The sequence below is a fragment of the Magallana gigas genome, chromosome 6 (genome assembly GCF_963853765.1).
Source record: "Magallana gigas chromosome 6, xbMagGiga1.1, whole genome shotgun sequence".
NCBI classification, from domain to species: Eukaryota; Metazoa; Mollusca; class Bivalvia; order Ostreida; family Ostreidae; genus Magallana; species Magallana gigas.
The window spans coordinates 41740613-41884791 of record NC_088858.1 but is presented as its reverse complement, the minus strand read 5'-3'; the positions used below and the strand labels follow the sequence as shown (position 1 = coordinate 41884791).

Here is a 144179-nt window from a genome sequence, read left to right as displayed (position 1 = left end):
TATACTGGATGGGGTATTATCCGGATGGCAGTTTTTAAGACAGCAGGGTTTGACGCGTGTGCTTCTCTAGGTAAACCATTTGCATCCAACAATGCTGAAGGTATGTTGTACAACTCAAAAATGAGAACCTCAGACAAATCCATGTCCATGCCATTAGCCGTTAAAACAGCAATTGAGGGTCAATCAAATCAGGTACGTCATCAATTTTCATAAGGTTTCTGGATTTCAATGTGACAACTTGCTGAGGTCTTCTAAAAGAGTATGTTCAAATAGATTGCCATCTCATTGACTCAATGATACCTTCCCAAATTTCTTTTGCAATATCTGTCTCCTGTTACCCCAGTTTAAATGTTTCTTAGTAATGGCAACTTCCCAAAAGGATATCTGTCCTTTAGAAATCTCAGCATGCCCACAATATCCGTTTTTGTCCCTTTCCATTCCTGGGTTTTTTTTTAGCTGTTTACTACTACTAAATGCTTCACCTGTAAATTTATTTATTGCATTTTTAACCTCTGCATAGAAAGTAACCATGTGACCTTTGACAAACCACGTCCTCTTGTAAGCCCTCCTGATGACTTATCACTTCTCGTCAACAAGGTGGAGGTCTGTAGCCCCCCGGTCTCTATAAAGTGTGTTAAATTTCTCATAGTTTTTACTTAGGATAATTAAATCAAGCGAAAGGACTAAGTGCGGTTTTATGCAATTTTTGCCCCCCCAAAATCAAAGTTTCAGAGAGAGCTTTAAAATAAGGTGAAAGATATTTAAAATCATATTGGAAATAAAGGTGTAAAAGGTTATCACCACAGTGACGTCATAATGTAGAAATGACGTCATGAATATTGCATTATTTTGATAAATTGATGTTTTGTAGCAAAATGTGGGTGTTTTCCGATGGTTTTTCGACTGGGAAACATCAAGCGCAGGCTTGCTCAAGTACTATTTTTTAGTATGATATGTATAACTATCGGAAGAAAAACATATGTTAAAATCACACTTGAGCAGACCTGCGCTCTATACTTCCGAATGCAAAATATAGAGCAAAATTGAGAATATCTTCATTTGTTTGCAAATTTGCGGGAATTAGGTCATTTAAGTGACGTCATAGATAAACAGCGAGTGAGCAATGATGACTAAAATCAAGATTAAAGTTATAGGCATCCTCTTTACAATGATTTGTGAAGATTTCATTTTAATACGATACTATTTAAAAATTGGTTGAAATCGGGGGCAGATATTTGACCAAACCGCACATAGTCCTTTAAACATTTTTATCAATAGTTATTGTTATTATCTATCTTGTTTAAATAATACAACCTAACTTAGTTTAGCTTGCATACCAACTTGAACAGACCAAATATATATTGTAGATGTCTGTTCGGAAATTTAGGAGACATATACTCTTATTTCCATCGGGGAGGATGAACCATTGAAATATCACCGACAGGTACACCAAAATAGAGTTTATAAATGGGCAAAGTTTCTTGCCAATGGCATTATTACATCATTCCTGCTAAACTCTCTACCTTACCTTTGACTTGTGACCCGGAGCGGCCGCAAACTTATCGCTGCGACTTTGAAAGCTTCCCATTACTCCCATATTTCAATCGCCTTACCTACAAATTATTTAGAATTAATTCTTTAATTCTCACCTTTTGTTTAGATTTTAAAATGTTAACATTTGTATAACCTCTCCATTTTTGATTTTTGAGATAATCATCGCTAACCAAAATTCAAACAAGGTCACAGCAAAGCGGAGCATCCCTTCGCGAAATGAAAATATTGCGTGGGGAAATGCATTATTTAAAAATAAACATGTTATTGTAGTGATCAAATATTTAACTTGTTAAAAACCACTGAATCAAAATACTTTGTTTTTTCCTATCCCCATGCACGCCCTGGGGGGTTTCCATGGAGAGATTACAATGGTTCGAAATTTTGTTTTTCAACCATTCGCGCAGCAATTCATAAGTTATAGAGTTTATCAGCATACAAGAATGTTCTTTTTATAGGCCCTAAAGAATTCGAATGCATGCAACCCAAAACTATATAGAATATATATTTTAATTATTTTTGAATTATCCCTAGTAAAAGAAATAAATTAGTGAGGAATTCATCTGGTTCTGAATATTGACACTTTGTGACAAGGCTTTTAAAATCGTTTTAGAAAGTCAATAATTTAAACAATCAGGTTTTCTCTTTTAACTTGTTTTTATATTAATACTAGAAAACTGACCAGTCAGGAAGGGCACCGCTATGGCAATTAATATCGAGAAGTGAAAAAAACTTTGAATTCCATCCTCTTTATATTAACAATGATGAAAAATAAATGCCCGGCAGAAGATGTAAAGAACTGGAATATATAGGATCTCGTGATTTGTAGTTGGATATTATTTTCATTCAACAACTAAAGTGTTTTTTTCTTGAGCCTTAGTGAGGGGATAAAACACACAAGTTGGATAAAAATCATATTATACATGTACTACAAATAATATGAGATTATATTTATCCAATGTTTTATACACCACAATCAATGTTTACACTGTTTATAAAACGCCACATTATTTTACTTCATTATGCCTACGCAAATCCAATTGTAAAGCCACAACTGTGGGATATCAATAAAATATCCAATGAGTCATATCCACAGGATAAAGTGGGTTAACATGGGATGAAATAAAATTTGTTAAAAAAACAAAGAATTGAAACCAATGCAATGATACCTAGGCTTTGCCTCAACTTCAAACAAACATCACTTGCAGACACATGTGTACGGTAATACATATAACCGATAAAGACCTTAGATTTTCTGAAACAGGCAAGATATTAATCTCAGGGGATTAATTATCCTGCTCTCATCCATTTATTGAATTTAATCAGGGCTTACAGAAGGAACATTTTCAGGTACTATTCTTAAGTTTCCTTTAATATAAACATAGCAACCAAAAACAACAACAACACCAAAACACCCATTAAAAAAGAAAAAAAAAGAATCAAAAAACTGATATCTAATAAAAAAAAATTTCATTTTATTGTAATTCATATATTTTTTTTATTTTACAGAATATAAGTATTTGGACTAGAATGAAATATATTCTTTATCAAATACCATCCTTTAAACTGAGGGGTAAAAATATTAGGGTGCAGCTCATGGAATGAGAGTTTAATTTGCTTCAAAACAAACATCAGTGCAGACAAAGGTGTTCATTAATCTTCATATGAGAGATAGAGATAAGCCTCTAAATTTTCTGCAGCAGGCAAGATAATTAATCCCAGGGGATTAATTGTTCTGCTCTCTCATCCTTTTCTTCTAAACTTACAATAAGATATTTTTTCTCAAAAATGACAGAATGGGGTTATTATCTGATTACCTGTTAAAATTAATAGCATTAAGGCAGAACAAAATAAAATGAATAATTTAAAAATTACATCGTGAAAAAGGATATCTTAATATATATCTTGATTTTAGAATTCAATAAAATTATCATAAATCATTGTGTACGGTATTTTAACCAAAATAAAATATGAATATTATTAAACAGTGCGACATTTAAGTCCGGACATGACAAAGTCCGGGCTTTTAGCTACCATTTCCGTTGGACATAGCTTACTTTTGTTTATATATCTTGGTGGGACATTTTACTTTGATCCTATCATGTCAGCATGAATGTACACATTGCCCTAGTTTTCTTGTAATTGTCTCTCAAATATCAAAATCCCATGGGATTTTGGTGGGATTTTTCATCCCATCTCAAACCCCACCAAAATCCCATGGGAGAAAAAGTATTGTGGGATAAATTGTCCCATGTGGGAGAAAAAATCCCATCATTCATAAAAGATGGGATTAATTCTCCCATATAGGACAAAAAATCCCACATAATAAAGAAAATAGGATATATCCCATGCTTTTTCACATAGGATAAATTTTCCCATATATCAAAGATATCTTTCTCATGATTTCTCATAATAAATTATTTTCTTTTGTTATTTCACCTTAATTTGCACATAACATTAAACTCTGTCTCATGGCAATTGATTGGATCAACAACTGTACAGACATTTCATATTTTCATCTGATATTAATCTTTTAAAGACATGTGAGATTGTATTGTGTTGATTTTTCAAAACACTGTAGGTGCATGTTTGCTATAAAATGCAGATTCTAATCCTAAATAAATAGTTATTTGGTTCTTCATTTTTAATCCATCTAATTAGACTTTCTTGTTATCTATTTCTTAGGAACTGTCTTCCCACAAATGTTTATTTAAAAATAAAATTTGGTGTTATGACTAGTCATAACACCAAATTTTATTTTTAAATAAACATTTGTGGGAAGACAGAACTAATAATTTCATTACATATTATATAGCTCTTTCTGGTAATTACCATAGGCGCTTCCCACCTAAAATCAGTGTATTAAAAATCCATCCGAAAAGAGATGAAGATTTCGCACAATGATGTAGGCCTATAGATAGTGAGCGTCTAACAGGTGCAGTTCTTTACCTCAGCAGATAAGAATGACCGTTGTAAATGTTGCTGTGCAGTACTAATGCAACGCTAAAAAAATACCTTATGCAGATTGTAAACAACGAAATGTTTACCCAATGATGACGTTTTTTTCATATCTAATGCTCATAAACTTCTCATATTTCTCATGTACTCATTTCTCAATGTTCCCAGTTTCCATCTTGGAGTGTAATAATTATGTTGAATTGCGAACCCGATTGTTAAATACACCCCCACCCCCCCCCCCCCTTTTAAAAGAATTCGGAATACTAGGACAATCTCATATCATGTTTCATGGAGTCAGGTGCACAGAACAAGAACCACATCGTCAATAACGGCGATTGTCTACGCCGCATTGTTACCCATTGTACGGATTTTTTTTAATAAAAGAGAGTAAAATATAACCTTTGAAAAAAAAATGTTTTATATTGAGTTCAAAATCATGCTTAAATAACTGTATCAAGTTTTGTAGTTTGATTAAGTCATTATAGTGAGACTGTTTGGGGTTTTTTTTTCAATGTGATTGTTGTTGTTTTGATACATGTAAGAAGGTAACAAGACTTCAAATTGTCGCTAAGTTTAATAAATTTCACAAACGCTATTTCTATTGGTTGGTTGCACCGAGCTCAGCTTGAGCGAGTTTCTGTACTTGTGTACATTACCTGCATACGTGTAAGTAACAGTATATCAAATAAGTGTATTTTAAAAATACATGCACATACATAGTACAGAAGATCAAAGGTGGCAATGTTGCATACATCAACCCGTTAATTGCCAGACTGTCACCTTGATTAAAATTCTTATCCCTCGGTGGTTCGTTTTATATATACATGTAATTATATCCCCGACTGTTTAAGACTTGTAACCTGTAATTAAATCCGAGATGTACGGTTCTAGGATAACACAAAAGTGAAATTTTTGTTTCAAATTCAATTAACGGGTTACAATATTATTTCCCTATAAAAGAAATTATATATGAATTAACCATTAACCATTTACCAAATGTTTCATTTTATTTTTTGAAATCTCTCTCTCTCTCTCTCTCTCTCTCCTCTCTCTCTCTCTCTCTCTCTCTCTCTCTTTTGAACATTTGATGAGTACTCATGCGACCGCAGTTAAATTTTCAGGATGTTTTCACATATAGATCTCCATCATATCAAAAATTGACCGCACTTTACATGTAGGAAGTCTAGATACCGTTTGTCCCTGGTGTACTTTTCGAGATATTTGGGGGAAACCCGATTTCACACCTTCAGAACGATTTTTAATCAAGCCGATTTGGCGCGGGATGAACTGTGGCGTCACTGGGTCAACTACTATAATATGAGAAACAAGAATATCGTATGAAAACTGTTTGTTTTCTTGCATTGCATTTTCTACATATGAACATTTTTTTTATCGACCCTGAATGACTAAATATACTGTTGTTTGAGTTTAAACCCATATTTTATTGAACAAAAATGCCGAATTTGGAAACTTGTTAACGTTTGCTTCATGAATTTAGTCAAATGTGTGACACATTTTGCATCACATGTGTATCCTATGTAGCAAATTGACAATCAATCAAGGCACTGTTGTTATAAGAAATATTTTTTGAAAATTTTTTTTGTAAAAGGTAACGTGGGGGGGGGGGGGGTGTCTATTCCTCGTATGAGACATAAAATTCAGGCACATAGCATCGGGGGGGGGGGGGGAGGGTGGGAGCTTGCATTTACCATGTTTACATATAAAAAATTGAATTATCATGGAGCCTCCCCCCCCCCACTTTTTGGGGGAGTATGTAAGTATTAATTAAGGAAATTAAGAGTGAAATCGAAGTTACAGATATAAACCACGCCAGCTCCCGCCCCCCCCCCCCCCCCCACGAATAAGGATATTTAAGATTTCAATTTCCCCTTTATTTTTTATTTTTTTGCCTGCTTGTCAAGATTTTTTGGATGAGTCTGAGATGTAATTTCAGGCAGGTAGCATCATTTTTGAATTGTGGGGGGGGGGGGGGGGAATCAAAAACGATGCTACCTGCCCGATATTACATCAATATTGCCCGATTATTCATTTTAATATTGATTTCGGACTATTAACAATCAAAATAGCATGCACATTTTAACAAACCATCGAGGGATTATTAATGGATCAAGGCGAAATTTAAGTCCAAGTTGGCCGCATGATGAAGTTTGTCTCGTAACTTCTTTGAAAATACGATAATGGAATTTTATTTTACACTTATTTACATCCTTTGTCAAGATATGTTAAAGTTTCTTTCAGTTTTAATAATGATTCGGTGTTAGTATAACAATTTAATTTAAGCTATTTGGAGTTAAATTGCTGACTATAGCGCTCGAAAGAAAGGTGTTCTTTATTGGACAAGAAATTAAGACCAGGGACGTAATTACTTCCGAAATTATTACTTCATTATTACTTGATTGCATTTTTTAAACAAGTTTTAAATTGCTGAATTGTGAGTTTTGTCATTTTTTAAATGATAAGATAAGTAACAATTAAGGCATATTTTGAACATTAGTTTCTTTTTGATAGACTCATGCATGATTCTTTAACCACTGATTGACGGACTATACCCGTGTATTAGCTAATGAATGCTTATTTTACACAGTCTAATTTAATTTATGTTTTAGCTGATAATAATTGAGTAGCTAATTATACACAAATCAATTTACCAGTCTAGAGGTGTGAAACCTCCTCTTTGTTCTCCAGACTCGTGTACCATGTGTATACATACCCCAGACACACACGTGTCTGGAGCAGTAGCTTCGTTAGTTTACCGGTGACATCGTCTCGGGTCATTCGTGTGTGAAGGGAGATTATGTAATCAGCAACTGAATAATGAACATCAATCTGTCCATGCAAGCATTTAAGATATCGTAATCATCGGTAAAAAAAGGCGACGAGAATAGCCAACATCCCTAAAAAGAAACTTGATTGTGCCAAAATAATTACGGATACAAATTTCTAAATCTACAATACTTAAAATAACTAGATACGTCAAAACATCAGAGCTCTATCAATTTTTTGTAATTTTTTACTGCAAAATGGTATTTATTTTGTAAAGCTTTTTAAGGTAATTCCCTTCCTGTTGATCTCGTAACCTCTTTTCCGCATGTTGAATAAGCAAATTAATCAAATAATGTTAAATATGTCGCCTTAACTATAATTATATTATGTAAGTAGAACAAATAATTTTCAATAATATCAAACTGATAGCATTCATGCCGTAAATACTCCATTTCATAGATCTTTATTTGTGATGCTGAATTAGTAAATATATTATTCACCAATTCCTATATATTTGCTTTGTATATCTGTTTGTATTTTTTGTATTCATGTCGTTTTGTATGTACATGTATATCGAGAAGGTCATTGTGTATACATCACAAGTCAATCACAAGTCAGTGGATTTTGTCTAGATTTTTGTTTTCTCTCAACTTGATTAGCTAGTGATTAATTTTGCTCTAAATTATAAAGTATTAATTATGAAGAAATTTTGGGGAAAAATCAGCGCCGCGAACGTGATTTGATCCCACGCTAGTATAATAGTGCTACTTACACCGCCCTCCGCGCAGCCACTGCGCCATCCCGCTTTAGTTGCAAAGGCTTTTATTTGAAATATAAAAGTAAGGCTATCTTATTAAAAAGGAAATAAACTGAAATTCGATTAAAGTGAAGCTAATTTTTTCTTCGGAATAATATATTCTTAAAAATATAGAGTATTTCACCCCTTGTTATGATTCTTTATTCAAAACTTGAATAATTACATTTCGATGTTTTATAGTACATGTACTACCAGGGACATTTTTGTATATATATGTATCACCGGTGCTATGGACACGGAATGCACCGATCCAGCTTTTTTTCCTTGGGGAGGGGGGGGGGGTGGGTTCGGAGTGACAATTTAGTTTGCCAGGGGGTCAGAGGCATATTTTCGATATTTCTTTTTGTATATTTAAATTTTCAAGGGGGTCCGTCCGGTCAATGATACGCGTTTTGTCACTGCCGGTTTAGATTTACTTTTGATACTCAGCTTAGCATTAGCTTTGAAATTCATGATCATTTATACGTTCTAATTAGAAACCAATGATATTTTTTCATTATAGCCGAAGCACTTGTTCATGTCTTGAAAATGATGCTCAAAATCACGCATGTATTGCATTTAACTTGGATTTACACGAAATAATTTAATTGAATGATCAGCCCTAATTTGTGGGATCCCGTTTAATACAGGTTAAGAAGCCCGATAATTAACAGTGTTTTAAAACTTACGCACACTTGTATTGATTGGCAAAATGTGAATATAATAATCTTCGTTTCGGGATAGCATTGTAACGGGATTAGCAAAACCAGGCACGTTGGTGTCTCAATGGCAAAACAACTACCATTTACTTAAAATGATATATGTCGCATTGATCCACGTAAATATCTTAAGCCAAAAGCTATCTGATTAATTAATTAAATAATTCATTAATATTGCTAGTAACGATTAAAGTTAACAAAATTGGTTAATAATGTTTACATTCACGTAATAAAAACCATGTTTGTTTCGTGGAGACGGAAGACCTTAATGATAAGACAGTGTTCGGTGAAAACTTTCTCGCTTCTGAACTTCCAGTAAAAAAAAAATAAGAACCTTAAAAATGGATGAAAAACACTCCAAAATTAATCTAAAGATTCACAATTCACTCCTTGTATGTGCCAAATTTCCATTTTATCATGCAACTTGATAAACTGGTTCACAGTTTCCAAAACTCGGAAGTGGAGTGAAGAAAAACGAGGGGAATAATTTTGTTATCATGAGCAGTAAGTACATGTTTGTTCTTATTTATTTTCTTCACCCAATTTTAGCCCCAAGCGAGTTCACCTGTGTCACGTGTTTCTGTTCAATCTGGTTTCTGCTCGCACGTGTCTTACACGTGTATATCTCCATTCTTTGTAGAACAATAGGGTGCTAATTAATATACACAGACTGACACCTGTAGATACTGCCATGTAAATTGGTAGATGCTTTAGGACAATAGGATAGTTATTAGGTATACACAGAATGTGTCTCCTTGGTCAGTTGCATGACTTATCTATAAGGAATTCATAATGAACACAACAAAGACTTTTGATGCTACATGTAAAGCTTATTTGTAATTGACATCAACACAATATTTAAAAGTTATTAAAAAGATATTATAAATGAAATGAATGTGCAAGTAATAAAATGTTGAAAAAGTATATTATCATATATAGTCAATGTAATACAAATCATTGCATTCCTAAAACTATATGCATTGATCTAAATTGATAACGTTTAAATACAGTTTTGTTACTATACTTGTATTGTTTTCATTTTAAGGAAATATTTATAAGTAATATGAACAGAACCATATTTTAATTTTGTCATTAGTACAATTGGCAACATTTTAAAAAACATTATATAGTCTGGCATCATGTCTATATTATAGACTGTGCACTGTTGTATTCTCTCATGGGGGGGGGGGGGGGGGGGGAGTGAAGACTTTTGTTAGGAACCGTTTCTATTGTTATAGTCAAATTATTTTACTACTCCTATTACAAAGTAAACTCATATATCAACTTAGGAGTGAAGACTTTTGTCAGGAACCGTTTCTATTGTTATAGTCAAATTATTTTACTACTCCTATTACAAAGTAAACTCATATATCAACTTATATTCTTCGAATAATATTAATTATACATGTGTATAAAATTTTTCTTTTTCTTTTTAAAATAAAAGTTTTCTTCTGAGACTGTAATCTAAGTTCATTTCAGAAGAAATTGGAATGTGTCCTCTACATGTATTTCATCTACAGAGTTTTCATGTGCACTCAGTCTAGACAAGTTCACCCTGAAATGGTGCAGTCTCTATTTTCAGGGGTAGTACCCCACATCGAAACTGTGCTATTGTTGATCTAGCTAACAATATGTTTAGGAATGTTCATTGAGATGTATAATTTTCTAGGCAAGAATTTTCCTTTGATAGTTTTTATGTTCTTAATTTAGGAGTATTTAATGTGGATATCCATTTGCCATCTTAGTTCATGTTCTAACTGCTGTTTACTGATATGAGTTAATATATACATGAAGTACATGGGGGCATATTTCCATAGGCTGCCAGTATATCTACATCATCTAGAATAGACATTGTGGTTTTATGAATAGTCCTTGTTACACTACTACATGTACATTTTAATAAGTGTATTGTCAAACAACAATATTCATGTACATGATATATACCATATGACTGCCCAGAAAGACAACAACTTCAGTAAATAATGAGTAACATAAATACAAGGCTTTTAGTTACTAAAACATCTTGTCAATGAATAGAAGAAGTCGATCAGAAATAATTAAGTACTACATGTAGGTAACTGCAAGTTAAAAATCAGAATTAATCCTTTAAAACCTATGGCCAAAAATTTTCAGAGAATCGAGAGAAAGAAAACAAACCCGGTATATATAATCATGTTCATATTAATTAACTTTGAAACAAACCGAAATCATTCATTAGGGGAGAGAGAGAGAGTTGTTGAACATTAGGGTTCACTGGTTAAAAATACATGTATGTATTCAGAGCTTTATTTAAGCTCATTGAGCAGAGTATTAGGACCAATATTCTATGTCTGTCTGTCGGTATGAATGAATGAGGTGATGGGTTTATAAATGTAGGAATGAATGTGTTCATGTATATGCTAAACAACAAGTTAATTTATCATCATATGACAAAAGTCAAGCTTATTATTTATTATCCAATTATCCTTTGTTTTGTATACAAATATATCAATAACATATCACTCTGTAAACTGGTAAATTATACTACATACTATATTATACTATATTCTATGATTATTTTATAACACCACTTCTTGACTTTTTATTTTGGAGAGGGTTTATATAGGCTTTGCCTGTTGCCTAATCCATTTGATTACTCAATAAAATATGCTTAAATTAGAGTATTAGGAAAAATTTAATATGAAACATAACTATTGAATAAACATTTAAGTGTTTATAGTATAACCTCACAATATCCATAAAAGTACCACTGAGACCAACATAATACAACTGCATAATAAATAAATGTTATTTAAGAAATTAATGGGTTCCAGCTTCTGATCCGCCATTCAGTAGATATTTTAAAACAATCTTAACTAATAAATGTCAGTCATATAATAATGATTCCAATATAAGTCGATCAGATGAGCAAATCTAATGCTTTGAGGCTGTATGATCGAGCCATAATTTTTGAGAACCTTAAATTTATCACTATTATGGGACCCAGTTCATTTAACAGGCATGGGACAATTACTTTTTCATAAAGGAAAAGCATGGGACAAAAACTTCCTTAGGTACCCGTGGGATGAACACTTCTTTAAAAATGAGTTACAATTCTCAACTCAAGAGGAACAATTAATATCTTTAAACATATTTCATTTTAAAAAAAATAATCATTTAGGAGGGAGTTACTCTCATTATTATCCAAAACTGTGTGACTTGCTCTCTTTAACTTACACTAAAATTCTATGAAAAGATGAAATTAGAAAGCTTATGCAATTCTGAGAAAAAATATGCATCATATTGCCAATTCCATTGAGGTCTAAGAAAAATATAGCCATTTAAGTGAACCTACCATTTCCCCACTCCTCTATTTAACACAGATTCATGGGGCTCTCCTTTAGTAAAACATATTAACTTAATCTTTTAGACATCAATTGTTGTTCAACCTCCTTGAATAAGAAACCTTATTCAGTACTACATACATCTACATAATATTACCATGATAAAAGCATCAAATCACTTAGAAATACTCTTACATGTATTACACTCCCCCTATTTTGATTGTCATAAAAAGCATTTATAGTTTGAAATATTTTACCTAATATTATGAAATTTGTGGCAATTTTCTAGGGTCATTTCTTACACATATTTGAAATAATCATCACTGATGCTCAGAAATTGCTCTTTTTTTGGTAAATTGGATGATTTGTAGCATTTTTATTCACAACTAGACATGCCATCCTGCATGTGTTTTTTTTTCATGAAAATGGAAGTTTAACAATCATATTTAGTGAATATCTTATCTATTCTGGTTTCTAGTCTCCTTTTGATAAACCATATGCATGCTAAAACAGTAGGACCTGCAAGTATGATATGCCTACCTTTAATTTAAATAAAATTCAAACACACCAGGGTAGCTGGAGATGGATAAGAATTTCATGAAAAATGTTCATTTTTACATGTATTTCTACATTTTTGACGCATATATACAATAAAAGGGTAAAAATATGTTGATTCTTGTTCGATTCAATAGAAGTACCATAAATATAGTAGCTAGATGTTATTTGAATGTCAAGTGTACCTTTACATATCATACATGTATATATGCGTAATAAAAGAAGAGAGATGATTTTTTAACTAATGTAAAAACATCTTAAATATCACTTTTGCACAGGATACATACACTTGGGTTTTTAAGGTTGATACTATGATAACTACATTTGTTTACATGTAATTACTACATTTGAAAGAGACATATTCTTATAAAAAAAAAATGGGTATTTATAATTAGTCAGGTTTCTTAATGTTATTTCATAAAACCAGAGAGCAACTTCACTGCAGATTTATAAATTTAATGATTAAATTGATAAAAACTGTTTTTATCGCTTATCTCAGTAATTAACTTAAGCCTATAAATTGTCATCAGGATAGGAAATTCCAACTTTCTGGGTAGGCCAAATTTTACTCAAGTGGTGGCCATTCTACACATGTAACCGAAGAGGGAGTATTTATAAACTCTCCTTCTGTATGCATATAAAAATAATTGTTTACATTGTACCTTTTGTAATTAAGTCTCCCAAAAGAAGTTTGGAGACATTGTTTTTGAAAGCGGTTTCTTCTTTTTCTTCTTTCTTGCCTTTGAACTTGTCCATCGCGTTTCTCAGAGATGGTTGAACAGAGTTGTACACAACTCAAGGATATGATAGGCCTGCATACCCTGTTTTAAATTTTGAATTTATTGTTTTTAAATTGGGGTTGGGCAACCATAGTTTTGGGGGGTCAAATAGGGGTGGGGTCTAACATTGAATCCTTAGGGAAAAATTATACACTGTATTGTAAATGGTTATAACTTGAAAACCGTTAAAGATATTGACATGGATTTTTCAAATGCTAAATATATTGAGTGTTAATTATGGTCAATACATGGTACATTATAGATATGATCTCTGGGGACTATATATATTCTCCAACCCCCAGGTTAATGGGAAATTACTTAATATTTGAAAAACCGTGACTCGATCCTCACCCTTAAACCATAAATATTCTTGTTCCTTGTGTAATGGGGCATCATATGGTATATAGGTTATGGCCATATGGGGGTGGTTCCGTCTACCCCTGACACAGGAAGTGCCCTAATTTAAATATCTCATTAAATTCCTATGAGATCCCCAACCCCAGACTACTTATATTCTTGTCATTTGTGTTAAGGGGCATCAAATGGTATGTAGGTTATGGGCCCTGGGGGTTTTCCTGACCCCCATTGAACAGGAAGTGCCCAAATATCTCAAAAATGGTTGAGATCCCCACCCCTAAACTAAATATATTCTTGTTCCTTGTGTCAAGGAGCATCAAATAGTATATAGGTCATGGGCCCCAAGGGTGGTCATGACCCCCCTCCCCCCCCCCCCCCCACCTTGAACAGGAAGTGCCCAAATATCTTGAAAATAGTCGAGATCCCCGCCCATTAATCATATATTTTCTTGTTCCTTGGGTCATGCCGGTTCACCTGATGTACAGTATCAAATCAAATCATATCAATCAATCAAAATTTTAAACAAAAATGAGTCTCCTTGCAGCAGTGAAAAGTAAGAGTTTATGGGTTTACATAAACAGAAATATTTTCATTAATATTCAATAGAATTGGTAATTTTTGGTATTTATTTTCTCAGAATTTGTTAAATCTTATTGTTATAAGCTCTATTAAGTCATTTCAAGAAGAATATGTTATCGATAGTACATATAATTTAGCACATGTAATTCATTAGATGGATATAATGACATTATCTAATAAATTAATACATTGGTTTTTTGAATACTAGTATTGCTTTTACTAGACTATATGATCAGACAATTGAATCATAAGAGTTTGTGGGTTTACATAAACAGAAATACTTTTATTAATATTCAATAGAATTGGTAATTCTTGGTATTTATTTTCTCAGAATTTGTTAGATCTTATTGTTATAAGCTCTATTAAGTCATTTCAAGAAGAATATGTTATTGATGGTACATATAATTTAGCACGTGTAATTCATTAGATGGATATAATGACATTATCTAATAAATTGATACATTGGTTGTTTGAATATTGCTTTCACTATACTATATGATCAGACAATTGAATCATAAGTGTTTAGTTAACCCCAACATACAATCAATCAAGATGATATATTTAGAGGACTTTTTATCCTCTGGGATAAAATATCCCAACATGGTGATTCATAGGATTTTAAATCCTATAAAAGCCTTTTAGAGGATTATTTATCCTATAAACACCAATGATGGGAGAAAAAATCCCACGGGAGTTTATATCCCACAAAGATTTTTTTCTCCCATGGGATTTTAGTGGGGTTTGAGATGGGATGAAAAATCCCACCAAAATCCCATGGGATTTTGATATTTGAGAGACAATTACAAGAAAACTAGAGCAATGTGTACATTCATGCTGACATGATAGGATCAAAGGAAAATGTCCCACCAAGATATATAAACAAAAGTAAGCTATGTCCAATGGAAATGGTAGCTAAAAGCCCGGACTTTGTCATGTCCGGACTTAAATGTCGCACTGTAAACCTCCATGGAGAGAGCTTATGGCCTCTGAATCAGACTGCAATATACTTTCAGTACATCCAGATGTGTCTCAAAAGGATTTTAATGTCTTTTATAGTTTGTACCTATACTGTTTATGCAGCTGCTTTGCCAATTCCCAAAAGATTTGATGTTGTTTCACCGTTAGTAAGGGAGTGTATTGCAGGAAGCAGTTGACAGTTCCTCACCAAAAATAATCTTTGGCTTTGTTAATGTCCAAAAGCTTTGCTTTTTGACCCCTATTTAGGTCTGTTCCAATTAAAATGTGATGAAACAACATATCCATCCGAAACCACAAAAGGACAAGAATAATGGTATCTTCTGCAACGACCAGTACCTTTTGTTCTTTTTCAAATGTTATCCCCGTTACAGATAACAATTAGTACATCTGCATTATCTTCAAAGTATTTGTTTTTTCGAATTTACCTTCTAGGAGACTAGACTAAAAATGCGCTGCTTGTGTTGGGACTACATGAGGAAAACATCTTTGTTTGATCGACAAGGCATATCCTCAGATTGCTTCTGTGGCAGTGATGCCTTTGCGGCGTCGCATGAGTGAGAAGTCTTTTGTGCTTGGATTATCAGAATACCCATCAAAGACAATCACAGCGCCAGGATACCTGTTTGACACATGTTCAATATATCTTCTACAAATGTCAGTAAAGTTTTCACCTTTCACCCAAGAAACCCAACGCAAAAGTGGCCCACCATCAAGTACATACTTAATATACTGGATGGGGTATTATCCGGATGGCAGTTTTTAAGACAGCAGGGTTTGACGCGTGTGCTTCTCTAGGTAAACCATTTGCATCCAACAATGCTGAAGGTATGTTGTACAACTCAAAAATGAGAACCTCAGACAAATCCATGTCCATGCCATTAGCCGTTAAAACAGCAATTGAGGGTCAATCAAATCAGGTACGTCATCAATTTTCATAAGGTTTCTGGATTTCAATGTGACAACTTGCTGAGGTCTTCTAAAAGAGTATGTTCAAATAGATTGCCATCTCATTGACTCAATGATACCTTCCCAAATTTCTTTTGCAATATCTGTCTCCTGTTACCCCAGTTTAAATGTTTCTTAGTAATGGCAACTTCCCAAAAGGATATCTGTCCTTTAGAAATCTCAGCATGCCCACAATATCCGTTTTTGTCCCTTTCCATTCCTGGGTTTTTTTTTAGCTGTTTACTACTACTAAATGCTTCACCTGTAAATTTATTTATTGCATTTTTAACCTCTGCATAGAAAGTAACCATGTGACCTTTGACAAACCACGTCCTCTTGTAAGCCCTCCTGATGACTTATCACTTCTCGTCAACAAGGTGGAGGTCTGTAGCCCCCCGGTCTCTATAAAGTGTGTTAAATTTCTCATAGTTTTTACTTAGGATAATTAAATCAAGCGAAAGGACTAAGTGCGGTTTTATGCAATTTTTGCCCCCCCAAAATCAAAGTTTCAGAGAGAGCTTTAAAATAAGGTGAAAGATATTTAAAATCATATTGGAAATAAAGGTGTAAAAGGTTATCACCACAGTGACGTCATAATGTAGAAATGACGTCATGAATATTGCATTATTTTGATAAATTGATGTTTTGTAGCAAAATGTGGGTGTTTTCCGATGGTTTTTCGACTGGGAAACATCAAGCGCAGGCTTGCTCAAGTACTATTTTTTAGTATGATATGTATAACTATCGGAAGAAAAACATATGTTAAAATCACACTTGAGCAGACCTGCGCTCTATACTTCCGAATGCAAAATATAGAGCAAAATTGAGAATATCTTCATTTGTTTGCAAATTTGCGGGAATTAGGTCATTTAAGTGACGTCATAGATAAACAGCGAGTGAGCAATGATGACTAAAATCAAGATTAAAGTTATAGGCATCCTCTTTACAATGATTTGTGAAGATTTCATTTTAATACGATACTATTTAAAAATTGGTTGAAATCGGGGGCAGATATTTGACCAAACCGCACATAGTCCTTTAAACATTTTTATCAATAGTTATTGTTATTATCTATCTTGTTTAAATAATACAACCTAACTTAGTTTAGCTTGCATACCAACTTGAACAGACCAAATATATATTGTAGATGTCTGTTCGGAAATTTAGGAGACATATACTCTTATTTCCATCGGGGAGGATGAACCATTGAAATATCACCGACAGGTACACCAAAATAGAGTTTATAAATGGGCAAAGTTTCTTGCCAATGGCATTATTACATCATTCCTGCTAAACTCTCTACCTTACCTTTGACTTGTGACCCGGAGCGGCCGCAAACTTATCGCTGCGACTTTGAAAGCTTCCCATTACTCCCATATTTCAATCGCCTTACCTACAAATTATTTAGAATTAATTCTTTAATTCTCACCTTTTGTTTAGATTTTAAAATGTTAACATTTGTATAACCTCTCCATTTTTGATTTTTGAGATAATCATCGCTAACCAAAATTCAAACAAGGTCACAGCAAAGCGGAGCATCCCTTCGCGAAATGAAAATATTGCGTGGGGAAATGCATTATTTAAAAATAAACATGTTATTGTAGTGATCAAATATTTAACTTGTTAAAAACCACTGAATCAAAATACTTTGTTTTTTCCTATCCCCATGCACGCCCTGGGGGGTTTCCATGGAGAGATTACAATGGTTCGAAATTTTGTTTTTCAACCATTCGCGCAGCAATTCATAAGTTATAGAGTTTATCAGCATACAAGAATGTTCTTTTTATAGGCCCTAAAGAATTCGAATGCATGCAACCCAAAACTATATAGAATATATATTTTAATTATTTTTGAATTATCCCTAGTAAAAGAAATAAATTAGTGAGGAATTCATCTGGTTCTGAATATTGACACTTTGTGACAAGGCTTTTAAAATCGTTTTAGAAAGTCAATAATTTAAACAATCAGGTTTTCTCTTTTAACTTGTTTTTATATTAATACTAGAAAACTGACCAGTCAGGAAGGGCACCGCTATGGCAATTAATATCGAGAAGTGAAAAAAACTTTGAATTCCATCCTCTTTATATTAACAATGATGAAAAATAAATGCCCGGCAGAAGATGTAAAGAACTGGAATATATAGGATCTCGTGATTTGTAGTTGGATATTATTTTCATTCAACAACTAAAGTGTTTTTTTCTTGAGCCTTAGTGAGGGGATAAAACACACAAGTTGGATAAAAATCATATTATACATGTACTACAAATAATATGAGATTATATTTATCCAATGTTTTATACACCACAATCAATGTTTACACTGTTTATAAAACGCCACATTATTTTACTTCATTATGCCTACGCAAATCCAATTGTAAAGCCACAACTGTGGGATATCAATAAAATATCCAATGAGTCATATCCACAGGATAAAGTGGGTTAACATGGGATGAAATAAAATTTGTTAAAAAAACAAAGAATTGAAACCAATGCAATGATACCTAGGCTTTGCCTCAACTTCAAACAAACATCACTTGCAGACACATGTGTACGGTAATACATATAACCGATAAAGACCTTAGATTTTCTGAAACAGGCAAGATATTAATCTCAGGGGATTAATTATCCTGCTCTCATCCATTTATTGAATTTAATCAGGGCTTACAGAAGGAACATTTTCAGGTACTATTCTTAAGTTTCCTTTAATATAAACATAGCAACCAAAAACAACAACAACACCAAAACACCCATTAAAAAAGAAAAAAAAAGAATCAAAAAACTGATATCTAATAAAAAAAAATTTCATTTTATTGTAATTCATATATTTTTTTTATTTTACAGAATATAAGTATTTGGACTAGAATGAAATATATTCTTTATCAAATACCATCCTTTAAACTGAGGGGTAAAAATATTAGGGTGCAGCTCATGGAATGAGAGTTTAATTTGCTTCAAAACAAACATCAGTGCAGACAAAGGTGTTCATTAATCTTCATATGAGAGATAGAGATAAGCCTCTAAATTTTCTGCAGCAGGCAAGATAATTAATCCCAGGGGATTAATTGTTCTGCTCTCTCATCCTTTTCTTCTAAACTTACAATAAGATATTTTTTCTCAAAAATGACAGAATGGGGTTATTATCTGATTACCTGTTAAAATTAATAGCATTAAGGCAGAACAAAATAAAATGAATAATTTAAAAATTACATCGTGAAAAAGGATATCTTAATATATATCTTGATTTTAGAATTCAATAAAATTATCATAAATCATTGTGTACGGTATTTTAACCAAAATAAAATATGAATATTATATTCTAAATCCTTATTTCAAAGAATGTACACAATACTACACATCATTCAAAATTGACCTTAACTTCAAAACAAAGTTCATTTGCAGACACAGGCAGTGCAGTAATTAATCTCAATGTGACAGATAAAGATAAAGGTTAGGATTTTCTTCCTGTGGAAGGTTAATTAATCCCAAGGACAAATATTGCACAGCCTTCCATGTATACAATTGTAACATTCTCAGCAGTTATCTCTCTTTGCCCATTCATTCTCAGCAGTTATCTCTCCTTTTGCATAGTTAGGAATCTACCCCACCACCCCAGCTCCAAACCAGAAGACATAGAGAACCAAACTTGGCATCAAAATATGTATTTCTGCCTACTGAACTTCCTTTTGCATAGTTAGGAATCTACCCCACCACCCCAGCTCCAAACCAGAAGACATAGAGAACCAAACTTGGCATCAAAATATGTATTTCTGCCTACTGAACTACCATACCAAATTTGAACTTGATTGGGCAATCATAAAAAAAGTTATTAGAAAAAAACAGGAAATTTGTGGACGGAAGAGTGACAGACGGACGGACAGAAGGACGGACGGACAGAGTGATTACTATACTAGGGCACCCGCAAATCCTTGCGGGGCCCTAACAAAACAAATAGAGTAAAATTAAAGAAATGGTCAAATTTGTAGTATAGTTTGCTACCCAAAAATTGTTAATGCATCTACTTGGCATCAGTTGTAAATTGACATCATATCTGAGTTGAAACAATATGTTTGTGTTAATTTCGGGAACAGAGGATATTCTGGCTGGTTGTAGGTAAACAGTATAAACATGATTCATTCTGGCTGGTTGTAGGTAAACAGTATAAACATGATTAATTAATAAATGTGAAAATATTTATTCCAAATGGATAATTCTTTCGGTGCATGGGGAATGGGTGCATTTACATGGTTGTACAATTCCTCCCATTACTAGCGAAACACACAACAAACGTGTTAACTTTATTGACATAATTTCTAAAATTCTCTTTATCCAGTGATCGACACATACATTACACATTTAACCGTTAGACAATAAATACATGCACATTTCAGTTTCATAAACGTAGCTAAGGTCTGAAGATTAATAGTGTGCTCTGTAGGAAATTCTAGTTTACATTACGTAATTTTAACTCCAATATTTTAAAAAGAGTAACGTACCTACAGCGATTAACATGAAATGAATCCCCGGTTAATCATGCTAACGATAATCGTTAAAGTCTCTTTCAAATTCTTATTTTCCTCCATTTTCTATAATTATTCGATATTTATAAATACCTCTTGATTCTGACGATATCCATTAAATAGTGTGAAAAAATCCCAAGAGTTCCCTTTTACAACGCCCCATCTAGCTTGTCAGGTTTCAATACACAGCGAAAAATAGAAAGTCTTCCGGGATTTTGCATGCATCAGCGACAATTAAGCCGAATGATAACGTTGAAAAATTGTGCGAGGTATTACGAGTGACTTCCGAATGGTGAAAAGATGTCAAAAAGATGTCAACATTCCCCATTATAAATCTTTGCAGGAAATCTGTTTTCGTTCTTATGAATTTTCACGAGGGAGAAATATTACTGAAAATACTTTTTTTTCTGTAACCACATTGATTTCTGTCAGGGCCAGCCATTTTGACGTCTTCAAAAAAGACTGATTCTGATTGGACCATCAGGAATATAAACCAATGAAATTGAGTTTAAGTTGATGTGGCTGCAGAATAAAAGTTCAGTTTTAAGGAATTTAATCGGAATTTGAGGATGTAAGTAGCGTGCATTCGATGTGAGATTATTAAAGATTAGTGTGAATGTTTCTCCATTTGTCGAGATACTGTTCTTGTCGTAGGCAAAATCCTATCGTGAGCCCTGGACCGTAAATGTCCGAGTAAAAATAAACTGGCGACTTCGAGAGAATAGTGATGTATATCTCCGCTGTTGTGAAATTGTAAAAAATGTAGAAAATAAAGCAAATAAATAAAGTGTTGAACTATTTCACCATGGATCGGACAATATTTACCAAGCATCGGACATTCAGTAGAGATTAAAAATTACAACATTTTTCTGATTTTAATGCAAAAATACAAAGGTTCGAAGAAATAAATTCATTTAATTGCTTTTCAGATTTCTTTTAATGTAAATCCTCAAATCTACATATAGGAATTTTTTGTTAGTGTCTCTGTATAAAGAAATATTTATCATGAGGGATTCTTTATTGTGCCAGCTCATACGGGAACTTTGGACTAAAAAGGATATGTCCGCAAAACACGATTTTTAAGGCGTCTTTTCTTTTTGATGTATTATTAAGCCTAATGAATCATTAAAATTTAGTTAAATCATTAGATAATAAACACATTTAAGTGTTGTAAAAAACCGTTATTAAAGGGATATTAGTTAATGCAGCATTAAAAATATTAAAGCTGAACACCGCTCGTAAATAGGCACTGTCCGCCATATGTGTGGACGTACATTTTGCCTCGCCGTGTTACTCGGTCGCGATCAAATTATCAAATTTTACGGACCTTTTTGAAGCCAGGAGAATACTAACATCAAATAAATTGGTCAATGCATTATTTACGAACAGAAAATGAACATAAGATAAGAAAAAAATGCATAAAATCTAAAGACCACGAAAGGAATACTATATGTCGGCCACGAGGTTCAGGTGTGCAATCGGGTGTAACGAAATCGAGGGGTTTATATACCAGGTATCTGTGTGACGGTGCCTATTTACGAGCGGTGTTCAGCTTTAATATGTCATTAAAGCGTTCTTATTCTGTAAATATTACCCATAATGCTTCATTTTATACAAAGGTGGATAAATGTTATGATAATTCAGTATCGTGTGTTTTGTAAACAAAATCGAAGTGTAAACAAAATCAAAGTGTAAATTGATAAAGACAAAAAGAATATTTGAAAAAAAAAACCCGCTAGTTACAGTATCAGCAGTAAAATTGCTAGGATCTGCCACCAAAATGGGGACATATGTGACGTTATCAAGTAAAACAAATGGAAGCTATGGCCTTTGTTGCTGCTTGTCAGAGGCCATTGACATATAGGCAGAGGCTTATGGCAAAGTAAGTTTAATATGTCAGTGATATACCTGCAACTCTGTAGAGAGAGAATGTGATCTTTTGTTTTGGAACCGATGATTGGATCAATCAGATCCACAATTTACTTTATCCAATCTTTACCAAACCGATATTTCCCCCGAATTTCCTCTTTAGACATATTGTCGATGGATAAACGTTCTCGAATCACCCTGTCTGCCTTTTTTTCTCTAAATTATGAAACATTACGTTGAATTACGCCATTGTTATTTAGCGTTAATTAAACCCTATTGGCATCATTAAATGTGCGAAGTTAATGAAGTTTCAATGAACTGTTTTTTTATTTAAACTTTGATATAACGAAAATTAATGACTCATTAATTATTTGCAGTTTAATAATGCTTTAATAAACCATTGAATATTGATATAACAGGATCTAGATGTAACCGAGCAGTCAAGGAAAATGAAGATGGTGTACTGTGTATCTGATTACTTTATTTTTATTTTGAATATAGAGGCATTGACCTACAAAATTTAACATAATATGAGAAAACTGACAAAATGAAAGAAAAAACATTAGCTATAAGTTACCACAAATACATTAAACGTTTCATAAAAAATCAATTACAGTGCGTACTGTAAAGAAAGCTAACCTTTGAACTTTACAGACACATTCCAAGTATTGTAACTTTAATTACAAAAATACACTTTAGTATTGACAATGCAATTAAAACAAAACCAGAGACTAAACATTTACACTGATAAGTAAAACAATGTAAGTTAATATTACATACCATAAGACGCCACAGATATCAACCGGATGGTATTTTCTTGAAACGGTATACTGCTTTAACTTAATTAGAAGTATAGGTAACCTATTTATACACCTAGCTTCAAAATGAAATTAAAGATAGGAAGAACTCAATTTACTTGCGCAGTTAAACTTTGACTGATATAATTTTAAGAGTCTATTGAACAAAACGAAAAATAGAAAAAACAAAACGAATGAATACACATAGACATATTACTCTACTATCACATAGATATCTAAATTCTTGCATCAGCTGTTTAAAAACAAAAGTTGTAGATGACGTATCTCGGGCACTTGATACAAATATCAATATTGACGTGTGTATCCAAACAATGGATAAACTTATGTTGGTCCAGCATAGGAACCATGCCATTGCGCCAAACAGTAATAATTAAGCCGTTGATCCGATATTGGTCTAATGTAATCATGCAAACTGCGATATATATCCGACTTAACAACCATATAGTTTTTTAAATTAACAAAAATGACATTACAGTACATTTGTGTTTCGATGCACGTTTCTTATCTCCGGCTTACCAAAACATTCAAGGTTTTTGTTGGGTTTATCATATTGTAGTGCATTTTTAGATATGTTGTTTTGAGGTAATCCCCGAATGCCTTCTTTGAAACTCGGGAAAAAAATCTCTCCTAATAATTGGACAAAATCTTTATCGTTATAATTTTTAGTTCTAACATGTAGAATAAACAACAAACATTTTTAGTGGTTTTAATCTTTTTCAGTTAGTTAAGACAAACATCGTTTCAGATGTGTGTTTATTCTTATTTCGAAATTTCCGCAATTGAAATCCTCCGTTCTCAGCATACCATAGTTTAACTTCTCCTAATGTCTGGGGTAGTTCTATTCCACGTGTTTCTGGTAGATACAATATTATGATAGTAACACCAAAGCACATAATAGAAAATATCATCCCTGGAGCCCACGGTATATGTGTAGCCTGTAATTGATTTGAAATGCCATAAACAAGTATACGTGTCATTTCAAGTCATAAAATTAAATATTAATTTATTTAGAAACAAAATTTACCAAAGTTCCAGCAAAGGGAGATATAATTCCACCTATTCTGGATACTGCCGAACACATTCCGAATGAGAGATTTCTTTTTAAAAGAAGTAAAGTTGAGAAAATTAATACATTTACTGTACATATACATGTTGTTTATTGATAGGATTTTATGTCAAAAGTAGGAGCTATCGTAATTCTAGTTACCTTAAATTTGTCGGAAATAGTTCAGGTGTAAACAAAAATAAAACGCTGAATGCACCACCCACTGACATTTTCCCAGCAAATGTAGCTATTACAGATAGCATGATAAAGGATTGATTTCCATCTGCATTAGACAAAAATACTCATATTTCTTAAGATTTGCTATACCGGATAAAACAACCTTAATTCGTGTAACGAATGCAGCTTTAAATATTGTATTTAGATATCGTATAAACTGTCATACTGTTATTGAAGCTGAACATCGTTTTAGTATATATATCATAATCCTTTTTATAAACAACTGCATGTACGATGTAAATATTGTTTACTTTTTGATAACGCATTTTAGACGTAGAAGATTTTTAATAAAAATTAAATATTTGTAACTTCATACGTGATGCTTTAAAAAGGCTGTCCAAGCAAACATCAGGCTAATATATCAGAAAACGTCGCTCATCGATTTTTTACGAATTTTTTGTTTTCCCTCTGAAATAGTTTCTTTGTATTCTCTTTTAACCCACAATAATGATGAATTGCTTGAAAAAAATTTTTTAGTGGTTATTTGGACGGGAAGATATATATTTCATTCTCTTATATAAATCATTGAAACCATGTACCAAAATGTGAGCTTTAAAATCCAATACATTGTTATTGGTGAGGGTTTGTATTTTTTATAAATGAGAAAAATATTTTGGCTTTTTATTGATAAAATAAAATGAGTGGGAAAGCTTGCGTTGAAAAATTGTAGACAAGTATATTTTGGTAATGTTCGATAATATCAGTTACCTCCCTTGCCAAATGAATATTTGGAAGCTTAAAAACTCAAGAAAAAAATAAAAGCAGTAAAATTTCAAATTACTGTTACCAGACGAATTTCAACAAGTCAGACAAAAATTATGCAGCTATGGGTACATTGGTACACATCCACTCCTCAAAGAAAAAAGCAAGAGGTGTTCACTTGATGACGACAAAGGAATGTTATTTCTTGACAAATGGGTAGTTCAAGAGGGGTCAGGTAAATAATATGCATTGAGAGAGAGAGAGAGAGAGACATCATTCTTACATTTATATTATTTAATATCAGATGTTTACTTGCACATTTATTTTTGTATTAATTGCATTCACATACAATGAACAAATCTTTGTTAAAAGGAAAGTACAACAATAACCATAGAGTGTTTCATGTGGTTAATATTGGGAAAATATCCTACAAATGTTTTAGATAGGATTGTGTTGTGATTTGGAGTACTACTTTTTTCCTTTGATAGGTCAATTTAGTTTTCAATCTTCGTCTCTTTAATTTTCGTAATTGAAAAATATTGCTTTGTTAAAAATTGAAGAAAAAAAATGTTATGAAATGACGAGTTTTTATAACTCACACAGCAAAACATATGAGGTGTTTTTTTTTTTTTTTGTTAGCACAGCAATATTATCTAACACAGCAGCTTTTGACTTGGCAATCGGTCAGAGTACATATCTGACATGTGACAAAAATGTAAATAAACAATTTCACACAACAGTATGCTATTAGTTTTGCTAATGATAATCAGAATATGAAATGGAATCTCTGTATGTGTTCCACAATATTTATTATCAATTTTAAGATCTTAACACTTGAAGGTACATGAATTTGTTTTATAATGTGTTTCTCTATTTTTTTTTAGAGAAGTGCAAATGAAATATTCTTCTGGAAAATACTGTCCTTCTACATTTAAACTTGGATAAAACATAGAAAAAAAACCTACAAGATTGCTGAAAGAAAAAAAACTATCAAGTTGCTTGGCATGATGGATCTGGATGACTTTTACAGCATCTTATATCATGGGTAAAAATAATATCCCTGCATATGAAACAGTGAAAGTGTGCCGAATAAGAAAGAAGATCAAGAAGGGGGTTCAGGGATTATATGACGCAGTAATTTGAAAGGATATATTTAGATGGCAGAGAAACTAACTAGATTTGCAAGTCATTATATAAATTGCCACATTCATTTAAATTAACCAATGTTTTCCTAAGGAGTGGTTGAATTTCTAGAAGATATCACTTGGAATTTGTTTTTCTCAATTTAATCATCTGCACATTTTTCTTCAATGAATAAAGGATGCAAACAAGACTAAAATAAGATGCTTTGAAGTTTGTCGGATTGACCACATGAGAGAGAGAGAGAAGTTGAATGAATTTGTCTTCATGCATCATGCACTGTATGTACATGTTATAATTAGCATTTTAATACTCAATAAATTGTTATCTTGCATGAGTTTATTCTCTGTTTATTTATTCCAAATTGCTACTGCACATTTTCTTAGATAACTAATTTAAATTTAATGTTATTATTAGTTTGATATCTTCATCTATTATGGTTGTTCGTCATACTATGAAAGTAACTTATACTAGCCTAGTTTTGAGATTTCAATATCTTGAGTACATAACTAAATATAATTAAATATATTAATTAGTACAACAATATCCACTGTTAACATGCAAATACATGTACTGACATCACTTAGCATTAGCAATATTATAAAATAACACTTTCCAAGTAAATTGTCCAAACATAGCATTTATACATGTTCATGAAATGTATTCTTTCACTCTTATGCATTGCTTATTTATTCAAATATGTACAACATGCTTGAAAGTTAGTCAGCTGAGCAATTTAGAAATACATTTTTCAAAAGAGGAAAATACAGTTTAAAAGAGGCACACTGATTCTTATATGACCATGGATTTGATTTGGGAATATGGTTTAAAGGTGGGGGGTTGTTGTTTCAAAGCATACTGTCCCATGTATATTTTAGCTGCTCATCATACATGGTTTATAAAATTATAAAATATGGGGGATGGGGGATCCAAAAATGGGGGGGGGGGTGATGTCTGACGTTTCTGCTAGATTCATTGTGGACTTAGTCTGACTAAATAATTGTTGTATACCAGTCTGTTTATGTTAGTTTTTACCCAAAAGTTTAACACCTGCCTAGAATTTCCAAAAGCTACCCGACTGAAAGTAGAGGTCACATTTCTTAGTTCTCATTCCAAAACAGTTGTATGCATTCATTTTGAAACTTTGGATTGAAAATGTTGCTAATGGCACTAATATAGAGATAATGACGAATTCAAATGTTACTACTAAGAAGAAACAATATTTTTACAACTTTTTTTTACAACTTCTGTGACCTTTTTGCACTAAACATGTTCCGAATTCAAAAATAGACATTTTTCTGCCTAGTTAGACATACAATGAACTTTTCCTTTCACATGTATTACAATCATGTTAAAATGAAGTGATACACAAAAATTTATTGAAATCCAAGACATAGCATGTGCAAAGCCCTGCCTGAATTTTGCTTGGACAGCCTCTTAACATAAGAAAATATATGTATAACTGGTGAAATAGATACACTAAAAATTGTTTTAAACGTCCTTCATATAACATATCTCATTATCTCATCTAGAGCCATAAAACTTGGTATATCTTAACAGTGTAAATATCCTGCCAGCGCATGATAGCATCTCTGTGAATTGTGTTGACCCTTTGTTTTATTTATTGAATATTGGTAATAAAAGAGGATCGGTTAAAATCTAAAAAGTCTCACCATGTGTTGATTTCATAATTAAAACAGAGCCCACCTGAAAAATAGTTAAAAAGAGTAGCTAGTGCCAAGAATGTTCCTGCCATGCCGAGAAACAATATTGCAACAGTCCGTCGTCCGAACCTGAAATAAGAAATCAGGAGTGCTACATGTAGTTGATTGTTATCAAGTATTAACCGTTTTTATTTTGAAATATTATAATCAAAATTTATTTAAAAACATGAAAATTCATAAACTATAGAAATGAATTCTTTACTTTCACAATAAAATAAAGTGTTGTGGCGTACATTTAAGTCTTACCGGAAAAGCATAGGATATTCTATGAACAATGCAATGTATTCCACACAAACCGAGAAGAAAAAATTAAGGAAGCGATTTCCCACCAATGATGTCGATGTCAATGTGAGACTATAGTATGTCAATGTTACTGTAAACCTAAAATAAATGAAATGCTACATGTATTTAATTTCGTCATGTCTAACGGTTGAAAGTGAAAAAAAAGTTCAAAAATAAATTTTCTTTATTCCAAAACATGAACTGACCAAATAAATGTTATTTATTCTAAAAATGAATTGACCAATCGAAAAATTTGTTAGACAATTAGGATTCAGACCCATCTTATCGTGCATTTATACATGTAGTATAACTTATACTATTATTATTATTTTATGTTTTAAAGCTTTAACCCAGATAAAGAGATTAATGAGAACATGCTGAAACTAGTGATATACTTAAGGACGTCGTTTACTCAGGGTTTGAGTTCTCACAATCCGGATTGTTAAAAAGTTCAATGTCATGAGTAAAATTTGTTCTAAACACTAAAGGTATTTATGAAATGAATTATTATTGACAAACCATTCGATATTTTTACTATATCATGGAATTAGGCTCAAACAAAGTTGGACTTTTAGCAAAGCAGAGGAAATTCGGACTAAAATTTTCAGATTTTGTTTTTCACTTAAATATTTTGGTAGTACTGTAATATTCAAAGTTAAGATTTTATTTATTAGTGAACATACTTTTGCATATTTTCTGTTGGTTTTATCTCACTTTTTCATTTAGATATTTGAATGGCACACACTACAAAAATATTGAAAAATGCTTAAAAACGATAAAAGACACCATATCTCAAAATTTTGATCATTGACCTCATATAACTTTTATACCAGCAGAGTAAGGTCAATATGCCTAGTTTAAAGCTATAAATGTTTTAGTATTATCATCATTCAATTTTTTGTAAAATTGAATCAAAAAAGGGTAGGAATTTGAAAACTGATAGAGGAAATTCGGACTGGAATATTCAAAAAAATTGTGGATGAAAACTTGATGCTTTGTGTCTGTTCAGTGTCACTGCCATTCATAAACTGTATTTCATTTTTAAAAGAGTTAAGCAATTTGTATTATTTTCACAATTAAGAAAATTTCAATCATGGTATAAAATTTCTAGGGACTTTTCTTATATTTTCAAAAAATATTCAGTGGCCATTATCTCAAAAAGTAGGTCATTGACCTACTTTTTTGAAAGTGGAAAATATCACTACAATGATAGGTCTTTAACACACAATAGATGGTTTTTCATTATCATCAGTGGAATTTTTTTTCATTCTGAGTAAACGTATACCTTAACAAGTTTTGGAAGAGTTTTACACTGTTTCATACGTACCAGGCAAAATACACCAGAAGTGATATCAGTAGGACGGATTTATTTTGTAGGATGGTCAAAAATGAATACTTTTCTACAATTGTTAGTTTGTTACTGCTATCCAGTAAAGATTCCTCATAGTCTGGTTTTTCTTTGCTCGAAACATTCATTTTCTTCTTTAAATTAGCTTTTAATTCCCTATAATCTATTTTGTTCCACCTAGATACTTTTAGTAATATTCTGTCGACTTCTTTTGTTTTTCCGTTGACAATCAGCCATCGTAATGATTCGTCTTGAACCCTACAAATACCATATTAGTTCTGTTTTTACAAATTTGTCATTATTTACCAAAATATAATGAAACAAATTGATCAAAGTCTTTAAATATTTTATAGTTCATACTTGCTAGTATTGAATCAAGCTCAAAAGCGAAAAACAACTCAATACAATTTGTAGATATCTCCAGGAGTAGTCTTGGAGCAAATAGGCTATACCGGACATACAGTACAGCTCACGAGTATCCCGACAAAAACACCGACCACCGTGTTTGAAAGTCCACGCTGAGCGTGGAAGTGTCGGTACCTTTGATCTATTGTTCTCTGTTACGGCCACGAAACGAGAAAAAACACAGCGCGACACGGTGCAACGCGATGCAACACGGACAGTAACACGGTGTAACACGCGGTATTTACCTGTGAAAAAAGAAGGATTTAGGAATAAAACTTATAAAGAATAAAATATTTATTGATGTACGTAAGAGAATTAAAGAAAAAGACAATGAAATAGAAATAAACAAATAAAATTTTTAGGCACGCAATTTTCAGACGTATGCGATTGTTATGGCAGTTTCAATAGTGCATAGAATCATAACTGTGATCTTCTCACTTAGGCTATACTCTATTCAACGATAACAAATCTAACGGGTTGTTGAAAACAACTGTACTTTTTCTAAATAATATAAGTATACAGCTTTATATTCATATTTTCAAATTTTCTTTCTTTTATACATATGTGTGATGTACTTGTCCATGTAGTACCGCACGGTACATATTCATAGCGCTAAGAAGCCGTGGATCGGTACTTGATAATTTTTTATTTCATCTTTATAAGCAACTTGAGTTTAGAAATTATTTGTGTTCCAACAAACTACTCAGTATTGCAATAATTACTGTTTGATTGTTTAATGATCGTCATATGAGAGAGAGAGAGAGAGAGAGAGAGAGAGAGAATACTGGTATGAGTTTAATTTTAAGTACATTTCACTTGTAATTCAGTGTAATAAGTTAGATTTATAGTTTCCCTTATATTGAACCCTTTTCCCTAAAATTGCGATAGAATCTATGTAGTCAGAGTCCACGTGCTATCCCTGTCAATCAAATCAGCCCGCGAGATAGACCACGTGCTCCTTCCATGACTTCCATGATAAGGAATAAATGTCGTTCTATTGTTTTTTTAAGTCCGCAAAATAGAAAAATGTTTAACAATGAAGTATTTAGTGTTTGAAATGTTAAGTTTTTTCATTCTTATATTGCATGTATGAGGGTTGGAATATTGCGCTGTAAAATCTCTCTCTCTCTCTCTCTCTCTCTCTCTCTCTCTCTGTACTTTTGTCTTTTGTGCAATCATTTTAGAATTATAAGAGTTCTATTTGTATGAATTTAATTCTTTTTTTTAGATCCATGGTTTTAATAACGATTTCAACACAATGACTAGAAGTTTGTAAAGTATAGGATGTAATAAGATTTTTCGTTAAAATTTCGACGCTATATCACACCACACATATATTAGATTGGTTATAAAGTAAATAAAGTTGTGTTTGTTATTAATGCTTGGAAAAAGTTACCGGTATTATCTCATTCATCTTTTTAATCAATCAGGTTTTTTCGTACATACATGTATGTGTACCCGGTAAATAATTTCTTATCGCAAGTTAATACTTTGTGAAATTCCCGCATTTTTAGAGTTGCTGAATTCGGAATTGTTCTCCGGATCCACGCGCCGATAGTCTTACGTGTAGTAGTTTGTGTACACATCTACAGACAATTTTTTGTTTGTTAGAAATTAGGAAAAATCATGGAACTAACAAAGTAGAAGTAAAATATATTCAGACCATACACACGACGGGTTGTGATGAGTTACCAAACAGGTGTCCGTGGAAAGGTGTGAATAACGGCATCTCGAATACACCTGTTCAGACGTCCAAATATACACACAGTTAGTTGTAAATTACAATGACACCTAACAAGACAGACAATAACACCTGTTGTGTATAGAACCCAAGATGAAAGACAATGTTGTGTATCTGATCAGCTTCCGTACAGGTGTATCGCACGAGTGATTTTTTCATGTGAAATTACGGCGCCATTACCAGCTGTACGGAAATAAAGTTGAAAGTTATTTTATGAACTATTTTATGCGGATATATTTTACGTACATGTACAATGCTTGAATATGTTTTAACAAGAGTATGTGCATGTATTTATCTATAATCTAAAATATAAAAGAGATTTTCTGTTTATTTATTACTACATAAATAGCTGAAGTCCAAATTATTCGAGTCACCGGTAATATGGGGTTGTTATTTACTACAGCCCGCCCATCAACATGTTTTTAAAAAAACATGATCTGAAATGCTTTCATTTCTCATTTTTAATTGGTTTAAAGTAAGGCTGTAAATTAATTAATAAATCAGAAAGTTTTTCAGATATAACAGAAAATAAGACGTTTAAGCTCCCGATATTTTAATCGGATCGTCAGTTTCAACATCAAGCGTGTTTAGAAAAAAAAACACGATGAATTAAATTGATTTGAATTTTGATTATATATCAATTGATTATTAAATATATTTGGTGAATTTATTTCAATTTATTTAAGAACAAATGAATTAAAAGGTACCCATTTACGTCGAGTTTTCAGATCACAAAAAAATAACTTCACGTTGACAGCCCCGACAATTTTCTGGGTCCGTGCAACTTAAGTCGACATTCATTTTTTTTTCAAATATGAAAAGGATATATATGTTTCAACCCTTGTTAAGCCATAATTTATTTATTTCTAAACATACGCTATTTCTATCAACGTCTCAGGTAACGATATCCACGGAGTGACACAGTGGCCACGGAGTAACACGGGCGGCCACCGTGCGACACGGTGCTTTTTCTTGAATTTTCCAATACACATACACGGTGTCACACCGTGTACACGGTGCGACACAGACCGTTTTCCACCGTGTTTTTTACACGGTGGGTGTCGGGATACTCGTGAGCTGTACTGTAATGACAAGACCAGTGGTCCAGAACATTGAACCCATGATTTCACACACAAATCGTGTTTTTTCGGGAAAAAGTTCCAACGTAAAGACCCCAGCAGGCAAAATCATACCCTGTTTATTATAAAAATCGAATTAATACTACGGAACGGATTTAACAAGTATATTTTCAAAAAGTGAACGCATAAAAATGTTTCTCACTGTATTATGTCACATTACCGGTATCAATACGCCCAATATAAACTTTAATATAGCAAGTGTCGTATAGTTTGGGGCGAAACCAACACTTATTCCAAAGACCAATGTCAAAAAGTTGGAACATAGATGAACGGTCTTTCTTCCTACTCTATCACTGAGGGAAGAAGCGAAGGCAGCTCCTATTAGCTGACCAACCATAACAAGGGTCTGAAGTAGTTCAGCCAAACTCGATCGATCACATATCAGGTCGAACTGCAAAGGAACGTCATGGTTTTGGTTTTTAAAATATATCAAACGAATATGAAAAATTAGTTACTTAGAAAAAAATGTTTCTTGGCTTACTAGATTATGTCTGTTATTTTTCTTTTTAGGGGGAGGGGGTGATAGATATATGGTATATTGTGTTTGAAAATTTGTGATTTTTTGGGAAACAAATTAATACTTATGCAAATAATTTTATTCCCGTATTATGAATCTAAAAAAGTAAATCACTGACTTACATGTAAGGGTGTATTCTGCTCATTCACGAAAAAAAAACCTACATTAAACTTTTTAGATGCTTAGATGATTTTTTAAAAGTACTATTCCTAAGGAATAAATTGAAAACAAGAAAAATGTATGTTCGTTTTCATTTAAGAGAGGTCCGATCCCCAGAACATGGGCCAAAAATAGTGTATGAAAATTCTCATAGAAAGTGCAATTTGACCAGAAATTCCTTCTAATTCAGAAAATAAAAGCAGATTTCAGACATTTTCAGTTTTGCTTACTCAAAAACATCTCGGAGTTCAATTTTAGACAAATCAAAAACTATGAAATAACTTTTTTGGTTAGTTATGCCCAAAAATGTGTGTTCCGCAAGTAAAATTGGAGCATAATTTTCGTTGCAAATATGGTAAATAAACCAATGTTAGACATGTTTCTAGAATCAAACTTTTTATGAAGGCATTTGTATACTTTCTTTACATATTATGGTTCCAAATGAAGGTATAAAAAGTGGGGGTTAGTGTGCATATAAGAAAAATATATTGTTGGTTACATCCCCACCCCCTTTTCCAATTGAAGCATTTTATAGTAACAAAATAAGCTATATTTGCAGCAAATCATAAACTTTTATTCACCAAACATTTAAAATTGGTGTATTTATCTTCAATAGCAATTGTAATTATGTAAAGAAAAATATTTAAAGAATATATAGTAGACAAGACATACAACCAAATAAACCTCAAAACAATTATTAAAATAGTGCTGATAAACCACCCTCTGGGTGTGACCTTGACCTTGGTGTGATTAACATGGAATGAAATAAGGTATTTGTTGCTAATTATATGTTCTAATTCATCAAAGTTTTTAAAATAAATAATGTAATTATAATGAAATTAAAAATTCATTTGATATTTTTCTTTCAAAAAAAAAGAGCAGCTAGATGCATATATTTTGATTGACAGTATTTCTCAATGAATGCAAGCAATGATCGGAAGAAAAAACTGCAACTTCAAAATGGATTGATGTCTGATCAATAAATTTTAACCAGTATATACATGTATGCGTTCTAGGTCAGAGCATACATTAATATTTCATATACATGCACATGCATGTATGATATATTCTAATAAACTGTTTGGTTTTATAGTAAATGAACACACATCAATGCATGGTTGCATTACAATATTGTCTTGTCTACTGATATAAGAAGTTGCACATTACTTATTCTGATCAGTTGGAAAACATCTGTTTAAATAAAAATTCCTTGAATGACAAAATCATTCCATTCAGGTAGCTAAAATATATGCATAAATTGAACACTTCATAGCAATGAGTGATTCAAAATATACTGTCAGTAGAATTTATCAATTTATCTTTATCAGGATTTTTTTTTTTTTTTTGGGGGGGGGTGTTGTGTTGTGTCACATCATACAGTACATACATCTACTAGAACTAATAACTAGTTCAGGAATAATGAAAATTAAAGGCAGGCAGTATATACAATTCTGATATAATAAGCTTTAACTATCACTTATAAAAGTATTTCCAAAATGTTCAGCAATGGAATGTAAAATTGTCATTGACTTTGTTACTCTTGGTCCACTTCCACACTTTTTTGACAAAACTTGTTGTGTGCCCTCTTCCTCCACTCAATGCTAGCTTTAGAACTGCATAGTTCAAGTCACTGGCAGCTATTTTTTCTATCCATACACTTTGTGATTCTCTTCATTGACAAATGTTCTTGTGAAAATGTTGCACTTAGCAGAGAGAATGATGCCTTCTAACTATTCTGTGAATCAAAATTTACTGACCATACAAATCTTTGAAGGAATGTGACATCTTGTAAAGCATCATGAGCAGCATAGTCACAATGTATGAATATGAAACTAAAGTCTGTTGGGTATTAGATGGCAACCCTGGGACAAAGCTTTGTATCAACAAATCCTGCACATGATTTTTAAAACCATCCATCTTTCCAACTGCTTACATGGTGTTGACTAAAACATGGCCGTCTTAAAACTTGATGCTATGCCAAGTGAGGATGGCTTAATTTCCTTTTCAATGAAGTACTCTAAAGCAGAGGAAAACAGGTTTGCCTCTGTGGAACATCTGACCACCTTTCACAGTTACGACTGTCAATTCAGATGCAGAGGAAGAATTGGAAATTTTGTTTGGACAAAACAGTTCCAGGGATCTTCTCCTCATACTGCAGCTATGAGGGAATTAATACCTATTAAACAAAAATTAATACATAATAAGCAAAATTATTGCTTAACTTGCTAGTTTTTCAATTTAGACTAGATATGCAGAAAAGAAATAACGACATTTTGAAGGTTAATTGTCCATGCCATTGTGTAACAAATTAATCATTAATTTGTCACATTTAATATTCATTGTGACCTATACATGTATTGTTTAGTGCTGAAAAAGAATAGTGCATACACACAATGCTTTAATTTCTTACACACTGTAGTATATCTTTACTATACATATACAAATGTAGCTCTACATGAAAATAGACAGTCAATTATAATTTAAATGCAAGATTCTCAGAAAAATATTGATCAAAATATTGACCAGTGATTTATTTTAAACTATTGACTGGCTTGAATATATTAAGAGGATCGTCTAAAAAAAAACACCAATAAATTAAATCGATACTGATTTGTAAATAAGCTGTCCCCTTTCATATTTCTTTGACTGCATTTGACAAGACACTATGAAAAATGATAAAATTAAAGAATAACTTTTCAGCCATTATCTCCTTTTAGTAGCAAGGTTTATTTCTATTGTAGAATTGCCGACAATTAAAATAAAATGAAAATAGTTACTATATAAACATTCAAATTTTGTTTCTCATAAATTTGCCATTTCGGTAACCGCATGGGCCGCCATATACACATGTATCGCCTGCTTGATTTGATTATAAGATCATACATATGCGATACATGTACTCGAAATTGAAAAAAAAAAATATGTTATGAGCATAGTGTAGCATAAACATTGCCATTTTAACTATACTGAGTCTAAAAGCACTGAAGACTTACATTTTTGCTGTTAACAAACTATCTCGATTTCCTCTTCTGGAATTTCCTCTGACACATTTCGTTCGTTAGTTGCAGTTCTAAAATAATTTTGTTGGCGATTATTTTGTTTGACTGTTTCCCCATCTTTCCTCATCTCGCAGTTGTCATTTTCCGAGGACTCGTACTGCTGTTTACGTTGCTTTGAAACGAAGCGACCCTTTCTCCTTTCCCTCTTCATTAGGTCTTTCCACCTTTCAGGTGAAAGACCTTTTGTATTTCTTATGTTTTTAGGTCTTTACACCACAGTGTAAAGGCCTATTGATATTGTTCTGTTTCTTATCATTTTTATTTTTCTTCCGTAAGCAAAAATGATTTTTTGTTTCGCGACTTATCGAAACGCTTTCATTCACGTCTTACTGCTTTCGGAAAATGATGAGGGCATTTGACCCTGCGTCTTAAAAACACCTCGCGTTTAGATACTATTGACGCGTGCACGTAAAAGTTTGTTATCGCTACTCCTCTGAAGCCGCGACACTTGCAAGTTGCAAACCTTCGCGGATGATGTCGGTCTGAAGTGTAGTTGAATCTCTCTGAAAGACAGAAGGTTTTGCAGTCTCCTCTTAGAACGACTGCCTCTCAAATTTTTTTAATTTTCATGAAAAAAAAAATGTAACGACTAAAGGTAGAGCCGCGAAACCACTGGCGATGGCTTCGAGGAACTTTTTGGCTGCACCAAAGGTCAAGGTCAAAGGTCAAGGTCAACTTGGATCGGTAAAGCTGTCTAATGCAAAAGTGTGTGATCTTTCGGCGCATGCGAATCCCCTGAAAGTTGACATTGACCTTTGACCTTGACCTTTGACCTTGACCCCTGGAGATATAGAGCCCTTTGACACAAATTCCAAGATTCTATCTTGCGCGACTAGTCTGTAAACCCCCTTTTTCACTTTTTGGGGTAACGGATGACCTTGACCTTCGACGTAAAAAAAAATTGTGCCAAAATGTTTGGTTTAGCATGCATACTCAGATTTTGGCTTTGTCGAATGATCTCGCGTCTTCTTTATTAGGTCTTTACACCACAGTGTAAAGGCCTATTGATATTGTTCTGTTTCTTTTTATTTTTATTTTTCTACCGTAAGCAAAAATGATTTTTTGTTTCGCGACTTATCGAAACGCTTTCATTCACGTCTTACTGCTTTCGGAAAATGATGAGGGCATTTGACCCTGCGTCTTAAAAACACCTCGCGTTTAGATACTATTGACGCGTGCACGTAAAAGTTTGTTATCGCTACTCCTCTGAAGCCGCGACACTTGCAAGTTGCAAACCTTCGCGGATGATGTCGGTCTGAAGTGTAGTTGAATCTCTCTGAAAGACATAAGGTTTTGCAGTCTCCTCTTAGAACGACTGCCTCTCAAATTTTTTAATTTATTTTGCATATTTTTTTTTATTTGTAGAGCATCAAAATTTACGCATTGGGTGGAATGGAAACAAGAATTATCAATTCTCGGTTTAGCCCTTCTGGGAAATCGACAAAATATTTTGTTCAGGCTATTGTCCAGGGGGAAAAGACAATAGCCAATGTTTCATCTTTCAAAAAACAATCCATTGAAAAACTCTTTCCCAAAAAGTGTTTTAAAATATTTAACGCAACGTACCATCAAACCTATGGATTTGAGCTCAAGGCGGATGCCACGGTGTGTAACGTTATTTTAACATATTTCTTACCTCTGTAAAATTAGTATCTTCAATCAATACAATAATTGCAGGTAAATAGCAGATCAATGACAAATATTTTTATATACCCTGAAAGTATTTAAATGGAAAAATTTTATTTCAACATTTTTAAAACTATATTATAGCACACACACACACACACACACACACACACACACACACACACACAGATATATATATATATATATATATATTGTAGATTATGGACACAAACTTTTCTCTCTCTGAGGCAGAGGAGGCCCTCCGCAATGGCTTTACAAACCCACCCATGCTGAGCATGGAGGACGCCGCCTCGATATCAAATGGGATACGAATAGCACTTTCTCCAGTTGCCATAACGACTGTAATTGCATTACATTTTTTTTGCTGTTTATAAGACTTATAATATTGCATTTCATTATTAAACGTAAACCTTTGTGCATCCTCAGGTGGGAGAGGCGTCAACAACATCCTACGGGGCTCAGCGGAGAGAGCTCCGTCTCTCCTATGAGAGACGGACGTGTGTCTTAACGTTATGGGGAGACAATGCCATCAATTTTAGCCTCAGAAACGATGTACTCTACACAATAAAATGCATCGTCCCCACACACGACTTTAACCATCAACGCTGTTACAATTCCACACCGGACACCACCTTTGAAGTAATTCAAATTTTGAATGTTACTACTGTTATAAACAGTTAATATTTAATCAGGAAAGTTAATTCTAAATATACATGACCTTTTTGATTCACAATTCATTATCTAAGAATTCTGTGTCTAAAAAAAATCAGTCGAAAATAAAATCGAAGACAACTTAAATAGTATTTATTAAAAACTAGCTGGCACGCTAATGAATAAACCCATAGTATTTGTTTCAACTGTTTACATGCAGTATTTATAGCATTCTTTGAGATTATAAGATTTCTCTTTGATTTGTCATTATTTTTGGTAGGTTTATAATACATTAATCTGTATATTTAAACAAATGTATATATCTAACATCTTATTCATCATTTCTCCCTTGAAAACTCATTAATATTTTTTAATCATTTTATTTCAACATGATATTTTTAATAATATTCAACATGATTTACTTCCTTTAGATCATTGAAGAAGCCCTCGAAGTTCAGGACTTCGAAGGAGTGGTAGAGAGCGTATCTTTTGAAAGGTAATGAACTATAAATAAGAAAAAAATGATCATATCCTAAGACATTAACCGATCCTAAAAAATATTACCGTCAATTAGATTGTAAATCATTTTATGTTTGAAACTTTTAAACAACCATTTGAAGAACCTTAAACCTTATAATCCGAATGATTCTTGATACGACTTAACAAAGCCTTAAGTTTAATATTTTTCCGAAAATGAAATTTCAGTCAAATCACTTTTTTGCAACTAAAATAAATCAGTATATAAAAATTTCAGTTAATAAACACACATCAAATTAAAGTCAATCTTATTGGAATGCTTATTTTTATTCAAAACAAATTAGTTTGACACTCTTCCTATAATTCATTTCTTTGATAAGCTATATTTTATAATATTTATTCTCAATGATTATCACTTTCATTTTTAGCAATTTGATCGAAGTAAATGGGGTTCTGCTCACAACTACTAACGAGCAGTTGAAGTACCTCTTTCCCAAAAACTGCTATGAAAGTATTAATGTGAAGGGAAAGAGATGCATGTCGGAAGTGAGCGAGATGTAAGTTTTGTTGTTTTTTTTTTAATAATTCTTCTAATTAGTATCAGCACATATTGTATTTCCAACATTAATTATATTTACCATAACTGGAAATTAACACGTTCCATAACATGAGAAGTCAACTAAAACTATAACTTCTGTAGTTCCCTGATGAATTTTTTATATTAATGATTCTTCAGTATTTTTTGTATTCACTACACAAATCAGTTTCATAAAAACAATATCTTTTTAATTACAGAGACTTTGCGAAGAAATCGAAGAAAGATTAGAAAAAGATGGACAGAAAGGAAGAGAGGGGTAGAGAAATGTAGAGAGAGATTAGAGAGAGCTGTAGAGAGATAGAGATGTACAGAGAGAGAGAGAGAGAGAGAAATGTAGAGAGAAATGTAGACAAATGTAGAGAGAAATGTAGAGAGAGAGAGATGGAGATTATATTATAGAGGAGAACAGACGAAAAAATTATGAAATATAAATATTTTAAAAATCTTTTACAGTTTTCTTATAATATTTTGTTAGCAAAAATATTTATTGCTGAATTCTGCTCGTAAAAAGCATTGTCCACCATATTTCTGTTGAATCGCCTCTATCCCGACAAGCCATTTCGCTATGGAGGTCTCACATGTGAAAATATGCATATTGTCTCGCAATGTTAATTGATCGCGATGAAATTTTCATATTCACGCACTTTTTGTAAGACAGGAGAAAATCATCAAATATCAAATAAAAAGGCATATACATTATTTACCTATGCAGACAAAATACTTCTAAAATACAAAGAAATAAATGCACAATCTAAGAAGATAAAGAAATGTAATACGTTGGCCACAAGTTGTAGGTGTAATCTGATGTAACGAAATCGAAGAGTTTATTTTTTAAGAAATAATCAGCAATTTAAAAAGTTCACCGGGATATGAAGTTGGTTGGTCAGGTGATCAAATCCTGTGAAGCCCAAAGGGCTTCTCAGTAAATTTGGTCGCGTACCAACCAACTTCATATCCCGGTGAACTTTTTAACATTGCTGTTTATTTCTTATATTTACGTTTGAAAAAGACAAATCGTTTAGATTTGTTAAAATTACCAAACTTTTATGTTTAAAATATTCCAAGCGACAATTATAAGCGCGTGCTATGACCATTGTGACTTCACGAAAACGTTCATACAGAATTTTCTATAGGTTCATATGAGGAAACATATTTGCAAATATAAATATATACCTTTGACAGTCCCGATTTATAAGCGGTATTCAGCTTTAACATTAAAAAAAAAAACAAATACAAGTTTATCGCTCTCATACAGCGGTAATACTTTTATAACGTACGACATAAAGTACGAGTAATTACTTAGTACTATGATTACGGTAGACAATATTTATATACTTTTGATAAAAAAAAAATAAATTTTTTTTTAAAATAATTAACAAAATTTCAACGCTTCGATATTTGTTTCTAATAAATTCATGCTAAAATTTCACTGAAAATCTTTGTTGCATTTTTATCAGCAACCTGTGACGGTATTTGTTGAAGTTCAACGAAAGATAACTCTTCCCTTCCAGACCCCGATTTCATATGAATTTTGTTTACATTTTCTCTCAGTTTGTTGATTTCCCGACTTGGCTCAAATACATGACTGGCCTTGATTCATTTCAGATTTTCCGTACTTGTAATCCAAAAATGCATGTCAGTTAGTAGATTTCTAAGCACGTGCATTCAAATCAACAGAAAAATGCTCAACACTTAATCCAACGTGACATTCCGACACCTTCAAATAGCCGCTCGCGACCAGAGTTTGACCTGGCATGTTCATTTCTTAGCCAACGCTATTCAGCCACATTGTTTACAAGCAGCACTGATTAATTAATTAATTAATAAACTGATCAACAAATACTGTCACCTCAACCAATCGCTAGTCGCCTATCTATTTTAAAGGTTCCACAACATTGGGTATCAATTTGAGATGGATAGAAGAGCGCTGGATCTCTTCTCTCCATCCTCATCCAAATTCACTACACAACTTTACATTTTTTATCCCCTTTCAAGTAACAAGCGACATAGCCTAGGGGGTAACGCTCTCTCCTACCAATCGAAGGGTTCTCGGATCGATACCCCATTGTGTAGATTTTTTGATTTTTTTTTAATTTACCGATTTCCTGCGATTGATTTGAACAAAACAACACGACCAATGAATGGTGTAAAGACCTCCTAATTGTTCCATGAACAATTAGTCTACTAGTTTATTATTATTTTTTTTTCTTCTCTTTTTTTCCAGGGACAGCTTTTTTATTTCAAGAGATATTGAATTATTTTTTTCTTTATGTTATTATAAGGCCATTAAAAGTTATGGCACCAAATGACCCTTTGCTCGATAACTCCCAGAACTTACAAAGTTATTGCCCTTTGGTACGGAAAGCTTGTTATCGCTACTCCTCTGAAACCATAAGAGATAGCAACTTGGAACTTTTACCAATGTCTTCACTACACTTAGAGGATTTCTGAGCCCCCCTTCTAGTAGTTATTGCCCCTGAAAATATTTGCATTTCCATAAAATCACTTCTAACTTTTTTATTCCTTATCATAGAGACTTCGGACTACTTGGGATGGAAGCGTCTACCTTGGCCGATCAAAATGACATAAAGGTTAAAGGTCAAGGTCATTTGGAAATCTTTTAATTAATGAGTTTTTAGATCTCTTTTGTTTAGGGTGGTAGAGAAAAACTTTTTCATGGATGTAGTAGGACATCTCAAGACATTTCAAAATATAACCCTTTGACCCTTACCATGTAACAATTATAGAGTTATTGCCCCTATTGTACAAAATGCTTGTTATCGCTACTCTTCTGAAACCATAAGAGATAGCAACTTGAAACTTCTAACAATGTCTTCAGTACACTTAGAGGGTTCTTCAATCTATTCATACCGAAAGGATCTGAGCCCCCCTTCTAGTAGTTATTGCCCCTGAAAGTGTTTACATTTCTATAAAATTACTTCCAATTTTTTTATTACTTATCATAGAGACTTTGGACCACTTGGGATGAAAGTGTCTACCTTGGCCGAACAAAATGACATCAAGGTCAAAGGTCAAGGTCATCTAGAAATCTCTTAATTAATGAGTTTTTGTATCTCTTTTGTTTAGGATGGTAGAGAAAAACTTTTTCATGGATGTAGTAAGACATCGTAAGACATTTCAAAATATCACCCTTTGACCCTTACCATGTAACAATTATAGAGTTATTGCCCCTATTGTACAAAATGCTTGTTATCGCTACTCCTCATTAACCGTTAGAGATAGAGACTTGAAACTTTTACTAATGTATTCAGTATACTTAGACGCTTCTTCAATCTATTCATACCGACAGGGCCCAAAGTCCTATTCTAGCAGTTATTGCCCCTGAAAGTTTCGAACATTCAATAAAATAACTTTTGAATCAATAATCATAGATACATCGGACCAATTGGTATTGAAGCGTCTACCTTGTCATATGAAAATGACATAAAGGTCAAAGGTCAAGGTCAAGCAATAAAAAATTGCAAACTTAATCGTTTGATACTTTTTTTTATGAAAATGACATAAAGGTCAAAGGTCAAGGAATAAAAAATTGCAAACTTAATCGTTTGATACTTTTTTTATGAAGTAAAGCAGAAAAAATACGTTATTCTAAGCAATCTTATTTCAAACATAAAAAAACAATGAGGTGGAAAGACCTCTAATTGTTCGAGAACAATTAGTCTACTAGTTTTCATATTGTTGTTTGCGCCGACTACGGTATGTCATAAATGACATAATTTTACCAATTCCTTTGTCACTTATGCATTTAATGAGGGTTTATTGTGTGAAATATGATTCATTTAATTTATTTTAGATGTTTTATTGAAAATTGTAACATAATGAATTTTACGACATGTTCATGTATAGAGACCCACTTGGGGTAAAAATTGATGACAAGAATACATCCTTAAAAGAGGTCAAAGATACTTTCCAGTGAACATTTTATGTGATGCATTTTTTAAACAATAAAATGCTTTCTTTGGTGATTCATTCGGGAAATGAAGGTAGTGACATTGCAGAAAAAATACATAACCCGCGTTTGTGGGTTATGTAAAAAATATTCTGCAATGATCACTACCTTCATAACCCGAATGAATCATCAAAGAAAGCATTTTATTGTTTATATTAACATCTTTATTTAAGCTAATCGATAAATTAATTAGGAAAAGTAAGTAAAATTCACTAAATTACTGTTGATGTACGGAAATAGAGGTAAAAATACTTGGGAGTTGTAAATATAAAAGCATTAACAAATACCTCCGTTGCAATTGTACTCAGTTTATCCAGCGTATACTTGTATCCGTTTGTACATTCCCAAACTGATGTATGCTCAGCACCATTTGTATCGTTGTGGAATATTTTAATCTGACATTTTTCATAGATGATGAGACTGGAATGATTGAACACCGATTGGTTAACGGAGGTTGCTGGTGTTGCACACTGAAAGTCCGGCCTATAAGCTGAAACCAAATCAAACAAATCTAAAGAAAACTACATATTTGTTTTACATGGTTTATGTCATCACTAGTTTCCTCAATATTCATGTTTCTCAAACAATTTCTGGTAAATAAACTTCTAGCCACAATAACAATTAAATTTAAACCAATTAAATACCAAGAATAAATGAACCTAACTCCAAAAATAATCAATTGATAATTTGTCATCATCTGATTAGAAATAACGATAATGATGTTTAAATTTATGAAGAACGAAATTATTCATTACTATTTCTATGTAATCATGTTCTTTGTCATTTCATTAATTGCATCATGGTTATAAAGTTTTGTGTAATCCTTTTTTGATCATTTATCGCCCTTCGTTATTGCTATCGGGTTCCATTTACAATCACCAAGTGAACAAATCTTAAACGCATGGTTTCATTAGAAGAACGAAGATGCTCCAAATTCCATACACTGAAATAGTAAAAAATTTTAGTTTATAATCAAACTATGAGTAATCATAAGTATTGCATACTTACATTTAACCAAGTAAACGAAACTGAAATTCATGTTTTCATAAGAAGGACAACGACGCTTCAAATTCCAAACATTGAAGTAGTAAAAATGTAAGAGTTTGTAACCAAACTTTGAGTAATTAACAGTAAATGAAAACTTTAACATTTAACGAAACTGATATGCATGATTTCATGAGAAGAACAAAGACGCTTAAAATCCTTACATTAATCTAGTGAAAAGTCTAAGTTTATGATTTAACTTTGAAGAATTATCAGTTGACAAAAACTTCACATGGTGAGAGTAAAATGTCACATAAACGCAACAGGTACGGTTTATAAATATGATTTTGGAACGCTAGAAAAAAATCCTTTATTAATTTTGTTAATGCAATAATTAATTGATAAAGAATAGTTTTTGTCAACTCCTTTTTGTGCCATAAACCTTCCTCATATGTAATATTTGTAATACGCTGCTTATCTTTCTTACCGATGAATACACCGATCAAAAGTTGAAAACCCGTCGTCCATATATGAAAGTATATAAATCCAATCTGAATCGTTTGGTATGGACCCCATCGACCATATCTGCAGGTGAAATTAATTTTGATTATAAGATTTTAATGCATCATTACATATTACGTCCATAACCACAATTTGTCTCGTTGGAAACGTTTAGATCTAGATCTGTAGAAGACGAAACAAGGATATTTTCCCCTCAGTTGTAATCGGGTTTTCCAACGAAAAAAATGATACCAAGTACATGTAAATAGTTTGTGTCAAATCTATACAATATTAAAGCGATAAAATCTTAGTATCTTAGTGCCATTTCCGACAAAATGGCAAAACATTAACTGGCAATATTTGAAATATACACCATATTTCACCTGTTACAGTGCAAATGAATTGGCTGTGACAAATTGACGCGGACGTTTGAGAAAACATTGGATTGGAACTGTATTATTTCATCAATTAGTGAATAAATTATGAATCAGCAGATATGAGAATATCACAGTTCGGGAGAGATTATACTCAAAGGCAAAGCATTGTTCGATGTCTTCAGAGAATCATAGGCGCTCGCCAGCTAATTTTGCAAAGGACGAACGATATCTATGTCTACTCCCTATACTATGAAACCAACTGATTTTGATTATAAAATAGATTTTATTGTATATAGGGTAGACATATATAAATAGATATCGTTCGTCAAAATTAGCTGGGGAGCGCCAATGCAGAGAGTCACTAGTCTGAAAAAAGTCGGGCCATTGTTAAATCAGGGTCTATTCCATGAGAAAAAAAATTCAAATTCCAATTTAATTTTAATCAAAATTATACCCAGATAAAAAAAACCCTTTTTTTCGCTAAGTGAATGTATAAGAATAGATATTCGCGTCCATTGTTTATCTAGCATATACACAAACATTTAGTGATTCAGCAATAGTCGCCGACGATCGAAAAATCGTCGTTAGACTACTGCCGATGCCGACAATCGATAGCTGAAAACTAACATCGATAGTCGATGAATGTTTGACAAAAAAATTAACTCGCACTAAACAAATCCGTTTGAGAATAATGATCCCCGTAGAATAACGACCGGGGGTCATTTTTCGACGTAGAACAATGCCCCCCCCCCCTTGCTGAGAAAAAATTGGATTTTTCTGAAGAATAAAGACCCAGGGGTTTTTTTCTTCATGTTAAACATGAAGACAAATGACCCCCGCTGTAAACAAAAATAGAACTTGGTTACCCCGTATCCAATATACGACTTTGAAATTACTTGAATTTTTATTCTATTCAACTGATTTTGAAGTTCTAAATAAATCGCTGCATATAGTTTTTCATATCCGTAGCAAGCACACACAAAGCACTCTTACATTGCCACAAATTGATTGTTAACATTAACGTCACTTCTCTCGTCGACATATGGCGAGATATGACGCAAAAAAAGTAAAACAAATTAATACACAATGAGGATATTATGTAATAATTACCGAACAATTATCATGAAAGAACAAGATATCTGTGAGCCAATGCTCACTAGTGATACCCCCGCTCTGATGTGAATATGCAAAATAAGCAAAGTCGACATTTAAAAGAAAGCTGGCATCCGATTAGTACAGAAATATATCCCACAATATGGCATGCCTAAACAAATAGTGTATTAAAATTTCAAGCATCTGCGATATATAGCTGCTGAGAAATCTTTGAAGAAAATTTGTTTGAAAATTTTGGCTAAAAATAAACAAAGTACTCATTTAACAGGAAGTTGACGTCCGATTAGTACAAAAATATATCCCACAATATGGCATGCCTTAACAAACACTGTGTAAAAATTTCAGGCATCTGCGATAAATAGCTGCTGAGAAATCTTTGACGGAAATTTGTTTGAATATTTTGGCTAAAAATAAACAAAGTCATTATTTAACAGGAAGTTGACGTCCGATTGATACAAAAATATATCCAACAATATGGCATGCAAAAACAAATAGTGTGTAAAAATTTCAAGCATCTGCGATAAACAGTTGCTGAGAATTCTTTGACAAAAATTTGTTTGAAAATTTTTGCTAAAAATAAACAAAGTCGTCATTTAACATGAAGTTGACGTCCGATTGATACAAAAATATATCCCACAATATGGCATGCCTATACAAATACTGTGTATAAATTTCAAGCATCTGCGATAAACAGTTGCTGAGAATTCTTTGACAAAAATTTGTTTGAGAATTTTTGCTAAAAATAAACAAAGTCGTCATTTAACAGGAAGTTGACGTCCAATTGGTACAAAAATACATCTCACGATATAGCATGCCTATACAAATACTGTGTAAAAATTTCAAGCATCTGCGATAAACAGTTGCTGAGAATTCTTTGACAAAAATTTGTTTGAGAATTTTTGCTAAAAATAAACAAAGTCGTCATTTAACAGTAAGTTGACGTCCAATTGGTACAAAAATATATCCCACAATATGGCATGCCTTAACAAACACTGTGTAAAAATTTCAGGCATCTGCGATAAATAGCTGCTGAGAAATCTTTGACGGAAATTTGTTTGAATATTTTGGCTAAAAATAAACAAAGTCATTATTTAACAGGAAGTTGACGTCCGATTGATACAAAAATATATCCCACAATATGGCATGCACAAACAAATAGTGTGTAAAAATTTCAAGCATCTGCGATAAACAGTTGCTGAGAATTCTTTCACAAAAATTTGTTTGAGAATTTTTGCTAAAAATAAACAAAGTCGTCATTTAACATGAAGTTGACGTCCGATTGATACAAAAATATATCCCACAATATGGCATGCCTATACAAATACTGTGTATAAATTTCAAGCATCTGCGATAACCAGTTGCTGAGAATTCTTTGACAAAAATTTGTTTGAGAATTTTTGCTAAAAATAAACAAAGTCGTCATTTAACAGGAAGTTGACGTCCAATTGGTACAAAAATACATCTCACGATATAGCATGCCTATACAAATACTGTGTAAAAATTTCAAGCATCTGCGATAAACAGTTGCTGAGAATTCTTTGACAAAAATTTGTTTGAGAATTTTTGCTAAAAATAAACAAAGTCGTAATTTAACAGTAAGTTGACGTCCAATTGGTACAAAAATATATCCCACGATATGGGAAGCCTATAAAATACTGTGTAAAAATTTCAAGCATCTGCGATAAATAGTTGCTAAGATAAATGCGACAGAAATTTTTGTTACGGACGGACAGACAGACAGACTGACAGACAGACACACAAGGGTAAAACAGTATACCCCCTCTCCTTTGGAGCGGGGGTATAATTATTGGTTTTAAAATATACGCAATATTCATTGGTGAATGAATTGTCAAAGGAAGAATGATACATGTATAAATTTTTTATGGGAAAAGACTAAGGACGCAGGTAACGTAGGAGCATGAATACTTCTTATTTACATTTTTGGGGGGAAAGTGATTTTTAAAAAGTCGTTTTACGTTTACTTAGTTTTGTTTTCTTCTAGGTTTTACATGAACATCAATATTCTAAACTTTTGTTGTAATTTTGTATTTGAGATCATCAATAGACTTTATTCTTTTAGAGCAAATGTGTGAAGAGTACCTGACTATAGTAAATCTTAATAGATAATAAACACTGATCGATTATAATAAGAATAGACTGTTTCTAAAAGCGTTGACAAGGGGTTCGGGCTCATATTAGGAGTTTATACCCCCCTTTGATTTTGATCACACGATCTTTCCAAAGTTCTCAATGCTCATACAAACTATTGATACATCAATCATCTTGATATTAATTAAAGTATGCCGATGATAAAGTAAAATATATTTTCTGTTCGAGTACTCCAAGTACTTTGACGATTTTCCTTATTGGCCTTTAACTTCCCCTGACGTAATGGCTGCTGTCAGTGCCTGCTAACTTCAGCTTGATTATATTGCCTAACAGTAAACGTTTTATAATTTTGGTTTCATCATTAACTCTGGGTGATACACTTGCATACCCAGCAGTTTGTAGTAGGGGGAGTCGTCAATGCAAGTATAATTCATGAACAATATCGATGTGTTGACACTCGTAAAAATAAGATACATATGGTGTTCCGATGGGACCACTTCGACCTTCGCACTTCCGCCTATAGTGAGAAGCTGCGAGAGTCCGAAGATATGATGGCGAAAGTGCAAAGATGCTAGGGCGAAGCACGAAGATGAAAGTGTTAAGTTACGAAGGCAAAGAAGCGATACTACTATCGCTCCTTCGCCTTCACAACTTTTATTTTATAAAATTAAATTATTCAGGCCGACCAGGGGGGTGGGGTCCGGACCCCCTCTCCCATTCTACTGCGTGAAATTTTTAATATTGAATTTTCAGGGAGGCGGACCTCCTCTCCCCCTCTAGATCCATGCATGAGCAAGGAATGAAATTAGAATGTTACTGTGTTTGATCCGCGGTAACAGATGGCTGGTATGTGACAGGAGTCTGGAAGTGCATATGTACACATTATGGCAGACAATACATTTTATGTGGAGTATAAAATGATTAGGCATAGCCAACACTGGTAAACATATATGCCACATGTACACATTAAATATTTACAAACATTCAAAGTAAGCACGATGGCCTAGCGCATGCGTACCAATAATAGCATGGATTAATCGGAAAACTATGGCAAGTAGGGTGCCTGCATCAAATTCTATGTATTCGACCGATACTTGCTGAATGCGAAAAAAAAGGCGAATGTGAAAGTGCGAAGATGTTTAGGCCAGAGTGCGAAGTTGCGCAGGCGAAGGAGTGATAGTAGTATCGTTCCTTCGCCTTCGCCATCGCATCTTCGCGCTTTGCCATCGGAACACCATAGATATATGTAAATGTAATCGTTAAGATGACAACCATACCCTGAAGCAATACGTCAGTATCTCGTTTTAACGGAATGATTTTTATTTTTCAAGATGTACCTCTTCTTTCACTTTAAGTTAATTTGAATATGAATTATAATATATGTTACTTTCTGTTAACTGCAGCAGTAAAAATTATAATATTGTAAATACTATTTCACAAATAATAAAAAAAATATACTGTAAAACTTTAATCTATAAGGGGTCTTTATTTTACAGGGGTCAATTTCTTTTATGTAGAGGGTGCTCATTTTAAACCGGGTTTTCCAACGGAAAAATCCGGTTATTAGTCCCCCACCGGCTTTCACCGGAGGGGACTAAAGCTTTCCTCTGCGTCCGTCAGTCCGTCCGTCTGTCTGTCCCACTTCAGTTTTCCACACATCTTTCTGCGTTTGAGGAATAATATGAAAGAACTATATATGATAAGAGTTAAATTTTGCCCCCAAAATTCACCATTTTTTAAGTGTTTCGGGTACAATAAAATGTTAACTAATTTTTTAGAAGAGTTGATATAAAATATATTTTTCATCTATTTATTTTATTTATTTGCACTCACTGGCTGTATATGACGTCAGAAGTGACGCCATTTCTATAATTCAATCAAAATCGGCAAAAAATTGACATTTTTCTTATATATTTACGAATGGGAAATATAGAGCGCATGCTTGAACAAGGACAATTTTTTGGTCTCTTATTAGTCTTGGCTAGATACATCTCTGATTAAAATATTTTATTTGTTCAAGATTGCGCTCTATGTTTTTGGAAGGAAAAACTGCTTGAAAACAAGCTGTTTTACGCTAAAAATGCAAAAATGGCGGGAAAAGGTTGTCTTTACGATGTCATATTTCTAAATTGTGGACACTTGAACCAAAATGAATATTATGTAAACACATCACATACATATCTGTATTAAGAAAACAAAGAATGATAGTAAAATGTTGATGTTCATTATAGGGGGCCATTGTTGGCCCTTATCATATATAGTCCTTTGTTGAACAGCTTCAAAATGTCAAACTACAGATCAAGTTTACACTTTTGTAGTGTCTGGTTGACATATTTTTTAGAAAATTAATTTTTTATATTCCAATTTGGTAATGTTCGGGTTCGATATTCTGCATAACAGTGCATTGTTTTCACAATTTGATCAAAAATTTTATTTTTGTTTTTTATGTATAAAATGGTTAACTGGTGCATTTTAAATGATTGACCAAAATATGGAATGTTAAATTCAAGTTACAAGCAAGATACAGAGGTAAAAATTGGTTGTTAGGTAAACAAAGCTCGAGTCTTATAGTTGTTTACAAAAAATGTAATGTAGAAAATTACCATTTCTTAGACAAAATGACATGCATAAACAATTTAATCTAATTCATTAACTTCATAAATACTATTATCAACAAAAGAAAGATACATTTGATTGAAACTTACACCAATACAACACATATGTAAAAAATGACAATATTGAGCTTTGTTTACAAACAAAGAATTATGAACTCTCTATCTTGCTTATAATTTGATATTTGACTTTCAAATTTTGACATAGCATTATAAACTTCTATATTTATCAGCATAAACATTGAAAATGGAAAAATAAAATTTGAAAATTTTAAATCAAATCGTGTCCAAGTCCCTTTAAAATGGTTAAAATGGCGGGCGGGCGGCTGCCAAAAGGGTACCCTCATTGTACGGATAACTCCTCCTACAGTTCTCAAGATAGGAAGATGGTTTTTTTGCAGATCAATTGTACATATATTAGACGTGTGCATAATGCTAGGATTTTTGATTTCCGATAACTTATGAAAAAAATACCAGCTTTTGAACTTAATCATTTTTGGCAAAATATTGGATATAGGGTAGCTGCAGAACTGTCGCTCTCCGGGAAAAAAATATTGACAGACCGGAGAGCTACAGGGCCACCCATTGAAAAAATTGTATATTTATTGCGCAGAAAAACGTGTGCTAGTTTTGGACTGATAAACCTTATTTATACGCAAATTCTGTGAAAACAATTAGTACCATTAAATTCTTCATGAATTTAATGGTACAGCGGCAGTTCTTCTTTTTTAAATAAATCTTTTGTTTATGATCAGCGTTTACAACGATTTAAAAAAAATACCATTAAGATGATTATTTATTATATATGTCTACCTTCGCACAGGAAATATGAACAACGTTCAGTTTCATCTTGACAACAGGGATGGGGTAATGGTAATTTGTAATGGTAAATGAGTGTAATTCATTACAAATTTTGATGTAATTGGAAGTAATGTGTAATTGGCCATATTTTCAATTACATGTACTGGTAATGTAATTAATTACCATAAAAAAGGCATGTAATTCCAATTACTTTTCAATTACTTTCAATTACACACTGATGGACATATAAATATTAAGCTATCCACTACCCATTCCCCCCCCCACCCCCTACAATGGTACATTAGGTCAAGTTCGAAGAGTAGTTAATAAGCATTAAACTATTATTATAAGTATCATTATAATACTAAATATTTTTCAAAATGGATTTTTTCAGTGATTCAATATTTAATGATAAGTTTTCCAAATTTAATTAAGTACATGTATTTGATGATTTGTTTGATCTCTTTTTTCTTAAAAAATACTTATTTCCCTTCTTATTAGAATAATTAGTGTGTCAAGTATCATTTAATTAGTTTAAAACATCACTGATTAATTTACAAACAACATCAGTGTTATCGAAATTATATAAACTATCAAGTCATGCTTTGTAATTGATAGCCTAAAATACACAGAGCTAAAACGCATGGCTTCAAATGCGTTTAAGTTTTTGATGCCTAACATGTCCACAGGGTGTGTTCCTTTATTGCTAACATTTTGATAATTAGGTAGAGAACAACAGGTGTGAATTGTGTTTTGATAACAATTAAAGTCTGCCCTCTACCCTTGATTAACCTGTACTTTGGCATTGTATTTACAAAGAAAAAAAATAGTGTATAAAAATGCAAAGGAGAAAGCTTTCATATTATAGTTTTGCATGCAAGAAATGCTATAGGTGTAGGTTAAGGGATATGACTTTTAAATGTTTATTGAATATCAGGGTATATGGAACACCTCCATATTGTGACTACCAGTACCTGCATTTTAAAATAAACAATAAAAACCAAATTTATATTTTTTCTTTCCAAAAATTGTAATTAATTATTAGAATAGTTAGCAAATTCTCAAACAGTGCAATTTTTTTGATTATGAGGAAATGTTATTCATATTATAGATATACCTCCTTAAATGTTTATGTGTTGTATATAAATCATGGTACCGTTTTAGGAAATTTTGATGAAAATGTAATTTGTAATTTAATTGCATCTGCAAAGTAATTGTAATCTAATTAATTACATTTGAAAACTCTTGTATTGGTAATTTAAATGAAGAATTTAAGTAAGTAATTGTAATTTAATTAATTACTTTCCATTGTAATTGACCCCATTCCTGCCTGACAAGCACCATATGATCACGAATTAACTTCAGCAGACAAAAAAATAAGTCAAACAGCTGAGAAAAAAAAATTAATTCAGCCCCAGATTACTGTAGTTCAGAATGCTGTCTCTAAAATTGGTTTGAGTGCTGAAAGAAAAAAAGAAGTTGACCGATTGGACCCCCCCCCCCCCCCCCCCCCCGGACAGATTAGGATTTTTGAGGATTTTAGGAAATTGACTTCTACCCTTTTTTTTTCCTTTTTTTTTTTTTGCTTGTCAAGAATTTTTGGATGAGTCTGCCCCCCCCCCTACTTTCAAAATCGATGCTACGTGCCTGAAATTAAGGAATGGTGTTGCTGTTTTAAAAGGAGAACATACATGTAACTATTGTCAATTTTCTTCTAGAAACCCCAAACTAACATGGAATTTTAAAGTTAATGAATGAAAATAAAATCAATATGACAGAAATAGTTGATAGGCATCTTCTATTAAAAAATGGATCCATTGCAATAACGCACGACGGCTGGAGTAGTTGTGCAACAGAAAGTTATAGCACAATGACTGCACATTTCATCACAAGTGCCTTGGAGTTGCGACTAGTTGTCCTGCATAGACATCAGGTTCTGGGGGTCCCATACCAGTGAAAAGATTGCAGATGGACTTAAAAGTATTTTCTGTTATCTTAAAATGTTAATTGTGTAAGATTAAAAAATATGGGGAGGAAAAAATGATAATATATCGAGGCTTAATTCAAATTTCTTTCTTTTTCATAAACCGTGTCTGCATGGAACATACCAAACCCAACATGTGACACAGATAATGCACCGAATTCTTGGATGGGAGCGCTTAGACTATTATGGACATCGCATTAATTTGATTTAAGCAAGCACTGAAGTTTATGAAGTACAAAAATATTGTCTAAATGTAGAAAATCAGTTGGACATTTTTACGAATAAACTAGTTTTAATGATTGATTGAAAAACAGGCAAGCTTTTTTTAGCCAATGAGAAACTGATTGGGCACAAATTGATTGTTGACTGTCCCACTCGGTGGAACTGTTCTTTAGACATGTTGAAGCGTGTATTAGAACAAACCCCTACCATCAGTGCTGTAGCAAATGATAAACATGTTAGACAATGTAAAAGATTGTTGTTTGCGTTTTGAAGAATTTCAAAGAGCCTCATGTATTTTATGTGTTGAACTTAACCCGACAATGTGCAAGGTTCTAGTGACCTTTGAGAAAATCAAGAAAATTCTTAATAATCCAAATTTTAGTAGCGTTATTCAGATGGTGGTTTCTATAATGAAGGTGGAAATATGTAAAAGAATAAGAGATGAGGAAATCCCACTTATGGCTGCAATGCTCAGTCCCGATACTAAGAACCTCATTTTTGTGTCAGAGGCATCAACATCTTCTTCAAAAAGCTTTGGCTGTTTCAAATTGAAATCTTAATATCAAAAAGGAAAATATAGAAACGGTTGCAGATGGCCGTAGTGGGACTTCATCTGATGTTCTTCCCAAGCTTCCGTTTTGATAGTGAATGTGAAGTTCAGCAAGGTAATGTTCCCTGTGCAGATGATGAAATGTTAGACGATTGGGATGTATTCAGCTAAAAAAATAAAATGTTCCGACTTTGAAGATTAGTTTGATGATGTTTTTTTTGTTCATGAAGATAAAGTTTCATTGGCAGTGGCTGTGGAGAAAGAATTTCCTACATTTTTGGGGAGTACTAAATGTGCTAAAGATAGGGACACCATATTATTACAGTGGTGGCATAATGAATTTATTTTTCCTAGATTAGCTACTCTTGCAAGAAAATACTTGACAAATCCTGCCTCCTCTGTGCCAAGTGAAAGGGTATTTAGCATCTGTGGAAATATAATTACAAAAAAGAGGTCTAGAATGAGACTATTTCAGGTGGACACTATAGTGTTTTTGAAAATGAATGGATTTGTACTGTTGAAGAGTGGAAAACTAAAAAGTAGTTTTAAATATCTGGAAATTTTTTGGTATTTTTTATCTACCGTATATCAGGTTATTTCTGCGTCATGTTTTTTTCCGCGAATCAGAGCTTAGAACGGTATATAAAATTTACGCGAAACAAATCTTCACCATTTTAAACTAAAATTGTAAATATACATGTAATTCACGATTGTTTAAACCTGTGAGGTAAGAGGAGAAAAGTATCTAAATTGTCGCTCCTTCTAATGAAAATGTGGACAATGAAACCATTTATACGATTTCTTTCATGTGAAATAATTACCGATAGTTATTTCAGAGACGCAAACAGTCCGTACTGTTACTTACCTGTTTACTTTATCAGGAAAGAGAGAACTCTATTATAAGAACAAACTTTGTATCAAATTTACGCTAGTTTATTTTCCGCGATTCGGAAATCGTCGCGAACAAAGCGAAAATTGGATACCCGCGGAAAAAAAACTGATATACGGTAATACATATTTGATAAATAATTGAACATAATGTTCATACTTACTACATGTACTGCTTGTTATAATAGAAATAACACTGATATGTAACAGTTACTGTGTAAAAGCTGAATGTCTATATTCGTTTTTCTATTTAAATGAAATATTTTTTAATGTTATTGATAACTATAATGGGACCATCCTTCTGTGTACGGCGGTCCAAATCATGGTGTGCCATCTCTCGCCAACCATAAACTCATATACTACTATACATGTATCTATTGATTTGTCGTTGTTTTTAATTATAAATATCTATCTCATTTACCGATCATTTAAAACATAAATTTATCAAATACACCAGATCTGCATAAAACTCAGATACATAGTACGTTACCAAATACCTTGATAACTACTTACATGTAATTCTTGTCAAGCTCCGTTTTCTTTTTCCCATTGCCTTTAGAATCCAAATTTGACATGTTCCTAACTTTGCTTCTTGGGTACTAATGTTTTAGTGCATTCTTTTTTACACTCTCAGTTAATCGTCTTGTTTTAAATTTCAACCGTGATGATGAATATTATTAAAAATAAAATTTGACCAAAATCGTGACCATGCAAAAATATAATATATATTACCGTCTGAAAATTTGACTTTTTAAGCCAATAGCATAACTGGTCTTGAAATTATAGACCGGGGTATGGGGTCGTTTAGTTTGTAAATCTACATGTATAGCAAAGTGATTTAATTTCAAGATTTCAGCATATACATGTACTCTCTTTAGTCGGAGTGATGTCAAATATATGTTTACACACGGCCAAGCGTCGTCTGAGAATGCAAATGAATAATATTATAAAGTTTATGACTATAAAGTTTATGCTTCTTGGGCACTAATGTTTTAGTGCATTCTATTTTACACTCTCAGTTAATCGTCTTGTTTTTAAATTTCAACCGTGATGATGAATTATATTAGTTTTAAAAAGAGAGAGGTAACACTATCTATAGTATGTCACAATTTTGAGTATTAAATCTATTGTCTAATGTGGTTTTCTTTTCTTACGGAAGAAATCAAATTGTTAATAGGAAAAATGTTGATCAATGTATGTTGCATAACTAAACATAATCAGAAAACCGACATTACTGTCACAATCAAATCCTAGTAATTGCTGTAAAACAGTAGTGCAAGTTGTTTTTATGTGTAGTGGATTTATCCCGTACTGAACCCCAGTGTTTTGATAGACTTTTTATTTTTATCCCGTATGGAGCCTCATATTTTTCAGTTTGGCATTGGTCAGCATAATAGACTCAACCTGGGTCATTCTACCCGCATTGTTAGGGCTTTCTAAGGTTTGAATTTTGCAGTTCTGGACAGAGCGCACGATTTCCCCACACGGATCTGACCACGTGTATTTAATTTTGTAATTGCCTGGTAACTAGATCTCCAGACGGGGTCCCGGGGTTAGTCACATTCTACGCATGGACGAGGCTCTGTGTATTGGCCTGATAGGTGATGGTGACTGACGGCCTATGGTGGACGACCGGAAGAGTTTCCAGTAGTTGATTACCTGGAGCAGGTGAACTGGTGGACACGATGGATACAATGGACGATGATTCAGGGTAGCATGGTGATGGGCGGAGACAGGAGGATTAGAGCATAAGGACTGTCTCGCGTCGTATCTTGCCGACTCTCTATTGTATATTTGTAATTTTTGTATATAAATAATTTATTGTACATTGTATTGTTGTTGTTACTGATCAGAGGCTCGGTCATGGTGACAATTACACTTAACTTTTTTAACGGATGAGAAATAGGTAAATATTTTTGTTAAACATACAAGTTTCGGTAACATTAATTTTGTGCTTCTTTGTAAGGACAAGAATATAATTTGATCATTGTGAATAGAATAAAACCTGATTAAATAAAATGAATAACATAGCAGTTTTAATGACATGACAGTAAACTTTAAAGCATGTGATAGAAGATCTTGCCATAGCAGACAAATTAAGCAGAACGACTGGGCAAGTTCCCTAACGATCATGAGTGTTTGCCTGGATCTGACATTTCATACAATCGTCTTGAGGAGATTCGCAAGGCCACAGAAAAAGATCGCGAATAACAGTGTCTTATTACAAACATCACTGAAGGATGGCCTGAGAGAAAGATTCTAGTAAAAGATTCAGACTGTCATTTCTATGACTAACGTGTAACTCATAGTGTTTATAATGCCATGGCTGTAAAAGGCAAAGTTTGTTACCGAAATCCCTACGACGTGATGTTAAGAATTGACTACGTTAGTTACATAGAAGACACTGGCTTTGACCAGGACTTTCATACATTGAACACTCTACTTGAGACATTCTCGAAAGATGAAAATACCACTAAAAAAGCTGTGACCATTATCCTGAATCATGGGTCTTTCAGATCCCACATCTCTGACATATTATTAGAGAAAGTTTCAACCCTCGAAAGTCGCATTGATTCACTTGAATATCAACTAGATGACTTGGTTACTCGTATCTAAATATGAGTCTGTATATACAAGTAATCTATATCTACATATCTTTATTTGTACTGTTTGCTGTATTGTATACTTCAAACACTCAAAGGTCGTCTTTTTTTCTTCATGTGACGATTCTTTTTTGGAATGTTATTTTTGTGAAATGCTTTTCGCAAGAAAACCCTATTCTTGCATGTATTTCAAAGTTTACATATTATTTTGTATATATGTTCTGTTTTGACTGTATTTTCAATTTCTTTCCGTATTCTTACGATCAATTCAAACCGGTTTTCTTTTTATGTACTTCCACAGCATATCCGATGTATAGAGAGCTCCTGTCACCCAACTTTTCATACCTAAGCTATATTTTTGATACACATGATTAAGGTAAACTCAACCTATATTGAGATGACAGGGGTTCATTTTCATTCTTACTCTATGAGAAATTTACACTTCTTCTGCATTATTTTTTTGCTCCTCATGTTAGGTAATATTGAAACCAACCCAGGACCAAATAACAATACTTCTTTTACGAAACCTCTTAGTATTGTACACAATAATGTATGTAGCCTCTTACCCAAGTTAGATATTATTACTGCGGAATTATCAATGTATGATATAATTACAATTAGTGAAACCCACCTTGATGATTCTATTAATAACGAAAGTATACAGATAGATGGCTTTCATCCACCTATACGTAATGATAGAAATAGATATGGTGGTGGTGTTGCAATATATATTTCTGACAAATTAAGTTATTACGAACGTACTGATTTATCAATGCAAGGGTTAGAAATTGTTTGGTCAGAAATTCAGACAAATAACAAAAAATTCCTGATAGGTACATTATACAGGCCGCCTTCTTCTTTAGTTAGTTATTGGGATTTACTCGCCCGAAACCTTAACAAAGTTCTTGATCATAATCTCCCAACATTTTTGCTGGGTGATCTTAATACCAATGTTTTTTCAAATCAAAGTACAAGGTTCAAACAAATACTTCAACAACTCAACTTACACAATTTAATCAATACACCGACAAACTTTACAATCACAGAAGGTACATGTATTGATTTAATAGTTACAAACAACCCAGCCTTAGTTAGAAATACAACTGTATCTCCTCCATTTTGTAGTACACACTCAGTTGTAGGCATTGACTTGCATTTCTGTTCACACAAACAATATGCTTATAGGAGAGAAATTACTGACTACAACAATGCTGATTTTGATAAACTCAATAACGAGTTGAGTAATGTTGATTGGGATGTAGAAGTCTTCAATTCCACAGATATAGATAAAACATACTCAAATTTTACAAACACTTTTAAAACTATTGTAGACAAACATGTACCCAAGAAAATTGTCACAATAAGGCCACGGGATAAAGTATTTATGAATAGCACTATCAGAGTTTTAATGAGGAAGCGCAATCGTATCCACCATAAAGCTGTAAAAACCCAAAATCCTCTACACTGGGAAAGATATAGATACTTGCGTAATAAAGTTATAGATGAAATACGTGCTTCTCGACAGAAATATAATAAAAAAATTTCAGACCAAATTAATAAGTCAATTCCTCCTGGTAAATGGTGGCGAATAGTTAAATCACTTTGTAAATTAAACAACAAACACAAACCATCACCTCCATTGAAAGTCAATGGTCAGACATTATTTCATCCCATAGACAAAACTAATGCATTTTTAAAACAATTTCTTTACAAATATTTCTACCATATCTGTGTCCCAAAACTTAGTACACAATGTACCAGACCCACCTTTACATCACATGAACACACACTATATTACTGACAATGAAGTATTGGATCAATTACATGCTATCAATATATCTAAGCCATCAGGTCCTGACTCCATAACACCAAGAATTTTAAAACAGGTTGCACATGTTATTTGCAAACCTTTGGCTAAACTATTCATTATGTCACTAAGTAATGGTGTACTTCCCCACATATGGAAAATCGCAATGGTTACTCCTGTTTTTAAAAATAAGGGTACTCCTGATGATGTAAATAACTATAGACCCATATCAGTTACATCTGTTATATGTAAGTTATTAGAAAAAATTATAGTCAAGCATCTCAATAACTTCATTCTTGAAAATAACATTTTGTACAAATATCAATCAGGTTTCCAAAGTGGAGACTCAACCACTAATCAGCTGGTTGAAATCTACAACACTATTGTTTCCAATTTAGACAAAGGCAAAGACATAAGGTTCATATTTTGTGATATATCCAAAGCTTTTGATATGGTTTGGCATGAGGGTATCATTCTTAAATTAAAACAGTATGGCATTTCAAGTCAAATTATTAACTGGGTAAAAAATTATCTATGGAATAGAAAACAAAAGGTAGTCTTAGATGGTTTTACATCTTCATTGGGTCCTACTAACTCTGGTGTCCCACAAGGATCAGTGTTAGGGCCATTCTTATTCCTATTGTACATTAATGATATTGCCTCTGACTTGTCCAATAATGTTCGACTATTTGCTGATGACACATCACTCTATGTTATTGTTGATCAGGATATTATGGAAGCAGCAGATTCTCTAACAAAGGATCTCGACAAGTTAGATAAATGGTCCAAAAAATGGATGGTTGATTTTAATCCTAAAAAAACTATAAACTTAAACTTTACTCGGAAAAATATTCCTCATCCTACTATTAAATTTGGTAATAATGGTCCTGATATTACAATACAAAATAATCATGTTCATTTAGGACTTAATTTCCAGTCTGATGCAAACTGGAAATTACATATACAAGGCATATATGAAAAGGCTTGTAGTAGATTAAACATGTTGCGTATGCTCAAACACACACTTTGTCGCGATGCATTAATAAAAATATATCTGTCCTTTATCCGACCTGTTTTAGAATATGGCGATGTTATTTGGGACAACTGCAATGACAGGGAATCAGATCTTTTAGAAGATGTTCAAATCACAGCAGCTAGAATAATCACAGGCTTAAGAATCAATTCCTCTAGAACAAAGTTGTATTATGAATTGGGATGGGATATGTTATCAGAAAGAAGAAAAGTGCACAAGTTAATTTTGTTTTATAAGATGGTAAACCACATGGTACCTACTTACCTTGAAAATCTTTTAGAACCATGTATTCCACCTATAACCCCATATCCTTTAAGAAATCATGATGAATCTACTTACACTATCCCTCAAGCCAGAACAACATCTTATTTAAAAAGTTTCATACCATCTACAGTTAAGCTATGGAATGATCTTCCACTAGCTGTTAGAAGTCTTCCAAAGTTGGCTTGCTTTTCAAATGCTATTAAGAAACATTTTTTTAAGACTCCAACAAAACTTTTTAATTTAGGGAATCGGAGGGAAAACATTATACATTGTCAACTAAGAAATAATGCTAGCAGTTTAAATGCTGACTTATTTTGTGATTTTATTCGAGAAAATTCTGTTTGTGATTATTGTGGTTTTCATACTGAAAATGCAAATCATTTTTTCTTTGAGTGCCCAAAATATAATGATGAAAGAAATTGTCTCTTTCATCAAATATCTATGTTAAATCTCCAAAAACCAATTACCTTAGATCTATTACTGTATGGAGAAAATGATGTTTCATATGATGAAAATGTTAAATTGTTCAAGCTTGTACATGAATACATTAAAAAATCCAGAAGATTTGTGTAAAGAAAATAATGTAATTAACACATATACTGAAAATGTAAACAAAATTATGCATATACCTATATTTATATATATATGCTGTAACCTTATTGACAAAACTTGATAATTCTGTTCTACTTTTGTTATAACCGGTTTTGTCAATTTTATCTTTTTTTTCCCTCTTTTTTTTCTTTTGTTCACATTGCTACACAAAAAAATCATGTATTCTTAATTGTATCATTTAACTCCTCAATTCTTGTATTTTATACATATGACTACCTTGTACCTAGTGGAGAAGGCTTAAATAGGCTTTGCCTGCTGCCCAATCCTATTATGTAAATATTATTTTGCATAATAAAATATGTTCAAATCAAATCAAGAACTGACTACACTCAGCTCATCTTGAGTTGGCTATGGCTCTTATGATTTGCCGAGCAAGAGGTGCAGTTTTCTGGCCGAATATGCAGAGTGAAATAAGACAACTGGCTTGAAATTGTTTTTCAACCTGACTATGCAACCAAACCCTTGGAGAGGTAAGGACTAGATTTTCCCCAATATAAAGAATCGTATTTAGCTGGTCAGCATCAGGGATTCAATTCTTTTGTATGACAGTCAAATATAGGACTTTAAGAGTAATTTTTTTGGCAAGTCAAAGAAAGAAATTTCCAAGTCCACATTGTCATAATTGATAAATAAGTTTATATAAGCCTAAACACCATTTAAACTAATGTAATGATTTATTTTCATTTATTGCAATGAATAAAAACTATATGTACATGTATGAATTTATATTTCATTTTTCCTCCATACACTGTCACATAGTCACACATAAGTATCTTACTAGTTCAACACATTATCAAACTGATAGATTATTATCATACAATAACTTTAACAAATATTCACTACTGAATTAGAAACTGTAATCTGTTACAATAAATGGACTGTGCTGTAAGTCACAGCTATGACTCACTGACAGCTTACATTTCGATCAGTAGTCATACTGTACTGTACTTGTATTACTTGATTGAAATAAGAATTGCGTCATCCTCAGATTCATATTATCTAATTTTTAACATGTCTAACTGAAGTGAGTTGTGCTAATAATTGGCTAACCATCACTGATAAAACACTGTGCCGGATAATTATGCCAGTGCCAAGGTGGTATTTTTGCACCCGCTTAAGCTGCATATATCGAAAAATTCAAATATGCAATATGATAGACCATTGCATAAAGAGTTAACATCCCCCTTTGTTATCATTGTATCTCACCTGTCAGGTGAGATATTTACCATTCAAAAATAAATTCCTAGAGGAAAATAATTTTTCCCATAGGAAAAACAATATTCCTATAGATAATTTAAATTTCCTATCGGAATACAAGAACTTCCCACAGGAATTTCAATTCCAATAGGATTTAATAAAATCCGATAGGAAAACTTAATATCCTATAGGAAAACTACATGTCTGAATCAAATTCGAACAGGAAATACCATTCTCCTATAGGAAATATAATTCCTATAGGACTTTTTAAAATCCTATAGGATTGTCAATATTTCCTGTAGGAGAATCAATTCTCCTATGGGAATTATCATATTCCTATGGAATATTAATTTTTAAAGGTAAATATCTCACCTGTCAGGTGAAACATGCTAAAAGCAAAAGTGGTTATATACTCTCTAGACAATGGTCTATCATTTGGTATACATGGATTTTTCCAAAACTGCATCTTAAGAGTGTGCAAAAATGCCACCTTGGCACTGGCATATTTATCCTGTACAGTGTTATAAGCAGTACATGTGGAACGATTTAGTTAAAATCCCAGATCACCGAAATACATGTCAATGAAGGTTGAATATTCAAAAGCTGAAAAGGAGAAGTGAGAAGTACTTGATAGATTTAATTGTTTTTATATGCCCACAGGTAGAGTTTCTGTTTACCCCATGTAAATCATGTATTTTAGCCACGTTGTTTTACTTTATTTGTGAAAACATATACGCTTAAAACATTTCTAGAAATATTGGGAAATTATTTTCTATCGTGCAGAGTCTTCAACCTTTTCAATCTCAGGTCATGCACTCCTATATATTTATGTTTTTCGCTAAAATTTTAGGTTGCATGCATAGTCCTTTTTGAAACAGATTCAGTTAGGGAGGTAGTCGTCTTTACAATGTTATAATTTCTACTCTAGAATAAAACTTTGTTAAACGAACATATGAGACTTCTCGACATTTTTAGTTTGTGTATGGGCTATTGTACTCAGGTGACCATTAAGGCCCACTGGCCTCTTGTTAGTGTTTACAATGCTCCAGAAACGCAATTCTATTAGTCAACAAATTTTTGAATGTCAGTCGTCGAGGTTTAAGCAAGATACAAAGCTCACCCGTCTTTGTTTCATCATCTCCGATAAATAAATGTATTTATTTACATTTTGAATGTTGAAACGAAAAATTTAAGAAAAAGTTCAGACCTCATATGAATGTAATAACAAATTAATTATTACTGTTTAATTATGTTTAAAACAAATTAGCAAGTACAAAAATATGATTGAAAAAGAACATGTATTGGTATATTAAACCAATGACACAAAAACACGGCACGAGTCTTGTTGAAATAATATAGACTTGTGAGTTCTGTATTTTCCAGTATAACTTTCAACTGACACTCCTTGGCTGATTATTAGAAATGCATTCTATTTCATGTTATTTAAAGAATAGAATTTGACCAAAATCGTAACAATGCCTCTTTTATAAATGTAGAGTCACAGCAGGATTTAAACTTAGAGATATTTTTGTTTAAATATACCCTTTTAATAATATATGCAGACATGCGCAGAAGAACTTCCGAGTGGATAAAGCACGAGTTGTTCTGTGAAGCGTCAAAGTCTTATATTTTTGCCAAATATGCTTTAAAAAATCGAAAATATGTAAGTTTTACTTCACTTATAATAAAAATAAACTGAATAAAATCATTTTATGATACACAATGGGGTTTTTTCACTTCCTTTACGAGTGACAAGCATTTCCTGTTTACCGTAACCTTGTTTACTATAGCATCAAGTATGGCGACCCGCGAAAACTTGAAGAAAACAAACATAAGTGTATTTCGTAACATATCATCTGATCTGGGTATAAATTCAAAGAAAAAGAAGAAAGGTGATTTAATATGCGACATATTATCCAGTCAAGCATCAGAAGTATCATTAACTCCAGTTGTTCTGTCGTTATCTGCCGTTGATAGTGCTGGAGCCGGAGCTGGAGTGAAGTTCAAGGAAAACATGCCCCCTTTTAATGCTATTCATTATGAAACGATATCAAACAATAATCAACTTCCGAAGGTATCGTTCACTTCCGTCTATGACACAAAATTTAAACCCGGGATGTAGAAGTTGCAAAAATGATTTGACAGCGGGTTAGTGTTGATTTTTTGCTATATATGGATGCAATAATGTTTAAAATGTAGAGATATTAGTTCTGTTACGAAAATTCAGGGAAACTGGAGTCGAAACATGGGTCGAACCGTAAACCGTCTTTGATTCCGACATTAACACGTTTTCCAAAATCAAAATATGAAAGCTTGCGAAGAGAAGTGGATGTTGGCTTTTCCATGTCCACGTCTCAAAGGAGAATAGTTGCACTACAATATTAAATTTTACTATTATAATGTAGTCCTACCAAAATTGCACAACTTTAGATACAAATTAAAAAATTCAAAGCGAACTTTTGGAAAAAATCCTCTTGACATCTTTTTTAACAACACTTTATTTACAATTTTCTAGCGAAATACACACGTACATCCAGCAAGGCTTGATACTTTGTATACCTCGAAATTACACACGTGCTTGAAAATCAAGCGCAGGCCTTATCACTCCCCTCCGGAAACAACACGCATTTTAACAATTTAAATGACCTCAGATTATTAAAAAACTTGGATAGTTAGATCTTTTCCACATTGTTTTTCATCTCAAATAAAAAGTCAGCTTCTGTGGCGTGCGGAAACGCCCAAAATTAAATTTATTTTTCATGCCTCCCTATTCAATCATTAGATTATTTAACTATATCTTGATAATGTCCAATCATCTGTGAAAATAAATTGTTGAAATCGGTCGAAGTTTTCAAGAAATCGCATGCACAAAAAATGGGGGGGGGGGGGGTAATAAACAGTACGAAAACAATAAGCTCTTCCGTTGGAGACGGAGGCTTAATTAGAAACTGTACGAAAACTATAGGGTCTTATAGAAACATACAATAATGGTTAAATATATAGCCTAAATTGCCTAGTTCCAAGTCCGATCAGACTAATAGCTTCATAAAAAATTGAAAATTGTCAAATTGAAAGTAAAAGGAACCGACAAGACTTTAAATTTGAGTCAAGATTTCTGACACAATACATTTGGAATTAAAACTTTGTAAATATATATAGAACAGTGGCATGTATTTCAAGAATAATTCCAAAAGCATATACAAAATATCTAGACATATTGTTAAACATAAATATTCAGTATAAAAAAGTTAAATTTCCCCCTTGATATTCTAATCTATATTATTAAGCTCCTTTTGTAACACGGTCATTTTATAGTCATATCAACTATTTAATATTGCCATTCTTTTAAATTAGCAATGCACTTCTTAAGAAAGTCTTAAACAACTGTTTATATATGATATAAATCTATAAATCAAACTTTGAACCCCTTGTGAGGGCAAGGAATTGTCTAGGGGCCAAAGTCTTAACAATATTAAAGATTTTCACATTGTCAAAATCCGTATATTTAAATAAAACCATGTATTAAAACATTTCTATTGTATGAAATAATTGTAAAAAAAAAAAAAATTGTAATATTGGACCCCCTAAAAGCCCCCCCCCCCCCCCCCTTATTAAGATTTTGACGAATTTGAATCTACACTATCTAAAGTGTCCTTCTCTAAAGTTACAGCTTCTTGGCAAATTAAATCTTCTTATAGAAGATTTTTTTTTAAAATTATTCTATATATTCCTATTTTAAAATTAGACCCCGATTGAGGCTCCACAATATTCCTAGGGATCATGGCTTTAACAGACTACAATCTACCCAATTGCAACCTGAGGATGCTTTCACTCAAGTGTCAGCTTTTCTAGTCAAATGGTTTTAGCGAATGGGGGGGGGGGGTCTACATTTACCCTTACTTCTCCCCGGGATCATGATTTGAACAAAATTGAATCTTCACTACCTGAATATGCTTCCACACAAGTTTCAGCTTTTCTGGTTAATTGGCTTTTGAGATGATTTTAAAAGATTAAATATTTTACTCTGTATATTTGTGTGTATAAAGTCGACCCCCATTGTGGTCCAAACCTACCCTCGGGGATCATGATTTCAGCAAACTTGAATCTGAGGATATGTCTACACAAATTTCATCTCTTCTTGTCAACTGGTTCTTATGAAGAAGAGTTTTGAAAAATACCAAAAAAATTCAAATATTTTTTTATTATCTCCCCTTTTAAGAGAACATGGTCCTTCATATTTAACAACTTGAATTTCCTTCACCCAATGATGTTTTGTGATACGTTTGGTGGAGAATGGCCTAGTTGTTCTTGAGAAAAAGTTTACACACAGACGGACGCCAGACAAAACGTGATAAGAAAAGCTCAAATGAGCTTTCATGTCAGGTGAGCTAAAAAGTAATTGTAATGAAATCAGTAGGAAAAGGAAAAAATGCACGATATAATATATGATATTATCAATTATAATCTTTCCTAAATTACAGTGGAGAATCAAACCTACATACGTTGTACACGTAGATCGGGAATGGAAACTACCTAATACATTGGGAGGAAAGCATTCCCAAAATTTATTTTTTAATGACAAAACTACCTTATACGTTAGGAAGAAATCTATTCCAAATTTTTTTTTACTAACAAACATTTCTCAAATTTCAATCCAATTTAATTGGTTCAATGAATGAAGTACATAATATTCAGCTGTTCTAATAAACGATAAATTGCTAGATCGGTTTGAATAATTTTAATACATTCTTAAAGGTTCGATCGTAATCAAAATAAATCAAAGTGTCAGACTGGTCTTGCATAAAAAATATTTTGAAGTATTAGCATAAAAATATTATAGCTTTCATTTCAAATATTTAATTTGTACTTACATGTAGTCTTAATCAAGTTCTCTTTTTTCATCTACTTTGTCCTCATTCTTAATTTTGGGATCCGTTTCCATTATTACTTGGGCGCCACTCCTGACGATTTGCTATGGTTGAAATCGCTAAGCATTAATTAAAATGAGATTTATATTATGCATACGATGCTTCCTAATGTATAGTCGGCGCGGAGGGCCCTTGGCCGGTGTAATGACGAAAAGTGATTCTGTAACGACGAAAAGGGACCCCCAAAGAATATTGATCGAAGGTCATTTTACTATGTAGAAAAATGACCCACTCGGTTGTAGAATACTTGGAGTATATCGTAGAAATTATGACCTTGGAGTAATTTTTCCATTTGTAGGAAAATCGCCCCGTAGAATATAGATAATATTTCATTTAATATTTTACGTTTACTTGTTTTATTTCCAGCACATTTTATTTAGGGTAAAAATAGGAGTGATGGTTAGGGAATTACTATTATCATTGTCTCAGTCTGTCTAATTTTTCAAATAAAAAACAATATATATGTAGTCATATTTCATGAATTAAATTTCACTGAATATAAAATGTTCCACTGACCTTACATCTTGGCAATAGAAAAAAAGACTTACCTTTAAACAACTGAATGTTTATAATGGAAAATTGAAATAGGCGCAAATCTTGAATATATTTTAAAGGTTGGGGAGGGGAAAATAATTGATAATATGACGTATTTTTACATTGTCACCAGATAAAATAACAAGAGGCCCATGGGGCCACATCGCTCACCTGAGCAACAATATTGTGCCATATGGTCCTTCGGTAGAATAACAAAAAATAAATATTGTAAAGTATTCGAATTCTATACTTATTTTTGCATACGCGTAATCTTTGACATTGTGCCTTCATGAAATACAATTTTTTACCAGAATAAGAATATCCTACGCAAGATATAAAACTAAACATTTGGTAGGGGTACACTGTTAAGTTGTTAACTTCCAATTCCCTATATTTTCGTTCCCCCCCCCCCCCCCCCACTTTGTAAAGCGATCAAAATATATGAGAGCATATAGGTACATTTTTTTCATCAACTACTTACTAGTTATTGTATTTTTCAAAAAATATATAAAAGTAATTGTTTTTTATTTTAAAAATCCTACCTGTATAGATGTGAAGAAGAAAATTGTACCTCAATGTGCTCAATTCCTCATATTAAAATCATTCACGAATTGTATTTGTTTTCTCCAATATAATTAAATGACTGTTACTTCGCGTACAAACCAGGATAATTTTCCGCTGCGATATTTTCTTAGGAATAGCGATAATTACTTTATCCCCGCAACAGAAATGTGTCAGAACTATGAAAACTGTTTTAAAGATGTCGTTTTTATTTACTCGTGTCTAAAAAACTGTCAAAATTGATGTAGATTTCACATTATTGTATAAAGAGGGGGCCCCAGAGAGTAGGTATATACAGTTGTACAGAATATCATTCTTTTATTTTGTTTGTTCAAGTATTTAACATACTCTTATTCATATAGAATTTCTAATGTTCAACCAAAATTTCAGCGTCAATCGTAGAATTATAAGCAAAATACAGAGCTCACAGTTCGCCTAGGTCTTAGTCATAATTTGTTAACATTTACTACATTCAGCTTAAGATTTTTAACTTGGTATTTCCTATTCAACATTTAAAATGGAAAACAAGAATGGCCTGAGATTTTTAATTCTTTTATTCACTCAAGACCAGTTCACTTGTATTTGAGGTTCAAAACCACTTTATACAAATGTACACAAACACAGTCAAGGATCACATGTACAGAAGGATTAATAATGACGAAAAAATGTTAAGTTTACAATACAATAAGTTGTTAAAGTTGCTTTCTGAAAGAACAGACTTTGAAAATTTTCTTAATAAATATTGACATTTTTTTTTACTTTTTTAATCTTTAGTTTTTAAGATTTGTGTAGAAACATAGAATTGTGAGCAATCTCTGTATCTTGCTTATAATTCGAAGCTTAACACTCAAATATGGTTAGTAAATAGACATTGTAAACAATTAAACACAAGAAACATGAACTATAACAAATAAAGAACACAATTTATTTTTTCGAAATGAATCATATATATATACATGTATATACCTACATATTTCCGTCAGCGATATCAATCTCTATTTAAACTGATTAAACTCGAGAAAATGCCGAGCATCTCAACAAAACCTTACGCATTAATCTACCATTACGCAAAAGATAATGCCGAATTATCGATAGAATGAATTGTATTTCAGTACTTTTTTGATACATCAGATTTTGCTTAATTTGCGCAGGTAAACAGTTAACTGTTTGATTTACCGAAGTCTCTGTTTGATTTGATACGTAAAAATCACGAAATACAGACGATAGTTCCCAGGTTACGAAGCATAAATAATGAAAACGAAACGAACATCAGAACAAGCTAACACCAATGCCATGTGTGAAAACTGTCAACGCATTCAAATATTTAGCTTCAATTTACTTCACAAAATCGGCACCAATATATTTTGCATGTTTCAAAAATTTCCCTTCATACGCGAACTGTTGCACAACAAGCAAATGCATCATAGTCAGATCGACCCTTTTTCGTATAATGTCATGGCTGCTTTAAACAAAGAACCTCGTTTTAGAAGTATGGAAAACGAGTCTTGGTAAAAAAAATATATAAATATAAATTATAAAAAAAAAAATTGAAAACAAAATGATAAAAAAAAGTGTGATGTTTTTTATTACCTGTTTGAATGGATAAAAGTATTATTAAATTGTTGAAATAAATTGGCAACTTGAATGCGCAAATCTTGTGCTCTCCTTGGTGCGTTTGCGTTAAACGGCGTTGTCACTTATGTTCTGTACTACCCCAAGTGAGACGACTTTCTCTGCAACAGCTATATCGTGAAGCATAATGCAGCATTGGATACTTCGTGTGCATGTACTGAGTGAAACGGGGAGCAGTTCTCCAGTGCTATGTAAACACTTGCAAAGATTTATTTGAATGAAAATAATTTGTAACAAGATTTTTTTAATGTTTGCAATAGGTATGAATTTGTTATCATATATAGAAACGTAAGTGTTGCGTTTATCGTAAAGAACGTTTGAAATAAAAACATTTACTTTCAAATATAACATATATAGATAAATATAAAAAGATATTTAGTTTAAATTCTTACATTAATCTGGATTTTCGTACCCCAAAGATTTTTCTACAATCTCACGAGTCTTTTCATGGGCCTCTTTGTATTTCACTTCTTGATGAATTTCTGGGGATAAGAACGGCGTTAAGAGGGTAGCCCTAATCTTAAAGTAAACTACCCGCCTTCTTCTAGATGTTCCATCACACCTGACAATACCAAGTTGCTTAAAACGAAAGAATCACGAGTTCCCCGGGAAAACAGGTAATGATGTGGAGAAATCTGATAGAATTTTCTTTATATAATTAAGCAAGCAATACGCATTTTGAGATCATTAAAAAATTATGAATTTATTTCTTATCCTTTAAAGCATAATTGTTAAATAATTGTTAAGTACGCATCATATTTATTCTGTTTAATTATTTGGTGCAATTAAGTTATTTATAAATTGAAAAGATCTACATTATCAAATGCTGTTATTTCATAAAGCCCCTTTGGCGCTTAACCAAAATATTTTGAGTTTCTCCTTTTGAACTATTGGCGCATCCAAGAATATTTCGTTTATACCTCATATTGGAATTTGTTACGGCCTTAATATTTAAAGCATGGAAGTTTTTTTGCATTCAAAAGCAGGTTCCTGTGGTCCACCATGCCCTTCAATAATGGGTATTACAGAACCATCAAGTGCACCAACGCAGTTGGGGGGATTTACACTATCATAAAACGAAGATTTTGTACATCGTAAATCATCGGCAGTAACTGGAAATGCAATGTTGTCCAATGTTGTGTTAAATGCACTACACACCGCAAAACAATTATGATAAATCTGTGTTAAAGTCCTTAATGTAGGAAAGAAAACGTGCAACTGATTAAATATATTACAGACATATAGAAACAGAAAAGATAATATATAAAATATATAAAGCCTTGGTACAGCAAAAAAAAATTACTTAAATAAATTAAACAGAATGCGACAGTCCAAATTAAATAAATTGTTTACTGTTAACGCTTTCAGCCATGTCGGCTCTTCAGATAGTTATTCAAAAAATTATATATATATATATATATATATATATATATATATATATATATATATATATATATATATATATATATATATATATATTATATCAATATGTTTTTCAGTTTAAGCGATCTTGGACTCTTCTGAACACTTTTATTCGGTGTCGCAACTGTTCTGTTGAACTTGTTAGAGGTCCTCTTTTTAAAATGTTTTAGCTTCCGAGGTTCACGGCTCTAATGAGTCATGTGGGGGTTTTTTTCTTGCGGGGCTGCTTTAATAGGAGAATATATAAAAACCGTTTTCGTCTTGGTACGCACTGCACCAAGAATGTCCTTCTTTTTTTTAGCTCTAAATGACGCTAGTTTATGTTCCAAATCAAAGTCAATTTTCGAAAGGCGACTTATTTTGGTGAAGCATGTTATATGATCCGTATCTATATGTTTCGATCTCTGTAATACATCTTCAGGTTGATTCTTTACATGAAATGTTTGGGGAAATACTAACCTGCTGTTTAGGAACAATTTTGTTGAACATATACACCACTCTGTATTTTTTATTTTTATTTTTTAAATTTTATTGTCATTTTCATAATTATTACAAGGAATCAAAGAAACAAAGCAAATATTTATTGGCACTCACACACCCTTTCATACACTTGCACACATAAATTTTAGAAACACATTCTTATTGTTTACAGGAAAATTAATTTTCAAAAATATTTTTCCAGTTGGACCATTGTTTGTCAAATTTTAACATTTCACATGATTTAAATGAGATGTATCTTTCAACCTTATATTTGAAATAGAAATGTTGTAGTAGCCTCTTTAAGTAAGGGATCTTTTTTTGTTTCAAACAGTTAAAAATATACTGTTTGGTATACAAAATTATAAAGTTTACAACTTTGTTACCCTGATTTAGAGGTATTTCACCAAATATTACATTATTAACATTAAATCCAATTCTATTTGTAGTTTTACAATAGACATGCATTCTGAGTTTATTCCATAATGACAGTATTTCTAAGCATTTAATAAATACATGTTGAATTGTTTCTACATCTTCTTTGCGAAAAGAACAACAATCATCAGTGCTTACATTGATTTTTTCAAGATAGTATTTTGTAGGCAACATTCTGAAAAGAATTCTGTACTGAAGCCATTGTACTGAGGTATCAGCACCTGTTTTAAAACATACTTTAAAGAACTCTTCAAAAGAAACATTAACTTCTAGTTGCATGGATAGTTCAGTGTTCCATTTCTGAATGGAACTTGGTATAATATCTTTACTATTAATAAGATTGTACAAGATTTTCGAACATTTTTCAAACAATAAAACATACTCAATGTAAAATGGAATGTATGGATAGTAATATTTTTTATCATCAGATCTTTTTATAGACTGAGATCTAAGGAAACTAGATATTGCATTAATAACACTGTTGTATAGCATTGTACATACATTAGACAGTCTATAATTTTGTGCAAAATCATGCTGTTTCAAAAACTGACCATCTTCATTTAGAAAGTCACCTATAGTTTTAATACCATGTTCATACCAATTATAAACAATGATAGGTTTATTACAAACACATATATTTGTATTGTACCAGATTGGCATAGCACATACATTTGTTGTAGATAATGAATAGTCAATTGTTCTTAAAACTTTTAACCATGAGTGTAGAACATCTTTCAAAAATTATTACTATGATTTATTATGTTTTGTACATATTTGTCACCAAAGTCTAAAAAATGCTTTACCACTTGCCATGAATGTCTAAAAAAAATATCCTTCCATGGTTTGTTATCTTTTGTTAACCTCTTTATCCATGAACATTTTAATGACACTAAAAAATTGTTAATATCCAACATTTTAATACCACCTTTTAAGTAGTCTTGAGTAATGAGTTGTCTCTTGACTTTATCTATTTTTGAATTCCATATAAATTCATAAAAAAGATTGCTAAGGGAAGAAATAATTTCTTTATCTGGACTTGGTAAGGAAATAAAAAGGTGATTGAGTTTTGGAAGAAGTAATGTTTTAACTTCAGTAACTCGACCTAAAGGAGTCAGAATTCTCCTTTTCCACTGTTGTATTAAAGCTTTGCTTTTAGGTATTTGAACACTATAGTTTAGACTAACAATTTTTTCTAACTCAACAGAGAATTCTATTCCCAGCAGATTGAATTTTGTACATCCCCACTCCAGTTTCCATCTTGTATGATGGTATACTTGTTTAGAAAAAATGTTTGAACCTATCCACACAATTTTTGATTTTGAACTATTTATCTGCAATCCTGAAAAAGTTGAAAAAAGATCTATGGTATCCAGAGCAGCAAAAAGGGATTCTGAAGAACCATCAAGCACCAAGGTTGTGTCGTCAGCATATTGGGATATTTTATGTTCTTTTCCACTGGCTGCAATGCCTCCAATATTTACATTTTGTTTAATAAGGATAGCTAATATTTCTGCACAAAGAATAAAAAGATATGGGGCAATCGGGTCGCCTTGTCTATAACCTCTATATATAGGAAATTGTTCAGATAGCACACCACACTGTCATACAGAAGCTGTAATCTTGGCGTTTAGGAATTTTGTCCAAGTGATTATGTTTTCACCGAAACCAAAATATTTTAAAACTTTGTAAATAAATTTCCAGGACATAGAATCAAAAAGCTTTATCAAAATCTATGAGCATCAGTAAACCAGGTATATTTTTAGACTCAGTGTAGGATAATAAATCATAGACAAACCTAGTATTTACACCAATATAACGACCCTTAATGAAGCCAGATTGGGTTACTGATATTACAAAATCTAAGGAGGATTTAGTTCTATAACTAAGGCACCCTGAAGTAAGTTTATAGAAAACATTCAAAAGAGTAATTGGGCGCCAGTTTTTTAAAAATTGCCTAGGTTTGTCACCTTTTGGAAGACATGTAATGATTCCAAGTCTTTGCGATATAGGCAGCTCCCTATTAGCAAAAATATGATTAACAGTTAAAACAATATGGTCTTTGAGATCCCTCCAGAAAAACTGTAAAAATTCTACTGTAAAGCCGTCACTTCCCGGTGATTTGTTGTTTTTCATATTTTTTTAAACAGTAAGTATTTCATTCTCAGATATAATACTCTCTAAAAAATTAGAGGTGTTTTTGTCCAACTTTGGAACCCCCAAATTTTGTATTAAATCATCCAAGTTGCTATCTATGGTATCTGAATCTTTGCTAGCATAAAGGGTTTTGTAAAAATTTCTGACCTGATCTAAGTTTTCAACCTGATCATAAATAATTTTATCATCAATTTCTACCTTTTTCATAGTTTTATTCAATAAATTCCACGATTCTAAAGAACAAAAATATTTGCTAGGCTTTCCCCTTCTTCAACCCATTTTGCTCGTGATCTAATGATATGGCCCTGTAATTTTTCTTTCCTTAACCTTTCGAGTTTCAACTTCTTTTCCTCTAAAAGATCGAAATCTATGTTACACATTGCCTCAATAGTTTCAATTTCTTCAAGCAAGATTTTTTCAAATTTGTCTCTCTCTTTTTTCTTGTATGATGAATATGAAAAAGTGATGCTCCGAATGTCCATGAGAAGACTTCAAGAAATAAGCTATGATTTTGAAAGATATTTAGATTGTTACCTTGAAAATATAGATTCTGTACTTCAAAAATAGTTTTTTTCTTCACTTTTTCAACATATATTTGATCTGTTAGAGGACTGTTGTATATTAAGTGCGCTATACCTCTTTAACTGTTATTTTCAATGCAGCCTCATTAATTTTCTCCAAAATCGTTTCGGAGCCATTCTGCATTTTTTTGCTACATTACGGGTATAGGGGGGCATCTTAACTGTGGCGAAGGCCTGTTCCGAGACACAGTTAGATTATTCTAACTAAGCAGAGTGTAGTGAAATTAATAGCGTTTTTGTAGTTTTAAAGCTTGGTTATGTAAATGTCAACAAAACGGTGTGTCGATGTATCTATTTCGTAAAAGTCCGATATCATATGCAATGTCAACCTGTGCACGCACGGGTCAAAATCTAGTTCCTTATATAATCCCTGAACAGGGAATTGATATCTGGTTTTACAAAAATTAAATGAAAAGGGCATACCTTAACAAAATACTAATAGTTCAAGTATCTTTAATTGATAGTTGCTGAGAAAAACGCGACAGAAATTTGTTAGGAACAGACACAAAAGGATATATCTCATTTCGTTCGGAGCAGGAAAATAGAAGGCATTGTTAAGGGTAAATGGCATTTCGATAATTTTGCTTACCGGCTCATTCATTTAACATTTGCAGAATACATTACAATATCGTTTGAAGTCTTTACCGATGAATACACCAATCAAAAATTGTAAACCTGACGGCCACATAAGAATATATACGAGAAGTTGCATTGTCTGGTACGGTCCCCAACGACCGTATCTGAAACAGAAATAGCTGATATCAATCTGGGCTGCAGACATGTTTACAAAAGTTTCCTAAGAATATTTATAAGAAAGTTAAAATCTTAGGAACCCCCCAGGACCATGGCAGATCTAACATACGGATGAAAACCAATTAGGGTTGGGGGACAGGAAACAGGAATAATTTTGGGCCTAAACTGCTACATTGATACAATCATGCTGATGATCATGTAGCCATATTTTGTTGTATGAATAAAACTAAAAAATCCATTAAGTATAAGAAATATGAAAAAAATAATTCGAATACTTCCATCTTCAAGCTACTATTATATCATATAACTGTCTCTCAGAGTGATTTATATTCCGATGAACTTTACTCTTTCTTTAAAAACATGCTCGCGTTATATTATTAAATTGCGCTTTGTTGCTTGCAAAAATCAAAGGAATGTACTGTTTCATAGCATACATTTAATCCGTTCTACAGACATGATTTTTTTCCGCTTAAAAGCGGAAATCCGCTATCCGGATTTATAATTTCCGCTCCAATTTTTCGATTCCACTTTTTCATAGTAATCCGGATTTTTTCCGTAATTGATTTGAGTTTTACTATTTTCTTAAAACTTCCTATGTTCGTATGTGTTCTGGTTGTTCATTGGTTGAATAATTGTCTCCCAGTTGACTTTATCCAATCACGAGTCCGTTTATGCTATGTTTGAGATAAAGCCTAAAAATGTCTGGACATGTGGTGGAAAGAGGCCAAGCCGATGTTCAGTCCATTGACAAGGGCCTCCGAAATAGCTGGAGATGGGAGTGGCTTGAGAAGGTCGTTAACAACGATTCAGATCTAAATATATCCGCAAAATCAACGTAAAAGGTGTTGCTATATGCCAGATTTGCAATAAACACATTAGTTATGCGGGTAGGGGGTGGAAGAGTTGAGAACACTTAACGAAAAAGGTTCACAGGGACAACATAGAAATTCAAGAATCGAACTACAAACTGTCAAGTAAGTTAATGAAATTTGTAAGTATTTTAAATATTTTACTGGTAAAATGTACTGTTACAGTTTTTCTCTGATATTAAGTATTGAGTCATGCTTGCAGAATAAATTTGTCATTGAAATCTTTGCTTTCTGAATATTTGAATTTCTTTTAGGTACGTTTGGTACTTCAAAACCTTCCCCCAAACTTCCATATGGACTGAACCCCATTTACAAAACTATTGTTGCAGAAGAAAAAGTGGCTGCGCCAATAACACCCATAAGTGATCGTATTGCTAATGTTAAAGCAATGGTGCTAGCATTTGCAGCAGAACATTCATTGTTATTCGCTCTTGTGCCCAAAGTCATAGAACTTACTAAAGCATTAGCTAAAGCTCAGAAAGCTTTGGAGTCTTTAACAATGAATCGCACTACAGCCTCTTATTTAACAAGATATGAAGTGGGGAAAACATTTGAACATTATGTTACAGAGATGATGAAATGTACAAAATTCTCATTGAATATGGATGAAAGTACAAGCAACAATTTTCATAGAGTGTTGACAATTCTTGTTTGCTTTTATTGTCCTGTGATGAGGCAAGTTAAAGTTTGTCACTTTGGATCACTCTCCTGCATTAAAGTTGACAGTGCAACTCTGTATGAATATGATGTCAATTTTCATGGATTCATGCAATGTGATGAGGGGGTCAAAAACAGGATTAGAAACTCGTATACGTAGAGTAAAAGCTCCATACCTTCTGGATATAGATGGAGATGTATGTCATCATGTCCATAATGCTGCTAAAGCATTTTGTAAACCATTCAAAAACTTTATAGAGCAGTTGTACATTGACCTTTTCAATGATTCTAAATGGTCAGCTGATTTAAGAGAACTGTTTCAGGAAATATGTCTGATATGTAATGTGAAATACACCATGCCACAAAGATATGTCAGTCATAGATGGCTCTCTGTTTATGATGTTACTTTGGATGCCTTGAGACTTTTAGACTGTCATACATTGTTTTATTTCCCATGGATTTCTGAGTCATTATCGGAAAGGGCCAAGTTTCTACCAGTAACAGCAGAGATAATTCACCGACTTAATGTTTCAGAGTCCTCAAGAAACGGATTGCATGAAATCAGAATGGTGAGTTTTGGCTGTTGCCTATTGTGGGTTTTTTTATCAAGTCATTAATAATAAAAATGTGCAATTAATTAAATTGATTTGTTGATTTATTTTTTTGTTCGTTTATTGATTATATAACTGTTATTTATTTTTTGTTTAAATTGTTTTTCAGTTTCTTGTTTCAATTCAACTGACTCATGAAATAGGTATTTATGTTATTTTGTTTCTAATACAGGTATTTAATGTGTATTACTACTTACTAATACAATCAAGATACATTATTTGAAAGTATATTGATTTATTTTGTTATAAAAACTGTCAATTATTTATTTCTACCTTATATCTTGTGTTATTAGGTCATTAATATCTTCTTTTGTCTCTACGGGAACTGCTGAAAAAAAACTCACTAAGGACGGAAAGGACAGAAAATTGAGGATAGTTGACAAACTCTTTCATGAAAGGAAGCTTGCAAAATTGATTATGGGACTCTACTCATCTGTTTTCCCCTTACTGAAGAGCTTTGTGATACTTTTCGATATGAAGGAACCTCTAATTCACTTGTTACATGAAGAACAGGTAATCTTTAAATCATGTATGAAAATCTTATTAAATAATGAATTCTTGCTTTGTTTTTACCTATTTTTGCTGCATTGTGCATAATTTATTGAAAACTTTCCTTGCAGGTTAGACTTTTCAAAAAATTCCTAGTTTGTTTCATTAAGCCTGTGATGGGGGCCAAGTCATCCTCAAGGTTGAAGAAACTGGATATTTCAAGCCAAAGCAATCAGTTAAATGCAGAAACCATGTTTCTTGGGGTGAAGGCACAGTCAGCGATTAGAAAATCAACCAAGAAGGACTTTGTGGTGAAAGGCTTTATGAAACAAGTAAATTATTTATTTTGTTTTCAGTGTATTACATGTACTTATTTTGCCATATTTTTAACAACTTTATTTCAATTGTTAGAATAATTGTAGTACAAAATGTTTCCTTCAGGTTGTTGATGCCTACACCCTCTGTGGTAAAGTATTGCAGGATAAGTTACCTTTAACCAATCCACTCCTTCAATCACTGGGGGCAATCCATCCAGAAACTAGGGGCCATTCTAAGACTTTGTCATATATGCAGAAGCTTCCTACATATGCCACCACAGTACTTAATGAAGCTGAAACTGAGGAATATGACCAAGAAATCAGGAAGTTTCACATTGACAACTCACTTTCAGAGATAGAAGAAACCAGGATTGATCATTGGTGGTGAAAAGAGGAAGTTGTTCAGAAATATCCTAACCTCTCAAAATTGGTACAAGCTTTACTTAGCTGCTTTCATGGTCCTCAGGTGGAATCATCTTTCAATGTCATGAATGATGTCATAGACAACAAGTCGCGAAGATTGAATATGGAGACCTACAGTGCTATACAGACTATTAAATATAAACTTAGTGCTGATGGAAAAAATGCCATTCAGTTTTTTCAGAAGAAGAATTATATGCATGAAACTGTGGACAAAATGCTTTGCAAAAATATGAGCAGTTCTAACTAGGAATATAAAGCTGATCTAGTAAAAAAAAGGATGAAAAGCTTTTGAAACAGAGACAGTTAGATATTCGTGTTAAAAATACTCAATCTAAGAGAAAGGCAAAAGAATTGATTGTACATGCAGCCAAAAAAGCAAGACTGGGACATTGTCAAAACATTAAAAAATAAAGAACTTCAGTGTTTTTTGTTGTAATTTATTTCTACAAAGAGGACTATAAGTAGATATTTTCATGTTGATTTAAACCATTTAAAATTCAAATAGGTGCTTCAAAAATTCAGTTCTCCAGGGGTTTTGAATGATAATATAGCCATTTTTGCCCCCCCCCCCCCCCCCTGATCAGGGGTGCTGCCCCTGAAATCTCGCTGGGGGAGGACCCCCAGACCCCCTTCACCTTTTTTTGTTTTTCTTTGGAATCATGTCTGGTTCTAAAATCAATACAAACAAGAGATGATTGTGAAACACTTATGCCCCCTCCCTTGGAAACATCCGCAAAAGAAAATGAACGTAAACTGCAAATAACTGGAATTTTTCTGAGTCGAAGGGGTACAATTCTGCCGAAAATTGCTCTATCATACCCAAAATCGACCTAGACATTATTTAGATAAACTTGTATACGAAATTTCATATCAATATGTGCACCGTCTTCGAAGAAAATAAGCGGAAACTGCAAATAACTGGAATTTTTCTATGTCCAAGACCCATTACTCTGTCAAAAATTACTCGATCATACCCAATATCGAACTTGACCTTGATATTATCATGATAAATCTGTATACCACATTTCATTTCAATTTGTTCATCCTCTGCAAAGAAAATGAGCAGAAACTGCAAATAACTGGAAATTTTCTACGTCAAAGGGCCATAACTCTGTCGAAAATAGCTCGACCGTACCTTATATTAAACTTGACATAGATATTATCCTGATAAACCTGTATACCAAATTTCATTCAAATATGTTCATCCTCTGCAAAGAAAATGAGCGGAAACTGCAAATAACTGGAATTTTCTATGTCAAAGGGCCATAACTTTGACAATAATTGCTCGATCGTACCCCAATATCGAACTTGGCCTAGATTTTATCATGATAAACCTGTTTACCAGATTTCATTTCAATATGTTAATCCCTGCGAAGAAAATGAGCGGAAACTGCAGATAACTGGAATTTTTTTACGTCCAAGGGCCATAACTGTCGAAAAAAGCTCGATCGTACCCAATATCGAACTTGACCTAGATATTATCATGATAAACCTGTATACTAAATTTCATTTCAATATGTTCATCTTCTGCGAAGAAAATGAGCGGAAACTGTTGGTGGACCGACAGACAGCAGCAGAGCAATATACCCTCCCTTTTTCGAAGGGGGGCATAAAAACGTTTTTCTAATGTAATGTTTTATTAGTAAATGGCTAACTTACAGATAATTTTCATCCAGCTTTTTTTCTTCCGCAACATTTTTAACATCTTCTGGAGAAATATTTTCCTTGTCTATTTTTTTTTTACTTTGCCAATGCAGTTTTAAATTAAATCTTCTGTGTGTGAATTTCCAATGAGTTCACGGTATTCTATGTAACAACTTCCTTTTATTTTATTGATGATTTTATTGTATTGATTCACCACGCAGGTGAAATATATTATCGTCAAAAGTTCATGCTCTAAAAGTAATCTGTCAATTTTAAGATCTGTGTATACAAACACTTAAACGCTGGTAGCAAATGTTATTAAACGCAGCTGTAATGTTGTTCAGAAGATAATCTTCGACGTAAAACGTTCGGGGAGATAAATTGTTGCCATTTTAGTGCAGTTTTATGACTGGCGCTTCCGGTCGAGTTCAAAAAGAATATTTTCTCGAAGCTGTAAATATTTCAATCGAAACATGTGCAAATTGTACTCGATTACATAAACTTCGATCTCTTGAAGTTACTTATCTTTCATTATCATAAAGCGTTACATATACCAATTTATAATTAAGAGCTGGAAGTACTGGAATGCGGTAAGCAAGCTTGTTTTTAAATTAATTGGAATACATTCATTGAAATTTTTTTAACGACAGATTTATAATAGAGTTCCAAAACAAGTTTCACTATTAAAGTTTAATCTTGAAGTAAATTGATCTTGAAGTTATGGTTAGCCTGGTCGGATACACCATAGATTTCAACTAAATATACTACCCATTATTTCTCGTACTTATCTGGTATTAAATATTTAATTTACAGTCTGACTTTGGCCAGTCCCTACAATATCACTTCGTTTGTGATATACTCTATTGTTATATATAATAATATTATTACGCACGTTTTTGTGTGTGAAAAAAATCGAAATCAATGTTCTTTTTAATAAGCAGCTTGTACATTTTAAATTTATAATGTATAATAGATAGCAATAGGTCACTTCAGCTGAGTAACTCAAGCTACCTAAATTCCTTTGAAGGTGACTTAACATACCAAAATATTATTTGATGTCTCGATGAAGAATCCTTTTGGAAATATGATTTCACAACATGTTTTGTAACTTTTACTAGAAACCGGAAACATCTTTTTAGCAACGAACATGATACATCAGGACAAAATTTATAATACAAAGTTGTTCCACTGCCGCAATAGAATATGAAAAAATAAATCAACTGTCTTTTAAAATCTTGTCCGAATTTTATTAAACACCTATAACTACATTTTGTACAATGCAGAATTATGTCTTAAATCTGTACAAGGTAATCCAATACATGTATTACAGATATTCACTATGTTTGCGAGAAAAATTCTTGGTACGATTTAACAAAATCCGAATGATTCTGAGTACGAATTAACAAAAATCTTCACGTTTTCAAGAACAACTTAACCAAAAAAAAATGTCAAATTAAAACTTAACAAAAATCGAATTATTTTTGGTACGAGTTAATTTCACTTTGAACTTTACGCTATTTTTGTCCCCCGCCGCAACGCGGATCGGGGACATAGAAATGCCGGGCGTCCGTCCGTCCGTCCGTCCGTCACACTTTTTTGTAAGCGCTCTCATGCCTACAAATTTTGACGGATTTTTATTAAATTTATACCAAATGTTTATACCACTAATACTATGGTCAACTTCGAAAATCAGCGTTGTTCGATACGTTTTGTTGGAGTTATGGGACTTTGACCACAATGATGACTCCGTTTTATCCAAAAATTGACCTTGTAAGCGCTCTCATGCCTACAAATTTTGACGGATTTACATGAAATTTATACCAAATGTTTATATCACTAATACCTTGGTCAGGTTCCTAAATCAGCCTTGGTCGATACTTTAAGTTGGAGTTATGGGACTTTGACCACAATAATTACTTCATTATTATATCAAAAATTGACCTTGAAAGTGCTTTCATGCCTACAAATTTTAAGATATTCATAAAAGGACTATATATGGTATGGGCCTAAAATGGCCCCCTAAAAGGAATATCTTTTTTATTACTGTAATTCTTTGTTTTCTTTGTACAGATATATATGTGATGTTTAAACTTAATGTTCATTTTGATTCAAGTGCCCACATTTTAGAAATACGGCATTGTAAAGACAACCTTTTCCCGCCATTTTTATTTTAGCATAATAAAAGCTTGTTTTCAAGCAGTTTTTCTTTCAGGAAACATAGAGCGCATGCTTGAACGAACAAAATATTTTAATCAGAGATGTATCTAGCAAAGTCTTATAAGTGACAAAAAATGTGTCCTGGTTCAAGCATGCGCTCTATATTTCCCATTCGTAAAAAGATTCCGTTCAAAATCATCAACTTGCATCGATGTCAGGCTTTTATTCTCTAAACAAACTCTTTCCTGAATCAAACACCATTCATCTGACTATTTATTGAGTAATACATAAAACAATTCACTCGTGCAAGTATTATATTTTAACTTTTTGACTCTCTTGTGTATAATTTTTCTATTTCAGGTTCTAGTTTATTTTTCGTTCGACCTTTCTTCAGTCGAAATCCGCTGTGCTCAGCATACCATACTTTGACTTCATCTAATGTTTGTAGAAGATCCATTCCACGAGTCTCCGGTAGATACAATGCTATGACCGTGACGATAAAACACATACTGGCGAATATAGTCCCAGGAGCCCAAGGGATATGTAAAGCCTAACGGTAAAGATACGAATTAAAACAATTTTTAATCAAACGATTTCTCAAAACAAAAAACATATTTTAACGCAGATGCCCCTTAAAGTTATGTACATGTAGTAAAAATTAACAGCTTATATGCTTGAAAGGAGATCGTAAATTTAATAAAGTAATCACTTCCAATACATACTGAGATTTTTTTTATTGATTATATTCAGATAAAATTTGAGAAAGCAGACATCTTGCTCTAAAGGAAACTGCACTAAACCACACATATTTTAAAAGAACAAAGCGTAAATACTTTACGTTTTACGTTTACGGCAATCAATATGCATGAAAAAATGTCAAACAAATAAATACAAGTCATTAGTCCTTATCCTGATTGTTACTTGTTGTTTGTTTAGTGTGTTACCATAAACATTAAGCGAGTTTACCAATAGTCCAGCAAATGGAGATACCATGGCACCAATTCTTGAGAATGTCGAGCACATTCCGATTCCGACATTTCTTCAATAGAAAAACACAATCTGTCGGCTAATGTATTAATCAAGGAGAAAACCATTCAGCTTATTTTACTTTGGGTTCTTTTTTTACCTTAGATTTGTGGGATAGAGTTCAGGTGTAAATAAAAACAATACACTGAACGATCCGGTAACCGACATTTTCCCTGCAAACGTTGCTATTATGGAGAGCATTTTAAGAGTTTCATTTCCTCCTGTTGGAGAAAGAAATTACAAAGTTATTAACATTATTCATTAAACTAGATGAATCATCATTTTAAGGTAATATTAGTATGAGATCAAAATTATGGGAAAAGATGATTTTGGTATCAATGGAAACACAAATGTATGACCAATGCTCGGTTATCAAAAAAATTAAAAGAGTGTAGACATTTGTCCTCTAGTGGCTGTTAAGGTAAGGGAGGTGACTCTGTGTGTTTTTTTTCCCTTAAAATATAGCCCATCTATCAATTTAAATAAATAAATCGAGAAGGACGTAAAATAAAAGAAAATAGATTTTATTAAACATGTAATATCTGTTCTTTAATTTAAAGCAATATAGAAAATCATAACAACTCCTACAATTTACTCGCAGTTGCAGAGCTGTTTCTAAATTTTTACAGTAAAATACATAAAATTTGAATATTAATGAAACTCTAAAGTATTTGCAGAGAAATGAAAACAAAAAGCAACGTTAATTTCCTTAAAAATATATAAATCTATCAATGTATCCAAATTTCAGAAAAAAGTGGAGCCATTTTAAAACTATTCACCCCGAAATTCCTCTGATAGCTTTTCTCTGCAAAACTCTCATCTTTACGATTTACTCTAAAATGTTTCTAAAGTTGTCTTTAATTTCAATTCAATAAAACAAATTAAAAGGAAAATGAACATTGTATATTATTAAATGACTATATATTACCTGAACAATTATCATTTGTTACATAAAAGAAAAGTTAAATGTAATATACGAGGGTCAATCAAAAAATACGAAGACTTTTGTCATAGCTATGTTGCTTAACGTCATATCATTACTAAATTTGGTTTCTAAGAATTATTCAGAATTTAATCCTGCAAAAATGAGGTAACGGCGCACGGTCAAAATATGTGTTATGTCAACAATAAACCATATAATGTTGAAAGTATTATCTCTAAAAATTTGGCTTAAAACCAAATTATATTGAAACTTCAAATTTAGTATTGTCATGGTATTCTATGTACCAAATAATGACGGGATATATTGTTTTGTCGAACAGATATTAGTAACTAAAGTCAGATAGTCCTCTTTAGAATTGACTAAAAACATCGACATTGCCTGACGTCAAGGCGCAACGAGAAGTACAAATAAAATGGATTTAACTCAGGAAAAAGCCGATACAAGCTGTGAAAATGCTCAATGGTGCTTAAATAAGTCAACAATTATTTGCAAGTTTGTGTTTAACTGTAATAAATTTTGTTGGGGTGGTGGTCATTGTATTTTGAATATAAAACAGTCCGAAAGAGAGTAGAATATCTGTAAATATTTGGTCATAAAAGAAGTAACGTCAACCGACGTTCAGGGTTATCCTTACTGTAAACTAAGATATACACGGTTAGAGAATGAAAACATTGAAGAACTAACTTATGATTCTCGAGCAAATGTGTGCAAATAAGATGTTAAGTGGTTCAGTGCCATTTTAAATTGTAAGAAGAAAGGCAGAACAGAAGAGACTAAGCGTGATATAAAGATGGGGTATATCTATAAACTATGCGTGTTTAATTTTGACGTCATGTTTTGAACGTTACCGTGCGCCGTGGTGATAAAACATGTTGTTTTTAAAAAGGGGTAACAAAAATACCCTTTCATCAAATAAACTAAAACTTCGCATATTAATAACATAAGTGTTGGTGCACAGATTAATCTGTTAAGTATGACTTTTATGAAAAATATATGATAGACAGCCGCATTGTCTTCGTATTTTTTGATTGACCCTCGTATTGTCCTCACAATGCCAGTGGCCATTAATTGACTCACAATGAAAACTGAGGAATACAATATGAGGAATACAATCGTTATAATATATTCTACAAAATACAATGTAATGAAAATAAAAAAGCATATTATTTTCATAAAGCATAACAACTATTTATCAAAAAGTATCCAAATTAAAAAAAAAAAAAAGAGTGGAGACATTTTGTAAATATTTTACCCGAAATTCCTCTGAACAGCTTGTCAATGCAAAACTCTCATGTAAACGGTTTACACTAAAATGATTCCAAGTACATTTCCGTACATTTCCAAACTAGACAATATTGAAATGATGATCTTAAAGGGCCCTGTTTTATTAATGAGCAATAGGATGAAAATAATTTCGTACAATTTTGCTTTGACTTTGACATATAACTCTCCAGCTGGCAAAGAACTTCTAATTCAATCTCACTACCCCGTACATACAGGCATTTTTGTTCAATCTCAGCTAGATTAAGCAAATTGTAAGTGATCTACGGTCTAAACCTGATCATAAAGAGATCCGCTATGAGATTCACATTGACTTGGTTTAAGGTCACTGCACGCCATTTAATTTAATTAAACAGCTCTGTCTCAGTAAAGTATTAGCCTAATAGGGCAAAGTAATTCAAGAGTAAATATCATCTTAAAATAGGATTTTTGCATGTCAAATAAGCCTTTGCAATTGGCCTACAAACATTCAAGGTCCCTGAATATTCTTCGATCAAAGGCATCATGTGGGTGAAGTATGAGTCGGACTGGCGCAGAGGGAGAGAAGATGTGCTCCGTATATGGAATTTTCGTATCATTTTGCTATGACCTTCACATTTGACATTGTAAATTGGTTCAAGAAATAAGGCTCAAGGTCACTGCACATTCTGTACCCAAAGACACTCTGTGGGTAAAGTATGACCAAAATTGGGCCAAGGGGAGAGAAGATATGCCCAAGAGAAGCAATCTCGGACGGACAGACTGGTCACTATAGGGCATCTGCAGAGTGGGGTCTTAATTATGTACATTAATTATTGATAATGAATATGGTACACATTGTATTAAATTACATATATACCACAACTGTTATTTCAAGTAAAATAACAATTATATTTCAGGTTGTACAGTATAGTGTAGTATAAATTAATTTTTTATATTCCTATTTTTTAATGTTCGGGTTCGATATTCTGTAAAACAGTGCTTTGTTTTCACGAACCGGTAGGGGACGTGTATTGCTTATGCAATACTCTCAGAATGCTTGTTTCTTTTACTTTTGGAGGAATTGGAGTCTTTTGCAGTACTGGTTCAAGTGGTTTTCTTCATTGATGGCTGAAATTTGTAGGATATGTAATTTTCTGGCTAAATAAAATGTTAAATGTATTGGTAACCTTGATGAGATTATGATAAATATTTTTCTCCACAAATCTCAAAAAGGAAGGGCAAAAATTGCTTTCTTTGTTTGGAATTGTGGGTGCCTGAGATGGCCTTACTTTTTGCATGCTTGTTGTGTATTAGGTGTCAGGTCGGTAAAGTCAGCCACAAATCCAAAACTAATATGTCTTGCCAATCTTTCCGTGAAAAAAACTGATGACAACCCCATCCTTTTGTTCGACTGAAAACAGGCACGTAGCAACGTTTTAGAAAGTGTGTGTGGGGGGGGGGGGGGGCAGACTCATCCTAAAAATCAAGACAAGCAGAAATAAAGGAAACAAAAGGGAATTTTAAATTTCCAGAATCTTTGAAATCCTAATTCGTGGGGAAGGGCTAGTTTATCTATTACTTCAGTTTCACTCCTTATTTCCTTATTTTCATATCAATTTTTTTATATAATCCCAAAAAAGTGGGGGGGGGGGGCAACGCCATGAATTTTCAATTTTTTGTATATGTAAATTTACAAAAATTTGTTGCTGCGAGAAAAAAGCCCCCCCCCCCCCCCCCCCCCCCCCGATGCTAAGTGCCTCGAAAATAATGCAATCACATTTCACATTCATTCAAAGTATTAAATAAACATGTACGGTTATATATAGTGAATACACACACAAATTAAGATACAATAAAAAAAACCTCACAAATATGAAGTACTTATGGGCTTCATTTTTCTGGTTAACACTTACATCAACTCTATACAAAAGATTCTCAGAACCACTGTATTGATTGCTCGTGTGTTCTTTGGAAGACAATCTTATTGAAATTTTCATTGGCTTGGGAAATTCCTAGTGAAGTCTTGGAAACATCACAGAGAGCATTCTGTAAAGCAACGTTACTCAACGGTTTCCCGCATGGTAGAGATTTGAATTTAGTTTTAGGATTCTCCTCAAATCTACACCACGACGATAAACAAATCGATTGATTGCCAAATGCTAAAGCATTCAAATTACTTACATCCATTTCAAAACTATTCAATTCTTGTCCTAATTAAGGGATGCCTCGTGACCTTTGCTTCTGACTGGTTTTTGTACCATTTTTTCGTTTTCGGGTGGCAAAGCGGCCTTTTGGACGTCCAATGTTCTGTAGTCTGTCAATTCGGGAAATCGCGCGCTGTAGTTACTATGTATATATCGGATACAGGTCGGTTGTCGTAAAAAGAAAACAAGGCGTACCAGATGAAAATGCCGTTATTTACATGTAATTGTTTTTTAGAAAAAAAATTGTAACCAGTAAATTTAAATACACAGCATAATTAATCATTTTATGTTTTATACACTTCAACTGATGTTACATTAATTGCAACATTCATTCTACTTTGTGTTAAAATTCTCACCCTCATACAACCTTATGGTTTACCTGAAAAGTAATTCAACAGAGTCGCAAGTGCCAAAGATGACCCTGTGATGGTATGGAAAAATATTGTAGCGGTTCGCCTTCCAAACCTGCAAAAAAAAAAGAGAAGTGGTATATTTGTATCAATGAACGATTTAAATATTTAACTAACTGATAGAAAACATATTATCAGGGCCATAAAATTAAAAATACGAGATTTATAACTAAAATGCGCGAATGTTCACAACACCTGTTATAAATAGGACTTGTGTAAAAAATATTCACTTAAAATTGATGATATTTTGCCAATAAACCAAAAAATGCCTGCACCAGCGTTACTGCCTACACCTTTGTTATTACAATACGTGTGAAGTTATATCCATGTCCGTCCGTAACAAATATTTCTGTCGCATTTATCTCAGCAACTATTTATCGCAGATGCTTGAAATTTTTACAGTGTTTGTTATGGCATGCCATATCGTGGGATATATTTTTGTACCAATCGGACGTCAACTTCCTGTTGAATTAGTACTTTGTTTATTTTAGCCAAAATTTTCAAACAAATTTTCCTCAAAGATTTCTCAGCAGCTATTTATCGCATATGCTTGAAATTTTAACACACTATTTGTTTAGGCATGTCATATTGTGGGATATATTTCTGTACCAATCGGATGCCAGCTTTCTGTTAAATGTCGACTTTGCTTATTTTGCATATCCACATCAGAGCGGGGGTATCACTAGTGAGCATTGGCTCACAGATATCTTGTTACATGTAAGGTTTGCCTGATAAGTTGTCATTGTCATAATGATTGGACATACTGTTAACAGGGTTACATTTTGCCAAGTGTGTGTGGTTTTGGCTTTGGTTTGGTTTGGTTCGTTTGTTTGTTTTTTTATTTTTCTTGGCATGTTTTTCTAACATACTCTTTTGAATGAAAAATTATTTAGAAATGATTTACTTTCGCCCTCTGTGACAAAGGCAAAAGTAGAAGAGGACAAATATTTCCCTGTGTACAGTATAATATGCTGTGTTCTTACGTTGGCGTTATTCTTGTTTTAACGAACCTCTACTGCCTACGACAATAACTGTTAAATAAAACAGATGCAAACATAACTTGCCTTTTCAGCATGAAGAACTCTAATGCGAGAGATATGTATTCCACACAGGCCATGAAGAAAAAATTAAGGAAACGATTCCCCGCTAAGGATGTGGCGGTCAATGTCAGGCCAAAGTAGGTCAGCGTATTAGTTACCCTAAAAATAAGCAAAATATATATTTTCGTCACTTTCCTCCAAAGCTAAATTTGAACATTTTTCTATTTCTTCACTGAATGGTAAAAATCAAATGATATGGAATAAGTATAGTAAGTACTGCAATAAGTATAGTAAGTACTAAATCAAATTCGTATGCCATTGGTTGGGAAATATATACCCAACACTACACCACTTAACAATTTACAGAACGTCAACTGCCTTAACCGAAAAAAAAATGTTATGATTTTGAAATTAAAATTCCTAATTAGTGAAAAATGAAATACCGTGGAATCATCAGAATTCGTAGTGGTTCAATTTTCTTGGTATTTGTGGGTGGCCCTTACCCATGAATTTGCATACTCGACGAAGGCTAATTATAAAAGATATAATTTTCCTACTTAAACTGAAAACGTGTCCACAAAGGAACATCCCCATAAATAAGCAAACATCCCAAATCCTCGAAATTTTATCCCCACAAAAGTAAATAATTCCATCGTTTTCTAATCTTTTTGTTTTTTACCAACCCAACTATCTAAGCTTATTTGGATTTTTGCTACATGATTTGTTTAAAGATTACTTGATTTTTCAAATATTCAAAATATACCATGTAAAACACATCAGCATCGTTATAAGCAAAACAGATTTGTTCTGTAGGATAGTCAGTATCGAATATTTCTCAACAGTGAGGGATTTGTCAACATTTTCCAAAAGAGATTCCTCCACATCAGGTTTTTTTGTTTTGGAAAGTTTTATTTTCCTGTTGACGTTTTTCTTTAATTCTACATAATTCAATTTGTTCCACTTTGCTACTTTGTGTAGTATTTTGTCGACTTCATTTGCTTTTCCGTTGGCAATCAGCCATCTTAATGATTCGTCTTGGACCCTGCAAATAACAATAATACTGATCATTTTAAAATATAACATCTGGAAAGGAAAATAAAATCATTATGATATCGATTGTCTTGTCTGATGAATTAAACTGAAAATGTACAGTTTTCCACTCTATTATAAAAGCTGTAAATTTGTGGATCCGCTCGATATATTAAACGAAGTAAAGCGCCTTTTTCTATTATTTCGCCTACATCCGTGTTCAAAAGGAAAGTACCTGTTACTAAAAATAGATACATATTTTGAGAAAGCTTTTGATTCTGTAGCTTGGGAATTTATACAAAATACGCTAAATTATTTTAATTTTGGCCCATTTACCTGTAACTGGATTAAAACTTTTCAATGTAATGCTATGTCCTGTGTGTCCCAGGCAGGCATTTTATCAAATTTTTTTAAACTTAGGCGAGGCTGTAGACAAGGGGATCCAATATCGCCTTACATTTTTTTATTATGTGCGGAAATATTGTCAATTAAAATTAAAAATAATGAAGATATTACAGGAATCAAAATTAATAACATCCAATATTTAATATCACAATATGCAGATGATACATCAATAATCCTTGATGGAACTGAAAAATCATTAAGGGTAACCATGAAAGAAATAGATGACTATTATAAATTATCTGGTCTTAAAATAAACCAAGAAAAAACTCAGATTGTGTGGATAGGAAGTAAAAAATATTCTGAAGAAAAAATCTGTTCAGAAATAATTTTCAATGGACAACTATATTCAACCTTTTGGGCATATATTATGATGTAGATTTAGATAAAATTGTAAAACTTAATTATGACAAGAAACTTGTTAGGATAAAATCTGTAATAGAACACTGGAGCAAACGACACTTGACTCCAATCGGAAGGATAACACTGGTTAAGTCTCTTTTAATTTCACAATTAAACCACTTATTTATAGCCTTACCAAACCCTAAGAGTAAAACATTAAAAGAATTGAACAATATTCTATTCAATATTATTTGGAATTTAAAATGTGATAAAATTAAAAGACAACTATGTACTCAGAAGTATGAACATGGTGGGTTAAGGATGGTTGATATTTCTTCCTATATTAAAGGATTAAAGTCTACTTGTATTAGGAGATTAATTAAGGATAATAATTCAAAATGGAAAACACTGCTGAAGAATTCTATTAATATAGAAAAGCTATTAAATACAGGTTCAGATTATATTATGCAAATGCAGGAATTGTTAAGAAATGATTTTTGGAAGGAAGTTACCATAGCTTTTAAAGAAATCCAAGATAACTTAAATGTAATATCATGGCAGGATTATTGTTGCCAGCCATTGTGGAACAATAATAAATTTAAGATAGGAAATATCAGTCCTTTTTTTTTTTTTTTATAAATCATGATGTGTTAAAGGAGTAAGATGTGTAATTGACTTGTTTGATGAAAATGAAAACTTTAGATTTTGAAATTTTAAAAAGAAAATTAAATATTCAAATGAATTATTTAACATATATGGGAGCAAGACAAGCTGTAATTTCAGATCTAAGGAAATACAACTACATTAGAAATGAAGTTTTCAAACCTTTTATACCATTTGATATTAAAACTTTTGTATTAACAAAAAAAAGGTTCAAAACCAATGTATGATATATTAAATCAGACAAATGTAACACCAGTAGGAAAAGAGAAATGGAGTGGAAATTTTGTTTTAACAGAAAAACAATGGGTTTCAATATTTCATTTACCTTTTTCTATTACCTCAGACTCTAAATATCAATGGTTGCAGTATAGAATAAACCATTATATATTAACTACAAACAGTTTGTTTGAAAAATGGTAACATGGATACTAATCTATGTACCTTTTGTGAAGATGCTGAAGAAACAATATATCACTTATTATGGGAAAGTCCAAGAGTACAATATTTATTATCAGAATTTGTTAGAATTTGCAACTCTAAAGAAATAAGAATAGTCCTTGATAATAAAACAATTATTTTTGGTGTCTTAGATGGCGTGAAGTCAAAAGTGTTCAATATTGTACTCCTCATGATAAAAAAAAAATACATATACAGAAGTAGATGCCAGAAAAACCAATTAACAGTAAATGCCCTTATGAATGATTTAAAAAAGTTATATAAAGTATTCCAATTCTGTGCAAAAGAAAGAAGAGAAATGGATAAGTTCAATACAGACTGGGAAATTTGGACCCCTGTGATTAACTCATTCTCTCTCTCTCTCTCTCTCTCTCTCTCTCTCTCTCTCTCAATAAAAAATGTGCTTAATTTGTATTTTGGTTTTTTTCTCTTAGTGAACGTTCATTATATATGCAATATTGATGTAATTGTTGCATTGCTTTCTTAAACACACTTTGTGTCCTTGAAAATTTGTGATGTATGTAGAAGCAGTTGGCTTATTACTAAAATGTTAATGCTTTATAATTTAATTCTGATTGTATCCTAGCCTCTGATTAGTTAAATTCCAAAAAGGAGCACAGGTTAAATCTGTATAACCTGGTTCGGTATGGGGATAAACCCCCCTGACAACCAGCTGCCGGAACTACTTTTCTGGTTTCTAATTTTTTTTTACAGAAAAAAATTAAATCAATATTATATCGTATATTGAATACATAAAAAATTAAATGTTAAAAATAAAATAGATACAGTTACACGTCACAATACCTAGGCACTGATTTGTTAATGGTGTTTGTAATCACTAATCTGTAGTAAATTCAGGGAACCTGCATCGAGAAAAGGGTATAGATATTGCGTGTATAAAGACATTTGAAAGAGAGTACTGAAGTACTGACGGGAGTTGATTTTATCGATTATCATTTATTCAAAATCAACCATATGTGATGGCAAGTAGTATCAGTCATCGAAATATTTTTGAAAAATTGTATGGATCCAAGCAAGATTGAACTCTTGTTCAACCAAACGCTCGACTGTCTCCGTTTATCTCCGACAAGCAAGAGAGACTCTGTTTCGTCGGATATTAACGGAGACAGCCAAGTGTCTGGTTGAACGAGACTACATTGAACTCTAGCGTAGGAATACATATGACTTAACTAAATTTCTAAACTGTATATTATATGTACAATTTAAAATCTTACTATTTATTTTCATGGTAATAAATAAGTTTTCTTGAAAAACAATGCTTCAGAATACATACATGTAGCATCGAATTTATCGATTATTTTTAAGAACTAAAAGTTGTCAGCGGTATTGATTTGTACTTAGGTCCAAACACTGTTTCACTTTCGTTTTGCCCGAGTAAGTGCATAGGAGAGTTGATTAAAATCAACTCCCAAAAACTTACAGCAAAGAAGAATGAATATGAGTGTAAATACAGTATAATCTTATTGAAAATATCTGTTTATATTGGATGTCCTTATACTCAGAATTTAACATGAGAATTCAAAAAAAAAATCCAGCAGTTAGATACTTATGGATATTTTTTTAATCGCTATGGTTTAAGTGAATAGAATAAAAACACTTCTAGTTAATGGAATCATTCAGCGACCGCAATATTAAAAAGACCTATGCGTTACCATTAGAGCATGCAGTTAAAACGTTTCAATATATGTGGCTTTATATTTAAAGTCAGTAATTGAAATATTTGTCAAATTTTCAGTACAAAGGTCCCGTCATGTACTACAATACCTGTAAAACATCATTTTAATATGACATATTTGGTTTCAAGTAGTTCAAATAGTCAAATATCTAACTTTTTATTGCTTATCAAGTTCCCTAACAAAACTCGAAGATTCTAATGATGTGATGTAAGATAGTTTAGACTCTTTTAAAATATCAATCGTGTGAATCGCGTTTCTTTGAATACATTTTACCGAAATATTGCATAATTTTGAAATGGCTGGTGTTGCAAAAGCTCTATTTTATAGACGAATTAATGGGAAAAGGCGCTATACCTTTTTGGTAAAGAACTACTTAATAATATATATATATTTTAACCCCCCCCCCCCTAGAAATGTGAAAATTAATTTCAATATCCTAATCATTATGATTGTTTTAAACGCGACAGTTCGTATTTCAATCAAAATTAATAAAATGCATATTTGAAAAGCAAAACTAGAGGTTCTGTGAACAAGCTCACAAGCCCTCTGCTAATAGAAATTATAACTCAAATATTTTTCTGTTAGAAAATAATGTGTGCACATATTATCTAATAGTGACCTTGATCTTGCACAAATGACCAAAGCCCAAGGTCAGGACATATTTACAGGTCACAGATAATCTTTGAGTCACATTTTAGCTTCAGATCGTTTTCCATTACAACATATGGCCAAGTCAGGAGTTTTTTTTTTAATGACGTTAAACTGGCACAACTGCTCCTGCCAAGTTAATGACACATTCCAAGGTCATACCCATCCTATTGGTAAAGTAAGAACTTCAAATATTTCTCATAAAAGATATAGACCCGAAAAGAATTTCAAACATTTCCTTCCAGTTACCTTGAACTTCTCCAATAACCTTTGGTTAGGATCATGACACATTCTAAGGTCATTAGCAACTTTTGGTGTTAAGTAAGAACAAGAGACCCATGGGCCACATCGCTCACCTGAGGAACAATAGAACAATGTATAATAATACATGTAGATCCTGTATAAATAAAATCCATTTCCCCCCTGGATATTCTTATGTTTATAATCATTACTCCTTTTTCCAACAGGATGATTTTATAGTCATATCACATGTTGAGTATTGCAGTTCTCAAAAAGATCCCTAACAATTGTTTATATATGGGATATAAAGCTACATCAAACTCTGAACCTTCTTGTAAGGCCGAAGAATTGTCCTTGAGCCAAAGTTTTAACAATTCTAAAGAATCATCTAGCTGATTAGTTTCTGAGATGAAGATTTTTAAAGATTTACTCTATATATTCCTATGTAAAATTTTAACACCCTCCCATGTGGCCCCACCCCAAAGGTCATGATATTCAAAATTTTGAATCTACACTACCTGAGGATACTTCCACACAAGTTTCAGCTTTCCTGGCTGATTAGTTTCTGAGAAGAAGATTTTTAAAGATTTACTCTATATATTCCTATGTAAAACTTCGACCTCACATTGTACCCCATCCTACCCCAAGGGGTCATGATTTTCACAACTTTGAATCAACACTACCTGAGGATGCTTCCACACAAGTTTCAGCTTTCCTAGCTGATAAGATTCTGAGTAGAAGATTTTTAAAAATTTACTCAATATATTCCTATGTAAAACTTCGACCCCCCCCCCCATTTGTGACCCCCATCCTACCCCCGGGGGTCATGATTTTCACAACTTTGAATTTACTTTACCTGAGGAAGCTTCCACACAAGTTTCAGCTTTCCTGGCTGAATTTCTCAAAGGGAAAGATATGGAAATATGGAGATTTGGAAATCCAAAGTTTCCAAGAAAATGGAATGGTAATTTTCTAGTCATGCCGGTGTGGATATTAATGTCTAGATACTACGCAGTGTATAGATATTAGCCTTATAGCCTATTATTTAAAATTTTAAGGATAATGTTTATTAACTTTTTCGAAATTGTTCGTAATGGTTTAAGAGTTGTGGCCAGGACAAAAACACTGGTTTTCAGAAAATGTAAAAATTGACAAAATAGTTCAAATAAATGGACGACAAACAGCAGGTGATTAAAATAGCTCACCTTGGCTAAAGTAATCTAAAATTAAATTTTGATCTTGGAATTGTTAATATAATATATTTTGTGTAAAATAAATCGAATTCTTATGTTTTAGATACTATAAACATTTTACATAAGTCATATATATAATGCAATTTTTAACTATACTTGCCAATATTGAATTAAACTTAGGAATGAGAAACAACTTAAAGTAATCTGCAAGTATCTCCACGAGTAGTTTTGAAGCAGGTATGCTAAGGCGGAGAAGACGAGTAGGCCTGTTGTCCAGACAAAAGACCCACTGAGCTCACATATGAAGCGGATCTTTTGTGGGAAAAGTTCTAATGAAAATACCGAACCGGACATTACAATTCCCTAAAATTATAAAAAAAAAAAAATCAATTCCAGAAGGAACACTTATTTATTTAGTGTCTAAAAATGCAATTCGACTTAATTTTTAAGCTTTAACTAAAATCAACATACCTGTTGAAAAACACCTAAAATGAACTTCATTATTGCCAGTGTCGTATAATTTGGAGCAAAAGCGACACTAATTCCAAATATCAAGATCATCAGGTTAGAACAAAGATGTACTGTTTTCCTGCCAAGTCTGTCACTGAGAGAAGAGGCGAAGGCTGCTCCAACCAGCTGACCAGCCATAACCAGTGTCTGAATGAGTTCCGCCAGACTGGATTTATCGCATATCAAATTAAACTGCAAAAGCAAATAAATGCTTCCATGTAAAGTTATGAAACCCAAAAACTGTCCTTTCGGTGAAAAATCTTTTCTTTTACTCAAAAAATGAAAAAAAACATCGCAATTTCTGTATAAAAGACTATGTTTTATTACTTGGACAAACTTTAGTGATGTTAATGAATTACTGTAAAAAGTGTTGGAAGTGATATATATGTATTATATATATATATTGACTACCGCCATATTAGTTGTCGATTTCTATTGTTCTGCTATGCGCCTCCCATTTTACCATGTTACATCTATATCATCAGTTTGTCAAAAGCGATGTTTATTTTATTTTTAAGTACTTCGTTAGCTTGCCTTGTGGAATCCCTTCGCTAACAAACAATTTAACAAAAACAAGCAACACTTTTTGGCGAATAAAGAGTTGGTTTGAAAATTTGAAGCTAAATTTCTCTTGTCAGTCGAAGGTAACAGATTGAATCCTAGACAACACTGAGATGGGGGCCCCGCTTAAATAATGGACAATAGGATGGAAAGCATTCCAGAGAATTTTTCTTTGACCTTGACCTAGAACTTAGAAATTTTCCAGCTGGTATAAAACTTTAAATTCAATCTCATTACCCCGTACATACAAGCATTTTTGATCAACCTGAGCAAGAGTAAGCAAATGGAAAATAATCTACGGTCTAAAACTGATTATAAAGATATTCGCTATAACCTAAGCTTCACATTGACGTGGTTTAAATTATAAAGTCACTGCACACCATTAACCCAAAAGCTCTGTAAATGTGAAATAGGAGCAAAAAAAGGACCAATGATTTATATGCTCTGAAAGAAGAATATTTTGCGTGATCTAATGCGACATTGACACTTGACCTACAAACATGATTTAAAGTCACTGCACACCCTTAATCGTAGGCACCCTGTAAGCATGTATGATCAAGATTGGACCAAAGGTAAAAAAGATATGCTCTGGACAAGGATTTTTCATATAATTCTGCTATGACCTTCACATTTAGCCTTGAAACTTGATTCAAAGTCACTGTACAAGCTTTACTCAAAAGAGTAAAAAAACAAAAAAAAAATGAGTCAAATAGGGTTAAGTGGAGAGTATAAACGCTCTGAAAAAAATCTTTGCGTGATCGAATATGACCTTGACCCTTGACCTACAAACTTCATTCAACATTACCGCACAACCTTGACCATAGGCACCCTGAGAGAGAAGTTTGAGCCAGATTTGACCAAGGGGAGAGAAGATTGGCTCCGGACAAGGACTCTTCATATAATTCTGCTATGACCTTCAGCTTCGACCTAGAAACATGGTTCACTGTTTATTCTTGTTGTTAGTGAAGTATGAACCAGATTGGGCCAAGGGGAGAGAAGTTATGCACCAGACAAGAGATCTCGGACGGAAGGACAGATGAACGGAAGGACAAATGGATGGACTGACAGACTTATCATTATAGGGCGCCTGCAGAGCGGGGCCCTGATAACAAGACAGTCATACATTGACTGTATCGTCGAACTCTGTTTACCTGACGGATGCATTTTGTCTCAAATAAACTTCATAATTTATAAATCAGATCTGCAAGATCCCCTTCCCGACTTCCTGTATGCACAATGCAACGGGTTAATGATGACTTTTTCCGAGAATGGTAATAAAAACAGCTGTGTTTCTACCTTTAAAACTGCTATATATATATACAAGTATTAATGCCTGGGACAGTTGGATGGAAAATCCAATGAAAGTTACAGTTATGAAGGAATATGGCCGTATTAATTACTAGATTCAAATGTCGTCGATGGTATTAAAATATAGCTGTTGTTTCTACGTTAAGAAACTGCTTTAAACGAGTATGAATGCCTAAGACACTTATATGAAAAATCCGAGAAAAGTAAAAGTTATATATGAACATGGCCGTATTAATTACTAGATTCAAATGTTCATAAAAACCAGGGTTTTATTCAATTATCCAAATGAGATGATGCATGCAATAGCGGATCTAAGGAGTGGGTGAATTCAAACTGTATTAATTCATTTAGGCACCGACATCCCCCTCCCATTTTAAGCAAACACAATTATCCCTCCCTTCTTTCCACCCCGTGAAATTTCTGGATTCGTGCATGTGATAAGATGCGCTTATTTCAGGCCCGTGGTGAATAATAAATCTCTCATGGCAATAGAGACCGTGATGAATTATTTTCTTTTCCCATGTAAATTAACTGGTATTAGTTTCTTTATACAATGCGAGTTTTTTTATTCAATCAAGTTCATGTGACTGAACGCTCTCAGGGTTTAGGAATTAAAAAATAATTAGTTATTTTCACACTTTATCAGTCAAAAAATATCATAGTTAACTAATTTGGAATTACCTCAGTGACAATGGTACTCTCTTTATCCAACAAATATTTATATCCATTTGTACAACCTTGGACGGACTTGAGCTCAAGGCCATTGGTGTCGTTGTTGTATAATTTGATTTGACATTTTTCGTAGATGACATAGTTAGACTCATTGTACAGCGAATGATTAACATTGGTAGGTGCTGCACACTCAAATCCTGGTCTGTAGGCTTGAATGATTAAAAAACTTAAGAATAACAGCATCAGAAGTACAGCAAAAGTTCAAATTCCGTGATGAAAATATTTTCATTATGCGAAAGACGAAAAGGGGCATAAAGACAAGAACTACTGATAATACATACATGTTTTTATTATTCACAGTTGAATTAAAAAAAAAATTGAAAGTTATCCAATTTCATTACAGAAATTTTTAATGTATACTGATTGAAAATCATATGACATCGAAAAATAAAAGAGACACACAAAATATGTAATGTATACCAAAATGTTCCAAAAGAAATATTTTTCTATTCAGTTTTTAAAGATAAAGATTAAGAATACAATATTTGAATTCACGATACATAGATGACAGTTGTTTTTAAAGCTCAGAAACGATCATTGGTTAGGTATTGTGTGTAATATAATTTACAAGTGAAAGTTTCAACTCTAGAAATTAAATTATAAAAACATAATATTTAACAAACTCGTACCGATAAAAACACCAATTAAGAGCTGGAAACCTGCTTGCCAGAGATGGAAAAGCAGAAACGCAAATTGGAGAGTTTGGTATGAACCCCATCGACCATACCTAAAAAGGGAACGGTAAGTTAATTTAAAATATAATATTTTGTTGTGATTTCTTGAGAATTGAACAGAAGAATGCTGGGAGAGATGTTAGTTTTATCAATCATTCGCTAAAAGGTATGCAAGTTTTATTTAATTTTTCGGTCAGGCTTTCTTCCGTCTTTTTTTATGATATAAAATCCGTATATATTGAACTTCAAATTTTACACTTATCGATAGTTTGAGCAATGCTTAAGTTGAAAAGTGTTGCTAGAATCCTTAGTGTTTTGTGTTGTTTTGATGCATATGTTTTACGAGAACCGTATGAGTGAATGTTTAATTAAGAAGAACATGGGAATCTTGTAACGGTTTTGATCAAACTGAGATGTTTTGCCTTCACTTGATATATTTATTGTATTTTGGAAACCGCGGCGTAGTGTTGTTCTATCTTATTTTATGTTAATGAATATATATAGGTAAGCTATTAATAGTTTTCATGTGATAATGCACCGTACTACCCAATTTTATTGCATTGACACTTATTTCAAATAATTATAGTAAGTTTTTGATCTGATTCAAAAGAGTTATTCAATCTCACGATTTTGAATGCAACAGTCAAAATAAGACGCTTAATTGCCTATATGCTTTATTAACACACCCGTGTATGTGAGACTAGGTTAACAAATTGTAAGTAAATTGTTAAAATATATAGATTAGAATGACTGTAATTTTTATAAATGATGAAAATTCTTTTTATTTATATGCTAAAAAAACGACTAGGAGTACCGCCATTTTATCTTAATAATGATCAACAATCGAGCAAAGCGGAAGGAAAAAGAAATAGCAAACAAGATCTTAGATGAGAGTGTTTTGACAATTAAAACATTGGTAACCACAGATTACATAGCTCACGGAGACGAGGTATCACCTTTATGAGGAATCACCTTTATGAGGCCACCTTTTTCGTATTACATGTATATAAAAACATAGTTAATGATCTTGGATATTCACGGATACTGTTTTGACACAATATCGTATATGATATGTTTAATAATCATTTAAAACGGTAGTGTAAGACGAGGCATCACCTTTATGAGATCAACTTCTTCGTATGTATACATATCATACTGTAATGTAAAATAATACAATATATTGCATTATATGATATGACATTGTATTAAGATATGATTTGTGTCATATGATATGGCACTGTATCATTTGAAACATTATTGTATTTGATCACATAATACAATATCATAATATGTGATATAATAAAGTATCATTTGATAAACTAGATGTAAGTATAACCGGGGCGATTATAAAAGTCTCCTTAACGTATGAGGTCATGATTGGTGGTAGGGATGATCCACATGGGTCAAACTTTACAAACAAAAAGATTAACTAGTTGATTATTTCTATTTCTGATGATGTTCCCCTAGGGTCATTCATTGTAGATCAGGTGACCCAACATGATACAAGAAGCAAGAATATATATGATTTATGGAGTTGGATCTTAACTGTTTCCTAGATATTTGGACATTTTCTGTTCAAAAAGAGGCACGTGACCTATATGCCATTTGATGCCCTTAACACAAGGACAAGAATACTTATGGTGTAGGGATGGGAATCTCAACCGTTTTCAAGATTATTCAGGAACTTTTTGATCATGGGGGGTCAGAGCCACCCCACCCCTGGGGCCCATAACTTACATACCATTTGATGCTCCTTACACAAGATACAAGAATATAGATGGTTTAGAGGTGGGGATCTCAATCATTTTCAAGATATTCTGGCACTTACTGTTCGGGGGGGGGGGGGGGGGGGGGGGTCAGGGGCCCATGACTTTCATACATGTACCACTTGATGCCAATTAACACATATATATTTTTTTTGGGGGGGGGGGTGGAATCTCAATGGATTTTGAAATATTAGGGCACTTCCTGTTTCAGGGGGACGGAACCACCCCGTAAGGTCATAACCTGTATGCCATATGATGTCCCATTACACAAGGAACAAGAGTATTGGTTAGGGGTGGGGATGTCAATATATTTTAAGATAATTAAGTAATCCTAAACCGGGGGTCGGGGATGAGTCCTCGGGACAATTTCTAATGTTCCATATTTATTGCAATAACACTCAATATAATTATGCATCTGACGGGATTTCAATATGCCAATATCTTGAACAGTTTTCGGGATATAACTATTTACAATATACATTTTTCCCATAAGATTTAATGGTAGATTCCACCCTCATTTGACCTCCCACAAATATGGTTGACCAACCCCAAATAAAAAAGATCTAACCCAGAGTTTACAACTAAATATGCAGGCCTATTATATCCTTGAGCTTATGGACAGTTCTGTTTAGCCATCTCTGAGAAACTCGATGGACAAGTTCAGAGCGAGAGAGAAGAAACCGTACAAAAACAATAGATCTCCAAACTTTTTTGAGATACTTATATATCATATCACATAATGCATAACAAAATTGTAACATTGATATCATATTGTGTGACCTGCAACAAAAAAAAACCTGCAACAAAAAATTTAACCAGGTCCGGACGCCGAGTCTCGGTGAGCTGAAAACAGTAAGATGTTAATTTTAATAAGTTTCATGTCAGATAATCAAAAATGACTATCAGTTCTGAAATGAGTTACATCAAGACAATATTTTGTTTACACGATTGATTACAACCCCAAGAAACCCAAAAATTATGTGTATTTTCGTAAGTAAATCAATTCACAGATCTAGTAGACTTTTCTTTTAACTATCCTTAAAAGAACTTTTTAAATTTTTTAATAAAGATCAAAAACTACTTCTGTCTGATTTCTGTAAAATAATGTTTGACCATTGACGAAAATAGTTGCAAATAAACAGAACTTTCCAACGGATTAACGATATAGATTTTAGCATATCGAGAAATTACCTACTTTTTCATCAGCTTAATAACATTCATGTCTTTAAATTGTCTCCCTTACTGATGAAAAGTACATACCTTTTATGCATGAAATTGGCGTGAATACGTAAAAAGTCTCATTTTTTAGATGAGAACACGTGTCAGGGCAATGCATATATTATTTGTGTTTGTTTTTGTCACCAAAATCCAGTGATTTACACTTCAAATCTATTTTAAATGTCTGCCTAATCAATCATAACATTATCTAAAAATAGGACTATAACGGCAAAAATGAACACATAAATATTTTTTATAAAAATCAGCTTTGAACATAAAAGAATTATAACCCGAAAAATCTCATTCACTTTATAATGATAATTCTTATAAAATATACAATAATGGTTAAATATAAAGCCTAAATTGCCTAGTTGCGAGTCCGATAGAACCAACAACTTACGGAAAAAAATCTTTAAAAATGCCAAATTAAAAGTAAAAAGGAACCGACAAGACTTTTTAAATTTGAGTCAAGATTTCTGATATAATACATATGCAATACAAACTTTGTAAATATATATGGAACAACTTTACTTATAAATGGAATGGCAAGTATTTTAAAAATAGTTCCAAAATTCTTCGTGACGTTTTTCTTCACTAAAACAACACACTTAATTCCTACAAGGCCCGCCTCGATTTTTCAGATTCAATTCTTAACGAATGCCTATTCGATACAAGTGCGAGTTGCGGACATTCTTTTGTTTAAAAAAGCTTGTTTTGTGGTTCTCACACCTTCACGATATGAAAATCTGATTTAAGTTAATGTACTAGGTTACCATAGAGGACGTTTACATTGCCAAACAATTTGTCATACATCATACAGGCTTGCACACAAAAAAATTCACAAAATGTCTCATTTTGAAAAAAAAAATGTCGTTACGACAATGATTTTGTCAGGTATCTGCAGATCACTACCCAAATTTTTATTTCTTTTTTTTATACCTAAAAATAAGCTTGCATTATGGATCTAACTTCATCTCGGGGATAATGGTTTCAATAAAATTGAATCTACACTACCTCTATATATTCCTATGTAAAAATTTGTCCCCCCCCCCCCCCCCATTGAGGCCCCCTTCTACCCCCCGGAGATCATGATTTGAACAAACTTAAACATGAGGAAGCTTTCACACAAGTTTCATCTTTTCTTGTCAAACGGTTCTAATTTAAAATATTAAAAAAAAACACATTTTTAATATTATTTAATTATCTCCCCTTCAAAGAGGGCATGGTCCTTCATATTTACAAACTTGAATTTCCTTCACCCAATTATGCTTAGTGCAGTAGGTAAAGGAAAAATAAAACTGCACGATATATCAATTATAACCTTTTCTAAATTACAATGAAGAATCAAACCTATAGACGTTGTCCAGGAAGAATCAGGATTGGAAACTATCCTATACATTAGGGAAGAAATCTATTCTAAAATTAATTTTTTTATCAACAAACATTTCTCAAATCTTAATCCAATTTAATTGGTAATATAAATGGCGTACTAATATTCAGTGGATTAGTAGTGGAAAATAAAAGGATGAATTGGTTGGGAAAATTTATAGGTTTGATCAATATCAATATAATTCAACGTGTCAGATTGTTCTTGCATCAAAACCATTGTCAGTATAATCATAGAAACATTAAAGCTTTCATTTCCAATATTTAACTTGTACTTACACGTAGTCTTCATCAAGTTCTCTTTTCTCATCTACTTTGTCCTCATTCATAATTTTGTGATCCGTCTCCATCATTTGAAGAGCGCTATTCCTGACGATCTGCTATTGTGGAAATCGCTTCACAAGGCTTAGAGTAGCGGTAGGTAGTGTCGTGTATATGAATTTTAATGAGATTTATATTATGTATACGGTTTTCCCTAATGTATAATCGGCGCGGAGGGCCCTTGGCCGGGTACTGTTACATTTGAACTACTTTCATGTTTTGAATTTAATCGCTATCATATACCAACATCTAGTGTTTTCCTTCTTACGTGTTAAAAAATTATTATATTATATAAAAAACAGAATATCTTTAATATGACATTTGTGGTAGTGGCTTGTCGCAAAGATCAACAAGTCCACTTACGGGTTTTTCATTTATTCAGATACATGTATAGGGATTAAATGATTAAACCCTGTTTATGGAACAAGGTTTCACAATCACCTATGCTTAGCTGCTGAATGTAACTCTAACAATGGTACTCTCTAACATAACTGACTGCTTTCAAAATGTTGATCATAGAAATAAAGCTAAATCGTCTCTTGAAGAAAACAGGTCTTTTTCTTAAGAATACTAGCCTTGGTCTGTTACAACGGCTACTCAGTTAGAGTGGGAAAAATTATTAAAAAAAAACATTATTGGCTAAGTAAACCACCTGATCCTATCCACATGTATGAAAGTGGCCATACAGGTGAAATGACGTAAGGCTATAAAATATCAGAAGCCACTAGAATAGGTAATTTAATAATAATTACTTGATAGGTGCATAAAAGACAGGGAGTTCTAGCTATAGGGATAGAAGTCTGTTTCTATGTACATGTAAAATATGTAATGTAGGATGATGATGAAGATGATGTTAATGATGAAATATAAGTCCACAATACTTTTTAAATACACTAAAACTTTTTAAAATATGCCTTGTTACTTATATGTTTAAGTACAATTGCCTCTGATAATCTTTTAAACACCATCACCAGTCCTGTGAAGTGGTGCAGTTTGTTTAATTGTAAAAATGGCGACTCTCGATCTCGATGTAAATTTAACATTCTTTTATTTCCGAGGTCGGTAGCGTTCTCCGGAGAAAGTCTGAGGCTATAAAAAACGATATCAGTAGTAATTTGCATGAAGAATTTAATGGTAGGAATTGTTTTCACAGACGTTACGTATAAATAAGAGTAATCAGTCAAAAACCAGCGCAGATTTTAGTGCGCAATAAATATACAATTTTTTCAATGGTTGGCACTGAAGCTGCCAGGTATATTCATTTTTACAGACAAGGAGCTACAGACCTGCAGCTAGACTGGCAGAGTTTCAAAGATTGGTGGCTTTGAAGCAGATGCATTGAAATGGCGCAAGACATATTTCATTTATAATATAAATGCAAATAAAAGGAGTAGTATATGTGTTAAACAAAGGATTGAATAAATTGCAAAAAACTCGCGTATTTTTTTTTTAGTTTTCTTCATGATAACAACAATTTATTATAAGATGAATTTTAAAAGTTGTTGGTATTACCGAGACTTTTCATTTGGTGTGAAAAAATAGGGATGGTCCCTATTATATAAGGGTCCAATTTTTTGGTCACAGGCTTGCAATTGTAAAGGAAGAAAAACGTCTAATGCATTATTGAAGCAGAGTTGTGTAGACATTAATTTTCTTTCCATCCGTAGTATTGAATTTGATGTTCTTGAAATATATAGTCAGTTTTTAGCAGAAACAATTTAAGCCAGATCAGTTTATTTTCCGTAGGGATGTGCACAAGCAAGAAGTTATGAAAGTGGTTCCTTTTATATGCACTAACAAACACAGGGATGGTTACATTTGAGTGACGTAAACTCTCGTATAATGACTGAGGTGTTCCGAAAAAACTCATGATATAAGTCTAGAGAGAGCAAAAAATCTTCGAAATATTCCTCTTGCTTAAATCTGACATGAATTCGATCGCTCCTCAACTGCCACTGGTGTATATATACAGGTTTAGAAAGTTATGGTTGGTTCCTTTTCGATCGAGGCATTCAGGTTGAACGGACTTCTAAATGCATGAAACACACTGTAGTAAAATGTTTGTAATAAAGAATGAAGGAAACAACAATTAATGAAATACAAAAGATATTTATTCTTTGACAGGATTTCCAAGGTATCCGTAATATTTTGCACAGACAGTGCTGCCTTACTTTGCATGCAAATCGAACACTTGTGTCGTTCATACAAAATGCATAACGTCTGCATCTATTTGAAAACTCCGGCGACACTATATGAAACACAGTAGCTAAATGATAGTAAATCCAAGAAAGTAACAACGTATATCGTTTCCATCCGTTCCTACAAAAACGCTCCGTTTCTAAAATCCATGCGATCATTGGCATTGCTCGATCTGCTACAGTGTATGGTTTGCGCATGTGCGATGTTAAAACATACACCGGAAAACGGTCTACTATTATCGAGGAATTTTTAAAGTATCTGTGTCTGGATTTCAGTCTGCCTTGTTTCGTCGTTTATTTGATATATCTTGCCAGTGCAGTGGTTGTCATATTATTTTTGTTCAAAACGCGTTTCTACATGTCTTTTCGTCCAAGCTAACGTGTTCGGGTGTATGAAATTCCTGAATGCGGTGAAGTATGAATAGTGCTCTCGGCCTTATATAGGAGGTGTGTAACGATGAGCAGAACAATAGAAATCGACAATATGGCGGTAGTCGAAGATAAAAGGGAAATAAAACATTTTGATGAATTCATGTCAGCTTTAATCTTATGCTTTTGGATCTCCTTAGTAGTTACATGGAGTTTTCTTTTAACTTCCGTTGCTTTCATAATGTTTGGCAAGTACCTAGTACATTTTGAAACGATGCGGTTTTTTTCTGCGGCACACAAGATATAGTCAGACGATAGAAATAACTAAATTGACAATTTTCCAGCCTAAATCTCGTCAGAAATGGATGGGGAAGTGGTGAACTTGTTTAAAACATGGCGTAAACCTGGATACCCTAAAATTCCACGATGGTGAGTGTCGTCACTTTTTTATGATCATTAAATACGTTTTTTAACATGTTTAAAAATGAGTTTTCAATGAATGTTTTCAACATAAAACACAAACATACACTTAAGATTACTAATTTTAATCATTTTTGTCTTTGGGAATAAATGAGCCGTTCCAAGCAAAAAATAAAACCTTTAGGTCAAAATTTTTCAAAATACTTATTCTTTTTTTACAAAATTAAAGTAAACAATGTTTCCTGAAAGTATTTAAATTGTATAGCATGTCATTTTGGTTTTATAGGTCGTCTAAAACAAAGACGTTTAAACTAGTTTGACATCAACTTATTGCGACAACGTCACGTAGCGTCAAATTTACTCCTCTGGAGCTAGGCAGGTTATGTCTTGTGCAGCTGGATTGACAAGGTGCCTGGCAAATTGTTCTAAATATCGCTGTCTCTCCTCTGTTAGTCCTCCAGGTGTAAACTGCACAGGTGAATCATTCATAGATAAAGCCGTTGCCTCTTTAACAAGAAGGTAGACTTCGGTTTCCTCCGAGTCGGCACGTTTTTCACAAACACACATCCTGGAGCATCTGCACTAAATCTGAAGTGTTGGTACTGCTGAATTCCCTTCAAATGAGTACATGGTTGCTACATACTAAGATGTACAATAAATGAGGTAAATTGTAATTACAATAAAATATTCGATATAAACCACTAACTGCATTAAATTTCAGATCAACGTTACATTATTAAAATCTACTCCATTTTTCATCAAAGTAAAAACACACCTTAAGCGCTCTAAATCGCATGGATAAGTAGCTTTTTCAATCTCGGTAGATGGACATATTTAGTATTGAAAGCAATGCATACTTGTTAGTAGTGTGAAGGGGGATTCCGAGGGATTTAACCCAGGCATCTTTTAATGAGAAACTGACAGCTCTGTTTGCTTTGAGTGACAGCTCTTTAACCTTTGCAATATCACCCTTGGTGTCACAATCTGTTCTCTGTACAGCTTCTTTATCTAACCAAAACCGACATCCACCAAGGAACTTTGATAAAGGTTGGGTAAAAGATAATAATCATACAATTATATTTTGTATTTCCCAAAAAAGTTTTTTATCAATTATTTTCCAGAAAAATTATATTTGTGCATAAAAGAACTTCTTAAAATGACTAAGCAAAGAATAATTTATTACTCTGCTAGATATACCTTGTGTGACTAGGTATCTGACGCATGAAGCAAATGTTCCTATGCAATCCTACCAGGACCCGCTAACAGAAATAGCCAAGGACGAACCTGTTTTTGTTTTGTCCTATTTAAAAAGCAGAAAATAATACTCAAACATCATATTGAAACCAACAAACAAACAATAGTTATTAATTAATTTACATTACCTTAATATAATTAACAGTATGTATAGCTGAGTATTGAGAAACAGCATATAAGGACAAAGTAAAGCTATACCTAGTAGACGCTTACTTTACTGCTCTTTTCTTCGTTGGATTTTTTCAGACATTTACTATTTCAAATTGTAAAATATTTGAGACCAAAATAACGATATTAATTTAAGATGAAAATATGAATTTGGTTCATTATAACTCCACAGTTGTCAGCAAGAAGACTGAAATCAATATCCCCAAGCCCATAAGTCTGGAAGGCATGATGCATCATAGATATAACGGAATTTTCTTCATGAGCCAAGGAACCATCAGTACCTGCCATATTTAGTCCAATCTTTCTTTAAAACCTGAAAATTAAAACGTCATCAAATTTATAAGATTTCATATATAGATTTAAACAATCTATAAAAGTGATCTACTTATTGTTTCATATTCTTTTATCGTATAATTCAGTTGCATTGCATGACAGCCTGTCAAGTCGAACACCGAAAAGATGAATTTTCCTCGGAGTTGTGAAGTTTAATTGTCCGATTTGTCTAGCAAGATGTGAAAAAGATTAGTGATTGCGCAACATCAAAAGTATAATGAATCTTTAACAAAGTTTATGATGATTTTGGATTGGACCATGTGGACAGACATAGCCTATTAATTCTTCCTTCGATGCATCGACGCACATCTTCTAAACTTCACGTTCTCGTCTTGCTTTTTCAATTCACAGCAAGTATCCTCTTGTTGCTTCTCTTTTCTCCATCTCAATAACCCTTCGTTATACATTGAATACCTTAAGGGGCCGATCCCTTAACTCCTTATGTGGCCGTTTAACGAAATTTTTAAAATTGCATATTATTTAGTACATCATTCTGAGTATCTTTTCTTCTATACTGCATTTTAAAATATTTTTCTTTTCTGAGATATTGGTGATCAAAATTCTGGAATGATGGCCCCTAAAAACCCCTAATTACGTAACACATGATAAAATCATTACATTGCTTGGATACATAACTGTAAGATAAACATATCTGCTGTTCACCAAAAAATCCCTCACTAAAGGGCTAAAGATGAAAGATTTTAGAGCCATTTGGTCCCCTAATTTTAGGGACCAGCCCCTTTTTCTTGATATCAAATAAACGGTCATTCAAATCTCAACATATTTTGTTCAACAACTGATTAAAAATTTGTTACCGTTCTTGAGATATATGGGAAAGAACATTTGAGGGGCCGATCCCTTAACTCCTTATAGGGGCTGCCTAACGAGTATATGAAAATTGCATGTGAATTTAAGGGCGTTGGAAAACGGAAGACCTTAATTACATTTTACAAAATTTGCAGTAGCTTTTCCAACTAAAAACCAGACTGCCAAGACCACAACAGATGCATTATTGAATCACTTTATCATCCCTTATGGACTTCCACGAAAAATCCATTCTTACCTAGGAACAAATTTTTCATATAAACGTATTCAGGAATTATGTCAAATTACAGGTATTGCCAAGTCCAAAGCCACATCATACCACCAAATGGGTAACGGTATAATCGAGAGGTTCAATAGAACTCTCATGACCATGTTAGGTACACTTGCGCCTGAACAGGTCTAACTGGAATGCATACATTGGACCTTTGATCCATGCATACAATGCCACCAAACATGAAACAACTCGATTCTTGTCTTTTTATCTGATTTTTGGTAGACAACCAAATTTGCCATTTGAAGTATTATTTGGGTCAGAAAATGGTGATAAGATTAAGAGTATGTCCAGTTATGTACAAAACGTGAATGAGCGATTGAACTCTGCGTATAACATTGCTATTACGGCAACAAAGATTGGAATCAAGGCAAAAGGTCACTTATGACTCAAAGACAAAGTGGGTTTCACTGAGTACTGGAGATGGGTATTAGTGAAAGTGGTTGTTTATGACGGAAAACATAAGATTGCTGACCGATGGGAAGATCACCTCTATGTAGTCATTAGCCAACCTATTATTGATATCCCTGTTTATAAGGCAAGTAGGGAAGATGTACAGGAAATGCTTCACAATCTTGACCCAGAATATTATCCTGAAGTCTCTTCTGTTGACGGAACAGAATCTGAGAACCATTCTGTTGAGGAAAAAGAAACAGAGTCTGTGAGAGATCCTTCTATTGGAGAGACGGAAACGGATTCTGTAGAAGAGTCCACTCCCCCAAAGGCAACACAAAACTGAGTCAGGCCAAAGTGGACAGATTTCAGAGAGCCAATTATTTGCGAACACTTGCTACTACCGAAGTATTTGATAAAATTGACAAAGATTCAGCTAAAGCACTCGTAATCATCATCACAGGCAAGTAGTGTTTTAACTATGCTGCTACTTTTTTCCAGTTATGTTAGTTACATTCTCGGTTTTTTATTTCAATGGCGCGGACGCCATTTTTGCACCAGCCATAGCTCTATATACTAAGTTTTTATACAAAACAGACACCCATTCTTTTTTTCAAAAAGCGTAATATCGCCAAGAGCATGTAACATGGCTGTGATTTTATTAAGCAACCCAATGTTTATATTTTAAACCATGTAGAGTGGTTGTTCTAGATATCATCGTTTAGTTTAAATAACCGCTAGATGATGAAATAAGACAAACACCAAATAGATTTTCATGTTTTAACATAAATCAAAGTAGGATATGATATGAAAAACGACCAGTACTAACGTATTTTGAGAATATTATACGAAAACTCATACTTCCGCTCGAAATTTCCCAGGAACTGTACAAATCTCGGGGAAGTCTCGTGAACTTTCATTCGAGCACATATTTATTACATAATTCGCAACGATAAAGAAAACGTTCCGAACACATTCCCAGGGGTGATTGACAGACCATGTTACAAATTTAATCAATAATGGGCGACTTCACTTGGAACTAGTGTACACGGTCAAGTTGGGGTCAACTGACGTCATATGTCTAAATTTAACCTAATTTGCAAAAATCCAACTGAACAAAGATAGTAAATACGCGCGTTTATGTCAAGATGGCGGAAAATAAAATGCTATGCCTTTACGTTTTCGAAAGTTTACTGGATGACAGGGAGGATGATTTTTCTTACGAATATATGAACTTTCTATTTCAAACAGGAGCTTTTATCCTCCAAAACACAAAATCTGTGTCACCACGAATAACCGGATACGTTGAAAATATCATTCCATTATTTTCGACAGATAACTTTCGATACCATTATCGAATAAGTAAAGAAATGTTCGAGGAAATCCTAACCAAGATTGGGGCATGCCTTACTTCAAAGCACGGCGGTGGCATCGAAGGGATCCCCCCATCAAAGCAACTTCTTATTTTCATGTGTTACATGTCTAATAAAGTGACAATGCGTGAAATTGGACACTACTTTGGCATAGGACAGTCCACGGTGCATGTTGTGTTGAAAAGAGTGAATGGCGCATTCAATGAAAACTTATCAAAGGTATTTTTACTCTATATCACTGTATTAGCCTAATTATGTGATTTCATCTATGGGGCGCCGTTTTAATATTTTTGAGGTATTTTCTGATATCAGAAAATGATTTTTTGATATCAAGAATTATTTTTTGATATCAAGAATTATTTTTTGATATCAATAATTCGAATTATTGATAAATATTTATTTTTTGATATCAGAAAATACCTCAAAAATATTAAAACGGCGCCTCATACTCATCGGCACCTCAAATGCATTCCCCATGGCCATTACGAGTATGTGCAATTATTGTAGAAACGGGGGGGGGTTGCTTTATTGCTAAACGCTTAGTGTACAATGCAATTATAGAGAATATTTTTGATGTTTCATTTTTGGTGAAATTTTTAATATTTTTTGCACACTTATTCAGACATTTATCACACTATTTTAGATCATACAGTGGCCCAATTTTCTTGAGCAACATAGTATTGCACAAGACTTTCAGCTTCTATGTGGACTTCCAGACATAATTGGTGCCCTGGATGGGACCCACATAAGATTGTCTTCTTGTATTGGTGGAGATAATGACTATTTTAACAGAAAACATTACCCTTCCATACAACTCCAGGTATTAATAGAAACATGTGCAATTTATTACCTCATTAAAATATTCCATGCATGTACTTATATGTAATTATACATGTACTTTATAAATTACAGGTAGTAGTAGATTCTGATTTAATGTTACGGGACATATACACAGGCTGGCCAGGATCAACTCATGACGCTCGTGTACTACGCAATTCAAGTCTCTTTAACAATGCAACTGCTGGACAGTACTTTGATGTGAATAAGTACATAATTGCAGACAGCGCATATCCCTTAAAGGCCTGGTTGATCACTCCATTTAAAGATAATGGCCGTTTGAACATAAATCAAAGAAGGTTTAATCGAGTTTTGTCATCTGCACGCCAAGTTGTAGAGAGGGCTATTGGTCATTTAAAGCAAAGGTTTCGGCGCCTACAAGAAATAACTGTACATGACTTAGAGGAGATAATCAAGACAATTGTATCTGGATGTATATTGCACAATCTTTGTATCTTGCATCACGATGGTGTCGAGGATTTCCTGACAATTGATCCGAACAATGGCAACCCTAATAATTATCCAAATGTGTACCCCGATGGAAGAGATGGAATACAGAGGAGGCAACAACTTGTTCAGGGACTACCATGATTACTTTTTATCTGATAATATCAAGAAAACCATTGTAATATACTGGAATAAAACATCAAAACTACAAAATGACTTTCTTTAATTGGTGAAAAATCAATATCTTTCTTAAGAGCATCAAACTTAACAAAATCAAGATATAAACAACAACAAACAAAAACAATCATAATGACATTTCTATTAGTCAAACAAAATAAAAAACCGATCCTTTTACTTCCCCAAAAGTACAGCCGTCATTCATTGTAAATAATAGAAAGTAGCCATTTCTGTTAAAATCAAATAGTCAATTTATCTGTTTCATTTCTCACTTCCAGATAAATTTGGGCACATTATGACGTTATTCATTGTTTTTATGGTCATAAACTCAACAAAAAAGCCTATTAAACTTCATATACAAAATGGTTTCTGAATAAAGAATTCTTTTTTACTAACTGTATTTCTTCAAAAAAAAAAAAAGGAAACCAATGTGTCGAGTGGAAGACATGTCAACTTTAAAAATATCATTTTTGACCCTGTTTTTCAATGATGTCAAGCAATCTGTCAAAGCGTCTGAGCTTTTCCTCCTGATGCCGCTCCATCTGTTCTCTCATTTCCTTGTTCATATTTTCCATTTTCATTAGCAGATTTTCTGCAGAACGCTTTTTGGGTCGTGTTGCTTTCTTATCAATCTCTCTTTTATTCTTGCTTTCTTCTGCATTTACACCACTGTCAAATGACACTGCTGCTTTCGTTGATGCCTTGTGTCCAAACAAATTATCAAATTCATTTTGGTACTTGAATTCATGCTTCTCATTACCAGTTTTCTTGTTTAAGTCAATGGTTTCTTTATATTTTCTTTTCAGATTTCTCCACTTATTCATGATCTGCTGCTTGGTGACTTTAATTCCGGCCGAATTCATATTCTCAAAAATCTTTTGCCATAATGTTTCATGATTTTTGTTTTTGTAGAAGGCATCATCCATTTCTGTTCGTAGTGCAATTAGCTGCTTTTCTTCAGTTTCACTCCATATGTGAACCTAAAAAGAGTTTTTTTTAGATTAGATTTTCCTTTATTATGTTTAATTTTTGTTATGCTCAGTAAAGAGAACTGTTTTTCTACTTTAATCTGTTAAACACATTCTTTGCCTTTAAACTCATCATCATTTAGATTTCTTCCTAACTTTTCTCTTTTTCTTCTTTACATTTTCATTGTAGTCATTCAATTTCAATTTCAGGATAATATTTGATTGAAACTCTTCTGGGGTAAGAAATGTTTTAGGGCCCACTTGAATTAAATTATTCTCTGTACACAGATAAGGAGGAGATGGAGTGAATAAAGATGAGGTGAAACATCTTGTTGAAGCCAAGCATGATGATGGATAAGACCCAGAATCGGACTCAGATGATTCCAAAAGATATATCTCTATGAGTTTGGGGGCATAACAGTTCAGAATTTTGTCTCCATCATCAATGTTAAAGAGACCAAATTGTACCTTTTGATCACTATCTTCTGTTTCCGCTGTATGTAGGACACTGTCAGGAGTTTCAGGACCTTGTTCCACTTGGGGGGCTTGGGTATCAAAAATCATTTTAACAATTGATTCTTTAGTCTCTGGATCTGAATAACATCAATATTAAAATAAAAACAGTGTCACAGAATGTATCTAAAAGAATATATGTTACTATAAATACACCAATGGTAAATAAAACAAGCATACATAGCGGAAAGAACTCTGCACAAACCGTATACTAAATACAGAGTTCATATACATGATATAACAAGAATGGATAATTATTAATATGAGAAACAATGAGCAACATTCGTTTATATATCTTTTTAGCTTCAATAAAAAACATTACCCCCATTTGGGCTATTCAAGAAAATAGCCAATTCTTCATTCATCTCGCAAGTCATTTCTTGCAACTCTCCTTCGCTATTTTTCTGCCTCACTTTGATTTTAACTCTAAAATTAGTAATTAGTAAATTAGAACAATTTTTCATATATACATGCATATAGACATGCAAAAAAAGTTTCTACAGCACATGCAGTATATAGCGCGGACCTAACGACAAATTTGAGCAAGATATTTGTAAGTAAAAAAAAAAATTTTAAGTTTGAATTTATTCTGATTATTATATACAAGGATCAAACGACAATAAACATAATAATATTCATTTAAGATTTAAATGAAGTCACATAACGTTATAAACAACGAAATAAAACATCTCTGCACTCACGTTGCACCCTTCTCCGCCATCTTTGTATTTCGCTTTACCATAGGAGTACAAGGGGCTATCGAGTGTTCATCGCGGGTTAAGGTCAAAGGTGAAATGATGTCACTATTGTTGATACAAATGCTGTTCATTTGTTACGCGAGTAACTTTAGTTCGTACGATTGTTCCAAGTGAAGTCGCCCAATAATGAACTCACTTGATAGTTCTAAGAGAATACAAGAAAGTATATTGATTGTCATTGACTTTCCTTACAGGAAATTTATGAATCAATCGCCGAGTTAATCAAAACTTATATTTAGTCTTTATCTAGCCCTTCTTTTCTATTCACATCGTCTTTCTCTATATCTTTTGTGTTCATTGTATATTTAACAAGCTTTCACTTTTTCTCAGTCTATTAATTATGAGTCATCCCATCACCTAAAACATTTTTTGGTCACCGGAAACCCTCCATTTAAGGATCCATGAATCCATCAACCAAAATTGCGAAATTCATGGCCCCTGGGTCAGGGGTTCAGGCTCTAGGGTGGAGCCAATATGGCCAAATAGTTAAATGTATTGAATCTTAGAAAATCTTCTTCTCTACTCCCATATATATTTGTAAAAAACTAAATGCATGATCATGATGTCCATGAAGCCCTCAACCAAAATTGTGAAATTCATGACCCTGTGTTAGGGGTTTAGGCTCTAGGGTGGGGCCAATATGGCCATATAGTAAAAATGTATTAATCTTAAAAAATCCTCTTCTTTACTCCCACACGTGGGCAAAAAACTGAATACTTGGTTATGATGTCCACTATCTCCTCTACCAAAATTGTGAAATTCATGACCCCTGGGACAGGGGTTCAGGACAAAGAGGGGGTGGGGGGCAATATAGTGTTAATGCATATAATGTTTAAAATCTTCTCTATTCTCACTCATCTGCATGAAAAACTGACTTCATAATTATGTTTATCAGGAAGTTTTCTACTAATTTTTTTTAATTTCATGTTCCCTGAAGTATGGGTTTTGATTCTAGGGCAGGACCAAAATGAATGTAAAGGTGTTAATGCATATAATGTTTAAAAAATATCTTCTTTACTCCCTGAGAGGAAAACTGAATTCATGATTTTGTAGACCAAATCTTTAAGTTTTTCACCAAAATTATAGGTTTCATAGTTCTTTTTGAAAGATTTCAGACAGGGAGGTGGTTGTCATTACAAATTTTAAAATTGTTTTACTCCAGAATGAAACCTAATTGAATGCATATACGAGACTCCTTGACAAGTTTGCTTTGGGTTATATGCTACTTAGTTGACCGTTAAGGCCAACTGGCCTCTTGTTGTGACTATAGATGTTCCTTCAGCGGTCAGTGAGAACGTGAGCGTGCATATGAATAATTAGGAATCTTATTTTGCGAATGTTAATTAACTTGTCCAGTTAACAAAAGTGCCAAATAGAACTCAATATGTTAACGTTGAACCATATTTTAATTTGTTCATTTTCGTATATACTTTGTCCGATATTTTCCTTATCTTATTCTTGAAAATTGAAATAAAAAACAAACTGCATTATTAGATATTTTGAGGAGCGGACAGGGTTGAAAATTCTAAACTGAAATGGATAATATATACAGGTACGTGGCCTTAATCCTGTTCGTTGCAGCTGACTGAATTTTTTTTAAGTTTTTTTGTATTTTTTTTCTCAAATCAGTGAATGGGTATTTAGTGTATCTTTCTCTAAATTTGGTTCTTTTTGGTCAATTTTCAATAAGTTTGAAGGGGGGGGGGGTCCCATTAAAACTTACAGACGCAGAATACAATAATCTGTTCATTAACGTTTACTTATTATTGTCCAAGGGTTTACAACCAATCTGTCGTGGTATAAAAAGGTATGAAATTAAAACACGCTAGGTTATGTTTCACACAGAGACTTTCTCTGTTTGTGAATATGATTAAGTTGGGGAATAGCTTGGTAGGATGCCACTCGGCTTTCTACTGGTTGCTAATGGAAAAGAGAAACAATTCCGTAAAATTAAAACAAGTTCTTTATTCTTTAGACGTCGGATGGAAAGTGAATTAAGTAAATTCACCAACCATCCGGCTTAATTTGGAATTGCTCTCATTGACCAATCAGGATACTTGATTTAAATGCTAGCGGGCTAATTTCACAGAATTTCTTCTACGAGCTGACACTGATTACTAAAGGCCAAAAAGGTGATATAGTCAATTAGATGAATTTCGATGTACGTATGATAACAAAGAGAAGATTAAGTAAAGCCGAAATGAGTAAATAAGTTTTCTGACGTAATGAAAATAGAATAATCTTCGCGAGTCGCTAAAGTGTCGCTCTGATAACACAAAGAATTTATCTTCAAAGGTTTGCCTGAACGAGGAATTTGTCAGTTTATTTAACAAATTAACTTATTGTCCGCCAATCTGTCGTAACTAAATAATTTCAAGAAAAGTGTCAAATTGTTTAGATGCCATGGTTATACAATTAAAAAGTAAAACGCTACCAATAAATTTCCTCGATTAAGAAATAAAGTTTAACTTTTAACAGTGAGAAAAAAACAAAGCATTTAAAATAAGTAAAATTTAAATGATTTTGAAATAAAAATTGTAACTCTAAAATGCTAAAAATAGAAAAATTAACTTGTGCTGAGTTAACACTCAGAAATTATAACCTGTTACATTAAAGTTTTAAAATTCAGAGAATTTTGTTATAGATAGTTTTAAATTCTCTGAATTTTAAAACTTTACTGTAACATATGCATTATTATCCATTAGCATGCATATTTTAAACCTAAGTTGTCCGGCCGATGGTTAACTCGCCCTACACTTTCCGCCATGATGTCAATTAGACAACCCGTTTCTGGGCACCCGTTCTGGAGAGTTCTTACCATTAGTACTAAAATCGCATTAATTGTTCCATTTTATTTATTAACTTTTTGTATTAATAGAAGTCCGATCTACGGTATGATGAACTCGTCCTACTCTTTTCGTCAATCCGCGGTCTTGGTTACCCCATTCTGCAAAGTTCTCAAGCGAATGTGTATTAAACTAAAATCGCCCACTAAAGACTCATTTTATTTGATTAACATTTGTCAAATCCTAACTTCTATGTATTTTCTAAATAGTCTCACAGTAAATACATTCACTCTTTACGTTATCATTCAATATTATTTCATTGTAAGTGTATATTTTGATGCAATCTATGATCCCTGACTTGGATCCGACAAATCGTGTCCACCACCTTACTCTCATTTTTGCTATTTCGGGCTTGTTTATCGAAAATGAAAGTAGGTTTTTTTAATTGATTTCACAATAATAACTTACATGTATCGGTTAAAACTAGAAAACTGACCAGTCAGGAAGGTCCCCGCTATGACAAGTAATATAGAGAAGTGAGAAAAACTTTGAATCCATCCTCTTTATATTAACAATGATGAAAAATAAATGCCCGGCATAAGATGTAAAGAACTGCAATATATAGGATCTCATGATTTGTAGTTGGATATGATTTTCATCCAACAATTAAAGTGTTAAACTGAGGGGTAAAAATATAAGGGTGCAGCTCATGGAATGAGAGTTTAATTTGATTACATTTAAAAAGAAAAATTTGAAAATTATAAGTAACAACTGTATTTTTTGTATTTTTAAAATTTCAAGATAATTCCTGAATGTCCAAAAACTCTAAATGGTAACCTTGTATCTGCATAAAACAGGGATAACTTCATGTCTTATAAAAAAAAAACTAAATTAAATGTGTATTTAAAAAAGATTTGAACAGGTGTTTTATAAAATGCAAGCCTTCAGTGAATGCAAATACATTGTATCACCCAGGGTTGACCTCAACTTCAAAACAAACATCAGTTCCATACAAAGGTGTTCATTTATCTTCATATGACAGATAAAGATAAGCCTCTAAATTTTTGCAGCAGGCAAGGTACAGTGCTGCTATCCTGAAAGTTGACAAGGATAGGATAGGATGCACGATACATGATAGAAATATAAAAGTTAAGTTCTATCCTATCCTATCCTATCCTATCCTGCATCCTGTAGCCAATCAGATTCGAGTATAAATTTCAGAGTTATTTTCCAAAACGAAAATTGGCTTAACAATGTATTTTCAATGTCAATTTAATACGTTTTACAAGTTAAACCATTTAAGAATAATTATTATATGAAGAACGCGGTGCGTAACATTGATGCGCGCTAAAATGTCGGCGTTACATCTTTGTCAATTCGTAGGCAAGTACGGAGTTACTGCGAGAATTCGATGCAACATTTGACAACGTCAGAAATAGATTTCTTTATTTACTTTATTTAAAATCTGCAGAGTAATAAAAGCTTGAATTTATAAACGACCAATTCTGCATTTTAAAAGATAAACATGCATACAAAAACAGACATTGTTTCACGTTCATATAATTTCTTCGATGCCCAATAACAGGGACGCATATTTCTGTCCGATATTAACCTGAACATACATAATAAATAAATGTTAGCTTGCTATAAATTCTTAAGAATTTACACTTTAAAAATAACTCCGAGTGGTTTAACTATAAACGATAAAAACTTCCTAAAAACGAATCGCTCGAATAATGATAATTAGGCTCAGTTATATATGATAATAAAATAATTTGATAAAAATATGTTACTTAACAGTTCCTCAATAAGTGCATCAAAGTTATTTATCTGTTTTTTATGCATAAATATAATAAAATCAAAAATCGAATCGCTGACCTGTTTGTTTACGTTATTGTGTCCCTCCCGCGTACGATTTAATTTTACCGTAACACAGGTAAGTAAGTTATGCCGCTCGAAGAATATTCGGTTTTAAGAATTAATCATTCATTTTGAGTACTACATAATTGATAAAATCATTTAATTTTTAAAGTTCGTTTCATTTAACTTGCATTCCTAAATTTTGAAGGTATGGGATAGGATAGGATAGGATAGAGCTTATTTGCGGGATAGGATGCAGGATATAGGATAGGATAGGATAGTTTTGTCAACTTTCACGATAGCAGCACTGTAATTAATCCCAGGGGGTTAATTGTTCTGCTCTCTCATCCTTTTCTTCTATATTTACAATAAGATTTTTTTTTTCAGAAATGACAGAATGTGGTTATTATCTGATTACCTGTTAAAATTAACAGCATTAAGGCAGAAAAAAATAAAATAAATAATTAAAAAATAAAATAGTGAAAAAGGATATCTTAATATATATCTTGATTTTAGAATTCAATAAAATTATCATAAATCATTGTGTACGGTATTTTAACCAAAATAAAGTATGAATATTATATTTTAAATCCATATTTCAAAGAATGTACACAATGCTACACATCATTCAAAATTGACCTTAACTTCAAAACAAAGTTCCTTTGCAGACACAGGCAGTGCAGTTATTAATCTCAATGTGACAGATAAAGATAAAGTATAGGATTTTCTTCCTGTGGAAGGTTAATTAATCCCAAAGGACAAATATTGGACAGCCTTCCAAGTATACAATGGTAACATTTTCAGAAGTTATCTCTCTTTGCCCATTCATTCTTATGCATAGTTAAGGAATCTACCCCACCACCCCAGCTCCAAACCAAAAGACATAGAGAACCACACTTAGCATCAAAACATGTATTTTTGTCTACTGAACTACCATACCAAATTTGAACTTGATTGGGCTACCATAAAAAAAGTTATTAGAAAAAACCAGAAAATTTGTGGACGGAAGAGTGACAGACGGACGGACAGAAGGACGGACGGACAGAGTGATTACTATAGGGCACCCGCAAATCCTTGCGGGGCCCTAATTAAATTATACCTTACGGATATCGTCACGCATGTGTTGAAATACCAAAGGTGTAAGCAGATACTCTGGTGCAGGCATTTTGTAGTTTATTTGCAAAATGCCTTAATTTATAAGTATATATCTTTCGCGAGCAGCTTTTTTTTTTAAAGGGGGGGGGGGTATACATAAGTCACGTTATGAAAAAATTTTGAAACGCCCCATTTCAAAGTTTTCGCCGATCAATTTCTCTTCAATATTCAGGAAAAAGAAAAGATATATTCTTCACAAATACTCAATTCTTAGCGAACATTGGGAACATTTGATTGGCTGAATACATATAACTGGGTTAGGTTCTAAATTAATTTAATATAAGAGAGTTAAACCTGACTGTAAAATCGACAAGAAGGTACATTTTAAGTTACAAAACTAAGGAACTATAAATGCATGTCTACTCAGGTATATTTTGGGTATATCATAATTTAAATAAGTTTACCACAACTTCATAATTTGTAATCTTTTGGTTTTAATGTCAAGTTTTACATAAAAGGGGTTGTAGTGGACGCCTATGTAATACATTCGAAATGTTGTTCGAGCTCTGCCGAGAGATCCAATGGGTTGAAAATGCCTCTTATTGAAAATTCTGATTATTTTAACTCACTTGTGTTGTTAACTTTTGTTTTAGCTGTTCTTGACCATGCAGTTTCATCGAATTGCAATTTCCTTTTTCGCATATGATAAAAGGGGTTATATGTCTGACTGTTCGTCTTACATCCTAATAAGATAGTCTCAAACTTTATCATTTCATTGCAGAAATGATCTGCTTGTGAAGTTTGTATACCTTTTGCATCATATTTATTCTACGTCTATTCAAAGTAAGTAAAATATATGTTTGAAATCATAGTTATCTATTCGACTATTTATCGAATTCATCTTCTTAATAATTTAAGAATGTTTCAAAAGCGAATCAGGTATCATCCAAATGTTCCTGTACCCAAAAAAAAATTACAATGTTTTACATACTTAAATAACACTGATAATGGCTATCTGCCATGCATTTTATCGAGTCTGACAAAATGAAAGATTGTTATTTGGAAATATAAAATATCTTATTTTTCTAAAAAAAGAAATTTCAATCCATGAAAAGTAAATATCTGATGTATTGTTATTTGTTTTGTTACACATTTGTTTCTTAACAATCACATCCATCATTTTAATATATTTTTAGATAATATAGCCTTTGTTTTGTAATTTATATTACAACAATGCAAATATCATGTTTTCAATCAACAAACGGTGTTCATCCCGTTTTTCATCAATTTAGTATATTTTAGAATTCCGTACATTATTTTATTATTTGTTAATGTTTTCCATTAGTTATTTAAAGAAACAAATGTAACGTTTTCATAAACATCAACTTGCATGGATATCGAGCTTATATTCTCCAAACAAACACTTAGTTTTAAAAAAAATCATTTATCTGACTATTTATTGAGTAATACAAAAAAATCACTCGTGCAATCGTTATATTTTAACTCCTTGACTCCTTTGTGTACACCATTGCTATTTCAGATTCTAGTTTATTTTTCTTTCGACCTTTCTTTATTCGAAATCCGCTGTGTTCAGCATACCAGGCTTTATCTAATGGTTGTAGAAGATCCATTCCACGAGTCTCCGGTAGATACAATGTTAGGATCGAGACGATAAAACACACACTGGCGAATATAGTCCCAGGAGCCCAAGGGATATATAAAGCCTAATGGTAAAAATATGAATTAAAACAATTTTTAATTAAAGCTATACACACTATAATTTGTGTCAATTCTGAATAACGGTGAAAATGTATATTTGATAACATAAAGTAAAACCTGTCTATCATGTGATATCAACAGCTAAATTTAGTCTTATATTCATACAAAAATTGGTGAAGGGTCAACATCTTCATAATTGTAATAGTATCACACAGGAAAGGATATTCTTAGTAAAGCATAAATTTGTCCGAAGTACGAGTACAAACAAAAAGAATACTTCCTTTTTTTTCAAAAATGACACAGACCTATGTGTTCAAATAAACAACTGTTAAGCCTATTAAAAATCAAGTCGGATAGCAAATTAGGCAAACAATAACGGCCACCTGATTCCCGCGGACATGCGCAATGAGATCGGCTTCGCTCTTCTTTCATTAATATTAATGAAAAGGTACATTTTCCCGGCAGGAAAATAATTAAAAATCCATATCTTTGTAACGAGAAGGAATTCACCGAATAAAGGTAACTTTTATAAGTAGACAAACACGCGTTTTCACTGTCATTGAAACTTTATACAAATTATAGCGTGCATAGCTTTAAATAATTTCTCAAACGAAAAAATATATATTTCAAAGATAAAATTTAACGCAGATGCGCCTTGAATTTATGTAATAGGAATTAACAACTTATATGCTTGAAAGGAGATCTTAGATTTAGAAAAGTAATGACTTCCTATTCATACTGTTGTTTAAAATGAGTTTTACTAAGATTTTTGGTATTGTTTATATTCAGATGTGAATTTGAAAAAGCGAACACCCTGTTCTATAGGAAGCTGCACTAAACCACAATTATTTTAAAGAAATAAAGCTTAAACTCTTCACATTTACAGCAACCAATATACTTGAAAAATATCGTCAAAGAAAAAAATACATGTCATTAGTCCTTATCTTATTTTTACTTGGTGCTTGTTTAGTATGTTACCATAAACAATAAACGAGTTTACCAGTAGTCCAGCAAATGGAGATATTATGGCACCAATTCTGGAGAATGTTGAGCACACCCCAATTCCGACATTTCTTTAATAGAAAAACACAATCCGTAGGATAATATATTCATTAAGGATAACATCAGTGAGTTTGTTTTCATTTGTTTTGTTTTTTTACCTTAGATTTGTGGGATAAAGTTGTTGTGTAAATAAAAGCAATACACTAAACGATCCGGTAACCGACATTTTCCCTGCAAACGTTGCTATTTTTGAGAGCATTTTAAGAGTTTCATTTCTTCCTGTTAAAAAAAGAAATAACAAAGTTATTAACATTTTCCATGAAAACAGATGGGTCATTAATTTTAATTTTACCTGAAAAGTAATTCAACAGAGTCGCAAGTGCCAATGATGACCCTGTGAAGGTATGGAAAAATATTGTAGCGGTTCGCCTTCCAAACCTGCAAGAAAATAGAAAAACATAAAACATGATTAGGAAAATAAAAATTAAAGGTTTTTCTACCCTTGATGTTTTGATGGGTTTTTTGTAATTTTTGATAAAATTTTAAAATTAATATGAAAACAAACAGAACGTAAATATTGATATGCTGCAAATATTTTGTTCATTCTGTAGGAGCTAACTCAGGTACACCACCGTGTAGAATCACACACAAGGTGGCTGTGATCGGTGTTACACGGGGGCCATGATTTTCAAGGGGTGAAAGTAGGTCACCGAGTATTCAAAGACTTATTATGTTAAATTAAAATTGATTTTGATTACATAACTTATCGCACGTAAGACAGTGATCATTCAAAACTACTTCTAGTAACATGGGAGTTGAGATATCTTTGGAAATTCCGAAAGCCCAAACACTTCGACAATATGCAGGTGGGGTATTTTAAAGTATATCCATATATAATAGAACGATCTGATGGATAATTTGTTGACAACCTAGCCTCCTTCATGCAACATATTATGCAAAAAATTAGCAGTAGGTATAAACTGTATACGGAACAAAAATCAACAATAAAAAAAAGTTAAAACAAAATAAATAAGGATACATCAGTTTCAGTTTGGGTTATTTTTTTAAAAAGTTTTAGAAAAAATACAAAAAAAAATGGATACAACATATCGAAAAAGAAAATGTTATATTCCTTCGAAAATAAACAATTTATTAGAAGAAACAAAGTATCTGCAAGACGTTTGGTTAATTTTGTTCAATATGAGACAAAATTTGTGAAGTAGGAGGCAAATTTGAATTCTCATCAAGATAATAAAAAGGAATATTTATACAGGGTTACATTTTGCCCAGTGTGTTTTTATACCTTCTTCCTTTAGATACTTTACTCAATCAAAAACTATTTCAAAACTAGTAGACTAATTGTTCTCGAACAATTAGAGGTCTTTCCACCTCATTATTCTTTATGTTTTGTTGCAAAATGATTAATAAAACATTTTCTCTGCGTAACTTTATAAAAAAAAACTTAAATATGGGAAATTTTTTTTTGTTTGACCTTGACTTTTGACCTCTATGTCACATTGACTGGTAAAGGTCAACATTTAGTTTAAAGAGGTTTGACCCTACGGTGTAAGGTTCAAAAGTTGTAAGTGTTTTTAACAAACTTAGAAACTTTCAGGGGCGATAACTGCTAAAAGGGGTACTCAGGCCCTTTCGGTTTGATAAACTCAAGAACCCTTTAAGAGCACTGAACACTTAAGTAAAAGTTTTCAAGTCTCCACCTCTAACGGTTTAGGAGAAATAGCGATAAGATTTTTGTACAAAAGGGGCAATAAATCTTCAATTGTTTCAAGGTAGGGGCTGAAGAGTTATATTTTGAAATGTCTCAAGAAGTCCTACTACATCCCTGAAAAGTTTTCTGTACCATCCTAAACAAAAGAGATCTAAAAACTCATTAATAAACAGATTTTTCAAATGACCTTGGCTTTTGACCTTTATGTCATTTTATTCGGCCAAGGTAGACGCTTCCATCTCAAGTGGGACGAGGTCTCCATGACAAATAATAAAAAAGTTGAAAGTGATTTTAATGAAATTTAAATACTTTCAGGGGCAATGACTACTAAAAGGGGGCCTCTGATCCTTTTGGGATGAATATATTGAAGAACCCTCTAAGTGTACTGAAGACATTGGTAAAAGTTTCAAGTCTCTATCTCTTATGGTTTCAGAGGAGTAGCGATAACATGCTTTTAGTACACAAGGGCAATAGATTTGTAAGTTCTGGGAGTTTTCAAGCAAAGGGTCATTTGGTACTATAACTTTTAATGGTCAATAACATAAAGAAAAAAAAATTTCAATATCTCTAGAAATAAAAAAGATGTCCCTGGAAAAAAAGAGAAAAAAAAAATAAAAAACATAATACAAAAGGTCTTTCACCTGAAAGGTGGAAAGACCTAATGATTTGATTTCGCCCTTTGACAACAAAACCTAAAGTAAACGGTGACGAATACTTCGCTGTATACAGTATTTTTGCTGGGTTTTTTTACGTTATTCTTGTTTTAAGCTATGCTGCGTACGATATAAACAGTTAAAGAAAACAAGTGTAAACGTAACTTGCCTTTTAAGCATGAAGAATTCTAATGCTAAAGATATGTATTCCACACAAGCCATCAAGAAAAAATTAAGAAAACGATTCCCTGCTAGAGATGTGGCGGTCAGTGTCAGGCCAAAGTAGGTCAGCGAATTAGCTATCCTAAAAATAACCAAATTTTTAATTTTAACACTTTCCTCCAAATATAAATTTGCATACCTTTTTTTTCTTCACTGCATGGTAAAAAATGACAAGGAATAAGAAAAAGTAAGTACTAAAGCAAACTCGTATGCCATGAGTTAGGAAATGTATACGCAACATTACACCATTTAACAATTTATAAAGGGTCAACTGTCATTACCCAAAAATTATAAAAATATTGATTACTTGATTAGTAAAAAATGAAATACTGTGGAATCTTCAGAATTTGTAGTGGCTCGAACTTTATGTATTTGTTGGTAGCCCTTACCCATGAATTTACATAATCGACAAAAACTAATTATAAAAGACATAGTTTTCCTACTAAAACTGAAAACCAACGCATCCACGAAGGAACATCTTTATGAACAAGCTAAATAACACACAATCCACGAAATTTGGCATCCACGAAAGTAAATAATTCCACAGTATTCTAATTATTTTCTTAACAACCCAACTATCTTAGCTTATTTTGGAATTTTCGTGATTTTTTAGAGAGTACTTGATTATTCAAATATATTAAATACCGGTATACCATGTAAAACACATAAGAATCGTTATACGCAAAACAGATTTGGTCCGTAGGATAGTCAGTATGGAGTATTTCTCTACAGTGATGGATTTGTTAACATTTTCCAAAAGAGATTCCTCCACTTCAGGTTTTTCTGTACTGGAAAATTTTATTTTTCTTGCGACATTTTTCTTCAATTCTCCATAATTTAATTTGTTCCACTTTGCTTCTTTGTGTAATATTCTATCGACTTCTTTTGTTTTTCCGTTGACGATCAGCCATCTTAATGATTCGTCTTGAACCCTGAAAATAACAATAATATTAATCATTTTAAAACATAACTTCTGGAAAGGAAAATAAAAATAATGATGTTATCGATTGTCTTGCCTGATGAATTTAACTGAAAATGTTAAGTTATTCACTAGTCTGTCATAAAAGCTGTAAATTTGTGGATCTGCTCGATATACTAAATGAGTTAGAGTGCACATTCCCATTATTTCGCCTACACCCTTGTTCAAAAGGAAAGTACCTGTTACTAAAATATATACAATTCCTTGTCACAATACCTAGGTACTGATTTTTTAATGGTTTTTGTAATCACTGATTTGTCATAAATTCAGGAAACCTACGTCGAGAAATGGGCGTATAGAACTGCGTGTATATAGACAGTTGATTTTCTGCACCGAGATAACATATGCAAATTAGTAGAATGAATATGAGTGTAAATACAAAATATTATTTTTGAAAATATCAGTTAAAATCGATGTGCTCTTGCTCTGAATTTAACAAGAGAATTTGAAGAATAAAAAATCCAGCAGATTGTGCAAAAAAACAAATACGACGGCATCCTAACATCAAGACATGTCTTAAACATATTAGAACTCCTAACATCCAGACATGGCTTAAACTTATTAGAACCATGGGTTCTAATAAGTTTAAGACATGTCTGGATGTCAGGATGCCATCGTTTTTTGGCACTTGGATACTTGTGAGTTTTTTTTTAAATCGCTATTCTTCTCATGTGCTTAAAGTGAAAAAAACAAATTTGCTTTTTAATGAAATCATTCAGCGACTGCAAATATATATATATATATATATATATATATATATATATATATATATATATATATATATATATATATATATATATATATATTGTTGCATTAGAAAAGTCAGAAATTGAAATATTTGTTTAATTTTTAGTACAAAGACCACGTTCAACCAAAAGTAATCCAATGTTAACATGTACTACAATACCTGTAGAACATAATTTTAATATGGCATATTTGGTTTTAAGTAGTTCAAATAGTCAGTATCTAACTTTTGATTGCATATCAAGTATTTTCTTGTATATCCCTAACAAAACCTCAAAATTTGAACGATGTGGTATAAGAAAGTCAAGACTCTGTTGACATGACAATCGTGTGATTTGCGTTTCTTTGAATACATTTTAACTAAATATTGTATAACTTTGACATGTTCCATGCTGCAATAGTTTTTTTTTAAGGCTAAATATTGGGGAAAGGCGCTATACCTCTTTGGTAAAGAACTACTTTACAACTTTTACCAACCACCCCAACCCCCACACGCAAAAAAGTGAAAATACATTTTAATAACAACACCACCCACCCCAACCCCCACAAGCAAAAAAGTGAAAATACATTTGAATATCCTTATTGTTATGATTTTTTAACTCGACAGTTAATATTTCAATCACAGTTAGTTAAAATACATATTCGAAAGAAAAACTAGAATTACTGTAAGCAAGCTCACAAGTTATACCCTTGCTAATAAAAAACAAACATAACTCGACGCTCATTGCGTGCATAAAGTAGACTAAAGGGATACTTGTTTTATTTTATCCTTTCTTATCACTTCATTGAATTCCATTTAACCCTCTCTAAGAATTTCAAAAGATATATAATTATACTTAAATTATACTTTAAAAACCGCTTTTATTGCGATTTGTGAAAAATAAAATTTGAAATAAGGAAAATATACCATTTCAAATATAAAATCAGAAATATTAACACAATTAAAGTTGAAACTTAACAGGGACTGAACCCAGGATCGCCTGGCCATACTCTACTCCATTACTCTAACAACTGAGCTACGCAGCTCTCGCTTTAGGACTTTAAAGCCCAAAATGTTGGGAATGTGAGGATTGATTTTAAAACAAATTTAATATTCTGAAGATTTAAAAACGTCTCTGTGAAATGGAAACATAAAAAAATTTCAAGTCAAAAAATTGAAAAATTTAGATATTTTTTTCCTTCTCATGACGACCAAAAGTGACTGCGAACGTTCGAATATGTGAAGGGCACTGCGGTTGAAACTCTTTACCACTCCTGAAAATCTAAAAGTTCCATCTTTGATAGTTTTGAAAAAAAAAAGGGAAACAAGCAAATATAAAAAATCTTAAATATCGCAAGACCGGAGGTGATGACCAAAAAAATGAGGTGTAATTTTCTTACAAAATTTGCCATGAGTAAGATCTGAAAATTTTATTTAAATGGACTGAAACGTTTTTGAGAAAGCATGAGAGAAAAAAACAATTTTAATCATAGTGAAAAAGAAACAAAGCAATAACAATGAGGTCTTCCGTTTTCAACGGAAGACCTAAATAACTCAAGTATTTCTCTGTTAAAAAGTAATGTATGCACATATAATCTAATAGTGACCTTGAACTTGCAGAAATGACCAGAGCTCAAGTTCATATTCACAGGTCACAAGCAATCTTTAAGTCACACTTTAGCTTCTTATCATTTCCCATTACAGGATATGGCCAAGTCAGGAATTGTGCATTTTTTAAACAACGACATAAAACCAGAACAACTGATTCGGCCAAGTTCATGACACATCCCCACGTATATAAAAAAAGATATACAATATAGCTATACTTATAAATTAAGACATTCTGTGAATAAACTACAAAATGTCTTTAACAGAGTAACTGCTTACACCTTTGGTATTTCAACACGTGAGATTATGTCCGTAAGGTATAATTAAATTTTAACTGATAAGTTATTATTGTAAAATTTATAAAAACCTACTTCATTTTCGATAAACAAGCCCAAAATAGCAAAAATGAGAGTAAAGTGGTGGACACGCTTTTGCCGATCAAAGTCAGAGGTAGTTTTATTCAAAATATGTACTTGCAATGAAATAATATTGAATTATTACGTAAAGAGTGAATACATTTACTGTGAGCCTATTTAGAAAATACATAGGAGTTCAGATTTGACAAATGTTGAATAAATAAAATAAGTCAATTCTTTTCTTCAGTAAGCGATTTTAGTTTTGATACTCATTCGTTTGTGAAGCACGACCTCTGATGAGAGAATTGGATAAAACTTTCCAGAATGGGGTAACCAAGAATGCGGATTGACTAATTGACGAAAGGTGTAGGACAAGTTCATCATGCATCCAGGGCGATTTTAGTATTGATGGAAATTTCCAGAACGGGGTGCTAGAAACGGGTTGACTAATTGATATCATAGCAGAAAGTGTTAGGCGAGTTAACCATAGGCAAATACTTTGGATCTGACAATCTAAAATTTTAAAAGTTTAAAATATGCAAATTAATATGCATAACCTAGCGTGTTTCATACATTTTCATACCACGAAAGATCAGTTATAAACCTTGGACAATAATTTGTAAACATTAAAGAACAGATTAAATAGACTAAGTGTTCTACGTCTATATGGATATGTGATGTATGCATTAAACGGTAAAGTTTAATTTCGATGCCCCCCCCCCTTTCCAGATTGTTTTTCAAAACAGTCATTTATCTGAAATTCTTATATGGGACAGTAATAAAAGTTATATTGAAAATTTGCCTAAAGAACCAAATTTAGAGAGAGATACACTAATACCCATTCACTGGATTGAAAAGAGAACAATTAAAAACGTTTTTCTTTTTCAGTCAGCTGCAACAAACAAATTAAGGCAACGTACACATGTATATATTATTCATTCCAGTTTAGAATTTTCATCCCTGTCCTCTCCTCTAAATCTCCAATAGAGTTGATTTTAAAAAAATAATAATTAACAATAAGTTAAGGAAAATTTCGGCCTTAGTATGAACAAAAATGAACCAAAAAATATGGTTCAACGTACATGTAATAAGCATTATATTATATTAATGTGAAACATCCCTATTCCCGCTCTTGCACGGGGTATCATCTAGTAGATATATAAAAGATATAAGAAGGGTTTTTTTTCCTTCCAGTGACTTTGAACTTGCTTAAATGACCTTGGGTTAAAATCATGACACACTCTAGGTTAATCAGCATTTTTTGTTCCAAGTAAGAAAAGAGATGCACCGAAGACGAATTATGAACTTTATTTTCAAGTTACCTTTAACTTGCCAATATAACCTTGGGTAAAAATTACGACATACTTTCAGGTAATCTTACTTCCAAATTCTCTCCAAAAGAAATATATGGACTGGACACGAATTTTGCTCTTTTTATATCCTTGAATTTGCCAAAATGACCTTTTCTCAAACTAACGAAACACTCTCAGGTAATCTTAGTAAGAACTCCATAAGAAAGATATGGATGGACAAGATTGCACAGACAGACGGACAAAGTTATTCCTTTAAACCCTCCCCCTTTCAATTTGCGGGGGATAAATTTAAATATTTGAATTTGAATAGATTTAACAAAATGTCAATGGGCCATATTGCTCACAAGAACTTTTTTGTATCCTTATCTGTAATTTTAATGAAAGAAAAGGTGAGTAGAGGCGTGTTCAGTAGAGCGGGTCTCGCAAGCGCTCGCCAAAATTCCCATTACCTGCAAAACAAATTTTGGCGAGCACTCGCTCTTTTGAACACGCCTCAGGCTTAAACACATCACGTTCCCACATCTATTTCATCTAAAGAAAAACATTCTTAATCTAAAAGGCCTTACGTTTTCAAAAAAAAATGGAATGGGTATTTTCTAGTCATTCACATATATGTATATATATATGAATGTCTTGATACTATACATTGTGTCATTGTGTAGATGGCCAATTGTATTCAGCGCGTCGGCGCGCTCGCGCAACAGATTTTGTTTATAAATAAAGTTATCGATTAATTTTATTTTTATCGGGCACGTTGTTTTACTCTTCTAGAATGATTGGCTACATGTATTTCTTCGTGAGCAAAGCTCGTGGTTATTAATTTCTCATTCATTAATAAGACTTCTTACTCCTGTGATGGTAGACAATGCAAAAAGTAATAAATAATCCTGATATCAATGAGTTGGATTTAAATGAGGCACTTATCAATAGAAATATATAAGAATAAAGAAATTATAAATAAAGGAGGGAAAGAAATTGATCGTTTTAATTTTGTGAATTTTGTTTCAAGTTAGTTTGATGTTTATAATACAACTAGAGTTTGACCCGTGCGTGCATATTTATTTAATAGATACACCGACGCACTGTATTCCATTTACATAATAAAGCTTTAAGCCTACAATAATGCTATTAATTTCACTACACTCTGCTAAGTTAAAATAATATAACTGTGTCTCGGGACAGGCCTATACCACAGTTAAAATGCCTCCCATATACCCGTAATGTAGCAAAAAAATGCAGAATCGCACTGAAACGATTTTGGAGAAAATTAATGAAGCTGCATTGAAAATAACACTCAAATTAATCATAATTAACCATTTTGAGGCTGTAAATACCTTTCATCTATAAATTTAATTCATAGTAATGAATAATTCAACATTTTCTCCAGCAACGTTTTTCACTCGCTTCGAGTTAACATTCGGAACTATCGGGATTTTTCATATTAAATGCACAGAGTTAGAGTTATCTCCCGTATTTCCTTTGATGAACAGAATATACATTATATATATGGCAAATTCTCAATGAAAATTTACACGTATTGGTAATATCGTTTCTGAGTTTATCCATGCAAATGTGATATCGGGAAACAATTACTAAAGAGCCTCCCGTGATTTAGCATGAATGTAATGCGCATGTGCAAGATTTTAAAATCCGAAAAAATCTTCATGATTTTCGGCTTTTTTAAAGGAATTTTCGTTGATTATTAATTAGCAAAATTATCATATTATTAAAATAAGTATTTTGTTAGGCATATGATATGTGTGACTGTCTTAAACCATTATCCGAGTGGAGAAATCGTACCCTGGGTAAGTATTCATTTATCATGTCATGGGTTAAAGGCTTTGGAGATGGAAACATAATCCTATTTGGTCAGTTACCTGTGACATATGTACATGTATAGTAGTACCTTACATTATAAATATTTTTGATTAGGCAAGAAGTTCTCACTTGGTAAATAACAATAATCGGAAATAGGTGCTTGGGAAAATGAAGTTATAAAAATGTCTGTACAAATCTTGTCATAAACTTTGATAATATTAGTGACAGTATGGATAAATCTCGCAGCAAATTAATAACTTAGCTATCATGACATGTAAATTTACAAACTTGACGGCTCCATACCCCGGTTTGTTTATGCCTGTTGGGCTATTGGCTAAGCAAGTCCAATTTCCAGATGATTGTATTGCACTGATATAAAAATTAATACGGACAGTATGCGTTTGTGAAGCTCTGCTAGCCCCCACTGTATGGCATTTTGGCCCAGATTAGTGTTACAAGAGTAGACTAGACTGTAGTATCAATGTGATTTAAAAATTAAAAATTTACGTGATGTTCACAGGGAATAAAAATTAAAGCTCTAACCACTTATGCCCCTGTGCCGGGGTCTAACCGTTCAAAGTAGCAAAAAGTAAAACAGAACACAATCCAAGGTGAAATCATGAATTACAAATGAAACACAAAGAACATTGGTTGGAGGAACTAAAGAATAAATGTAGGATATATGAAAGTTCTAGCGCCAACCGTAAAAGCTTTGGTTTAAACTGAATCAAAACTGTTTGACAAAGTACTGTAAATTAGGAAGAAGTCTAATACCAGCACTTTCTTTTCTATACTTTGATTCCCTGATAGACAAGGCATGTATTTCACTTGCTCGTGCAGCAGATACCAAAGCAACCAGAAATACAATTTTCTATGTCAAAAAATTTCAAATCTAAAGATCCATTGGGCCCAAATGGGTGCTTTGTCCAAGCCCAGAACACAGAGGGTAGGTTCCAAACAGGAAACAAGGTTTAAATGGAACGATTAGAATGGAAATTCCCTTCATCTTGAACTTAGATAAAAATGGAAAATTCTTAGTTTCCGCTCTTTCATTTTTTTAAGTGATGTATATGTTAAGTTGATATTTCATAAAAGATTAATTTTATTAGAAAATACAGGTCAAGTTTGAACTTGGTTCCAATACGATGATTTTTATTAGAGTAATCCCTCTTAATCTTGAAATGAGTAATTTTCAAGGATTTAAAACGTATTCTGCTTTCAATCAAACAATTGTTATACTTAAAATTTGGCATTTGAAATTTTAGTCACCTGCAGGGGCATTTGCGACGTTACGACACATTTAGTTTCCAACTTAAATGTAGCGTTTCATTAAAATAATAAAGTTAATAGTTTAACTTGTCTCCTTTCTTTAATTTAATAAATGATAAACTTTTCTTCCCAATAATTTTCATGAACGACGGTTTCTTTATTCATTTTTTATAAAAGATTTGACTCTTACAGGTAACAGATTGTATTCAACCTAACAAAATAAATATTTTACTTTGTAAACGATTATATGTCGTTATTACTCAAAAAACCTTAGTATTGTTAATGAGTTTAAAAAGATGACGTTTATAAAATGTATCAATATTAGCTGAATTGAATCGCGTTCATTTTGGACGCTGCAATCATGGATATTATATCAAATGATAATAGAAATTTCAAATTTTAAAAAAATATTAAAAGACACAGTAGTGCTGTTTTTATCCACTACATCAATAGCAGTATGTCTTGTCTAACGAATATCCATTTTCATTTTATCACCTTTAGTGTACTACCGTGAAGGTCATTTCTGTCACTGTGTAATATTTTAATTTGACTGAATTTTGTCAGGGTTTACGAATTAAAAACTAATTAAAATTATTTTTTCAGTTGATCAGTCAAAATATATTTTGCATTTACCTCAGTAACAATAGTACTCTCTTTATCCAACACATATTTATATCCATGTGTACAGCCCTGGACGGACTTGAGCTCAAATCCATTGGTGTCGTTGTGGTATAATTTGATTTGGCAATTTTCGTGGATGACATAATTAGACTCATTGTACAGCGAATGATTAACATTGGCAGATGGTGCACACTCGAATCTTGGTCTGAACGCTTGAATAATTAAAAAAAAAATTAAAAAGACATATATGCAAGTACAGCTAAAATACTTGTTTAGTGAAAGCCTGGGATAAAAAAGAATGATCATACGAAAGACGAAAATGGACATATAAACAAGACCTACTGATAGAAAAATACATTAATGTAATTTTTTATTTATTACATAGTTTGTTTAAGTATACTGGTTGAAAATTATATGACATCGATAATAAACGAGACACAAGGAATATCTATACTACTATATTAAAATAATAGACCCGAATTTTTGGTCTTTAATACCGATAAATCGGAAGAATACTGTCTTTTGTTTTATATATTTTAAACATCATTGGTACTTGAAGATTACCAATTTGTTTTTTATTTTTTCTCAGTTAAGCTTCGCTAATCAATAATCAACGAAAATTCCTCAAAAAATCCCAGAAATCATCTGGATTTTTTGGATTTTACTTGCGCAATACATTCACCTAACGGGATCTTTAGTTTATGTTTCCACAATATCATATCTGCACGAATAAACTCAGAAATGATAATACAATAACGGGTTAAATTTTCATGTGGCTTTATATTCTAGTAATATATAATAATGATTTCTTATGACAGAAAGTATACATTTCAACTAAGTACATGTACTTACTTTTGTTATCGTGATGACAAAAAAAATTTGATTACATGCAAAAAATTCACATTATATTTCTTAGAAGAGTGAAGATAGAATATGTTTTATCGTAAAAATGAATTATGTCCTACGGACCAAGTTTTACGATAGAATGCGTTCCGTGTAATGTCTCTGTAGTAAATAAAATATGCTTACGTTGGTGAAAAAGTGTTGAATTCTTCCATTATATGGATTAAAAATTTTTGACGAAAGGTATTTAGTTTCAAAAAGGTCTAATATGATGAATTTGACTTTTTTTTCAAGGCAACTTCATAAGCTTTCTCCAAAATCGTTCCGGAGAGATTTTGCGATTCTCTGCTACATTACGGGTATATGGGTGGCATTCTAACTGGGGTGAGGGCCTTTCCCGAGACACAGTTAGATTATTCAAACTAAGGAAAATGAAATTAATAGCATTATTGTATGCTTATAGCTTTGTTATGCAATTGTCAATAATACGGTGTGTCGATGTACCCATTTCGTAAATGTCTGATATGTAATGTCAACCTGTGCACGCACGGGTCAAAGTCTAGTGTAATATATAACAAAATAGAAATGTTCCAAATGGAATATTTTTAAATTGAGTTTATAAAAATTAAGAATACATAAGGTTTTCAGAAAAGACAGGTGTAAAAGTTTTACAAGATTTTTATGATGAAAATTGTAATTTTTCAGGTATTGATGAATTTAAATGTAAAAAGAATTTCAATGATATATTTAAGGCAATACAATAGTGTAAAACAGCAATTTTTAAAGTTTTTCAAAATGTCTAATATTGACAGAACTTTAGTTGAAAGAAACCCTAATCTATGTATACCATTTTTTTTTCAAAGTTATATCCCATGAAAAGTGCACTAAAATTATTTACAATTTTTGAATGAAAATGCGGTTGTTCCAATTGCTGTAACCAGGGATGGGGTCAATTACAATAGAAAGTAATTAATTAAATTACAATTACTTGCTTAAATCCTTCAATTAAATTACCATTACCATTACAAGAGTTTTCAAATGTAATTAATTAAATTAGAATAACTTTGCAGATGTAATTAATTAAATTACAAATTACATTTTCATCAAAATTTACTAAAACCATGTTGTACCGGTAGCCACAACATACATGTATAAACATTGATGGAGGTATGTTTATAATGTGAACAAAATCTCGTCATAATCAAAATACTTGTACTCTTTAAGAATTTGCTAACTACTCTGATAGGTAACAATTTTTGGAAAGAAAAAAATACATATGTGGCTTTAATGTTTATTTCAAAACGCAGGTAGTCACAATATGGAGGTGTCCTATACATGTACCACCTTGATATTCAATAAACATTAAAAGTAATATCCCCTAACCTACACCTATCATGTTAACTAAAGTATTACCTGCATGCAAAACTTTTTCTGAAAATTTTCTCTTTTGCATTTATATCCACTATTTTTTCTTTATAAATACAATGCAAAAAATACAGGGTAATATCAGGTATAGGGCAGACTATGATTGTTATCAAAACACAATTAACACCTGTTGTTCTATACCTTATTATCAAATGTTTGCAATAAGGGAACACACACTGTGGACATGTTTGGCATCAAAAACTTAAAACCCATTTGAAGCCATGCATTTTAGCTCTATGTATTTTATGCTATCAATGACAAAACAAAGACTTGATAGTTTATATAATTTAGATAACACTGATTTTGTTTGTAAATTAACAGTTATTTTTGTTCAATTAATTTAATGATAATTGACACACTAATTGTTCCAATAAGAATGATAATAAGTTTTTTTTATTTTTTAGAAAATAGATCAAGCAAATCATCAAATACATGTACTTAATTAAATATGGGAAAACTAATGATTAAATATTGAATCACTGAAGAAATTCATTTTGAATAATATTTAGTATAATGCCTATGATAATAGTTCAATGATTTTCACTACTCTTCCTAACTTGTCCTTGTACCATCGATAGTGTGGGGAACAATGGGTAGTAAACAGTTTCATATTTATATGTACATCAGTGTGTAATTTAAAGTAATTGAAAAGTAATTGGAATTACATGCCTATTTTAAAGTAATTAATTAAATTACCGTAACATGTAATTAAAAATTTGGCCAGTTTAATTACATCAAAATTTGTAATTAATTACACTCAATTACCATTACAAATTACCATTACCCCATCCCTGGCTGTAACCAAATGAAAAACAAAAATAACTGATTACAATGTTGAAGATCTTACTGCATATGACATTTTTAAGATTTGTTTTAAAACTACCAAAAATTCTTCTGTAGAATGGCTTCAAGTTGGCTACTACCTTAAAAAACTAACATCAAAACTACTGACAGATGTGGGGTCTGTAAAATACTGTTGAAACGATAATATATGTTTTTATTTCTTGTAAGAAAATACATACCCTGTGCAGTGAACTTAGTTTATATACTGTGGTTTCATCAATATTCGTTGAATACCAATTTTCGTGGATTTCGTTATCAAGTTGATCCACGAAATTAAATGTTCATTGAAGTTCAATTTCAACTAACATTTTGTATAGATAGGATCATTGGCCACGAAATTATGTATCCTTGTAACTGTGGTTTTCAGAAAATCCACGAAAATTGATACCCACGAAAATTAATGAAACCACAGTATTGACAGAAAGACCTCTGAAAGAGTTGGATTTTATGTCTAATATTATACTTGGTCAACTTCCATTGTCGTTTCATAACAAAGTCATTAATTTTATAATTCTTTATATGACACAATATATATATTGTTGTCTTATGTAAAACTAGACTTTGACCCGTGCGTACACGGGTTGACATTGCATATGATATCGGACATTTACGATATAGATACATCAACACACCGTATTGTTGACATTTACATAACCAAGCTTTCAGCATACAATAATGCTATTAATTTCACTGTTCTCTGCTTATTTGAATAATGTAACTGTTTTTCGGGACAGGCCTTCACCACAGTTAAAATGCTTCCCATATACCCGTAATATGGCAAAAAATTGCAGAATCGCTCCGAAACGATTTTTGACAAAATTAATGAAGCTGCATTGAAAATAACAGTTGAATTATTCATAAAAAACATTTTGAGGCTGTAAATATCTTTCATCTAAAAATTTCATTCATAGTAATGAAGAATTCAACATTTTTCACCAACGTTTTTACTAGCTATCTCCCGTATTTCCTTTAATGAACAGAATATATGACAAATTTTCAATGAAAATTTACATGTATTTGTATTATCGTTTCTGGGTTTATCCATGCAAATGTGTATTGTGGAAACATATTAACTACAGAGCCTCCCGTGATTTAGCGTGAATTTAATGCGCATGCGCAAGATTGTAAAATCCAGATGATTTCCGGATTTTTCGTTGATTATTAATTAGCGAAGCTTGGTTGTGAAAAAATAAAAAACAAATTGGTAATCTTCAAGTACCAATGATGTTTAAAATGTATTAAACAAAAGACAATACTCTTCCGACTTCTCGGTATTAAAGCCCAAAAACTCGAGTCTATTATTTTTAATAAGTAGTATAGATAAGATCCCATGCTTGATTGGCTTCATTTGTCATTTTAAACTTAAATACAATATTGAAAGATATGCTGCAATACAAACTTGTAAATTATAATATTTTGAAAATTTATGGGACAGTTGGAAAGGTATTTTTGATGCTGACATCTAATTTATTTTCATTATGATTATTTTTTTCTATTTCTCTTTTGTTACTTAAACTGGGTTTTTTTTTCAGAAGTGTTTTTGACTGAATGTCTGTTCTGAATGTCTGATCTTAGAATAAGAAATAAATAATAATAAAAAATACATTATTTCAATTCTCGGTACATAGAGAGCAGTTATTTTAGAAGCTCAGAAATGATCATTAATTGGGTATTGATTGTAATTCAATTTACACGTGCATGTTTCAACTCTGAAAATGGAGAAACATCATATTTAAGAATCTCATACCGATAAAAACACCCATTAACATTTGGAAAGATAGTGACCAGAGATGGAAAAGCATAAACGCAGCTTGGAGAGTTTGGTATGGACCCCATCGACCGTACCTAAAGAAAGAACGATTAAGTAAATTTAAAATATTATGTTTTGAGCTCAGTAAAATAATGTTTTCTGAATATAATTATCTTTGTAAGTATTGTCCTCGATTGAACGCTTTAATGGTATGGAAATGACAGTAGAAATATTCAGAAAACCTCACCTGTACGTGAATTTGTAGGTGTAACTTTGCTGACAAATTGAAAGGAAATTGTTAACATAGAAAGATCAGATTGATTGTATTTTTTGAAGATGGTGATGAAAATCCCAGTCACAAGCAGTCATTCACACTTCAAATTTAATTTACTTTTAACACCTCCCCATTCAGTCATTAGATTATCAAAAAAAAATAGGACTATACCGGCAAAAATGAGCACATAAATAAAGATTTAAAAAATCAGCTCGGGACATAATAGAATTATATCCTGTAAAAGCTCATTCAATTTATGAAAATTCCTATAGAAATATACAATACTGGTTGAATATAAAGCCTAATTCGCCTAGTTGCAAGTCCGATATGACAAATAGCTTACTGCAAAAATCTTGAAAATTGCCAAATTGAAAGTAAAATGAACCGACAAGACTTTCAAATTTGAAGTTTTCTGACACAATACATTTGCAATAAAAACTTTGTAAATATATATAGAACAACTTTACCAATGAATAACAAGTATTTCTTAAAAATTCCAAGATCATCTACAAAATATTTGTACATATTGTGTAACATTATTATTCTATATAAAAAAAATTCAAGATGTCCCTCTGGATATTCTAATGTTTATTATTAAGCTCATTTTGTAACAGGGTTTTTTTAATATTCATATCATATCTTGAGCAATGCAGTTCTAAAAAAAAGTCTTAAACAACTGTTGATAGATAGATAGATAGATAGATAGATAGATAGATAGATAGATAGATAGATAGATAGATAGATATCTCGTTATGAATGATTCAAATCTATAAATCAAACTTTGAACCCCTTGTGATGCGAAGGAATTGTCCAGGGGCGAAGTCTTCACAATATTAAAGAATTTCACATTGTCATAATGCTTGCTTACAAATAAAACCATACATTTAACCATTTCAGTTTTTTCAATTGTTGAATTTTTCTCTGCTATTAGACCCACTAATAGCCCCCCGCCCTTCTCCTAAAGATTTTGACGAATTTGAATCTTAATGGTTTTCACAGCTTCTTTTGGCACATGAAATCAAATAGAAAAAGACTTTATTCTATATATTCTTATTGAAATTGGACCCCAATTGTGGCGTCACAATATTCCTAGGGATCATAGCTTTAACAGAATACAATCTACCTAACCTGAGGATGCTTTCTCTCAAGTTTCATCTTTTCTAGTCAAATGGTTTGAGCGAAGTTTTCAAAAATTTCTCTACTTATTTTCATGTAAAAATTGGACCCTCATTGTGGCCTGAAGCCGTCAACCCCCAAAAATGCACGATATATCAATCATAACCTTTCCTAAGTTACAAGGGAAAAT

General features: G+C 32.6%; 4 protein-coding genes, 3 long non-coding RNA genes and 1 other non-coding gene across 10 annotated transcripts; 3 read left to right on the top strand and 5 right to left on the bottom strand.

The window, feature by feature from the left end:
* Positions 1–23174: 23174 nt before the first annotated feature.
* Positions 23175–30459, bottom strand: LOC105327562 (uncharacterized). Its single transcript, XR_010714581.1, has 7 exons — positions 30366–30459; positions 29985–30263; positions 28622–28756; positions 28359–28444; positions 24735–24855; positions 24552–24624; positions 23175–24462 (listed from the first exon to the last, which is right to left on the bottom strand). It is a non-coding gene; the product is annotated as an uncharacterized protein (transcript).
* Positions 30460–33236: 2777 nt separating this feature from the next.
* On the bottom strand, positions 33237–57354 carry LOC136276163 (uncharacterized). 3 transcript variants are annotated; one of them, XR_010714582.1, is made up of 6 exons: positions 57023–57351; positions 45840–45937; positions 45124–45311; positions 44656–44858; positions 33451–33681; positions 33237–33345 (listed from the first exon to the last, which is right to left on the bottom strand). It is a non-coding gene; the product is annotated as an uncharacterized lncRNA (long non-coding RNA). The 3 variants fall into 3 exon arrangements; XR_010714584.1 differs by having other exon boundaries at positions 33243–33345; positions 33433–33681; positions 57023–57354; XR_010714583.1 differs by lacking the exon at positions 45124–45311 and having other exon boundaries at positions 57023–57343.
* On the top strand, positions 38873–40742 carry LOC117688843 (uncharacterized). Its single transcript, XM_066087280.1, has 5 exons — positions 38873–39013; positions 39099–39311; positions 39755–39819; positions 40229–40357; positions 40596–40742. The coding sequence occupies exons 1-5, from the start codon at positions 38873–38875 to the stop codon at positions 40624–40626; spliced, it is 579 nt and encodes a 192-aa protein (XP_065943352.1). The 3' UTR covers positions 40627–40742.
* A 22459-nt stretch (positions 57355–79813) lies between the features above and the next one.
* Positions 79814–81293, top strand: LOC105334674 (uncharacterized). Its single transcript, XR_010714580.1, has 3 exons — positions 79814–80152; positions 80260–80460; positions 80570–81293. It is a non-coding gene; the product is annotated as an uncharacterized lncRNA (long non-coding RNA).
* A 3570-nt stretch (positions 81294–84863) lies between these two features.
* Positions 84864–106795, bottom strand: LOC105346026 (organic anion transporter 3). The gene is made up of 11 exons (XM_011454479.4): positions 106639–106795; positions 101945–102042; positions 101265–101464; positions 98676–98906; positions 98365–98567; positions 92298–92576; positions 91559–91693; positions 90464–90549; positions 85796–85916; positions 85636–85708; positions 84864–85219 (listed from the first exon to the last, which is right to left on the bottom strand). The coding sequence occupies exons 1-11, from the start codon at positions 106710–106712 to the stop codon at positions 84989–84991; spliced, it is 1731 nt and encodes a 576-aa protein (XP_011452781.3). The 5' UTR covers positions 106713–106795; the 3' UTR covers positions 84864–84988.
* A 7138-nt stretch (positions 106796–113933) lies between these two features.
* Positions 113934–115790, top strand: LOC117685092 (uncharacterized). Its single transcript, XM_066088719.1, has 3 exons — positions 113934–114503; positions 114928–115104; positions 115197–115790. Exons 1-3 carry the CDS (start codon positions 114060–114062, stop codon positions 115710–115712), a joined length of 1137 nt encoding a protein of 378 aa, XP_065944791.1. The 5' UTR covers positions 113934–114059; the 3' UTR covers positions 115713–115790.
* LOC105323556 (uncharacterized) lies at positions 115775–118108 on the bottom strand. Its single transcript, XM_011422618.3, has 4 exons — positions 117928–118108; positions 117549–117652; positions 117182–117306; positions 115775–116725 (listed from the first exon to the last, which is right to left on the bottom strand). Exons 1-4 carry the CDS (start codon positions 118053–118055, stop codon positions 116210–116212), a joined length of 873 nt encoding a protein of 290 aa, XP_011420920.3. The 5' UTR covers positions 118056–118108; the 3' UTR covers positions 115775–116209.
* Positions 118109–125222: 7114 nt separating this feature from the next.
* LOC136276091 (uncharacterized) lies at positions 125223–126886 on the bottom strand. The gene is made up of 4 exons (XR_010714556.1): positions 126799–126886; positions 126605–126725; positions 126445–126517; positions 125223–125449 (listed from the first exon to the last, which is right to left on the bottom strand). It is a non-coding gene; the product is annotated as an uncharacterized lncRNA (long non-coding RNA).
* Between the last annotated feature and the right edge of the window lie 17293 nt (positions 126887–144179).

Bases quoted from the DNA above. Each gene is read 5' to 3' on its own strand.
- LOC117688843 (XM_066087280.1), top strand. From the start codon at position 38,873: ATGGACACAAACTTTTCTCTCTCTGAGGCAGAGGAGGCCCTCCGCAAT. The intron at 39,312-39,754 runs GTAATTCAAATT...TACTTCCTTTAG, and splicing joins CACCGGACACCACCTTTGAA to ATCATTGAAGAAGCCCTCGA. The intron at 40,358-40,595 runs GTAAGTTTTGTT...TTTTAATTACAG, and splicing joins ATGTCGGAAGTGAGCGAGAT to AGACTTTGCGAAGAAATCGA.
- LOC105346026 (XM_011454479.4), bottom strand. From the start codon at position 106,712: ATGATGGAGACGGATCACAAAATTATGAATGAGGACAAAGTAGATGAG. The intron at 102,043-106,638 runs GTAAGTACAAGT...TTCCCTTTTTAG, and splicing joins GAACTTGATGAAGACTACGT to GTATGGTCGATGGGGTTCAT. The intron at 98,907-101,264 runs GTAATTCCAAAT...TTGCTTTTGCAG, and splicing joins AGAGTACCATTGTCACTGAG to TTTAATTTGATATGCGATAA.
- LOC117685092 (XM_066088719.1), top strand. From the start codon at position 114,060: ATGGCGGAAAATAAAATGCTATGCCTTTACGTTTTCGAAAGTTTACTG. The intron at 114,504-114,927 runs GTATTTTTACTC...ACACTATTTTAG, and splicing joins TCAATGAAAACTTATCAAAG to ATCATACAGTGGCCCAATTT. The intron at 115,105-115,196 runs GTATTAATAGAA...TATAAATTACAG, and splicing joins ACCCTTCCATACAACTCCAG to GTAGTAGTAGATTCTGATTT.
- LOC105323556 (XM_011422618.3), bottom strand. From the start codon at position 118,055: ATGAACAGCATTTGTATCAACAATAGTGACATCATTTCACCTTTGACC. The intron at 117,653-117,927 runs GTGAGTGCAGAG...TACTAATTTTAG, and splicing joins ATGGCGGAGAAGGGTGCAAC to AGTTAAAATCAAAGTGAGGC. The intron at 116,726-117,181 runs GTACAATTTGGT...AACTCTTTTTAG, and splicing joins CAGAAGATAGTGATCAAAAG to GTTCACATATGGAGTGAAAC.